The 139,963-nt window shown below is 35.1% G+C and overlaps 11 protein-coding genes and 1 long non-coding RNA gene across 48 annotated transcripts; 5 read left to right on the forward strand and 7 right to left on the reverse strand.

Annotated features, from left to right (window-relative positions):
- Positions 1 to 1,561: 1,561 nt before the first annotated feature.
- LOC108196022 (deSI-like protein At4g17486) lies at positions 1,562 to 3,061 on the reverse strand. Its single transcript, XM_017363077.2, has 3 exons — positions 2,703 to 3,061; positions 2,196 to 2,483; positions 1,562 to 1,913 (listed from the first exon to the last, which is right to left on the reverse strand). The coding sequence occupies exons 1-3, from the start codon at positions 2,833 to 2,835 to the stop codon at positions 1,708 to 1,710; spliced, it is 627 nt and encodes a 208-aa protein (XP_017218566.1). The 5' UTR covers positions 2,836 to 3,061; the 3' UTR covers positions 1,562 to 1,707.
- Positions 3,062 to 8,692: 5,631 nt separating this feature from the next.
- Positions 8,693 to 10,725, forward strand: LOC108194242 (uncharacterized protein At2g39795, mitochondrial). The gene is made up of 3 exons (XM_017361175.2): positions 8,693 to 9,090; positions 9,501 to 9,829; positions 10,312 to 10,725. Exons 1-3 carry the CDS (start codon positions 8,818 to 8,820, stop codon positions 10,472 to 10,474), a joined length of 765 nt encoding a protein of 254 aa, XP_017216664.1. The 5' UTR covers positions 8,693 to 8,817; the 3' UTR covers positions 10,475 to 10,725.
- Positions 10,726 to 14,047: 3,322 nt separating this feature from the next.
- Positions 14,048 to 15,357, reverse strand: LOC108194287 (zinc finger protein 3). Its single transcript, XM_017361239.2, has one exon. It carries the CDS (start codon positions 14,921 to 14,923, stop codon positions 14,144 to 14,146), a length of 780 nt encoding a protein of 259 aa, XP_017216728.1. The 5' UTR covers positions 14,924 to 15,357; the 3' UTR covers positions 14,048 to 14,143.
- Positions 15,358 to 19,172: 3,815 nt separating this feature from the next.
- Positions 19,173 to 22,227, forward strand: LOC108193296 (large ribosomal subunit protein uL30z). Of its 2 annotated transcripts, none has more exons than XM_017359896.2 (6): positions 19,173 to 19,316; positions 19,708 to 19,911; positions 20,869 to 20,975; positions 21,062 to 21,199; positions 21,592 to 21,694; positions 21,778 to 22,227. In XM_017359896.2, exons 2-6 carry the CDS (start codon positions 19,732 to 19,734, stop codon positions 21,991 to 21,993), a joined length of 744 nt encoding a protein of 247 aa, XP_017215385.1. In that variant the 5' UTR covers positions 19,173 to 19,316; positions 19,708 to 19,731; the 3' UTR covers positions 21,994 to 22,227. The 2 variants fall into 2 exon arrangements, with proteins under 2 accessions (XP_017215385.1, XP_017215386.1); XM_017359897.2 differs by having other exon boundaries at positions 19,184 to 19,316; positions 19,713 to 19,911.
- Positions 22,228 to 23,648: 1,421 nt separating this feature from the next.
- LOC108195280 (aquaporin NIP6-1) lies at positions 23,649 to 26,060 on the reverse strand. The gene is made up of 5 exons (XM_017362236.2): positions 25,691 to 26,060; positions 25,387 to 25,611; positions 25,081 to 25,275; positions 24,531 to 24,592; positions 23,649 to 24,146 (listed from the first exon to the last, which is right to left on the reverse strand). The coding sequence occupies exons 1-5, from the start codon at positions 25,919 to 25,921 to the stop codon at positions 23,948 to 23,950; spliced, it is 912 nt and encodes a 303-aa protein (XP_017217725.1). The 5' UTR covers positions 25,922 to 26,060; the 3' UTR covers positions 23,649 to 23,947.
- Positions 26,061 to 27,993: 1,933 nt separating this feature from the next.
- Positions 27,994 to 37,272, reverse strand: LOC108193829 (stromal cell-derived factor 2-like protein). Of its 2 annotated transcripts, XM_064081838.1 has the most exons (7): positions 37,094 to 37,272; positions 31,370 to 31,627; positions 30,240 to 30,380; positions 30,006 to 30,146; positions 29,455 to 29,504; positions 29,224 to 29,353; positions 27,994 to 28,393 (listed from the first exon to the last, which is right to left on the reverse strand). In XM_064081838.1, the coding sequence occupies exons 2-7, from the start codon at positions 31,472 to 31,474 to the stop codon at positions 28,310 to 28,312; spliced, it is 651 nt and encodes a 216-aa protein (XP_063937908.1). In that variant the 5' UTR covers positions 31,475 to 31,627; positions 37,094 to 37,272; the 3' UTR covers positions 27,994 to 28,309. The 2 variants fall into 2 exon arrangements, with proteins under 2 accessions (XP_063937908.1, XP_017216144.1); XM_017360655.2 differs by lacking the exon at positions 37,094 to 37,272 and having other exon boundaries at positions 31,370 to 31,731.
- Positions 37,273 to 40,726: 3,454 nt separating this feature from the next.
- Positions 40,727 to 49,562, forward strand: LOC108196731 (sister chromatid cohesion protein PDS5 homolog D). Of its 2 annotated transcripts, none has more exons than XM_064081274.1 (13): positions 40,727 to 41,099; positions 42,295 to 42,498; positions 42,651 to 42,832; positions 42,924 to 43,044; positions 43,132 to 43,299; positions 43,737 to 44,675; positions 45,399 to 45,457; positions 46,166 to 46,217; positions 46,887 to 46,970; positions 47,082 to 47,140; positions 48,183 to 48,234; positions 48,515 to 48,571; positions 48,690 to 49,562. In XM_064081274.1, the coding sequence occupies exons 1-13, from the start codon at positions 40,968 to 40,970 to the stop codon at positions 49,293 to 49,295; spliced, it is 2,715 nt and encodes a 904-aa protein (XP_063937344.1). In that variant the 5' UTR covers positions 40,727 to 40,967; the 3' UTR covers positions 49,296 to 49,562. The 2 variants fall into 2 exon arrangements, with proteins under 2 accessions (XP_063937344.1, XP_017219639.1); XM_017364150.2 differs by having other exon boundaries at positions 40,728 to 41,099; positions 46,902 to 46,970.
- Positions 49,563 to 49,741: 179 nt separating this feature from the next.
- On the reverse strand, positions 49,742 to 89,425 carry LOC108194947 (probable nucleoredoxin 1). 15 transcript variants are annotated; one of them, XM_064081289.1, is made up of 6 exons: positions 89,147 to 89,425; positions 88,796 to 88,845; positions 73,011 to 73,037; positions 72,528 to 72,937; positions 50,440 to 50,949; positions 49,742 to 50,317 (listed from the first exon to the last, which is right to left on the reverse strand). In XM_064081289.1, exons 4-6 carry the CDS (start codon positions 72,702 to 72,704, stop codon positions 49,907 to 49,909), a joined length of 1,098 nt encoding a protein of 365 aa, XP_063937359.1. In that variant the 5' UTR covers positions 72,705 to 72,937; positions 73,011 to 73,037; positions 88,796 to 88,845; positions 89,147 to 89,425; the 3' UTR covers positions 49,742 to 49,906. The 15 variants fall into 15 exon arrangements, with proteins under 15 accessions (XP_063937359.1, XP_063937352.1, XP_063937355.1 ...); XM_064081282.1 differs by lacking the exons at positions 72,528 to 72,937; positions 73,011 to 73,037; positions 88,796 to 88,845; positions 89,147 to 89,425 and adding exons at positions 51,091 to 51,500; positions 51,574 to 51,600; positions 53,332 to 53,381; positions 53,683 to 54,223; XM_064081285.1 differs by having other exon boundaries at positions 72,528 to 73,037.
- On the forward strand, positions 60,278 to 68,634 carry LOC108196716 (GTP-binding protein yptV2-like). 18 transcript variants are annotated; one of them, XM_064081849.1, is made up of 12 exons: positions 60,281 to 60,596; positions 60,911 to 61,165; positions 62,471 to 62,540; positions 62,925 to 63,021; positions 63,458 to 63,807; positions 63,921 to 63,983; positions 64,079 to 64,148; positions 64,222 to 64,268; positions 67,014 to 67,060; positions 67,328 to 67,465; positions 67,563 to 67,686; positions 68,279 to 68,634. In XM_064081849.1, the coding sequence occupies exons 2-5, from the start codon at positions 61,061 to 61,063 to the stop codon at positions 63,714 to 63,716; spliced, it is 531 nt and encodes a 176-aa protein (XP_063937919.1). In that variant the 5' UTR covers positions 60,281 to 60,596; positions 60,911 to 61,060; the 3' UTR covers positions 63,717 to 63,807; positions 63,921 to 63,983; positions 64,079 to 64,148; positions 64,222 to 64,268; positions 67,014 to 67,060; positions 67,328 to 67,465; positions 67,563 to 67,686; positions 68,279 to 68,634. The 18 variants fall into 18 exon arrangements, 17 of the variants coding, with proteins under 17 accessions (XP_063937925.1, XP_063937926.1, XP_063937919.1 ...); XM_064081848.1 differs by having other exon boundaries at positions 64,079 to 64,268; positions 66,973 to 67,060; XM_064081847.1 differs by having other exon boundaries at positions 64,079 to 64,268.
- A 79-nt stretch (positions 89,426 to 89,504) lies between the features above and the next one.
- LOC135148082 (uncharacterized) lies at positions 89,505 to 92,207 on the reverse strand. Its single transcript, XR_010285958.1, has 3 exons — positions 92,057 to 92,207; positions 91,129 to 91,180; positions 89,505 to 91,030 (listed from the first exon to the last, which is right to left on the reverse strand). It is a non-coding gene; the product is annotated as an uncharacterized LOC135148082 (long non-coding RNA).
- A 4,561-nt stretch (positions 92,208 to 96,768) lies between these two features.
- On the forward strand, positions 96,769 to 100,098 carry LOC108196096 (cinnamoyl-CoA reductase 1). The gene is made up of 5 exons (XM_017363197.2): positions 96,769 to 96,994; positions 97,418 to 97,572; positions 97,704 to 97,889; positions 98,556 to 98,908; positions 99,661 to 100,098. The coding sequence occupies exons 1-5, from the start codon at positions 96,874 to 96,876 to the stop codon at positions 99,857 to 99,859; spliced, it is 1,014 nt and encodes a 337-aa protein (XP_017218686.1). The 5' UTR covers positions 96,769 to 96,873; the 3' UTR covers positions 99,860 to 100,098.
- A 330-nt stretch (positions 100,099 to 100,428) lies between these two features.
- Positions 100,429 to 109,058, reverse strand: LOC108196094 (metal transporter Nramp1). Of its 3 annotated transcripts, none has more exons than XM_017363195.2 (14): positions 108,941 to 109,058; positions 108,485 to 108,628; positions 106,737 to 106,815; positions 106,555 to 106,595; positions 105,347 to 105,425; positions 105,148 to 105,252; positions 103,954 to 104,063; positions 103,678 to 103,859; positions 103,446 to 103,515; positions 103,064 to 103,237; positions 102,859 to 102,963; positions 102,091 to 102,222; positions 101,518 to 101,613; positions 100,429 to 100,931 (listed from the first exon to the last, which is right to left on the reverse strand). In XM_017363195.2, the coding sequence occupies exons 2-14, from the start codon at positions 108,602 to 108,604 to the stop codon at positions 100,590 to 100,592; spliced, it is 1,635 nt and encodes a 544-aa protein (XP_017218684.1). In that variant the 5' UTR covers positions 108,605 to 108,628; positions 108,941 to 109,058; the 3' UTR covers positions 100,429 to 100,589. The 3 variants fall into 3 exon arrangements, with proteins under 3 accessions (XP_017218684.1, XP_017218685.1, XP_063937075.1); XM_017363196.2 differs by lacking the exon at positions 108,941 to 109,058 and adding an exon at positions 108,733 to 108,904; XM_064081005.1 differs by lacking the exon at positions 101,518 to 101,613.
- Between the last annotated feature and the right edge of the window lie 30,905 nt (positions 109,059 to 139,963).

Below are 139,963 nucleotides of genomic sequence, written 5' to 3' on the forward strand. Positions count from 1 at the left end.
ATATAATTGACTATAAGAAAACCACTGGTTTATACTGTATAATACAACTTTATTTGAATATTAAATTGAATATAGTAATGTTTAGAAAATTTAATAGTGTTAAAATTATGGGATTTTATCAAACCAAGATTGGGTGGATTTACAAATTAAATATGTATGCACTGGGAGAACAAGACAGAGCCCCGATAATGGAAGTTTGCTTTGATAATTTGTTTTGCTTCTCGTTGTACGTTTGATCATGGTAATGAAGTTCTAGTTTAATTTTATACAAGGAAATGAGTTGTAAATTACACGCCCTGAGATTGTGAAATGAGTAATCTCGGTGGAAGTTTGAACACCAATAAAGTAAAATCAACAGAAACAAGGAAGAAAGGATAAACAACTATTGCATCTATGGTGGTTTTCCGTCTCGATTTTATGTAATTATAATCTTCATGATTGAAATTTCCTAATCTTATATTGTTAAGCGAAATTGCTAATAATTATTAAGTAACTTATACTTAGACTATAAGCCAAACAAACAGAGTAGTGTAAGGTGCTGATTTATTTAGGGTAATCTTACTGTATCCAATTTTTTTTTTTCTAAATGACGTGACACACATAATACTAATTTTAATTGGGTCATAAGACTAATTTTAATTGGGTGCTTGATATATATATAAGGGATTCCATCATTATTGAGAGTAATCAATCATACATTGACAATTAGATTTGGGAAAAATAATTGAAAACACTTTTTGGGGTACTTTACATTTTCCATTTAATTAATGTAAGGGTGTCGATGATAAATATATTTTATACAAGACATTATAGAAATGTAAATATATTGGTTTAAATCATATATTATTAAATAAAAATAATAGCTAATAAAAATTCATGTTGTTAGGTGAATTTTGTCAAATCTTCCTTCTTATTCTCCTTTCAATAATATTAAAAATAATCTATGGGCTATTTAAGCTATTGCATAACATAAATAAAATGAATAATATTTCTACTCTGATTTTAGGCATAATTTAAGATGCATTGATCATATAATTATACTGTTTATTTTAAAAAAATCTGTAAATGAGAATTTAACTGTGAAATATTTGCTTATAAAAGGAAATTAATATGAGTAAAGTATTTAATATATGGGAAATTGCCAACCCAAAAACAACTGACCGGGTCATTAACTAACTTATTTTATGCAGATGAATAGTAGACAGTCCATAATCCTACTTGAGGTACATATTTGGTGTAGGCATGTTACCAACTAATCATCATTAGTTGTAGACTTATAGACAAGCTGTTATATTTTAAAATTTTGTTACTACCAACAAAGACTAATGCGAGAAAGAGACAGGCACACAGGCCTGACTAATAAATTTGTTGATCGAGATCAACACCAAGTAGACAAATTTGCGGAATATGTTACTTTGTTACACAGAATTTATTTGAAAACTGTGCTATTCCATCCCAACTAATCACCTTGTTTCACTGCTACTATTCAGCTTTATAGGAGTAATTTAAACACACAAAGTACGTACAGACATTAATCTAATTTATATGAGGCAACAAAAGGTAAACCAAGTTCAAATCCCATTTCAAAACTGTTAGCATTGTACAAACACAAAGGAAACAAGAATAAACAAGTTTAAAGGGAAGAAAATATTGTACTGTGAAATTAGTTTTCCCCAAAAAGAAAAAAGAAAATGAAAGAACTATGATCTAAGAGGATGGCGGAGGGGAACGAAGAACAAATGGCGGAGAAGATGTCGAAGAAGACGAATTGGAGGAAGTAGTTTGTGTTTGCCTTTTTGATCGGCTTCTCAGCTTCTTCTTTTCCCCTTCGCCAACTCCCTTGTTTTCCATTTTGTCATGCCCGACTTTCGTTGTGTTTAAGCTCACTGGAATCATGCAATTGCACAAAAAACCTGCAATTATGCAAATAACTATTTATCATGAATGACAAAGTTATATCATATGCACAGAACTTTACTAGACGGGAGTATAATACACCAGGTACATAGCGCGCAATGTACCAAAATACAGAGTAAAGTTACCACAAATACGAGGGAGTTAAAACAGTAATGGGGTGAATTTTGGAATCATGGAAAGTGATGGTGACAAGATAGGATTAGAATTATTAAAGTAGTCAAATAAAGTAAAGAAAGAATCTAGTAACAGAAGAGTTAAATAAAGGGTCATACTCATACCAATTCTGGCGAGTCGATTAACCCATCTGGGAATAGAATTCCCAGTGAGCTTAATGCAAGCCTCATTGCAGAAATGGTTACAGTTCTTGGTTATGAGATTGTATGCATTCCCTTTGTACACTTTCGAGAGCTCTTCCATTACTTTTCTCACTTCTTTACTACTCTTCTCCGTCCAGCCAACCAGTATCGACTTCCTGAATGTAAATCCTTCACATTGCTTTGGTTCCCCTTCGAAGATTCCAGTCGAGGGATACTCATGAGCTCCGAATGCATACTCAATTCCATGAACTTGTCATCACAATAAAGAGATGTCAATTATTTATCAACTTATATAAATCATAGTCAACATGGTGCACATACACTGCATTTCTAGATCTAGATTGGAATTCAATTCATGTGTAATGGGTAAAAAACAAATGTAGAGAATTCATAAAAAAAAAGTCCTCCAAGTACACAAATTAACACAAATCAAAATTGAATTCTCCGAGTATCAATTGTTTGAATTACCTTGCACACCGGAATGATAAGCACCAAGACCGAGCCAGTAAGCATAGCCATTATAAGATGTGAGATCATACACATTGAGATAAACCGGAATGGATCCCCTCCTTTCCCTGGTTGAATTTTTACGACACAACATTCTCAATTCCTTAATTTAAGCCTCTCGAATGAGTCGAGTTTGAATTAATTTAGACTAAATAAAAAAAGAAAACAAATTTGGAAAAGGGTATTTCGAATGAGTGACATATGTTTGGCTTCACCAAGTTATACCTGCGGAGAGGTGTGAAACATGGTGGTTTGGTGGTGGTAGATAAAAAGAAACGAAAGGGTTTTTGTTTGAATAATTAGTGAAATGAGAAGTGAGTGCGATTGGTTGGAGAATGAGCTGGTGGAATCATATTAACTTTTAACGGTTTTTCTATGGTGTGCCCATGGGCACACACTAAGTGCTAAAATCTATGGATTTGGAAGCTTTTGATTGGCTTACACTATCTAATAATGGTGGACCCCCCTGCATTTACAACAACCACACCAATCAAAACCCTCCAAATGCATAGATTTTAGTGCTTAGCATGTGCCCATGGGCACACACTAGACAAACCCAACTTTTAAATAGTAGTCATCTATTTCTTTTGGGAGAAAGTAACGTACGACTAATTATGATACATAGTGGAGTGTTTCTGTGATTATCGTTTTCTATTAGTGCTTCTTGGTATTTTGGATTATGAAATTAAATCGTGTAGGATCCGGATTTGGTGTAAGATTATAGTACTTAATAGATAGTATTATCTAGAGGAAAGTTCTATGGAGACCGCATTTTTATCGGAGACCTCGGAGACCACGTATATTCTGCAATCAAAACACTGTAAAATATATTATTTTGTAAAATATGTTCTACAAATATCATGTATTCATTAAAATTGTTGAAAATCATCAATGTTTAATAAGTAGATAATGCATGTTTTGCAAGTTGAACAAATGTTCTGCAAATTATACATATTTCATAGAACAAAACATTTTGTAATGTTTTACATGTAAAACTTATATGATATTCAAGATTTTAAATGTAATAATGATTTCGGAGAACATGATTTGTAAAATTATACGTTTTGCAATGTTTTTATGAAATATTTTACTTGCAGAACATATGTGGTCTCCAAGTCTCCAGAAAAAATGTGGTCTCCATTGAACTTAACTCGTATTATCTATTTATTAGAAGAGAAATACGATGGGGCCAAAACTTGATAGAATGTGAGAAGCGGTGCATTTTTTGTTACTTTGTTATTTTAAATTTTAATATGATACTAGCTTTTAACCCGTGCGAAGCACGGGCGGGTACATAGTTCTTAATTTATTATTTTTAATTTAAATTTTAACATCATTTTATTTGTATTTTAGTATTAATGAATTGAATTTTATTTAAATTATATTATTCAACTGATTATATTTTCTTCTGATTACTTGAAAATGGACAAACCCTAATAAATATAGTCGATCGTGTATTACTTTTGGAAAAGTTCAGTAATCTAATCAATTGAATTTCAAAGTAATTTTGTAATCTTGATTTTTTTGACAACAATAACTTTTAAGAATAGAGTTAGAAAGGATTATGTGGTTCGTGTTTATATTGAAATAGAACACGTTAAAATTAAAAAGAATTATATGAAGGTTCTTGTTAAAAAAAGATATTTGAAAATATATATTTATAATTTTATTTATAGCATTATTATAATTTTTTTAATGAAACATTATATTATATGATAATGGATTGTTAGGAGTGTTTTTAGTATTTGAAACTGTTTAACAATGTAATACTAATAAACTCCACATTTGTAGACTTGTAGTACCAAAAGGAGAGTACCAAACCAAAAAATATAACTAAAACCTTGGACTACAAATTATACCCATGTTGGCTTATTATAGTATAGTATAGATTGTTTGGTGAAGTTGGGCAAATGATTTCTCCGAGGTGATAATGGGTCCATATGTGATTTGTTTCATTTGTAAATTGTGTTGTGTCCATTCAATTCAATAATATTATCCAAGATTATTATATAATATATACTAGCCTTTAACCCGTGCGAAGCACGGGCGGGTATATAGTTCGTAATTTATTATTTATAATTTAAATTTTAACATCATTTTATTAGTATTTTAGTATTAATGGATTCAATTTTAATTAAATTGTATTATCCAACTAACTATATATATAGTACATTTAATCCGAATTTAGTACACATAGATTTAAAAATAAAAAAAATTAGAAAATTCAAATTTTTTCCAAATATAGCCGATCGTGTAATACCTTAGAAAGAATTTCAAACGTAATTTTGTAATCTTGGTTTTTTTTTACAACAATAACTTTTAAGATTAGAGTTAGTTTTGACAACGATAACTTTTAAGATTAGAGTTAGATTGAGTTATGTAATGGTTCGTATTTATATTGAAATATAACACGTTAAAGTTAAAAAGAGTTATATGAAGTATTTTGTTAAAAAAAGATATTCAAAATTGTATATTTATAATTTTATTTATGACACCAATATAATTTTTTCAATGAAATATTATATGATAATGTGTTGTTATGAGTGTTTTTAGTATTTGAAACTGTTTAACAATATCATACTAATAGACTCCACATTTGTAGACTTGTAGTATCAAAAGGAGAGTACCAAACCAAAAAATATAACTAAAACCTTAAACTATAAATTATACCCATGTTGGCTTATTATAGTATATATATATATATATATATATATATATATATATATATATATATATATATATATATAGTATAGATAGATGTAGCTATATGTCATTTTGAATTAAAAAAAATAGAATATGTGTAATAGTGCATGTAAAGTGCAAATACGTTATTTACACAATTAAGGACAAGTCATAGAATTTTACTATACATTTAATTTGTTATATTAATATTATAACATTGTCTTGAAAATTGAAACACATTTATTTAGAAACAAAAGTATTTGTAATTGGAAAAATGTAGGTCATAGAAAAGTCTATCTTATTTTAAAATTTTTGACAATTTTATTATAATATTTATTTTAATAAACTATATGTACATATTGATATCTATGTAGGTGAGAAAGTTTGGGTCAAGCAAGATTATGATTCACCGGCCCAAAAGCCCAAAACATAACTTTATGAACTCTCAAAGGCTGAAGTATGGCCACATTCAGTCTTTTGGTAGAGGTTTTTAAGAGTAGTTTTTTATAAGTATCAGTGTTAAAAAACTTGAATAGAAGTAACAACAAAATGGGTCACTGGTCGAGCCCATAAGTAGGGTGTCAAACGGATAAAATGGATACGTATTTGCCCATATCCGTATTCGTATCCGCCTACTCAAAATTGAATCCGGATCCGGATACGGATACGCAAATTTTATAATAAAAAGATCTGTATCCGTATCCAGCCGGATATTATCCGGATACGGAAATATCCGTATCGGCTTTTTCAAACATCACCAAAAATCAAATATACATTCTGAGATTAATTAAAAAAAGGCATATTTTGAGCCGTTCAACAACAAATGTATACCCAATCAAAAATTAATAATATATTTTAACAGAAATTTGGGCATTCAGGCCAAATATTTCGAACAAAATATTAATTTTAACAACTTAAAATCACAAAACAACACTATCTGCAACAATTAAAAAGAAAAAGCTTGATGAAGATAGTTTCATTTTCTCCATTTGCAAAATACTTAATGTTTCTTTCTTATTTTAAATATTAATTCTTTTTCAAAATTTATATGATAAAATAAAAAATATAAGTAAATAATAAATTTATATAAGTATTATTATATACATATAAAAATAATTTCGGATACGGATACGCCTATATCCATATTCGTATCCGTAAACCCCGGATTCGAATACGGATAATATCCGTTTTATTCCGAATACGGATTATATCCGCTTTTTCCCGGATACGGTAACGCATTTTTCGGACGGATATCGGATCTTTCTGATTTTTTTGACAGCCTTACCCATAAGCAGTGTTCTAAAAATCCCCGATTTAACCGATTAATCCTCGATTAATCCCCTGCAAGGTCGACCACCGATTCGATTTTTGAAATCCGATTAATCTTTATATATATTTCTTAATCAAAGTATATATAATAAATTATTAGAATTAAAACACAATATTACTTTAAATATGAATAACTACTGAGTTTATGAATATAGTAAACATATTGGTTACTAAATAGATAATATAATAATAACTAAATATTAAATAATATTTTAATATTAAAATAAATCCGATTTTCACTCTGATTAATCCTTCCGATTAATCCCTGATTTCCGATTAATCCTTGAATCGGTAGCTCAACCGATTAGATCCGATTCCTAATTTCTGTAACACTGCCCATAAGTATCAGTCTTAAAAAACTTGAATAAAAGTAACAATAAAATGGGTCACTAGTCGAACCCATAGTAGTATATGACACAGCCCAATCTGAAACACTATTAAGTCCATGACATTCCATTTTATATTTTTATTGAGAGGGGCGTGACATCCAAATTTAAAATCTAAGCGACATGCTCTAATCTAGAAAGCATAATCACAAATTCTTTTCTTCGGAGGTCGGACTAAGAAGATACAATTCCCTTTTTAACCAACTGAACCAACCCTTCATATATATATATATATATATATATATATATATATATATATATATATATATATATATATATATATAATATAGACAAAAGTTATTTGGAGTCCTATATTTTTTGGAGAATTGGAGGCCAAATCCAGGCCCTCCATTTTGAATTGATCCGACGGTTAGTATTAATAACTGCTTTATATTTTAAATTAATTATTTTATGTTTTATGTCATACAGTAAGGCGTGGGACATTGTGTAGTTGGTTTTGAGAGTGCATTATGCGGCAGTTACAACAGCATGAGTATTTTGAGGAGTACAGAATTCAACCATGTCCTGCACAAAGTACATATAACAAGATTCAAAATGCAGTACATATAACAAAGTTCAAAAAACTACTGGTAAACAATGGGTATCACACAGAAGGATGCAGAACAAAAAATCAAGGTAATATACGAGAACCCAAAAGCTTGGTACTGTATTTCGACTCGGTCGTCATATGTCCCGCACTAGTTCGCACAGAACAAGTTAATGTGAAGTGAAGGACAAAGAAAGTGCTTTGAAGAAGAAAGGTGGAAGCCGGATTTTGTGCTGCGATTGCTCCGTAACGACGGATTTGCTTCAGAGAATTGTTTGCGGGATTTTGATAACCTCTCAACTCGGAGATACGGAACTGCATAGACCCATTATCTATTTTCCTTTTTTGTTTGTAAAAAATGTCCAATAATGATTAAAGTAGTGAACCGTTGGATTTTGTTTCCATCCAATGGCTCTAAGATAGGTCTCCAAATCTCCAAAGGATTTAATCCCCCACAGAACTCCACAATTTGTAAAATTTTATAACATGGTTGAGTATTGACCATTATATAATTAGTCAAGTTTTAAATTTATTACTCAGAAATTCGGAGCTTTAAATTGATCACTTTGAAGTCAGTGGGTTTTGAATTGACCACTTTCTAAGTCTATCATATATTAACAAAATCTCAAAATTTGTTTCAAAACCAAAAAGAAAATCTCAAATTTATCATTGAAAATCAGCAATTATGTTGGAAAGTGGCTAAGTTGAGACCCCAAATTTGTTAGTGGTAAATTCGACACTTTGATAATTATGTAGTGGCCAATTTAATATTTAACCTTTTTATAATATAACATGTTATTTGAAATTCGTGGAACCGAAGTGTAATTATTAAAATTAAATTCGTGAAAAAATAATGAGGAACACGAATTATAATTCATTGTACATTTTTATAATATTTTAATCAAAATTCTAAATTTGAAAATTACATTGAAAACAAATTTTAACGGAAAATGATGTGAAAACACAAATCTAAATTTGAGTTTTATCAGAATGGACAAGTTGGTTAAAAGCCCAAGTGAATCCTCCATTCGAAAGTTTCACCACCGCTGCTTAACGACACATACCCATAAAAACAATCCAGTCAAGTAATTTGTCAGCGACATTTTCACAAACACCTTGAGCACAACACACAATGGCTCTGCGTCTCTCTCGTGTGCTCCGTAGATCACCAGCAAGAACCATTCTCTCCCATTTTTCTGGTTCAAAAGCCCTGGCCCAGCAGCCACTACTTGACACGAGCTCACCTGATGATAAAAATCTCACCTTTTTATTTTCTCATCCTAATAATCTTTGCTTATCAAGAAGTTATATAAGTGAGATGCGCAGGTCAGCTTTTGAGGGCAATATTCAGAGACTTCTCCGTAATGAAATACAGTATGAACTTGAACGCTCCATCCCTGATCAGGTTATATTATTGTTACGTTATTTTCTTGGTTTTCTTGATTATTACGGTTGTGATAAATTGTGTTTCCTTTTGTTTTAGTGCATTTTTACTGTTAATGTGTCGTGCCGAAGAAAACGTAGTTCAGGAATGCCTGATTTCCGTTTCATATCTTCGACTGCAATGTTGATGATGTCTTCTTGACTGTTATTAAAAAAAGGTTTTATGTTGTATATTAGAAGGCAGTTGTGGATCACAGGGGTTCTAATTGCTTAATGTAGATTGTTTGTTCCTTTGTAATTGAATTGATTTGAGGATAACACTAGATATCATGTCATGACTTGCATTGCATTGTAGTGCATGTTGCCTGTTTTGACTGGAATGTACTTGGGCGTTTAGCGTAGTTTTTAGTGAATTTGTGCTTGTGGTTGCAGCCTGTCCAAAAATATGATGAATTTACAGTTGATGAAAGGCCTGGAGAGCAGTGGATTAGATTGAGTAGAAAATTTGGAGAGAATGAAGAAATAAAAGTTGAGGTGACTATGTTTGACGGGGCTTTACCTGTCAAGAGAAAGGGCGGTGTGGATACAGATGATGATGTGGAACTTCACATTACTATGATTGTTGATATCTTTAAGGGGGATGGAAACAGTGTGCTGGAATTTGTCTGTTCTGCTTGGTCCAGCAGTATCCAAATTCAAAAAGTTTTTATGCGGGGGCATGATCGGATGACGGGTCACCCTTACACAGGACCTATATTTAAGTACGTCCCCTCTTTTATCACTTCTCTTGTTGAATGTCTTAGTTCAATTAAAACTGAAAGTCATTTTCTAGCTTTCGATTGGATCTATTGGCGCTGACTTGAAAAGAGAACTAACAATAATTATGAATAAGATGTACTGCCAAGAAACAGTTCCATATATTCTTATGCTTATTATATCTGATTGAACTCCAAAACTGATTTCATATTCTATAAAGTTGAATGAGATTTGTCAATGTTACTTTTGTAATTGTAAAATAGTCAATGTGCTGCTTTTTATTAGATGTATTGGAACCTGGTATTGTACATACTGAATTTTGTATATTATTTATATATAGGTTTGTATGAAGAGACGAGTGCAGAACTCATTGTCAAATTGTGATTCAAACCTAAGATTTGTATTCTTTATAACTAAATAAGGGACTTCAACAATCAGTTCTATTTTGGTTGTAATAATTGTGCATGTCTATGGCCTGTCAATGCAGGGACTTGGATGATTCACTTCAAGATTCACTTTATGACTACTTGGAAACGAGGGGTATAAATGATGACCTGGCTGGATTCTTGCATGCATATATCAAGAACAAAGATAAATCTGAGTTTATCCGGTGGATGGGAAATGTGAGTGACTTTATACGCCCAAAATAGAATTCTTGTTGCAGCGCTTTTAACTATATATTGCTTGTGGGAAATATTAGCAGAACAATTGTTATAGCCTCAGGCTAACTACTGATATAAGTTCAGCGGATAAACATAATTTGAGGTTCTATTATGGATCCTTAGTATCAAGTCTTCCTTTTCTTTTGGTATTCGTATTCTAAGTTGTCAATTGTCAATGTTCCGGATTGACTAAATTTTTTTATCAGGCTGAGGGATACAAATTATTGTTAATTTTTCTATTTTTCTATTTTTTTTTGTGGTTATAATGGGCAAAGTGAATTAGAGTATAAGGATTCTGGATAACCTATTGGCAACATTCGTCCTCCACTTCCATCCATCACAGCATAGAGTTGCTTGTATCTATGACATTGAATCTGCAAATAATTCCACCCATTCTGGGTCATCAAAGTGAAATCACTTTTAGTTATGCAGACTTTGCAAATCGACCCATTTGAATTTTATACTTAACCCCCGGATACATATTATTGTTGTCTAAATTTCCCTCATATCTTTTTTTTTTTTTTTCATATTATGTGGAGGGGTACGGGGTATCGAATCTATTACAAAGGAAGTTGGGAATGAAACTTGCCATCAGGTTATCCTGTATGATACCTTGTATCACTGTGCATGTCTTTAACCAATTTTGTCACGTCAACTTTACCTCATCTGAAGGACCTTCAATTACTTTAGAAGCATTTGATATCAGGAACTCTAGCCAAGTCAACTTCAGACTCACCTTGTAGCTGAGAGCTAAAGGGTAGCAAAAAGCTAGCTTGCTTTAACCAAACTGAGTGAATCGTACGCAACATCTAATCTCCTGGCATCTACTAAATATGTTTTAAGATCCTTCAAAATTGGATATTTGGATATATAGTAGATCTCCTTGTAGGTTGTGCTTAGTAAGTGCTATGTTTAGAATGGTTTCGTTAAGGAGCCATTTCTTTGTCTATGAGCTTGTTTTCGCTGCTGCTTTCTTGGAGTTTGATGATGCATGTGCTGAATGGTATTCCCTCTGTTTTCATATACTTGATTTTTTTTGAAAAGGGGGATTTGTTATTTAATTTTTGACGTTCTCATCTTTCCATGCTGTATTATCTACTCCTTAACCTAGTTTTCATGTGTCCATATTTATTTAGACTTTGAATATTCAACACCTAACACACAGTAATTAATAAGTGATTTTATATATGAATTTGTGTGTGTAATACTCATAGTAGTGTAGTTTGTTTTATATGCTCTCTATCAGTTTTTCTATAAATTCTCTTATATAATGACTACTGTGTATCCGGTGAAAGAAGAAGAAAAAGATCAAAGTGAGGAAGATAAAAAGGAAGCAACGCCAGGAAGGAAGAAAATGTTCCTTATATGGTGTTGCTTCCTTTTCATCTTCCTCACTTTGATCTTTTTCTTCTTTTTTTACAGGATACACAGTAGCCATAGTAGCCATTATATATGAGAGTTTATAAAAAAACTGATAGAGAGCATATAAAACAAACTACACTACTGTGAGTATTTATACACACAGATTCATCGATAAAATCACTTATTAATCATTATGTGTTGAATATTCAAAGTCTAAATAAATATGGACACATGAAAACTAGGCTAAGGAGTAGATAATACAACATGGAAAAATGAGAACGTCAAATATTAAATAACAAATCCTCCTTTTCAAAACGTCCAAGTATATGAAAACAGAAGAAGTATATTGACAATAATAAATATTTAGCCTCTACTTGGCGCGGAAAAAAAAAAAAGAAATTTAGCCTCTAACACTAATGGTACCTAGTTCGTGGCCATTATTGTACCTCGAGTTAACCTCGTCAGTCATGATTTTTGAACCATCTACCACTATCGTTTTTCATTTTTCAATCATATGGTTTGTCTTTTAAGTTCTAACATCTTAGCAGCACAATGACACCATTCTACCATGGAGATTGACAATCTCAACAATTTTTAGCGGCTTTTTGATTCTTGGACAAACAGGTGAGAAAGGAGGTAAACATTAGATATATTCATATAAATATTGTCCATGTACCGAAAAACATAAAAAGTAAATATCTATTTTTTATGACACACACATCCATTTTGTCGTCAGAATTCTCAACTTCCGAAATTACGAGCGAGGGTGATACCAACAGGTCATTGGTGAATCGGGTTTAAGTATAAAATTTAGAGCAATAACTTTGAATCAAGATGCAAACTGCAATCAACTCTTTTAAAATATATTTACTCCAAGCGACTTCCTTTGATTTTATGGTCGGATCCACGGTCAAATATCATTTATCGGAAAAAATATCCTAAACATCATTCTGCAATTCATAATGCTAGATCATATAGCGTTCAATCTCTATTTTACTTCTTAACACCGGATTGTCTAGCGTTTTAAGATCCTAAACACTATTTCATGTAACGTGTCACTCTAAAACATCGAATCGTGTTATGTTTTACAGTGATTTTCAGACATAAACAAAACACGATGTAGCGTTTTCGTGCAAAATCAAATGTTAGATTATTCGATATTAATAAGTGATATTTCGGATCATCTCTCAAAACTCACATATTTTAAACATTACTCGCATAAAGTGTGATATATGAGCCTTTTCTCTCGTAACACGGATATTTGAAATTAGGTAGATGAAAATATGCATCCATGTGTAGAACAATATGATGCAAGAAGGATTCCGAAATGATAAAAAGCTCCAAACATTGGAACTTTGCTTTATGATCAGCAGTACTTTAGGTGGAAAAGGCTAACAGAATTCAAAGCAAAAGAGCATCTTCTTTCCCTTCACCAAATTCCTGGTTAGAATTTAAAAGAAATGCTATCCTTTCTTTTATGTGTTTGGCCTGCCTTTATCAACATCCAATACAAACAACATTTCCAGACGAAAAGATCTCTAAAGCAAGCCTACCAAGAAGCTTCTTATCATCAATAACACGACACACCAAAAGCATTTTATCCTTTCATGCAATAATAATGCAGGATATCTTTGATTAATTACAGGTGCGCTATGATGTAATACCGATTGTAAGGGATAAATAAAGATGTAAGATTCAATCCTATAACAAAATCGATGATGTGACCTGACCAGATAACATGAACATCAGGAGGGGTATCGAGTTCGAGTTCGAGTTCTTTGGCACCTAATTCCATTTATATTAATTTTGACAGTATCAAATTTTAATTTCGTCGAGCCAGAAAACAGGACAATACTTTTGTAAACGGCGTGCTAAAGAATTTGTTGAATTTATGTGTTTAACTAATCTGGAGCTGGCTTAGTGAATGATTAATTTAAGAAAGGGGACATGCATGAGGTTAGTAGACCTAACCAGAAACATAATTTCCTCTTTACAAGATTTGTAAGGTAGAAATTGGTGGAATCTAGATATGGACATCATTGTACCAATGGTAAATTAAGTAATTTCTGAAAAAGAATTAACAATAATTATCCTTTTTAACAAAAACTGATAAGCAACTTTCTGGTGAAGAATGTGAAAATTAACTTGTCTAGTAGATTATTTTGTACTTGAGCTGTTAATTCACACTGGTTATCTGTGGATCAGAATTCAGATTTTAAAAAATACTGATGAAAATACAACAACCTATTCATGTTACAAGAAACAAGGCTGTCATTTAAGGAACCTGCATAGACTTTACAGTTTTAGAGACAAATCTAGCTTCTGAAACTCATCTTGATTATTCTTTTCTAATAGTGTAGCACTACTGCTGCTACTATTCCACCTAAATTCCCCGGCTCCATCGCCTGTCAGAGCAATTTTGCGACCGCCATCAAACCTGGCAGCACCGCTGCTTATATCCGGGGGTGCAAGCCGTCCAATTGCTGGTTGTTGCTCAAGAGGCTTCCTGGACCACGCGGGATATTGTCCGTGTACTGGTAATGAACTAGCTGGTATAGCGCGAGGAAATGGAAATGAACTAGTTGTGGGCTTATGGATCATAGAATGAACCTGAACTCCAAGGCTTCTGCTAAACATTGTAGCATGCAGAGGAGGAGGAGAAGTATAAGCCATTTTCTGGTTTTGATAGTACTGCATCATGGATATGGTTGTATGGTCAGTTGTTCGTCCGCGTTTATTGATGATCCTCTCCCTTTTGTGAGCATTTTGGTGGCCTCCTAGAGCTTGTGAGCTATAGAATTTCCTCTGACAGTAGTTACATGAAAATACTCGAGGCTCTGGATTTGATTTTGTTGAGTCTAAATTCTCATCAATACAGTTGATGAGATTGAGCTCAGTACTCGTGTTCCTGCTACTACGTGTCTGATCATCATCATCATCGGCTCCATCTTCTTCTTTGTTCCGATTAGCATCCTTAATGTCAGAGAGGCTTAAATTCCACAAAAGGTTCGGGCCTTTCTGTTCTCCGATATGATCTCCATCTGGCGAGACACCTACTGTAACATGATTATCCATTTCTGATAAAGATTAAAAATATATGATTGATGAGCTATATTATCCAGGAAATGATGATTAGATGGTGGAATTAGTAGTTGGAGTGTAGTTGTAACTCTCTAGCAAAATTGTGACTGTTTCGCGAGACGATTGAAGGAAATGTTGGTGGAAGAATGCAGGTAGAAGGTCTTAGTTAAGTAACAACTGATCAAAGCAACAACTTAAGGAGATCAGAGAGTTGAGACAGAGAGATTTAGAGAAGTTGATAAGTAATGCACATACCTACATAAGTCCTATTGGATGTTTGGATCTCATATATGTTTGTTTCTAAGGTTGTAGACGTGCACAAACACATCTGTCTTTCCACTCTTGTCTTCTTTATAACGTGTTGATGGCCCGATCAGCTTTTGTCCACTTCTAGTTACAGTACCACTACTACAGTTCTTCTCTCATGCTCTTGTCCTAAATTAATGAGTATACTTTAGGCTCAAATTTATCTTTTTTGATTTTATACTTCTCTTTAACTTTGACAGAACTCCTGGCAATTGCTATAGTATGAAACTGTTCTATAAAGTGGGGTGATACTTTGGAAAAATCAAGTGGCTGGTAAGTCCATATTCCATAACCACTTATACTTTAATCAATTTTCATTAAGTGTATCAGATAAAAAGTCGAGTCCTAATTCCTCGTATATGAAATATATGCTGAAATATAGCATAAGATCCACTCAGGAACCAGTCGAGTCCTAATTCCTCCTATATGAAATATATGCTGAAATATAGCATAAGATCCACTCAGGAACCTTCTTATAACACTTTAACGTTTTAGATGGACTGGTTTCTCAACATGGTATCAGAGCTCAGGTTTGTCAAAGGTCAAGTAAATTGTGACACATGCTTCATAATTAAGTGTGATATGTGTTTGTGTAGGTTCATGTATAATCACCAAGAAAAATGGTCAATAATATCTGATAACTGATATTCTATATCTGCCCCGAAACAGTTTGAGCCAGTACATCACAATCAAATGTACATTAATATTCCTTGTGAATTTCCTAGAAATAACTTTACATGCATTATTTGACTTGATGCATGGAATAGAGTTTCATGATTTAAGCAAACAAAAATGAAAGAATGGATAGGCAATCCATTGTTATTCTCTGACACTTGCACAGTTGGACTAGCTCTGGCCCTGTGCGATTTTCAACTAAACAGACTTGAATAACAACCTCTCGTGGTTGAAAATTAGATGTCATTCCAATAAGGGTTAGCCCCTTTTGGCCTTTTGCACTCAAGCCTATACCACCAATTAAAAACACTATGCACACGCATGCAGGTTGTTTATTACTCATACTCGTGGTTGTAGAAATCAGGAATCAGAACTAATCGGGTGACCTACCGATTCAGGATTTATAGCAGATTTATCGGAGAATTTTTTGATAAATCGGGGATTTTTGGAACATTGCTCATGCTACTGTGCCAGTGCCACTAACAGTAACAGCAAGATACAGTGGTAGCTAGTTTTTCAGAAATTTATAAGCCCAAATAGATACTTTTCCCAGAGGAATAAGCATTTTTTGGTATTCAATGTAGCTGAGCCAGACATGCTCATATGTGATATGAATATCTTACTGTGGCAATCATGTTGGAGTTGGATAGACTAGCCAATTGTATTTTGCTCTAGTGATCAATAATTCATAAATCTGATATTTATACATTATTTGTGGCTTTTAACCACAAATATACCACCTGCAAATAGATACCTTTTCCCGGAGTAATAAGCAATTTTTTTGTAATCAATGCAGTTGAGCCAAACATGCTCATATTCTGTGTGTCCTACTCCCATCATGATCGACAGTCAACAGAGCATCCATCGATAAACCACCTCCTCAATCTTGTTATCCTACTAATTTCTTCTATATTTCAAATATTAGAATCCCCTTTGGTTCATTAGTATTACCACTGGTAGAGTGCATCACGTTCCTATACAGAATAACACATAGGATCATTCTCCAGGCTTTTATTATTTTGTATAAGTAGCGGCGGTTGCAGAATAGATAAAGGGGGCTAGCCAAAGCTCCAGCCCCACCCGAGTTCTAAAATCCGAACTCAACTAATCTGCAAAAGTTAGTGATACATGATCTCAGCCCCAACTGTTTCGTAACACAGGTCGTGCCACTGAGTAGCCGTAGGGAGCCTCAGTTGTATAAGACCTTAGTCTGTTACAAGTTGAACCTCAGATTTGCATTTGTTAGGTAAAGTTCAACAAATTAAGAATCACAAGGATAGGCCATACTTTAGTTCGACCTTGTTTTTAATAATGAAATGTCCTTTTTGATCTCAATATATATATATGTATTCTTATGCTTAAATTTCAGAATCTCTCTAGCTCTAGCTAGCTAGTTCTCCATTACTAAAGCATATACAAACAATAACAGAACAACTAACAGTCTTCCAGATGTGATATGAACTATGATATGATAGTCATACATTTAAACTCATCAACTTTAACTAGTTACTCTCCCTATCATTGTTTACTGATCATACTATTCTTTAGGATAACACATTCACATTTATAGAACAGGTCCAATATTTATACAGTTTCCCATAATATAACACAAGTGAAGCTGAATCCAGATTCAAATAACATATTCCTACGTGTCGTCCTCCTATTGGTTGGCCGGTGTGTGGCCGACAAGTATGTAGTGAAGCCAAAGGAAGATGGCTCCTCATAAACTGCTCTCATGCATGGGATCGTGTGTCTACGAGAGTATGACTCTGTAGCTGTTTTGACTAGCTGATTGAAGTAGCTATTTTGATCAGCAGATTGAATCAGTTGTTTCAGATGAAACAGTAACTCAATGATGAAACCATACATATGTCAGAAAATTGAAGAAGCTCCTCCAAATAACTTTTTCAAAATTAGTTTTTGAGTTCAAACCGCTATTTCAATTCGCTAACTACCAAACACGAATATCAGAAACCTCACATGTCAAACCTCTGATACAACTCAAATCTCACATTTGTATTCAAATCTATGAATTCCAAACATGGTCGTGATATACAGTAGTTAAAGTAAGGCCTTGAGATAAGGCATGATGAATACATAACAAGCACTAATAAAAAGAGAGAAAATAAACAAACATGAACTGAACACTACAAGAAGAGAGGAGGAGGAGATGATGATTCCTTGAGTGGGTTTTTGGATGACTTTGTCTAATCAGGTTGGGCCCAAATCTCATGTAAGATTTGTGTGTCTGGATAAATCATTTGTTTACAAACAAGTTTGAACAACAAGTCACCAGCCTTGCCATCACTCTCTTTCCCTACCATTAGCCAGCTTAAAATAAAAATATCGCAAAGTTTAAAAACACATCAATCAAGCACCACTCGATTATTATATACATATTTCACTCACTTGATCTTCGCCAACTTGGAAAGTTATATTTGCACTTAATTTGACACTACCTATACTTTAGTAAATGCCACAAGTTTCCACTCGGAGTCTGAGTTGGACTTATAAGTCAACCTTGTAATGTTTATGTAATCCATTGAATTCGTAAAAGCAAAATTGTAGTGCTACCATCTAACAATGCGAAGAAGTTGCTATATGCAGGTTTAACTAATTGAAAATGATACAATGACCCTTGACTCGGTTGTCATTGTTTGATTCTTTCTTACTGATATTAGTATTCAGTTCTCAATTCAACAATAATAGTACATAAGAATAATGTGATTTTTTTGTAGAGTACTGGTAATAACTTGTGAGTTGTGATGATCCTGTTTACAGCAACAACAGTTTTTTTGCTGAAAATCAGGTGAAAAACTGTTTGGTAAATCTAAAAATAACTTTTTCGAATAGTAATTTTTAACTGAAAAGCAACTTTTAGAAAAAGTAGGTCCTCCCATGTTTTTGGAAAAAAACTGTTTTCCAGCTTTTGTATGGGAAGCTGTAACATATTTTATTATCAAACCTCACTAAAAATATTAATTTTTAATATAACTCAAAATAAATAAATATAAAAAAAAAATATCAAACAGTTACAACACTTTTTTTACCAGCACTTTACTCCCAAACAGATCTTTATGAAAAATATTCAAAAAAATTAAAACAAACAGGAACGATAATTTAAGATTGACGAAATAATAAAAGTATGCAGACTTGCAAACATTCGTATCGAAATGGCCTACAAACCACAAAGCACAAGCGGGCTGATCCAACAGTTAAACATAGACAAAGGGAGGCCCATAAACAACACATCTACCCCAAGACAGTCCAAACCGAAAGCGCCCTATATCAGGGTTTAAACAGCCTTCATTCTTTCTCCTCTCTCGCATAAAATCTCGGCGGCCGAGATTTTGTAACATCTCTTCTCCTCCGACGACGTATACGCATTCCCGGTCAATCAATACAGGTACCCATGTTTTTTATGTAAATGTCGCATCAATTTTGTTTAATTAGCTTACAAAATTTCATTTATTAATCCAATTTATATAAACCCTAAACCCTAATTATTTATTGAATAAGCTTTTCACTTTAATCCATTTCTCTGTAGTTATTGTATGTTCATGTTAGTAAGTTTGTGTGTATATGTTGTTGCTTTTAGATAGTCTCTGCTCTTTTTTTTTTGGAATAAATGTTATGCTATATATATGTTTGTGTTATAGTTGTTATAGCATGATAGATAGGCTATGTTAATGAGGTTTAATTAAATGGGGGGTTTTTTGAAATAATTTTTTTAAGTTGCTATTGGGTGGTTTGGATTGCTTTATGAAGCTGAACTGAGTGATTCTTGATTGGTTTAGGTTAGGTAGGAATCTGAGAATATAATGGCCGATGAAGAAAAGCCTATCACGTACATAAATGAAGTTATTTTGAAGAAGAGGAGGACCAATGAAGACTGGGCTATTAGAAGGAAGCAACAGCTGGAGGAGAGGGTTAAGAGATCCAAACATGATAATTTTGTTATCAAGAAACCGGACCAGTTTGTCAGAGAGTATCGGGACAAGGTAATATATGTTTGTTCTTTTTAAGTATTTGTGTTGAATTACTGTGATTATTGTTTCTCAGTGATTGAAAAATTCTCTGTTTTAATATTCTTTGGGGTATCTGCTAGTCTGAACAGCCTTATTCGTTCTGGATATCTAAATTTTCATTGCTGAAGTTGGAAATTATATGATCATGTATTTGAGTGTGATTGCCACGTCCTGATCTCATGGAAAAGTTTAATCTTTGGTGTCATTGTTGACTGCAATATGTTCAAGCCTGTCAATACAGTTCCTCTTCACTCTTCGTGCATATGTTGTCTTAAGATATCAACTCTAGCCTGAACATTATGGGGACAAACTGTGGAAATTTGGTCTTCCTAATGATTTTTATATTCACCATAATAGTTTTTTAGGATCTTTCAAATTTTTATTCCCTATCTCTTCAATATTGACTGTCATATATAGTCCACCTTAAATAGATGAATGTGAGAAGTGCTCTGTTTGGTTGTTGCACATGATTTTGTTAATGCAAGTGACTTCAGTGTTTCTTCACCTTGGCTTAATTTCCCAAGTTCTTGAGACTTGGCTGAATACGTTATGATTTCAGAACTTATGGAAATAAACAGTACTTATGTTTTCAGGAAATTTTGTAGTATGTCTGGTTTAATATCCAGGAGTATAATTTATACTATATATAGTTACTTAAATTTTCAGAACTTGTGTCTATATCTCAACTTATTGCAGACAATCGTATTGCAATCCCAGGGTGTGTTCATGTAGTTAATTGACATGAGAGCTCTGACTTAGAACTTACAGTATGTGAAATGGATGTGAAATATTGATGCTTATTTAGCTCGATCTTATATATTTCTATTTGGACCTATTCCATCCAACTATGAACTAAGGAATACTCTTTTTCTTTGGCTTTCACGATTTCTATTTGTACTTGGACACTAACCGGATCCTGTCTATTCATAGGAGTTGGACCTCATACAGATGAAGCAGAGGGGGTCCCGCCTCAACCAACGTAAGCGGGCCTTTGAGGTTCCAGAATCCAAGCTTCTTTTTGTCATACGCATACAAGGGTGGGTTGTTGATATGATAGCTTTAGTGTTTTTGATTTTTTCTGTTATGCTGGTGAAAATTATTTGTTTGTTTATTGTTTTCTCAGAAAAAATGACATGCACCCCAAAACTCGACAACTTTTGTACTCTTTGGGGCTCAGACAAATTTTCAGTGCTGTCTTTCTGAAGGCAAATGATAGGACAATGAAAATTTTGCATAAAGTGGAGCCATATATTACATATGGGTAGGACACTGATCTTTTCTATTATTTGGTATATTATGTTTGTTTTGTTATTGTATATGCTGTACTCATTTCAGACTCTTAGTTATTATAATGTGCATTTTATGGACGTACGGAATGTTGATTATCCAACTGAAGTAGAGTTTGGTGTATAAGAATGCATAGGCAATTGGCTTTTTACTTGTTTGCTCCTGCTGGAGAGGGGGAGAGAGCGGAGGGGGGGTAGACTTATGAAATCTGAATCTTTGCAATACTGAACAACTTTATAATATTGCATCATTTCTACACTCAGGTCACTTTTTGTAGTTTGCAGATCTAACTCTAAATGGGATTGCTGATTTTTTGCGCGTAATAACTAGAATTTGACATTTGTTGTTCTTTTTTCCTGTGTGAAGATATCCCAACTTCAAGAGTGTTAATGAACTGATATACAAGAAGGGTTTGGCAAAGATCAAGAAGGAAAGAGTTCCGTTGACAGATAACAATGTCATTGAGCAGGTATGAAACCCCATTAAATGGTCTTCTTTGTGTTTTCCTTGCCACTTCTCCATCCGGAGGTATTGAAATCTGAACTTTTCCAGGCAATGGGCAAGTATGGCATAATATGTATAGAGGACATCATCAATGAAATTGCTAATGTTGGGAAACATTTCAAGGAGGTTACGAGGTTTTTGTGCCCCTTTAAGTTGAACAAGCCGGAAAAGGCATTGCAGGGTAAGAAGAAACGTTACAGTGATGGTGGAGATACTGGGAACCGTGACACTCAGATCAATGAGCTAATTAGTAAGATGAATTAGTTCAAGAACACATCTGAAGAGGAGATTGTGATTTTCCTACACTTCACTTTCACCGGTTGCAGATAAATGGATTTTAAAGTTATCAAAGCCTGGCATTAAATCGTATGGTGTAGTTGTAGTTTGGCTTTAAATTTTGCTTTTCATTTTTGGGTATGTAGATTAAACCAACTGCTTGAATTGGATGCTTAACCAACAATTCAATTACTATAATGGAGGAGTGAATTTGCAGTATCATTATTTGCTTGTTAATGTCATGGAAATTTTAGATATAGTAACTTTTATTGTTTTCCTGTTTGTTTAATTCATGGAAAGCAGAGCGACAATGTGAACAGCTTTTGAACATATTCAGATTAATTGGTGAGGTTTATTACAGGACATCTGGCGTGTCTAGGATTTTTCTAGTAAATTGGACTAACCGAGCGATAAGATCTAGTGAGTGGGAAACTGGTGATGTTTGTGAGTGGGAAACCGGTGATGTTTGAACACTTAGACTTTTCGGATTGGAATCTGATCCCTTTTGGTGAATCTTCTTATACGAGAGCCTCTCACATGTGATCTTTGGATTAGTGCAAGGCCATGTTTTCTTTGATTTTTGGATTAGTGCAAGGTCTCGTTTTCATTTGGATAGCTCTTACACTCCAAATCGACTAAAAAAAAAAATTCTTCAGAGTTCGATTCTTGAACTGAATGAATTTAGTTGAACAAACTTTTCAAGTTCAGAGTTGAGCTTTATCTCTTTTTAATTGAAGAAAAAAAGTAATGATTTATTTGTTAATCCTTAATTAATTTTAAGGGGTTGTTTGGTTCGAGAGAGGGTATGATGTTAGAATCGGGTTGAGATGGTATGAATGTGTCTGGTTGAGCGGTGAAATTAATATTTCTGATTTAGAATATTATTAAATCTATTAATTATACTAATTTAAAAGATTTTTGAAATAATTTTTTAAAATATATTTTTGAGTCATCGACTTCATTTGGTACTAGTAATTTGAACTTAATGATATAAATAAAGATGAAAATAAAAAAAATTGATTCCTCAAATATATATTTCAAACCCACCTCATATACAGTAAAAAGAAAAAATCAATCAAACGTCATATATGAGTTTGGGATGAATAAAACTCATACCAAACGCTAGATATGAGTTTGCCATGAATAAAACTCATACCTGATATCAGATATCAGAAAAACATGAACCAAACGACCCCTAATTTTGTCACGGAATTTTGATCACAGGGATTATGGTTTGAGTAAATAAAAGCAAATTGTTAAATTTGCAGTTGGGAAACTAACCAACGCCTAACGAAGTAGTATTAAGTTTTTAATTTTGATTAAGGTGTAGGCTCGTATTATAAATCAATTGAAGACTAAATTTCATCACACGATATCATGATCTTTGAAGCAACAAATAGTATGAAGCACTAATATTTAGCATATATAAAACCAAACGTATCGAACAATTTTTGTTGTTTTTCTGACGACAACATTAAAAAAGACTCATTGTCTTCATCTTTAACTTGAGGTTCATCTATCCGAATGGGTAATATGCTGATATTAGTAACTCCTGTCTCTAGTCTCAAAGGTTTCATTAAGTAATCATACTAGTGTTGCTTGTGTTTAAGGAAATGTCCATAAACCTTTTACCTACGCAGTTTCATAGAGAACTGATCTTAGTTGTGTATTATAACTGAAAATACATGTAAACAAAGTGAGTAATTCATAATGGCTCTAAGTTCTGTTGCTATATAGTCAGAACACGAGGCATGGTTGCATTACTGAGTTGATAATTTCTGATTTGATTTAAAATCTCAAGTCATATTTCTAGAACAACATCCATTTGTGTTTAGATAGGAAGAAGCCCTCCAGGTGTTAACTTTACTTCACATTGGTTCGCGCCTTCAACATCCATGATACATTCTGAGTTTATTGATGTGGGTGGAAATTGGGATTCAGGTCACCTTCTGAAGCTGTGTTCTGTCGGTGGTGTGTTTTTCAGGTCTTCCTCGGGTAGCTTTACCAGAGAGTAAGTACCTGCTCCTGCTAGTGCACCAAGGAAGGGAGCCGTAAAGTAGATCCATATGCCTTTGTAGTTGTTTGCAGCTATTGCTGGCCCCAAAGTTCTCACCGGATTCATTGATGCTCCTGTTGCTCCTCTGCAAACACATTGGCAGTGTTAATAGACCCCTCCAGCGTTAAGATCCAGTTATTGTAACTTGAATACAGTACAATATAAAACTGTGCTTTAAACAATTTTTGTCATTTTATTGACAACAGCCTTATATAAAACTCGTTGGCTCTATCTTTCACTTGAGACTCATCTGTCCCGATGGGTAATACGTTCATACTAGTAATTATTGTTTGTGGTCTCCAAGGTTTCCGTTAATCATAAAAATGTTCAATAAATTCATTTCTTTTAAAGGGAACTGATTTAGTTGCTAGTATGATAACTGATATAGTGATATGACATGTATACAAGTCATATGCTGCTGAGATATGTTGCTATATTGTATTGAGTTGAAGTAGAGTTTAGACATTACCCTGCTATTAGTATATTGAGCATGACAGTAGCTCCCACAGCAATTCCAGCTAGCTCACCAATCTGCAATGAGGCATGGAGATTCGACCGGAGTCTAGTTAAAGTCAGAATAAAGATCTTTTTGCATGGAAATTATTCAATTATTAAACAAGTTCCCTGCCTATGGTCACATTAGATTATTCTACACATGCATTATCTTATTAAGATTGATTAGCTGCATTACAGGGAGGGCATAAGATATAGATGTGCCTACTTTATCCTCACGTGCAGATTATCTGTCATTTGTTTGATCTATCTAATTAATGGTCACTGAGATATGAACTTCTAGTAGGAAACTTATACAATTGACTCTTGTTCCTTGGTCTTATTGCATCAGTAATATATAACTACTGTACACTCACATTTTAAATGGAACTGTTAGGCTATAAGTTAGCGATTTTTCATGTCGTCTAGTGGATATATTATCAAAGTGGTCTGGCATAGTGTTGTAGATCTAAACTCCACCTAATATAGAAAATGAACAAGTTAATAACTTATGATGGAATGCTTACAGCTCTGGTGTCGGTGGCTACTGCAGTGACAACAAACATGAGGTTGAAACTGATGATAAATTCTAAAGCGAAACCTTGGCTATATCCCACTGATGGAACAGTTACTCCTCCGCCATTTATGGGATGAAATATCACTTGAAGTGCAAAGGCAGCGCACAGGGATGCAAGCACTTGTGTTCCAATGTACACTGGTACCTACTCATATTATTGAATGGTTAGTGTCTCTCAGTGTTTACTCTTTAGTAGATGAAATGAAAAAACAAAAGAGTTAGAATAGTATTTTGGACATGGGGAGTATTTCTTTACCTGCTTCCAAGGGAAGTGCTTGAGAGCAGCAAAGGCAATGGTGACTGCTGGATTAAGATGGGCTCCTGAGATATGGCCTGTTGCCAAAATGACAATCATAACCGCAAGTCCAGTAGAGGCAGCAAGGCCTAGCAGTGTTTCAGAGCCTTGTGTCTTTTGGTTCACTATGGCTGTCGCGGTCCCAGCAAAGATCAGTATAAAGGTGCCTATGAACTCAGCTCCCACCTGATCATGTCATGAGCTGATAAGTAATCAGGCTGATACAAACATAACCCAAAAATTAAAAATTTACAGCCTTGTATACCTTTCTTGCAAGGGAGATGGGAGGAATAGGCAACGAACACGAGACAGGAGGCAATGCGCCCTCCTCTAAGTTCCATGGTTCGACACTCAAACACGTGCAGCTTTTCAACAAGGATCTTTTCCCACTGTTATATCTCGCTGGTTTGAACCCCCCAAAGAGAGGAGCACCGGGAGTCCCCGGTGTCACAGGCGTCGATGGAGCTGATACAACATCTTCAGAATCCATAACCATAATCTTAACACTAAAGAAGCTTAGTCAGAGCTTGGTGCACTACTACATTGTGTCATGAATAGGAGCCAGGCCCTTCTATAAATACTAAAACTTCTCAGTATAGTTGACTTAAGGAATCTCAGTAAATGAAAAAAAGTTGTCAAAGGAGTTAGTGGAAGCCAAGGTAATGCAGTGTGGAGAAGCTTAGAAAAGAAGTGGGCGGTGGGACATTTTGTTGATCCTTCACTTTTGGAACTAGTAAGAAAGTTTAAACCTGGACATGTATCATGGTTCTCCTGTCTCTACCACTTATATTGCATCTTTATTATATTGTATACCACTTGCTTCAGTTCCCTTCGTTGTCAAAAATGAGCTTTGCACCAAGACAGAGGGTGCATGAATTTGGTAAGATGCAACATGGTTTTTTTATTCATTTTTATACTTGTTAACTTGGTCTGCCTTTATCTGTCTCAACTGCACTAAGGTAGAAACATCATTATATAGTAATTTTATTTTATTTTGACAATGCAAACTTATATGCCTTACAGTGTTCTAATAATTCTCGGGGTGAACCAGGTCGAACCCGGGTGTCCCGGGACAACAGTGGATAAACCCACCACTGGGCTATCCAATTGTACTCTCATTATATAGTATTTTAGTTATTGTTTCTATGCATGTCGGAACTAAAAGATTGAAGGGTAAGTTTACTTCTGGTTGAGTCTGAGATTGAAGGGTAAGTAAGTTTACTTCTGGCAGAGTCCGTATTTATAAATTATAATACATAGTTGTGCCGGTTATTAAGTACTTAATAATATAAGGTCCTAGTCAAAATTGATTAGTGAGATACGAATTTAAATATAGATGATTTTGAAAATTAGGATAATAGACGCGAGACTTGTTCGCCTGTAACCAGGGCACCAAGTAGACTATGACAATGCAATATTTGTTACTTGTTTTACCCAAACAGTATCTTTTATCTGAAGTAGAAGTGTGTTGGCACATCTCACCCTTGATGATTATGCTCTGCGAGCGGGATACAACTGGTATATTTGATGTGAATTATGATTATTCTCTTCTTCGTTCTTCGCGGTTAAGAGGCTCCATCACTCCAGGTCCAGGTTAAATCAACATCAAATCTGGCTGAAGATAAGAGGTCCTGCCTAGGGTTAAATTCAAGATTAAAAGATGATTCTGTTAAAAAGGCTAGCAAGAATCTTGAATAATGCGCGCTAATACGAGCATCATCATATGGACACACATCACATATGGTCAAGAACGAAGGAATAATGGGTAGGAGGAACAAATGAAAAAGAAACAAAAATTTAAAGGAGTGATAGCGAGGCAAGGAATATACAAAAATGGGCGAAATTGTATGTCATTGCTAAGTTTAGCTCTATAGGATGTAATGCAGGTCATTACAAAATACAAAGAACAACTCTTCTTGTCCATAACTTTGTGAGTAGAATTGTAGATGTAGCCCAGGTATATATAATAGAGTTAATTAAAGGAAAGGGCAATGCTCCATAACCATTGATTTTATGGAGTAGAAAGAGAAGAATTGATGCTGTGTTGTGTCTTTTATTTACTCTATTAGTTTAGGAGAGTGGGAAATTTGGTTGATTTGCAAACGGGGAGAAATGTTGCCGAATATGACTTATTCCTAGTTCTTAAGAAATACTAATTAAGGAGCTTTTTCTCTTTTTTGCAAGGGCACTGGCTAAGTAGTTAAACTTAACTGAAGAGTTTTTCAACTCTTTACCCAAAGGCTCAACTATTCAAACTTCTTTCGTACTCACCTCGCAAAACATAACTCATTGATAATTATTTCATAACAATTGAGGGTTACCATCCTGGTTGAGCTACCTTCAGACTATTCAATCTGCCCCTATTTTAAAAAGATATGTTAAGACATGAATCCTATTTACTCCTTACTGATTCTCACCTCCCTTTCAGACAGCACTTTCCCAATAGTTCAATTAGGAAACATAGCTGGGGTTCTGAGGCCAAAAGCTCTATGGTCCTCTTTGAATTCGACCAAGATGGTCGGTTTGCCTTCCATTTAGTACTTGCAGAGTGAAACTAATCTTTCAAAATAACCAGAAAGAAAGCAGAAACTCATTGCTGCTGATAATTGAGAAGATCCAAGTCATCTAATTAGTTTAACGAGAGACTGACACAGAAGCCTGAATGATACTGGTTGTCTTCTGTTTTAGTATAAGGTAAGACTTGCCCAGTTCCTCCATCTTTGGTAAACATTCTAATACTACCAAGATTTCTATTTATATTCTCCATACATGTAATCTAAAAGACAGTGCCAATAATCGGCATTTCAACACAAATTAAGGAGAGGTGGAGAATATCTGCAGACTGCTGAGTATGGCTGACCAATTGTAGTACACTACTTTCAGATTACTTGCTTGCGGAAACTGGAAGGTAGACCCCCTCTGATGCCAACCAAATGTTATCAGGAAGTTTGTCTCGTACACCACAAACCTGCAGAATGTTCAAGTTTCAAAAACATCAACTATTAGACAGGGAACAAAAAAGCTGCTTCTGTTTACCATGTGGCAATGTTTACAAAACAAAAGATATATTCTGTCAAAAGTACATAGTATCCAGCAAAAATACTGCTGATCTATTCGTCAGCTGACAATTGTAGATGCAGCCTCCAGTGTTGGATTTAAGTTGTGATATTTTGAAATACTATATAGTTTGAGGCTTTAATAAATTTATATTTATATAGGGTCACGCTTTATGGAGAACACAAAAAATTGCCGTAAGAACAATTTTGTTCTGTTGCAAAACAATACAACACTGAAAACGTGAAAAATGTACAGTTGTATTGTTCTGCACTTATTAAAAGAGTGCAGAACTGTTCTCACAGTTCTCACAAATCTTAAATATAAATTGTTCTCACATGAATCTTATATGTATATACATATATATACACTCATCATTTTCTGTGATTGTGTTCTGTAAAAAAATATCTATAACCTATTATCTGTAATGAAAAGAAAACATATTAATTTATAAGTCTCTCTTCTAGACACCTTAAACCCCTTGAAAAAATCAGACTAGCTTTTGTGATCGGGTATGTACTGTATATGTAGATTGGTCCTATTTACAAGGAAATGTCATTTTAGACTTTTGACGTGGTAGATAGGTATTTGGGGATTGGGGGAAGGGAAGAGATGTTTAACCAATTAATACAATCTGTGTTCTGATCTAAAATGTGTTAGGCTTCAAATTTTAATCTTAATTATTTATTGTAGAAGGAGAAGTATTTTTAGGAACCATGTAGTACTATCACATATAAATCTCACCTCTTGCTGACCCGCAATAATACGGTTGTATTTCTTGTTATGGGTGTGCAGGTAGCCTCCAGTGTCCACGTGACGAAGCCGGATCTTTTGATCTTGCCTCCAGCTTTTCCCGCTTCCCTCAATTTCTAGTCTGAGGACAAAGTAGTTTCACAAGTAGGTTAGTTATTAACACTTAATTATTAAAAATATAAGCATCGATAATACCAAAAAAAGAAGAACATAAATCTCCACCTCCAGTAGTCACCAGTGTCAGAATTGCTATCATCTCCAAAGCAGCTCACCTGTACAGAGACGCCAAATTTTCCAAATTAAAAATTTATATATAAGAGATTTTAATTTCATATCTACTAGTGATGTTTTAAGACTACCAAACATACACAATGGTAAGCATCCTTTTTCTACTTTGTTTGACTTGAGAATCAAATGATCACGTCACATATTTTTACAAGTTTAAACCAGATAAACTAAGTTTTGCATTCTCTATTGAATATTCCGATTCGAAGTGTATAATTTTTATAAGCAATCATCTGCTACTGCTAGGCTAGGTTACCATAATAAGAAAACTCAGACAGCGCACCAGTTACACACTATAATGAACTACTTGTCAAAATATCTATTACTTACCTATATTAAACACGCACGCTGATAATTATTTCAACAATATTCTATTCATAATCAACTTTTAAGGCATGACATGAATATAATTATATATCAGCAAATAGACACACACATACACATATAGAAAGTTAACAGCACATATGGAGCATGTCCAGTTCAATAACCTCCTGATTGCCCGAGATGGGGGACATGTGTAAGTGACTATGAAGCCATTTCCGGGTCCTCATATGCTGTAATCTGATGATAGTTCCACTTTTGATTGGCGCTCCTTGCTTTGCAGATGATTCCGGAATGCGCTTAACAGTCTGGAACATAACAGAAATTCCAAAACTTAGTGACATAGTACAGATAACCTAACAATAAGGTATATCCAATAAGAAACACGTAGATAAACCTACCCAATAGCTATTGGCATCATCAACATTTGGAAAACCGGTAACTGACTGCTGCCCACTGCCAGAACCATATGGCACCTCATGCGAGTGCAGTCGAAATCTTGTCTTCTCATGCATCAATTTTATGACGGATCCATAAGTAATCTGCCAAGAAAAACAGCGATTAGAAGAGGTAACATACTTTTGCTCAACAAAACTCCATAATCGGTAAAAACAGATTTTTTTCTGAGACAGCCAAAGAGTATACTACAAACAAAAAATTTTGAGCATCTCAGCGATGCCACAATGCATCTATTAAGTATCAATACAATTTTGGTAACCCAACACCACTTTAGGATCGGAGATACAAGATTACAAGGTGTCAAGGGTTTCTCAAATCTGGTCTCACATAAAGTAGTACGGACGATATGGTACATATTTAGCATAGAGCTGGTTTAGCTTAATACATATTAGATTGGGAATCCTCGCAAAGGTTGAAGCCCCGTCTTCTTATGCGCCAAACCCTATCTTCGTCATATTTAATTTAATCTAATATATATTAAATTGGGAATAAACCCTATCTTGAATCTTCTTTAAATTTTCAAACTTGTTTATAATAATTTTCAAAGACAAATTTACTAATTTTCTAGTTTTACCCTAGTACATATTCTCGCTCCGCACTGCGCCACTTAATCAATTACAAATTTCTCTAATATTAAAGTAAACGAGCAACACAAATATAGAACAAAATAACAGTATTATCACCAATTTAGCGGGAAACATATACATTAATCTATTGGCATTGCCTGCCGCACTGGCAAACAATTACTTCAATTTCCATACGTACAAAATTATAAATTAGGTCACGTTAACTAACATCATTCATAACTTACACAAGGTACATCTCACCTTCCATTCACTATATTACGATAAATACACGCAGAACATAAACCAGTGCCACTCTACAAACTATATCAAGCATCAACATAACCGATCAATATACAGTTAAACCTCGATAAATGAAAATTCAACAAGCACATAACTTCATCAAATAAATAACATTTTCATAGCAGTATGCATTTTTCAAAGCAAGAAACACAAATAATCTCGAAAAATGAATAAAATTTTCGTTAAATTCAACTGAATTTCGATACCTCAACGCCTTCGGAAACCGCAGCGGAGGCCGGATAATTAAATCCGTACTCAGAATCCAGAGAGAGAAACAGAAAAGCAGCAATGCCAAAGAAAGACAAAGCCATGGCAAGCAAGAGCAAAATGAACCACGTCTGTTGCCAAAACGGATAGTCCGGATCCGAATCCGAAAGCGAATTAAGTCTTTCCCGGTACACAATTCGGGTCGAACCCGAATTCAAGCCCTGTCTGTTATGGTTCGATGGAGATGATGAAGACGAAGAAGTTGTTACCTTCCAGATAAACTAAGCTCATGGAGCGAATAGAGTAAAGAAAACTAAGAGAGAGAAAATATTCATTATGTAAAATGTGTATTACAACTGGTGAGAACGAGTAGTAGCTGTACAAATGTATTTATAGACAACAGAGTCAACACTTTGACTCTAACAGAAACAGTTATGAAACTTAAGGGACTGTTTGGCTATAAGCTATTCTCAAGTTGTGCTTTAGCTCAGGCTTGACAGCTAATATGTCATTAGCCCCCCCTTCGACTGACACGCCAGATAATAACACCATATTGGCTTTGTTCTCTGAATGACTATCCTTGAGTATATTCTCTGGATCCTTCAATGTACTTGGTGGAAATCTGAGACCAAGTTGATGACAGCATGACCAGTGTAACACTCTGCCTAATCCTTTTGTCAAAATGTCTGCATAATTGTCCTTGGAAGCAATTTGTGTGACTGTGACCAAACCAGATTGTACCTTTTCTCGAATGAAATGACAATCCATTTCAATGTGTTTAGTCCTAGCATGATAGACCGGATTTGCTGTAAGATCTATTGCTGACTTATTGTCACAGAATAAAGGCACTGCTCCTGGAATTTGCAGTCCTAAATCATTCAACAATCCTTTCAACCAAATGACCTCACAGGATGCATCAGCTAACGCTCGATATTCCGCCTCTGCTGTGCTACGAGATGTAACTGATTGTTTCTTGGCTCTCCAAGAGACTGCCACTGGTCCTAGCAGAAAACTGTAACCACCAACAGACCTTCGATCATTTGGATCTCCTCCCCAATCACTGTCACTGTAACCCTTTAGCTGCAATGAATTGTTTGCAGGGAAAAACAGACCATGGTTCATTGTGCACTTCAGATACCTGAGCACTCTTTGTGCTGCCTGCAAGTGTTTAACTCGAGGAGCATGTAAGAATTGACTAAGCAATTGTACTGAAAATGAAATATCAGGTCTTGATGAGGTCAAATACAACAATTTTCCAACCCAAGCTCTATAGACTGAAGCATTTGGTATGAGATCACCTGACATATCATTGTCAAATAACTTGACCTGAGGATCTAATGGTACAGAAAGAGGCTTACAGTCTAACATGTCTGCTGACTTCAGTAAATCTTTGACAAATTTCGGCTGACTTAGCAGTATACCAGTGTTATCTCTGTGCACTTCCAGACCAAGATAATACTTTATTTTCCCCAAATCCTTGATGCTGAACTTTTTATCCAGTAAAGTTTTAACAGACTGAATAAGTGACATGTCATTTCCTGATAACAAAATGTCATCCACATATATGACAGCTGCCACAAAAGATGAGCCTGACTTAAAAGTGAGCAGAGAATAATCATGTAGAGACTGCTTATATCCAGCATCCACTAAAGTAGTGGTTAACTTGGAAAACCACTGTCTTGAGGCTTGTCTTAAACCATATATGGACTTATTCAATCTGCAAACAAGTGTGGGATCACTGACTTTGTAACCCATAGGTAATTGCATATAAACCTCTTCATCTAAATCCCCATGTAAAAACGCATTGTTAACATCCAATTGTTCCACAAACCAGTTATTTGCAGCTGCAATAGCCAGTAAACTTCTTACTGTTACCATTTTCACCACTGGTGCAAAGGTATCATGGAAATCAATCCCTTCTAATTGAGTGAAACCCTTTGCAACTAATCGGGCTTTGTACCTGTCAATTTCCCCATTTGGCTTTGTTTTGATCCTATAAACCCACTTACAAGCAACAGTTGTCTTTCCTGGTGGCAAATGAACAAGAGTCCAGGTATTGTTGTTTTCCAAAGCAACCAACTCTTTATCCATGGCCTCAACCCATAAAGGATCCTTAGCAGCTTGATGGTAAAAATTAGGCTCAAAAGTGGAATTAGAGTAAGCTAAGAAAGCCTGCTGATCAGTGTCAAAAACTGAATGAGACAAGGCCAAATTAAAAGAATCCATTTCAGCAAAATCATAGCAGTGTGCAAAAGCAGCATTTGGAGCATGACTGGAACTTGGAACTTGATAATCTGTCCACCAAGTAGGTCTTGCCTTCTGTCTAGTGGACTGCCTTACTATTGGCAAAGGGGAAGCTGACTCATGTGGAGCATCACAAGTGTCTGTGTCTCCTAAATCAAAACTGGATGTGGAAGGAGAATTTGTAGGTTGAAAATTCTCAATAACAGGAGAATGATCTGAGGACAGAACAGGTGACTGAACTGGTGTGCTTGAAGCACTGGGAGTAAAAGACTGAGAAGTAGTTGAAGTCTCAGGTGTGACAGAAGATGCCTTGAGCCAATTTAAAAAATCATAGGAATTGACAGATGTAGTATGTGACTCAGAAGGATTATGAGTAACAGGTTTTTGATGATATGGAAATATATCCTCAAAAAATTTGACATGTCGACTGACAAAAATGGAGTGATTGTCAAGTCTAAGCAATTTATATCCTTTGGTCAAATGTGGATAACCTAAGAATACACATTGAACAGCCCTGGAAGCTAACTTGTCAGTAGGATGCACTGAAGCATAGGCTAGACATCCAAAAGCCTTAAGACCATTGTAATCAGGTTTGGTCTTGAAAAGCATCTCATAAGGAGTTTTCTGTTTTAATACTGGTGTAGGCAGTAGGTTTATGATGTGTGTAGCAGTGAGCAGACACTCCCCCCAGTACTTAACAGGTAATCCTGCCTGAAATCTTAAAGCTCTTGCTACTTCTAGTAAGTGTTTGTGCTTACGCTCTACCCTTGCATTTTGTTGAGGTGTATGTGTGCAAGAAGTTTGATGAAGTATACCAGAATGAGCAAACAAATGCTTGAAATTATGATTGATAAACTCACTGCCATTATCTGACCTCACAGTTTTAACAGATTTGCTAAACTGATTAGAAACATAAGACAAGAAGTTTTTGAAATTGTGAAAAACATCTTGCTTACTATTCATAAGAATTGTCCATGTGGCTCTACTATGATCATCCACAATGGTAAGAAAGTATTTACTACCAGATGTAGTAGCCACATGATACGGCCCCCAAACATCAATATGTAGCAAAGAAAAAATCTCATTAGCATGAGAGTCACTAGCTTTAGGAAAAGGAAGTAGTGTTTGTTTAGCACAAGGACAGATAGGACAAACTCCAGGATTACACACAGGTAGTTTACCAATACAAGAAATATGTTCTAACACATGAAAAGGTGCATGACCTAATCTTAAGTGCCACATCTTAACATGAGATGTATCTGAAATTACAGAATGAGAAAAACTGAGATTCTTTATAGGTTGTGAAGAACTGATCATATCAGTAGAAGGAGATGCAACTGGAAGAGGAGTGGATTGTGAGAAGTAATATAAGCCTCCTTGTTCAGTACCAGCTGCCAGAGTTTTCACCTGGTTCTGGTCCTGAAACAGACATTTTCCAGCAGAAAACAAAACAACACACTTAGATTCCTGAGATAATTTGCTAACTGATAACAAATTACAGTTAAACTCAGGAATTAGAAGCACATTGTGAAGAGTAATGGCTGATGACAATCTAACAGTGCCTAATTGATTGACAGCTATGACTTGACTATTTGGTAAGGCTACATGAAAAGGTTTTGAAGGGGTAAAAATGTTAGTCATGAGTTGTTTATCACAACACATATGATTAGATGCTCCCGTATCAATGATCCATATGTGCTGTAATTTTTGCGGTATGTAAGATAGCATGGTATAAGCCAAACCTGCTATGCTTGAGATGTGATCCTCAGGTGTGGAAATGGTTGCAGGAGCAGAGTTCTTTGACATCATCTGCATTAACACATTAACCTGATGCTGCAGCTGATCCATACTGGTACTGTTGGAAGTAGAACCAATCTGTGCATCTGGTTTTCCTGGATTAGCCTGAACCTGCATTGCCTGGGATTTAACACCTTGTTGATTGAAAGGCTTTCCCCTTCCTCTGCCTTTAGGTGGATATCCAATTAATTTGAAACAATTCTCCTTAAGATGTCCTTCTTTGAGACAATAAGTGCACTTCAAAGTTTTCTTGGAACCTCCTTCAACTGCATTGTTCTGAAATTTTGCAGTATTGTTGGTGTTCTTGGTTGAAGCCAGAAATGAAACAGAATTGATGCCAGCATTGTGTCTCTGTTTTTCTTCTTGTTTCACTAGTGAATAAGCCTGAGTAGTAGAAGGTAGAGGATTCATCATTAAAATTTGACTCCTGGCAGATGTGAAACTGTCATTGAGTCCCATCAAGAACTGTAGAAGCCTCTTCCTCTGATCTCTGTCTTCTTGTTGTTTATGTGTTTCACATTTGTTGACACACTTAATGATAGGCTCAAGTGCATTATACTCATCCCACAGATTCTTCAGCTTGTGATAATACAACTCAACTGACAGATCTCCTTGTACAAGAGTATGAGTCTCTTTTAACACTTGATACACTCGATGTCCATCAATACTAGAAAACTGATCTGTTAATTCATCCCAAACATCCTTGGCTGAATGCACAAAATCCATTCCATCACTTATCTCATCAGACACAGTGTTAAGAATCCAGCTGATAACCATATCATTAACCCTATCCCATTGAGATCTTAACATAGATCCTTCTTCAGGACGAGGCACAGATCCATCAATTATTCCTAACTTGTGTTTGGCTGACAAGGCAATAGTAAGTGACCTTTTCCAAGGTCCAAAGTTCTCAGAGCCTGTTAACTTCTTAGTGATAAGAATTAATCCAGGATGATCAATGTTTTGCAGGTACAGAGGATGTAAATTCGAGGTCATCGGAATTTCTTCTTCCTCTTCTGCATTATTAGCATTGGAACTCTCTCCAATATGTGTGTTATTTGCATTATTTGCATTCATAACCACATGTGCATAAGTGTTTTTCACCATTTCTTGAAATTACAATCAAGAACTGAACATCCAATTAAAGAACAAGAAACTGTACGGAACAACCACAAATCACTTCGTAACAACAGGATCGCAACAATCACAATCACAATCACAATCACTAACACAATCCAATTCAACTCGATGCTTAAGCAGAATCGATCTTAACAAGCAACGCAAACACAGAAATCAACCACAAACAGAAGTAATCTACTCAATTATCCATGAAACAGTCGAATCGATCTGGAAAAGATTAGTAAACTTACGATCTGGAAGTAGAATAAGCAGCGGAAATCGATAAATCTTCAAGATCAAAGCTCTGATACCATGTTACCTTCCAGATAAACTAAGCTCATGGAGCGAATAGAGTAAAGAAAACTAAGAGAGAGAAAATATTCATTATGTAAAATGTGTATTACAACTGGTGAGAACGAGTAGTAGCTGTACAAATGTATTTATAGACAACAGAGTCAACACTTTGACTCTAACAGAAACAGTTATGAAACTTAAGGGACTGTTTGGCTATAAGCTATTCTCAAGTTGTGCTTTAGCTCAGGCTTGACAGCTAATATGTCATTAGAAGTGGATTGTGATTTTCGACGAGAGAGATTAGTTTGCTGTTTTTGAGCTGAAGAAGCCACGGTGGAGGGTTGCGGGTCGGATCTTCCGGCTGGAGATCCGAACTCACTCCGGTTTAATAGTCCGACGGGTGTTGATGCGAGAGAGATGGGAGAGAGAGAGAGATGTTTGTATTGACGAGTGAGAGGGAGTGTAGACTAGACTATAGACTAGTATAAAAAGTCAAGGTCGTATGCCACGTCATTTCTGTGGGTTTTACTAATCGGATTATTACACGTGGACTTCAGGTGTGCTTCTATATCCGACCTGGATTTATTTTTATTTGTTGCCAACTTAACAAAAAAAAAAGCGACAAATAAAAATAAGAACTTATTTTGAAAATATGAAAAGGGCATTTTAAAGAGGTTAGCCGGTGGTTTTAGTTAATGGTATATAATTTTGAATCAGATGTGTTATTATTTCTAATTATATGAATATTATGAGATATATTAATTTAACGTGTTGAATATATGAATTTTGGACGAGTTGCTCAAATATGCTGAATATTGTAGACTTACAAATATAGCCAACCAAACATGGTTGACTATATTTTTTGCTACGGAGAGAGATGGAGTTCTAAATTTTTTAAATAATCTTTAAAAATGACATTTGGATACCAAATACACGTCATATGGATAATTTTAGCTAAGAGTTTTATCATTGGAGATAGAGCATCTCCGAAGAGAACATGTATAATGGTTGGCTATATTGATTGCCTAAGTTCATTATATAAATTTTTGCTAAGGGGACATGTATATGCTGATTATCTATAATTGTGCTTGTGTAAAATCAAACCTAAGGGCTCACTTGGTTCGACGAATATAGCCAATCAAACATGAATGGCTATATTTTTTTGCTAAGGGGTGGAGGGTTGGAGTTGCATACTTTTTAAATAATCTCTGTAAGTGTCATCAAGATGCCAAATAAACAATTTTAGCTAAGGGTTTTTGGAGATGGAGATGCTCTTACTGATACAGAGTCAACACCAAATTGATTTTCATCTCATACTAGAGTTTGTAGTTTTGAGAGTCGACCTCCAGAATTAGGATTCTGATCGCCACTTCTTCGCTATTCAACCTTCATCCTTTTTATTGATTTATCATATTCGCTCTTTCATCTTTTATCCTATTTATCAAATTTATTAATAAAATCAAGATCTAACCCCTTTTGGTTGAGTTCTTGTTGGGTACATCGTCATCAAGGTTGTTAGTCACGCACATCGTTTTGGGATGTTTATGTTTTTTTGATATTTTTGTGTGTGTTGTTATGGGTTTCCGTAATATTTCGAAGAAGGACTTCATGATGCTTTGGATGGTCCGTACGACTTGCATCAAATATGGCACGATTGTGAATATTGCAAGATCTCACTCATCCAATATCAATTGATGTAACTGATAGTTGTGAACATTGGACTACAAATGATACTTATGTGAAGGTTAGTTGCGATGCTACTATGTTCACAACTGATGTATGCTGGATTGCACGAGATTTGATTGTAATACTTTCTAGATTAAAGAATTTTAATATTCTATATGTTAAGTAATCTGAAAACAAAGCTGCTTCAATTTGAACCTCAGTGTAAGAGACAATTTTGATAAAAAGTAACTTCATATAATTATCATAAGATAATAATTTCATCTTTAATTTGTCAATAATAAATGTTTTTTTTGAAGGCACTCTTTATCCCTTAAGTTTTCCCAATAAAGTTTAATTTCACAGGGTTTTAATAAGACTTTTTTTTAGCGGGTTGTAATTTTAGACATCAAAGATGATATTGTTTAAATATATCTTCATTATGGAAAAAATTCTCACAAGTTATGTGGTTTGATATTAGAAATATATTTCAATATCATAATACCTCATATATATGTATATAGCAACAACAACAACACAAAAAAATATTTAGAATTACTTGTTTTATAATTATGGGTTTATCTGGTGTGTATTCATGGCCACATACTAAGAGGGGTGTATTGGATTGGGATTTTAAAGCATTTTTTTGCATTCATGAAATCCGAGGGTATTCGATTGGGATTGTTTGAAATCCATTAAAATTTTGAGGTATTCAATTGGGATTTTAAATTATGCTACAAAATCTGGTGGTATTCAATTAGGATTTTAAATTATGCTTTAAAATCCGATGGTATTCAATTGGGATTGTTTAAAATCCATTAAAATCTGATGGTATTCAAATGCTGATGGATTTTTTTTCATTTCATAAAATGATGGATTTTGTGGCATTCTTCAGTGTATTTTAAGTTTTTTGAAATCCCATCAAAATCAATGGGATTTTGAAGCATTGTACCTAAATCCCATCAACTCTGCGACATTTTATTAAGAATCCGCACAAAATCAAAATCTCATACAATCCATTAAAATCCATAGACTAAAAACAATCCATTAAAATCCCAATCGAATACACCCCCCTAAGCACTAAAATCTATGAATTTGGATGGTTTTGATTAGTGTGGTTGTTGTTGTAAATACAGCAGGTCTACCATTATTAGAGGGTGTAAGCCAATCAAAATCTTCCAAATTCATAGATTTTAGCACTTACCATGTGCTCATGAGCACACCATAAAAAAACAGTATATTACTAATTTTCTTAATACAAAATTAGAATATAAATTTATAATTAAATATATCCAATTCACGAATTACAAGAGGAGAGATAGGTGTATATTTGTAAGATTATAAGAGTTTTTTTCAAATGAATTAAATTATAATAGTTATCGGTAAAATAATTGTCTTATATTTTTTATTGATAGGAGTGATTATAAAAAATTTGTTTTAAATTCAAATTAAGTTATAAAAATGTGTAAAATATATCAATGCTTTCGGTATCTTTTCAAAAATATGACCAAAATCAATTATTTTTTAGACTGTAACACTATGTTGTATCATATTTTTACAATTAATAGATATATATTTTAAATATTTTTGGAAAAACTTTATATTTTGGGGTATTTGTTTACCACTTAAAAGACCAGTTTCTGGGTGTATAAGTTAAAAGCACTTATTCGTACTGCTTGTGTAAAAAATCAAGAAGCACTTATAAAAAACTAAGAATGTTAGTTTTTATTTGTGGGTTTCTACTTCTTTCGCAAACATTTTAATTACTTACAAGTCTTAACTTTTTTATTCTAAACAAAAAAAAAATTATTTTAAATTCATCCAAACAGCCCTTTTATATGTATTTTTGTTAAATTTAAACGATGGGATATACACAAAATGTGAGACGGTGATGCATGACTAGAAATCTGCACATTGTCAACAAACACGGGTAAACTGACGAACTCTGCTTAGAACCATGGCCAGACTCTTAACATTATGATAAGTACGAAGAAAAAACTATTTCACATGAGAATATCTTAAAATTTTTAAATGTAATTTAAAATTTAAAATTTTATCATATTTTACTAAACTTTTTCAAGCTTTTCCAAATTTGTAATAAGCTTTTTTATTTTCTTTAATATGAATTGAATATACCAGAAAAGATACTAAAAATGAGAATTAAATATACCCCTAAATTCAAATTCTCACAAAAGATATCAAATTTGTATAATTTTCTAAAAGCTTTGGACCCTCAAGTGCAATAGGGCTTGAAAGCAAAAATTGTTGCAAATTGCAAACGCTTCCGCAAGCAAAACCACGTAGAAGCACAATAGATTGCCAGGCAGGCACAAAGCTAGAGTCTTTAGCCCCTATATAAACCCTCCACCGAAACACACATTTGTTTATATCGCTTTCAAGAACACTTCTCTCTCTGTCCAAACCTTGTATCTAAGTTCTTAATCTTAAATCCGACAAGGGTTTCTTGGGGTTCGTGTCCAAATGGCTTCTTCTCCCACCCTTCCACCCCCTCCATCCATCTCAGAAGAAGAGCTTGAAGAGGAGCTTACAGATGTTGGGAACAAGCTGTTGAAACCCCCTTCTTCAACTGATGAACTCTTGAAGCTTCTTGATGTGAGGCCCCTTTTTCTTGTTTTTCATCATAAAGATTTGATTTTTATGTGTGCCCTTTTGGGATTAATTGATTTTGTTGGTCTGCTTGTTATTTGTTTCTCATTTCGTGATGAATTGATGTTGGTTTCTCTAATTGGGTTTGTTTCTTGTGAAAAGTTTGTGATTTTTAGCATAAAGGTTTGATTTTTGTTTCTTTAGGTTTGGATTGATTTGATTTTGCACATATATGATTTGTTTGTGAATAGATGTGGTGGTGAATGTTGTTCAATTTTGGTACAAGTACTCTGAGGATTCGTTCATGTCATGGCGTGTTGATTGATTTGTCTAGTAATGCCGGGCTGGAGTGATAGAATGCTATGCTAACATGACTTTCTTTTTATAAAACCATGTTGTTACTATACATGTATGTGCGCGCGCACCCCCACTCACCGCAAACATGTACCATGTGATGTTTAAGGGTTTATTTAGTCGGGCTTTTATGACGACTGTCTTGTGGTGCGATATGTTACCTTTGCAAACCTTAGGGTTTTATATGTTTAATGTACGGATAAGTATTTCCGCTGACCTAAAATGATGTCATAGCTTTCTGATTTTTGTTGAATATATGTTACAACTCATTGGCATATGGGTGCAGAAAGTGAATCGAATATCTGGTAAATATTTAGTTGTTCAAGTATCGGTTGCTTCCTATTTGTTGGGATATTTCTTTTGAATATAGTATTATGTAAACCAAAAGCTTACGGATGTCTCTGTTATCTATAATTAGAAGAAATATTAATGCTATTGCGTAACATTGTATATACCACCAGTATACAAATTTTACAGTTTGTAACACACGTTATACTTTCTTGTCATGTACGTCTCTCTCTCTCTCTCTCTCTCTGCCGTTTTTCCTTTTTGCTACATGTCTCATTATAGTCTTTCCTTTGCATTTTCATCACATGTTATGCTTGTTATGTTGACAATTTGTAACCTTAAATCTGCAATATTTCAGTTTTCGACCTTCATTTCCTGATATTGGATTATATGATCATTTTCTAATATTGGATTTATGATCACTTGTTAAGCACTCTTTATCATAGCTTATACACCTTATTGACATTTATTTATTCAAACCATCTTCCAAGCTATCTACAAGAATTCCTGCATAAACATAGTACATATTACATTCTCTGGTTTCATGCTGTTATTTTAGGAACTCGGATGTCTCTTGTCCAAGGTCAGTCAAGAGCCAACTCTTTCAATGCTCGATGCTCTTCAGCCTTCAATGAAGGCGCTAATGGGTACTGAAATATTGATGCACAATGATACTGATGTAAAAGTTTGGGTTGCATCTTGCATTAGTGAAATTGCAAGGATTATGGCGCCAAATGCACCTTACAGCGATGATGAAATGAAGGTACTTTAATTTCTAAAATAAAATTACTTTTTTTACAAAGTTAGATGGACTTCTTGTTTTATTATTCGTGGTTCATATTTTTCCTGAAATCATACAAATTGATGTAATTTTACGATATTACATGTTGCAATTCTCATTCTATTGCTCTACAGAAATTTTTTCAGCTCAGCATTGTAGCAGTTGAGCAATTATCCAATACCAGTGGTCGTAGTTACTCCAGAGCCGTTTTAGTTCTTAAAACCCTTGCAAACATAAGGCTCTGTGTTCTAATGTTGGACCTTGAATTGGATGATTTAATACTTAAAATGTTTGAGCGGTTTCTAGACATCAAGAGGTATGTATTGTAACCATGCTTTGTTACATGTAGAGTATCAAAAATATTTTAATCGTATCATATAAATTCTTGCTCCCCTTTCAATGTGCAGCCTACCTGATGCTCTATTATCAGATATGGAGAGAATCATGACCTTGATTGTAGAGGAAAGCGAAGAGCGTTCATTTGAACTTATGAGCGTTCTTCTAAAAAGTGTGAAGAGGGAAAATCAGGTAGCAATTTATCATTCACCTGGGTTATATGAGCATGAGCATCCCTTTTATTCATTTTATTTATTTATTTTCGCTTGGGGTTTTCAGTATGTTTCTCCCGTTTCATGGGAGTTGGGGCAGAAAGTCTTGAAAAACTGTGCTGGCATACTCGTATTGGATATTCAAAAAGCAGTCAGCACCATGGGAATGGCATATACTGAGTTTTCAGAAATTGTTGCTTCAATATGTCAAGTGGCGCCTAAAACAGACAATGTGGTAGGTGTTCTTTTGACCTATTTCCGTTTATGCCAATTCTGAATTAATATCTGTCTAGACTATATGGAGTGCTGGATCTATCTGCAGTGATTGCAAATGTCGTCCTACTTTGATGTGTATGTAGAAATTATTTTTTGCCTTAATTCTTTTCTGTTGGTTTATTTGCAATTCTGTTGATTTTTCCATGCTTTTGTATTTCTAGTAGGAGGCGTTGTGTTGAGTAAATTTGAAAAATGGCTCTGACCTTTTAAACCTATATCGTACTATCGTGGGACTTCGCTTCACTCTCAGTTTGGACTTTGAGTTTGACCAATACAGATAGTTCACAATAACATGCATGCTTCCACAGCCATTTAGTCATTAGAATGTAATGACCTTGTCTTCTGTTCTTACATCTGTGGCCACTAAATTGCTCAAACTCAAATTTTTTTTTACAGGATACTCAAACATTTGTATCAGATGCCATCAGTCTGATGAAAAATGACGAAAATGCAGAAGAACCAAGATCTGGCATGATTAGTGGCGGATCTGACACTCTTGTGCATCAGATCGCTTTAACCAATTGCCAACAGATAAGTGTCGCACCACTAAGCAATTCCCAACCTAAAGATATTAGTAAAGGAGCCGTGGCACAACAATCTCAAAGAAAAAGGGGTAGAAAACCCAATTCTCTGAAAAAAGAAGAGGAGGGATATGACAATTCATGGGTTATTGGAATAAGCAGCTCTAATAAAACACCTTGTCGTGGGAAGAATGCCAGAAAGAGAAGTATTCCATCTAATAGTTCAGCTTTGGCAGGTTCATTTTCTCCATCTGAACCTGGCAAAGAACCCAAATCTCTTGCCTTTTCAGTCAATAATGTACAAGGTGTGAGTCTACCTTTGCCACCGGTTGAGAATTGTAGCACTCCAGAGAATGTTCACTCTAGACCTCAATCTGGTGTGCAACAGAAAGAAAAATCGAATAGTTCAATGAATGCAGACAACGGCCTCAATCTATTGTCAGTCTCTGCAGGAGATCTGGTCAAAACCCAGAGTGAAGGAACGCCAGTGAGAGTAGCTTCTAAAGTATCTGGAAGCACTGGGAATCCCCGGGGAAGGAGAAAGAGAGGTCCGGTAAATACTGCATCTCAAGGTGATGGGAAAGCAAAGCGTAAGAGGGCCGCAAGGAAAAGTGAAACCGGAGATGCTGCTGTGAAAAACAGAGAAGGTATTATTCCTTCTACGACAGATGGTATTGGCAGTTCTCAGGAAATAAAGACGGATTTTCCAGTGTTGCAACTTGATGCTGGTGTACAAAAACTAGGCAGGAGTGCTCCCATTGGGCATGCTACTGATAAAACTAGTGATGAGTTTGCATATGGTGGGGCATCAAAGGTATGTTGCAATAATAATTTGGAAGTGTTGTGCCATTTAATGTTTATTTTTGGTGTCCTGTGTTGTTAACACCAATAAGTTCTTAGTTGAACAATTTTTATGAAGTTCATTTTCTTTGTTTTTTATAAACGACTTTTCCATGCTATTATCAAATAACACATGGAATTAGCTGTATATGACTTTTCCATGCTATTATCAAATAAGAAATAACACAAGGAATTAGCTGTCCATATTAACACATCAGCAGCTCATATTTTGTATACTCATTCATAGCCATATTATACCTACTGCTTAGTATTGCTTCTGTCAGCAAACAATTTCACAAACATTTTAGCCACCTATTTGAATCAAACTAGTGGTTTGTTACATTATATTCCTGAGATATATGCTTTGTGCATTCTAAGACTCTTCGCAGAATGGATTTCTTTTAACAATACGTTCCTCGGTGCAAACTTAGGGTCAGCTGTTAAATAATGATATCTACTTTTTAAGCAAAACAAAAATTCTGGATAGAAGAAGCGACGTAGGGTGTATCATATAAGGAACGAAGATCAAAATCGTTGTAGTAACTATACTCTGAAATATGAGAAAGCAGCACTGTTAGCCGGTGTGAAATTATGTGGTGATGTGTAATATAGATGCCTCATCACAATTTTTATATTTGTAAGAATGTTGTAAAGTTGTATTTTGTAGCTTAGTTTTGATTAAAATGTTCCTTCTCAGGATCATGGTGAAGAGTTAGTTGGTCGCAAGATAAAGGTTTGGTGGCCAGCAGATGACCAGTAAGTACTAATGATCATCCCTCCTGCCTCCTTAAATTTTGTGACGTTTTTACAAGCCGCGTATGTTCTTCGTGATATTAACAGTTGTATCCTCTGCACATTTTTGCTGGTTTGGATTAGAATAGACATTATCACAAATCAGCTACAGATATGTTGGCAGCATAAGCGGTGCACTATATCTTTTTCACATAAATGTTGGAGAATGTGGTCTAGTCATCGACATGAACAGAAAAGTGTAAATGTTTTGTTGCTCGTAGTAGACTTATTATGCTTCTGTGTCCTAGAATAACCTTTGTAGCATTATTGAAAGGTTATTATTTAGGATGGCTTCTCGTCTGATGGCAAGCTAGGTATTTAGTAATTTTAAAAATTACCCACGGCTTCATATTTTGTCACTCTAATAATTCTAGAAGCATGAAATTTAAAGGACCATGAAGCACATATGTTTCAGCAGTGTGTCCCTTCCTGGGGTTTAATATAAGTTTGGGTATAGTCCTTGTTGTTTGATAGATGATTAATTGTCTCTCCTTTTTTCTTGTCTATATTCTACCTTTTAGCTTCCTGTCTGTTAAAAACTTCTTAGGTTTAATACGTGTGAAAGTTATATGTGATATATATTGGCAGGAGTTTATTACATGTGTTATGCGTTAATATATTGCAGATATATGTTTTAATTAAATTAATTTGCCTATTGTTTTGTTTTTTTAGGTTTTACAAAGGAGTTATCACTGGATTTGACCGAGAACTAAAAAAGCATAAGGTGCATTACTATGGGTGCATGCCTCTGTTAACTTCTTTTATTATTCTTTTTTGTTGGCAATGATTTCTGTACTTCCCAAATCAAACTGACGCCAAGTGCAACCATGACCTATATGAATTGGTTTTGTTTTGTTTTTGCTCGATGCTCTTGGCACTTTCCCCATCTAATATATAGGTGTTGACCCGTCCATGGCAGGCCCGATAGTGGTAATTGTGTTGGTACCTAGCTCCCAAAGATGTAGTTGACTGTGTATGATTGACCTTGAAGGAAATCCCATGATAAGACAAACAAACTACAGCGTAAAAAGATCTTTGTCCACATCCTAAAATCTCAGTATAGTTGATTAAATATTTCTCTATACATGTTTTGTCTCCCTGAAGGAATTCCAGCCCCATTTCCTCAGCTCCTGCTAGGTGATGTGGCTGGAGATGAGAACCAGCATTAAGACCCCTCTTTATAGCATTCTGAAAATTGGCAATACCATGGCTTGCCTTGCACCCTCTGTTTGCATTATATTTTGGGCTTTTTTTGCCTTCTCCATTGATTTTATGCTTTTCCTGCCTTTTCCATTGTCACTAATTATTAGAGAGAAACTGCTTCATTTAAGAATTGTTTGTCTTCTTAAATGAATCAGAGATTTATTGAAATCTAAAACTGATCATCAATTAGTTGTCTGTTTCACAGGTGGAATATGTTGATGGCGATCAAGAGAATTTGTATCTTAGAGCAGAACGTTGGGAAATAGTTGAAGATGTGAGTGAATCATGATGCATATTACGTGACTTTGTCTTTGCAACTTTTTCTTATTATTTTGTTACTTTTTTATATAATTGGGCAATTGAAAATATGCTTTACTGATGGTAGGAGGAAGACAGCGAGGCAACTGAAGATACACGGCCACCTTTAGTAACTTCAGCTAACAGGTAAGCAGCTTCTAATTATATTACTTTTGCCGTTTGACTATTTCTTAGGTCTAAAATTTTTCAAATAATTTTGGACATACTTCACATATGTATGAACAGAATAATTTGACTGTTGATTTTTGTAAAGAACAGAATAGTCAGTTAATTGTTTAGTTGCATCAGCAGTCTATTTTGTTAGCTATGTAGGTTGATAGATGTTAAATTCTTGTATGTATACTAGCCTATCTGGACTAGATTGGTAATATCTGCTCATTACCAATAATATGGACAGTTACTTCAGGAAATAGGCTCTTGAAAATCATCACTAGTGTAATGTTCCTCATTTCAAATTAAATTTCACTGTTGCTTGGTTTCATGGCGGATTGTTCTGTCCTAGTCTAAGTTACACCTAATGATGTCCAGAGATCATATTAAGCACTGCTGACTTGCCTATAATTGAAATTGCCACTGATTTTTGGGATCTATGATATTCCTAGACCCAACTATAATTGGTACAAAGGTTCTGTGAATTCTGTCCCACTGTAACTTTTATTTGGTACACCATTATCAATTTTGAGGATTGGTATGATTTGGGAAAAATCTGTGTTTAAATGCTGGTAATCATTATAGAAAATGTAATACATTATAACTTTGATAGACATGTGCAGTGTGTCCACACATCCGATTATGAATTAGCATTCAGCTGTAAACTCAATATTTTAATATCTTTTAAATTGATTTAGGAAACATGAATAATTTTCCTCGTGCTTCACTTAGCAAACATAAAGTAGTTTAACTCTGTCCAGCAACTGGTTTTCTGTAACATGCGTTGGAATTATCTGAGATCCTTCTACTAATATTTTAATGCCACACTTGATATAAAACTTTCAAGCTTCTAAACACCTTTCCTTTTGTGCAACTATCTGCTATATGACATATAGCACTCTGTAATGAAACAGAATTTTCCTATTGATTAAGAGACCAATTGAGTTCAACTAGATATATGCTGTGCCTTATTACGTGTTAAACGTCTAATCCTTCTTTTTTGATTTACTCGATGCAGGTTCCCCAGTGCTGGAGCTAATTCTTCTCATCCAGGGAATCTCAGTGAAACGGTGAGATCATAGTAAACTCTTTTTATGGAAAGTATAACAAGAAGTTGTGTTGAGAATTTTGTACCATCATAAGATTGACTGATGATGTTTCTGTGACTGGTCATCATATTCCTCATCTCCTATAAACATTGCAAAATTTATCTGGTTATTTTGCACTTGTTTAATCAAAAGGAGCAAAGTGTTTAAAATTTAAGAACTGTGGAGAAGAAAATAATGTCATCTTTTTATTAGGCTCATGTAGAAATTATTTCTGATAATATTCTGTGAAAATCCAATGCAGGCTTCTGCTTCACATAAGCAAGGCATGCTTGTCCGCAGTAAATTGAAGCCAGATGGGGTGAGTTGGTCCATTGTTTACTGTGTGATCTCTTCCATCTCTTTTATCCTGAAACTTATAAGCTGAATGAAGAAACTCGATGCAATTGTCTTACTATTTATAATCCATTCCTTTCCAGGCTGGAAGGACAAAAAGGAGGACAGTGCATGATGTCCACAGCAAAATTTCACCAGCACATGAGGCAAGTGAGCATGCTGGCGAAACAAGCAGCATCCCAGTCACTGTTGCTGGGTACAGGGTGAAGTCTGCCAATGCACCTATTCTAACCTCCATTATAGCGAGGTACGGTGACATTGCTGCCAAGTGCATGTTCACTTCAGCCACTGTCAGAGCATCAATGCTTGATGTTATATGCGACATTGTCAAGCGGCTGCGAAGCGGCAATGCGCAGCAGACCCTATCGCGGCTCGATGCTATGGAGACTGAGCTGCGAGATGCAGAGGCTGCCAAAATCGAGGTCTCCTGGCTCCAACAATGCTTGACCAAGTGCCGTGAAGCTCAAGGCAAAATCCCCTCCGTGCTCAGAGAAATGGAGTCCAGCCTGTGGCTGGTCTCCAAAGCTGCAGAAAGGGACTTGGCAGCCGCTCAAAAGTGGGCCAAGGAGTCCGAAAGCTGCTTAAGAGCATTAGCGGTGGTCGGGAAGAAGTTCCGCGATGAACTGGCCCTACATGAATCCAAAGCAAGCGAATGGCGGAATCCCCTGGATGAGCTGGCCAAGCCGTGAGCCTGTGATGTGGGTTTAGAGTAGCAAACATGTGTAGTTCCAGAATTTGTGGATGTTGTAAAATGTTTGTCAAGTTAACAAGTCTTTAGTTGGATGTATTTCTGAGGGTTTGGTGTCATATTTTGACAGGATTTCACAAGGTGAAACAAACAAAAAGTTTTTGGTTTTCTTAAAACACAACATATGTTGCCGTACTATATCTGTTTCTGTTTGTAATCCGTCTGTTACATGTTCGATCAGAACATACAAGAAGGCAATTAAGTGTTGAATTTATATCTAAAGAGTTCTTTGCAAGTATAAGTAAGCTCTGGGAAGATCATCTACTTTCTAATGATGATGTGCTTCGCATGGGTATTAAAAAATTGTTAATTTTATTGTTGAAAACTAAGTATGAATTTAGAAAAAGTAGTTTTGAAAAATATATATAGACTACTTGTATGCCAAAATCACCAGCAAAAAATAACATAATTCTTAATATCAAAATGCACAAATGCTACAATCATTCAACGAGTCAGCAATAACTTGAATACTTAACAATACTAACTAATCAGAATATTAGCCCCCTTGTACACAAGTATTATATTAAGGTGCAATGCAGAAGTCAGTCTACATTAGTCCCAAAAGTCCCAATGGAACCTCTCTATCAAGTCAAAGCCAATTTCCGTTTCGAAACGACCATAATGGAAAGGAAACTCATCCTCTCTTTCCATGTGAGGATTGGAGGTTGCCCTCACAACCTTGCCATCATGATCAAATACCAGGATACCATAACCATAATGGAATATATCATGCAATATTTTTCTCACAGTCGAGTCCTTGTACGGGTAATCGGGATGCAGTCTCAACCATGGCACTTCTTGCCCCTTCTTTGATCCGATGTGTATCACCTCAAACTCATCACTCTGACCTCTTTTTTTTTGATACACTTCTTGGAGCTTGATCTTGAACCGGATGTACAACTCATTTTGTACAGCATCACAAAATACAATAACTCCCTTACTGACAATATCAGAACAAGGAACCTGGACAAGAAAATAATAGTTAGACATTAAAAAAACTTTACAGCATTCCTAAAACTAGTATTTAAGGACTTTATAACATATAAATAATGGAACTACACATGCATTGAAGATAAAAATATCACCTCTGAACCACACCCTCGAATGAAGACAGGTTCTGGATCCCATAACATACTAAGGTTCACCTTCTTTATTGCCTCAACCTGCAAATGAAGACCTCTTTTGCGTGTAAAAGGGTACCCTCGAGAACCAAACTTCATCAACACATCACTGGCACCAAAAGGTTCAAAGTACTGTCCATATGGTCCAATGACAACAAGTGAAGGATCCGGCTGTGGTCCCCCCAACTCAGACGGATATAGGTACACACGTTGCAATTTCTTACAGTTTGAGTCTCTAAATGGAAGGGCCAACCAAGGCATTGTCCCAAATTCTTGCATGAAAGATTTTTCATTTGTGCGCCCAAGTGTATTCCAGGAGTCATATATATAAACAAGTACAACCTCCAACTTCATTTTTTCTTCTTCGACCAAGACTTTGTACGCATCCTTAAGCCGTGCCGTCAAAGCTTTGGTACAACCCGATTCATAAAGATACAATATCACTGTCTTATCTTCAAGTTCACTAATATTCACCTAAAAAAAGAACCAAAACACATGAACACTATATATATGTCAACAAGGAATTAGTGCATTTCAGATTTGATCATAGTATGGAACACCGAAATTTGACATGCATATAATATTGTCATGCAAGTCTATAAAATTTATAATTACCTTGTGCCCTTTATTATTAATGAGATAGTCACGTTGAGGGGAGGCCAAAAGCGCCGTGAGAGATGGATAATATCGAGCTCTATCATCTTGGGAAATAAGGTGTTCTATTTTTTGTTTAGAAAAAGGATAACCTGCAGCTCCATATGCTTGGAAGAGTGAAATGGCATTGTGTTGCATTATCACACCAGTGTTGCTGATCACAATTGAGGCTGGAGCATCAAAACCTCGAGATTCGGAGGCAATGAATTTTTTTGCCAATTGCTTCCTAGCTACCGAATCTGAGAAAGGAACTGCAGTCCACGGCATTGAACAAAACATATCCCGGAATTCATCTTCCTTCCCATCACCAACAGCAATGAAAACAACCTCAAAAGGACGATCTACATCAGAGAGCAACTCATTGTATATATCTGTCAAGTGAGCGGTGCTCAGCCAAGTAGTATTGTAATCCGGTGTTAAATACTCAAAATGTAAGACAACCACCTTCGGTTCCAACTGCTCCCGCATGACCTGCACGAATGAATAATAGACATCCTTAAGCCTTCGAGCCCGTAATAAACCACTAATTCCCATTCAGTTTAATTCCAATCCTTCCCAATCAGTTTAATCCCAATCCACAAAATCTAAAGCAAATACAGGCCGATTATGTGATACTTTCAAGCCACACTATTTAATACTATGTATAACTAACACCCACCGGCACACACACCTACATACATACATAGTCTCTTGCACTCGTAAAAGCATGGTTTAGAACCTGTTTGCCTAAGCATGTGTTTTAAGCCAAAATATATCTGTTTGTGTAACTCACAGCTTAATACATAAAATTACGTTAAATCATAATCAATTCATTTCATAAGTCATAAGTTCAGTCAAAAAGGCTTCTAGTCATGTTCCGGCGATTAAATCGACTCCCAGAACCAAACACAAGACATCTCAACATCTAACACAAGACAGCATAAAACTAAAACAAAGATATGTATACCAATTCATCAGAATTGCTTTTGACGAGAAAATCTCTGTCTGAGTTAAAGAGAAGGTCTCTTGCATCATCTCGCCGAGGCATGATCATTAATTAATCCTACTCTTCCTTCTTCAATTTCCCCTCTCGACATACTAATTCTACGACTTCTGTTCTTTTCGTACATATATACTTTTTGATAGGAGCCTGTTGGGCCATAGTAAAGCCGGGCCATAAAATGAGATCTTAGAGCCACAACTTAGTAGGCCCACCAGGAGGAGAAAGGCTCATAAAGCCCAAGCAGAGCAGAGGAGATGACAACTCTCAATGATATTATTTTTTTATCATGTCTTTATAATTTTTTTCATTACTTAATACGCATTTAACTTTATATATATAATATAATAAATAATTTCATAAATTCTTTTCTTAAAAATATTTTAATATTAAATTTTAATTTAGAAAGAAAAAATAAAATAATTTATAAAAACTACAGTTAATAAGAATTTTAAAATAATTCCATATAGATAGAGGGAGTGATAATCTAGTATGGAGTGCGAGCAACCGCATTAGTTCCTGGTGAAGTAGAGAAAATTTATAGACAATGCATTACAAAAATCTAACTCCAAAATACAATTGGAACACCCTAGCAGCAAGTGAAAGACCTGCTTGAATGGCAAAAAGCTCTGCAACAAGAGCATCATAAGAGATACTTAAACAAGGAGCTTAGCCCTGGTAATAGTACCAAACTCATCACAAACAGCAACTCCATTCTGGTACCCTCTTTACTCCCACCAATAGCAGCATCAACATTAATTTTTATCATTCCTGGATCAGAGGGTTCTCATTTAGTCTAGTGGATATTCATGAAACATGATCATTCTTTTGATAATCAGAATCTTTTAGCTAAAGATGGAAATGGCTACTGAGAATAATGAACAGCCTAACAGTTTCAAGAGAAAGAAGTCTATAGTTTGGGATTACTATAGACTTCTTTCTCTTGAAAGTGTTAGGCTGTTCATTATTCTCAGTAGCCATTTCCATCTTTAGCTAAAAGATTCTGATTATCAAAAGAATGATCATGCTTCATGAATATCCACTAGATATGGCCTTGATCAGTTTTTGATTTGTTGATACATTAATATCCTCTTTAGAGATTGCTTTTCCATGCAAAATATTGTTTCTGGAAGTAATTCCAAATCTGCCAAGAGATAATAGTAAATAAATCAAAACTTGTTTGCTTAAAGAAAGCAAGATTAGTGAAACAGTAAACTTCAAACCTTTTGGTATCATTGTCGGAGAACCACCAATCCTGGAACAACCTCCTTAGCTTTGGAGCATACAGAAATGCAGCCGCCGCATGTACGAGGAATTTGAGACATTAGGAGATGGACAAAGGTTATAACTTATAAGGTATGTGAAGTACTAATGCATCAGGTTAAATATTTTTTAAGTGTAAGATAAGATGGTGTAGAACATAAAATTGACTGATGATGTTTCCGGGGATGCTGATCACAAAGTTTATTTGGTCATTATGCACTTTTTTAATGACTAGGGGCAAAGTGTTAGAAATTTAGGAACTCTGGAGAAGTAGATAATGCATCTTTATAGTTGGCTCGTGTAAAAATTACCTTCGATAATATTCTGTGAAAATCCAATTTAGGCTTCTGCTTCACATAGGAAGAATAGGAGGACAAATTCCTCTGAGCAAGGCGTGCTTGTCCGCAGCATATTGAAGCCAGATGGGATGAGTTGGTCCATTGTTTACTGTGTGATCTCTTCTATCTCTTTTATCCTGAAACTTATAAGCTGAATGAAGAAACTCTACGTGAGTGTCTTACTCATGTTAATAATCTATTCCTTCTTCGGGATGCTTCTGGAAAAAGGACAAAAAGGAGGACATTGCATGATGTGCAATGCAAATTCACCAGCACATGACTCGAGTGATCATGCTGTCGAAGCCCGCAGCATCACAGTCGATGTTGGTGGGTACAGGGTGAAGGCTGCAAATGCACCCATACTAACCTTCATTATAACCAGGTACGGTGACATTGCTGCCAACTGCATGTTCACTTCAGCCACCGTGAGAGCATCAATGCTCGAGGTCATATGCGATATTGTCAAGCGGCTTCTAAGCAGCAATGCAGCAGAGACCATATCGCAGCTCGAAGCTATGAAGACTGAGCTGCGAGATGCAGAGGCAGCTAGAATTGAGGTCTCCTGGCTGCAACCCTTCCTGACAAAGTTCCGTGAAGCTCAGGGGAAAAGTCCCTCGGTGCTTGACCAAATGGATTCTAGCCTGTGGCTGGTTTCCAAAGCCGCAGAAAGGGATTTGGCAGCAGCTCAAAAGTGGGCCACGGAGTCCGAAAGCTGCTTGAGAGCATTAGTTGTGGTAGGGAAGAAGTTCCGAGATGACATGACCCTCCATGAAGCCAAAGCAAGTGAGTGGCGTAATCCCCCCAATGAGCAGGCCAATCTGCGAGTCCTTGGGATGTTGGATTGAGAATATAAAGCATACATGTGTAGTTTCAGGGTATAACTATGTTGTAAAATGTAATTTGTCCACTTGACAATCATTTTGCAACATAGTTAAACTCCGAAACCACACATGTTTGCTATAAAATCTAACTCCAATATCCCAGGGCTCACAGCTTGGCCTGCCAATTTAGGGGATTACGCTAGTCACTGTCCTTGGCTTCATGCAGGGCTATGTCTTCACGAAATTTTTTTCCCTACCACAGCCAATGCTCGCAAGCAGCTCTCCGATTCCCTAGCCCATTTTTGAGCAGCTGCCAAATTTCTTTCAACAGCTTTTGAAACCAGCTTAAGGCTTGAATGCATTTGGTTAAGCATCAAGGGGCTTTTCCCGTGAGCTTCACGGAACTTTGTCAAGCAGTGTTGTAGCCAGGAGACTCCAGTTCTAGCTGCCTCTGCATCTCACAGTTCAGTTTCCATTGCTTCGAGATGTGATATGGTCTCAGCTTCATTCCTGCTCTGAAGCCTCTTGACGATGTCACATATCACCTCGAGCATTGATGCTCTCGCGACAGCTGAATTGAGCATGCAGTTTGCAGCAATATCACCATACCTGGCTATAATGGAGGTTACTATGGGTGCATTATCAGCCTTCACCCTGCACCCACCAACATGGACTGGGATGCTGCTTGCTTCGACCACATGATCACTCAATTCATGTGCTGGTGAAATCTTTCTTTGGACGTCATGCAATGTCCTCCTTTTTGTCCTTTTTCCAGAAGCAGCCTGAAGAAGGAATAGATTATTAACAGTAAGACAATTACATTGAGTTTCTTCATTCAACTTAAGTTTCAGGATGAAAGAGGTAGAAGAGATTACACTGTAAATAATGGACTAACTCACCCCATCTGGCCTCAATTTGCTTCGGACAAGCACGCCTTGCTCAGAGGAATTTGTCCTCCTATTCTTCTTCCTATGTGATGCAGAAGCCTGTATTGGATTTTGAAAGATTTTTAACATCAGATTAGCTTTTACAGGGGTGTACCTGAAAGAATTCATAATATATTAGCTTTTCCAGTCTCAAACACTTTGCTTCTGTTTCTTAAGAAATGCATTATAACCATATAAATCTTGTTGATACTCACATTTTCAATAAGAATTTCTGGACGAGAAGAATTGGCTTCAGCGCTCGGGAACCTGCGTTAGAAAATCAAAAAGAAGAAAGTAGTCAAATTTAATTCGAATACCTAAAGAAACAAAAAAAAATACTAAAAATTATATACCTATAAAAATGTTAATTTAATGATTTACAATCAGTCAATTTATTGTTTATATTTTTATTATACTTTAATTATTTAATACACAATAATTGAGAAAAATGAAATATTGGTGAAATGAATGTAAATTACGTATCACGCATATAAAATTAAGTAAAATGTTAATATACATAACTAATAATTCATAATTTTTCAATATATATACTATACATTTAAAACACACACACAATATATAATATTTTGTATCGGGTTTATTTCGGGTTTCGAGTTCAGATCGGGTTTAAATCGGGTTTTGGGTCGGGTCTCGGTTCGTAATACCCGAGATCCAGATCCAGATCTAGATTCAAACTTTTTCGGGTTTAAAAATAAGATACAGATTTGGATCTAAATCCAAAAAAATCGAGTTTGGTTAGATCCAATCGGGCCAGAACGGGTCGGGTATCCATCAGGTCGGGTAAAATTATCATCCCTGCTTTAAATTCTATCAAATGAGATAATTTCAGATCTATTCAAATGTTGATTCAATTAAAAGTGATTAAGTAACATATAGATCTGGATTAAAAAAAGTAATAGATCTAATCATATAAGATTGATTATCTTGAAACAAGCACAGAAGAATAAACAAAAATTTCAATTTACCCAAAACGAGTAACAAATTTATCAATAACTATTTGAACGAGCAAATCATAATGGTAGAATACATCAAACCTGTTGATAGGGAATCGGCATCATCTTCTGATCATCTTCGACATCTTTGGTATCATTAAATTGAACCATCTCAAATTTAAAATGAAGCGTATATGAAATAGAGTGATGGTGAATGAAGTAAAAAAAAAGGGCAGCTGCGGCGGATGAGGAGAAGAAAGGTTTTCATGTAACCTAGTTTATTCCCGTATATATATAGGTCCAGCTCTACTTGAAATCAAAGTTGAAAAAAAATCATAAACGAGGGCCCAACCCAACAAAATTGACAGTCAAGTAACAAGATGTCGGCCCAATAAACTAGAAACCCGATTAATTTATAAACTACAAATAGACTATACACAAAAAAAAAAAAATTACATCATTAACCACTGAACAAAGATGTACGGCCTAATCACAATATTTTCATTAATTTTTGAGTGATTTTTCAAGTTCTTAAACTCTAACTATATATTTTACGGGATTTTCTAAATGTCTTGAAGATGTATGGACGTGTGTACCTTGTTAAGACTCAAATCTCATGTTTCCAAAGATTTTGTCGAAAGAATGAAAGTCTATGAAAGTTGCACCAAGACAATCTTTACAGCAAAATATGTTGTAAAGAGTATTGTCGAGACATGATATTAACATGTACAACTAATACTTCATCGAAAAGTTTTAAAGTTAAATCGAGAAATTGATTATGTTAAGAAGTTTCAAGTATCTTTACAGCAAAATATGAGTCACTAACAATTAGTGATACATATTAACAATCACACCATCCAAAAAAAATGTTGTGTATAATCATTATATCGAAAATTAACATATGTACTAATGATTAATCACACAATGTAAAAAAAATTAATTTTATAAAATTTAGTTGTCATGTAGCAAGTTAAAGATATTGTTATGTACATAATGCACTATTGATAAACATGAAAGTTGATGTTTAAAGACGTACATGAAATTTAAAATTGCATGAAGTGATGGTTCTCGACATAAACATTTGGAGGAAATTGGATATACATTTCTAAATTTTTATCGAGCAAAATATATGAAGCACCGGCAAATAGTGCAATTCTGTGATGATATATTGGTAACTCCATAACATATGTTTGAAGAAAAAAAATCAAAGAATAAATGCATAATGCTGAAATCACGTATATGATGAAAAAAAGTTCATGCCAACAGTTATCGAATCAAGAAATGAAATATTTCTTTTATGCAATTGTGTCTGATCCATTTATAATAATTTTATAAAAATTTGAATGTATTGATTTGTGATGTCTATATAGTATGTGCATTCTTATTCTTAATGTTAAAATTTTCAAGTCAATATTTCATTATTATTTTAATTATTCAAATAAATTTCATTTAGTCTAAAAAACATGATACTCTAAAAATATAATAACAATAAATTAAAACATATAGTTATATGTATATGTATATATAAGTTATTAAATGTATATGAAAATGATATGCATTGTCACGGCGAATAAATCATATTTTATGAAGATTTAAACTTAAATACTTTAAAATCTTAAAATTTTATAAAATGATGACTGTTTACTTACAAATTTAATAGATTAAAAATATAACCCGTATATGAATTCGAATTAAATATGAATCATGGATCATATTCGGATAGGATCATATTATGAAAAATGATATGAGACTTTAATTTGAGCGGCTATATAATGCTCATATCTAGAATCATATTTTATCCAAATTTAACTTTTCTATTATATTTTGATCATTTTTAAATGAATATAAGATATGTATCATATATAACCGGATATAAATTGAGATACTAGATAATCCGAATGCCGAGATATCAGGCCCGTTTGGATGAGTTTAAAATAATTGTTTTTTGCTTAAAGTAAAAAAGTAAAGTAGATTTCAAAAGCAAGTTAGGACTTATAAGTAATTAAAGTGTTTGAAAAATAAGTAGAAGCCATCAAACAAAAACTAGTATTCATAACTTTTTATAAGTAATTCTCGATTTTTTACACACAAACAGAACAAATAATTACTTTTGGGAAATGTTATATCGAGCAATCTTTTAATATCCAGAGCATATTCAATTCTCAGCCCCCTTGCATCTACACAAATCATACACTTTCAATACAAATTCTTACGAATTGCTCTGGATATTAAAAGATTGCTCTGGATATAACATTTCCCTTACTTTTAACTTATAACTCCAGAAGCCTTGTTAGCCGGTTCCAAACACCCCCATCATATTGTCCGGGTCAATAAACATTTCCCAGTTTCTGGGTGCAAGTTGAGTCAAAGTTGAAAGGCAGCAAGTTTCTAATATAATAATAACTTACAGTAACTTCATTGAAAGATTTTTTGAACTCGTGATCATAGATAATTAGATACCAGTTACCCATATTAGAATGGAATGGGCCTAGAGATTTCTTGGTGCAACACTAATTAAAATTATTAAAATATTAAAATCAACAATTTATAGTATCTCTAAGAGAAATATGTATACCGGTTAGGTATTTGATTAAATTGATTATGTATTTTTTTTGTTAAGGAACATATGTATTTTCCAATAAAATTATCTATAATTGTGCTAATGTAAAATTATTTTAAGTGCTCACTTGGTTCGACAAATATATCAAACCAAATATAGTTGACTATATTTTTTTATTAAGGAGATGAAGGGTTGGAGTTATATAATTTTTAGATAATTTTTGAAATGTCATCTAGATGTCACAAAGAATTTTAGCTAAGAATTTTTGGGTTTGGACATGCAGCGTTGAACATTAGCTTAAACATTACTTAGGGGTCATTTGTTAAATCTGGATCATTTTTTCTGAACGATTGAAATCTGAATGAACGCATAATCTGGATGGTAAATAAAAATTGTTGTTTGTTAATTTATTTAATCTGAATGACAAATTCATAAATTTGATTTATTTTTTCCAGATAAATTTGATTTATTAATTATTATGAATAACATATATTATTCAATATAAATATTTTGTGTGGTTAGAGAACTTTGTTGGTTCAACAATCATAAATTTTTTTACGTATAATTTATTATACTAATATAATATAATACACACTTATGTTTTTTATAAATATCTACTTCATAAATAAAACAAAATAAATACTGTTATCGATAAAATTTCTAAACCATGATATTTACGATTATATTTTCTTGTGCTTGATATTATAAATTTAAAAAATAATTTATGCAGAAATTATTAATAATAACATAATATTCAAATTTTAATTTTTAATATTTTTAAAAAGAACAATCATTTGTATATTCTTATCTTAATTTGATTAATTATATACACACATTAATTAATCTGGATAAGAAAACTTATATATAATTTTATAAGAAGTACATTTGAAAATAATGTTTTTTTTCCTAATTTGAAAATAAATATTAATTGAATAAAGAATAAAATTACAAACATGCATGAAGGTGTTAACGCATATAATTAAATAAATGTACATAGAAAATAACACAAGGTCTGGATTTGAACCGTCCGGACAGAATTTTGAGGAGCTGTGGTTAAGAAGATTTTGGTGTCGTCCAGTGGATTAATCTGCAGATCAAATAATCTGAACGAGCAAATCAGGAAGGGTTCAGTTCATGGGTGTGATTCACTTGTAAACAAATGGGTCCTTAGATATATATAAAATCTATCTATCTACTTCTATATATTAAAGGGGAACCAGGGGTGAAAAGAGCAAATAAAATGCCCATGAAATTACACATAAGCCCTCAATTTATACAGAATTTCAATAATACCCTCAGCTGTTATACCATGTTTTTGTGTCCACGACTGTCGACTCCACATAGATGGCAGATAGTATTCGGGTCGTGCAGAGCATTCTACAGTCGTTTAGGATACTGAAGCGGGTTGCCTTTCCTAGATCGGGTTTTAGGGAAAAGGGGTTTAGCGTTGTTTCAATCTTATTTCAATTGTGTTTACGCGCCACACTCTCCTTTTTCAATGGATGGTTCATCAAAAAGGCGTGATGGCCGAAAGTGTAACTGACCAAAGAGGCGATTTAGACGATTTACAAGAAGATAGTCCTACCACCACTAATCTCAACGATGCCGACGATGAACATCAAAGAAGGTTTGGTTTGCTCTCTTATTCTCTGTCTTTATATATGTTTATATGCCCGTGTTTGTGTCTATATATTGCTGATTCTGTGGATTTGTTGCTGAAGTTGAATGCTTTGACGTGAAATATAGAGATACCAGTTGATAATATATGGTATATGTGATTAATTGAGATGAAATTGAGAGCAGATTGGCGTTGGAAGAGATTAAATTTATAAGAAGTTTCAGAAGTTCGACCAACACTTTTTTTATTGCTTTTGGCTAGGTGTAGAACAGTAATATATTTGTTAAGTAATGATATGCTAAACATTGTTCCCTCTTATGCAGCTTATTACCGTGGAGCCATGGGTATTTTGCCTATTGCGACAAAAGATTGAACTATAAAGTTGCTTAAACTCTGGACATGATGATAGCTTGCTTGTACGTGCCTGTGGTATTTTCCTGTGTAATTAGGGAAGTGTAGCAATTCAGGTTAGCATGCAGGATATGCACAGAAAATGGCAAGCGTGTGGGAGATGGTTGCTCAAGATCAATAACCACGTTGGAAGTTACATGAATGATCGGCCTTTTGCTTCTGTGAAGGTAACTAATCAAACTTTATCTTGATGGAACCATTCGTAATTAATGTTCCAAGTTTTGGCATATATACTATCAAGATTTTGCAATAAAGAAAACTTAAAAGATATCCTCTCATATAATAGGAGTGGTTTAAAAATATTGATAAAATATATCAGGACTAAGATAAATGTTTTGTGATTGAATTTGCATGTACCTTGTAATGTTAAGAATTTTAGCTTGATGTGCATAAAAATTAAGATTCCATTTTTCCTATCCTCCGGATCTTTTTGATAAAATGTTCTAATATTTGATATATGTAGTATTTATTTTCATAATACTGATGAGGAGTGAAAGGTGTAAAGAATTTTCCTGAGCAATTATTCTTTTTCTAAAGCAGTGAATATTTGTTTAAATATCAGTTTAGATAGATATTATTTTCTCTAAAGTACTGGAAAACTTATTCGATATTCAGACTTCCAATCTCTACAGATTACATTGGAAAAGAATGCGAGGAATGTTACCAATGATCATCTACGGTCTTTGGACTCTATAGCCTGGAAACTACAAAGAATGTCTCACAATTGATAACAATCACATTTACTCATGTTGGAGTACTATTTGTGTGTTACACTTAACAATGTAAGACTATTTTCGGCCAATAAAAATTTATTCATTAAACTTCTAAAGGCAAGAGGTATAAAAATACCCTGCCTGAGTCAACTTATTACAGAAATCAGGGTGGCAGAAAATGAGTTAATCTATTCTCGTTTTGGAGAATAAAATATCAGAGTTTCCAAGTTAAAGCTGTTATTGATTATAGAGTAATTTGTTGACGGACAAGATGCAGTAAACATAAAGGATGTAAATGAGGATTATGTAAACGAGCTTATTAATCGCAATATGATTCAGATAGAGCTACAGACTGCGTGACCGAAATATTCTTAACTGGAGAGCCTTCTAAGCTTGGAAGAGCCATTGCCCTTTAGCTATGTAGATGAAGAATAAGAGTTCTTGCAAGTAAAACCATAAAATTTAAAATATCATAGTTCCATTTTAAATTTTATTGTTAGGTTAACATCCAACATTTATGCTGTATTCTCATAGTAGACCAGCATATATAAATAATACACAATGGTTTAAATTGAATTTGTATCCGCAGATGCTAACCTCATCAGCTGATAGATTTCAAAAGATACAAAAAGGTGTCTAATATATTATAAGAAGTTTCAGAAGTTCGACCAACACTTTCTTTATTGCTTTTGGCTAGGTTTAGAACAGTAATATTTTTTTCAAGTAATAATATGCTAAACATTGTTCCCACTTATGCAGCTTATTACCGTGGAGCCATGGGTATTTTGCTGGTGTATATATGATGTAACTGATGAATCTTGCGTCAACAGTAATTCCTTTTCCCCCTTTCATATATATATATATATATATATATATATATATATATATATATATGTATGTATGTATGTATGTATATGTATATGTATATGTATGTATGTATGTATGTATCTTCGTTTCAGTTATGTATATTAAATAAGTTATCTAGGTCAAGTACATTGTTTCTGCTGATTGATGTTCTATTTTCTTCAGAAAATTGTATTCAATATTTCAATAGCCTTACTAGCTGCAGATAATGTTTCTTGCTGGATTCATAGTTTTTCTTCCTTGCTTGCAAGTTTGCTGATGCTCTGCCCTAATTTTGTTAAGACGTTTAATATTCTTATAATTTTTTAATTTTGTTGTTCTTTATTGTCTCGCCTGTTCACATTTGTAGATATCAGGAACTGGATTCGTTACATTGAACAACATGCTTCTGATAATGTACACAAGATTCTGGTGGGAAACAAGGCTGACATGGATGAAAGCAAAAGGGTCTGCTATATTCCCTTTAATGTCGCGTACTTTGCATGCATGCATGGTGTATAGACTCTTTTATTGCTGGCTTTAGATGTCTCCAACATTCATCTGAGAAAATCCCTTTTTTTTCCTATATCTCTTTTTTTTAGCAGAGGCTGTTCCCACCTCAAAGGGGCAGGCACTTGCTGATGAATATGAATGTAAAGACGAATATGAATGTAGAAGAATAATAAGAATGCATTTTAAATGATAAGATGGTAGACTTCCATTTGAGTTTTCTGCTGTATTTAGGGTCAATGGAATAAAATTGAGATTATTCTTTCCCCTGCTTTTCTAATAAAAATGCCAACAAACATAATCTAAAATTGGTATACAAAAATTCTCAGTATGGTACTTGCAAATAGATAAGTTTTTTTTTTCAACTTTTAAGTTCCATGTATGAAATTTGCTGGTGGAGCATAGGTACAGGCAGTACCACACCCAGATGCATTTGGTAATATCTTGGTTTGAGCAATCAACTGGAGTTGGCTTTGTCAAGCTATACACCAGACACAGCCTTGCCTCTTCAGACCATTTCCAAGAAAATTCTGGCGTCTCAAGCAAGAGCTTAGGTAAAGAAGATAGTCAAGGAGGGAAGATGGAGGGTTCAAGGCTTAAATTTATTGATAATCATCTCAAGCAACAAAAGTTCCTCGGCAGTTGGGAATGATCCAACACAATGCTTGGAGACGTCAGAGAGGGTTTCCAGAATATTCTGTTTCAATTCTTCATGCTTGGCTATTTGACCACTTCCTCCACCCGTAAGAAAAGTTTAACAGATTTAGCGTTGTGCACTCTTTTCACTTTCTTCATACAACTTACCCTTTGTATATAAGCATACCTAAGTTCGTGAATATTTGTGACTTCTGTGCAGTTATCCCAAAGATTCGGACAAACATATATGCTCGCAAAGCAAACAAGTCTTAGTAGGAGTCAGGTACCTTGTCACTGGTTTACTTGTCAAATGCTTTTTTATGATTTATCATTTATGTAATTTTCATGGTGAACGTGATAATAGTAGTATAATTCCAGGTGTCTAATTAGTTCATAAACGCCCGAGTGCGCTTCTGAAAGCCAATGGTAGAAGAAATGTACATTGGGGGTGAGCTGTTTTGCTGTTATACTAATCAAGAGGCCCCTCCAGTTGTGTAATCATATGTAATTGCTGTCTACAGGTCCCAGCTCTTATCTTTCTAGAGCCGGCGACGACAACTCAAAAAATGTAAGACTCTGAACTTGTAAATTTATACTTTTCACGAGCCATTTGGGCCAGTTTCTATATGAGCCTTTATCTGAAAGCCCGTGCGAGGCACGGGGCTCTAGTTTTTGCTGTATTTTAAATAATATTCATATGTCATTATATTGTTCTTGTACGGACCTTGAGTTTGTATTATGTTTTAAATAATATCCGTGTGTCATCATATTGTTTCGAGCGTAACTATTACGTTTTACTTTTTGACAAAATATATAAACATGAAAAATGTAATATATGCAAGCTAATAGCATTAATAGTAATAATAAGTACTATTCCCTCCATTCCATTTTATATGACCCTTAATTTTTTTGAGACATCTCTAAAATAATGAACTTACTATACTTACTAATTTTAAACACTACTTATCACTATTACACACACTACTTCTCTATTTTATACTCTTTTATATTAAATAAACACTATTACATTCACTACTTACCATCACTATCTCAAATCTATTATTAAATTTTGATATATTCCACCACTTTACCCACTTTCCAACTAAATTTCCTCTTTTTTACTACTTTTTTCTTAATCTCCGTGAAAGTCAAATAAGGTCACCTAAAATAGGACGAAGGGAGTATATTTTTAAAAAAAATTATAGATCAAAAACTACATTTGAACTGATATTTCTATATTCAAATTCGTTAGGATATAGAGACCATCATCATATTATCAATGTTCAAAATTATATTCGAAATTAATACTGAAATTTTAAATTTTAAATATATTATACCTCATTAAAAGAATCTGTAATTTATTGTTGAAATTATTAAATTATTTCAACTAATATACCATGACTTTGATAAAAACCTGTTTTTGATATGTGAATTACGATATCCTAAATCATGATTAAATGAAGATGTGTGGTCCGCGTTGCCCTACATTTATTTCTTCTTTTTTGAGCGTACGTTTGCATAATTATTAAAGTGATACATGATGGAGCAGATCATCAACACATTCTTTTTAGCATATGTTGCACACATTTTGTATAAATAAAAATTGAAACATGTGTTGTACATAAAAAGACACGTACCTTATTTTATTATAAAAGTATCAATTGAACTACTAACCATATAATTGCACCCCAAAAATTTCTGACACCTTTGATGTGTCTTATTCTTTTATTTTTCATATCAATTATATAGTACTTCAATGTATTATATTTTTATTGTTAATTTAAAAATATTTGATGAATATTACTTTGATACAGTATGTTATAACATTATCTCGTTATAAAATTTTAATTTTCTATAATTAGTTTTTTGAGCTTGTCTATTAAGACTTTTAATGATTTTTCATGTAATCGTTATAAAACAGATCTCAAACAAATGATTTTATAGAATTTCAAATAGCAAAAAGAGAGTAGATATGAGTTAGGCATCATGAAGTTCATAAAACCATAAAATATTTAGTTCAATTAGTCGTGTAGTTACTTTTTTAGCTTTGTGCAAACTCACATTTTTAATATTTTGATACTCGTATTTATTAGGAGTGATCAATGTGGCATATCATGTTCAATTGTTAAAGATCAAGTTATATATTCGATATTTTGAATCATGAAAAAACTATTCTTGTTCTAGTCCCGTTTAACCAGATATTAGTTTCACCGTATCGCATCAGATTATCCGGTTCAGAATTAATTATATTTTATTAGTTTAATTTGTAAATGATTAATTTAACTGTAGTTTGAATCATTTTATTTAACTGGTATGTTATATATTGGATGATGGCATATTAAAAATTATAATTTTAAGACTTTAATATATATAACTTATTTCTCTGTGTTATTTTATTTAACAAAGTAAAATTTATAACTCAAATCTTTTTAGTAGTTCTCGTAAACGCGTTTTATTATTATGTGGTTGACTTTTGATTAACAATATAAAATTTCCTTAAATTCACCTTCATATCACAAGTTATAGTATTTCAAATACATATATCATCAAAATTATATCATTTAGATATATTTTCCGACACCAAATTTGATGTATTGTCACTATCCTTATATCTATAATTTTTTTAAAAAAAGATTTAGTTACACATCAAATTCTGAATTCATAAGTTTAAAATAAAAAAATATTCTACATAGGAATATTCTTTCAGTCACCTTATTTCGTGTTCTCCAAAATATTGTAATCTCTTTGTAAATTGCCTTTTATAATAAAAGAAATTAATATGACATAGCCCATGTTGAAAGCCCATCAATTTTTCCTTTCAAAGATGCTCGCTTAAACCTCAGTTTTTGTACTTATTTCTCACATTCATGACTTAAAATTTCTATAATATTGTATCGGTGCTCGTTTAAACTATTAAGTTAGATTTGAATTCGAATACGAATTATATCTATTTTTTGAAATCCGAATCATGGCACGAACCCGATTATTCATATTTTTTTTAATTTTAAATTTATTTATGTAAATAATTAATTTATAGATATTAATCTATCATGTAAACAATATATGAGACTTAACTGAAATAATAACTCATCTCAAATAAATAAGATATTGAGACGAATATAAATACAAAAGTTTTAAAGTATGTGATTAATGCTTTTGAGTAATAAACTAATTGTTTGTGTAGCTCAAGTGGTTTGAGTGATGTATTTGTATTGGAGAGATCCCGAGTTCGAGCCTCATGAATAACATCTTTTTTTTATATATGTGAGAAGATGTTGGGCTACTATATATATAAGTAGATTGCTGTCTACAGGTCCCAGCTCTTATCTTTCTAGAGCCGGCGACGACAACTCAAAAAATGTAAGACTCTGAACTTGTAAATTTATACTTTTCACGAGCCATTTGGGCCAGTTTCTATATGAGCCTTTATCTGAAAGAAAATACTTAAGTAAGGCGATTAAACATCTTTTACTTCTTGTAATTAGCCTTGAGATGTGGCTAGGGGCATAATGTAAGCAACGAAAAGTTGGCTATAAGACGATTGGAAATTATTGACATTGTTCCATCTGCAACTTACACATGGGATTATATTGGTGGGAGCAACATTATTGACACAACTCTGTTCAGGTTAGAAAAGACTGGTCTTGGTTTGCTCGCTCTTAGCTAGAATGGGGCAGGTTTCTTTCTCGTGTTCAAAGCTTTTTTATTGCCACAGAAAAATGGAAGGCATGCATGCACGATGCACCTGCATATAAGCTTTTACAGGTAAAGGGTTCGATCCTCGATAATAACATATTAACCTATTTTTAGCATAAATTACTTAAGAATGGCATTTCTGAAATTTGTGACAACTGACACTTAGGAAGTGATGGAGTCCCGCAGATGCACAAATAAAGGCCAAAGCACAGACTTTCTTCCCCATGATGTAATTCTGCATCCGGGAAGAATGTGAAGGGTGTGTTTTTTGTAACACCCATCAAGATTTAGTAAGACTTCTTTCTTCCAGTGTTGTTTTAGTCGTCAAATCTGGGATAATTTTAAACAGAAACGTTCGCTATTTGCTGATCATAATTCATGGAATCATATTGCTGAACATGCTTCGAGCGACTGGAAATTAAATTGTTAGCGCGTGTGATTAGTAAGTTGGCTTTGGATAGCATGGGCTATTTTATCTAGCAATAGTGGAATTTGAAATTGTTTTAGACTCAATATAGAGCTCCTACCCATATTATTTTCTCTTAATGAAGAAACTAATCGTTTAAAAATCATGGGGCTGAATATGAGTATTGAAAATAATATGAGAGGATTTCTATTTCTAAGAATGGAATATATCCTGAGACTTGACTTCAATCCAAAGGTGTTCACATGTGATTCTAGAAATTGGATTTTTTTGGTTGTTTTTTGCTGGGTTAAATATTAGATAGGAGAGGGGATTTTTTCTCAGGGGTTAAGGTTTTGGTTGGCCGGAGAAGATTAATATTAACATAGTATATTAATATTATCGAACGTTTCTGTTTAAAATTATTCCAGATTAATATTATCGAACGTTTCCGTTTAATATAGGATCTTTTTGTTCAGCAGATGGACAAGTCTGGTATTGCAGGAGAAGTAGGTGTGATGGCTGGTTTTTATTGCAGTTTTTCTTGGAGATCTAGCAAACCAGGAGAAGTAGGTGTATTGGCTGGTTTTTATTGCAGTTTTTTTTGGAGATGTGGTTGGCTTGCTGTGTTTGGAAATAAACAAATCAATCATTCTTGGTTGAAATTGTATTCTTGGTTGAAATTAATCATTCTTGCTTGTAATTTAAATTATATTAGCTATAATACAGAGAATATATAGCACAGAGCCCGTGCCAAGGCACGGGCTTTTACGCTAGTTATATATATAATAGATCAACATGCCACACTTTATTCGGCATGTAATTATTCTTTTAACCCTCTCTTTCATTAATACACATAATTAATAACTTGTAATTAATACATCTTCCATTAATATATATAATTAATAACTTTCAATTAATACGCATAATTATATCTAAAACTTTAATGAATTCATAATTAGGCATGTAATTAATGTGTTTGCATGCTTTATTAATACATAAAATTGATATTTGTAATTAATATGTGTGATTATATCTAACAGTATTAATTTACTCATAACTAGATTTGAAAATAATATGTTAATTATTAATGGTTAGGTAATTAATTACATCGTCAAAGCAGGTATAACCCTGACTAAATTTATGGTAAAAAAAATAATCTAATTTTGCATAATTTTTAACAAAAATATGTTAATTAAGTTCTTGGATGAATGCCGATCTAAATTATCCAATTTTCAACAATATCTGACCAAAATATGAATATTTAGTATAAAAAAGTCTTAAATACCGATAAAATACTTCACTGTCGGAGGAGTATCAAGATGATACGTCACCATCAGTTGCATATCAAGATAGAACTCCACCAGTAGATGTATGTCATTGTGATAATTTGCTCACATTGTGAGTTATTTATAATTGACATTAGTGGTTAATGTAGCACTCAAGTAATAAAAGATATGTTTGCATCGGACTATAACAACATGGACAAACTCTATACCATCCGCATTGTTGGACGGTGAGACGAATAGTAATATCCATTCACGCGTATGAGAATATGTATGTGTCTCAACAATATTTAACCAAAATACGAATATTCAGTTAAATGGGTCCTAAATACCTCTAAAATATTTTACTGTAAAAAGATTACTACGAGGATATGTCACAATCAATTGAGTATCATGTGATATTTCATTAGGAGTGGAGCAACATATATTTATAAAAGTTTAATTAAATTCTTGGGTGAATGCCCGGCCAAAATAATTCATTCTGAACAGCAGTTTAATCAAAATATAAATATTCAGTAAGAAGAGACCGTAAATACCTTGCATGCTCGTGCCTCAACAACATTCAATCAAAATTCAAAATACGAATATTCTGTATAAAGGTTTTCAAATATCCATAACATATTTTATTATAAGAGATTTTTATGGTGATACATCACAGCCAGTTTAGTGTCAGAGTGATACTCCACGAGTAGAGGAGTATTAGTGTGATATTCCACTAGAAGTGAAACAACATATATATATGTATATATATTTATAAATTTAGTTAAATTCTTGAATATCTAGGTGATACTTCACGAGTGGAGAAGTATCAGTGTAATATTCCACTAGAAATGGAGCAAAATATATATTCCACTCGGAGTCATGAATATGAAAATTAAAATATGATGGGTCCTATATAGTAAATACCCAGCATGCTCGCGCCTCAACAATATTTAATCAAAATAAGTATATTCAGTAAGGAGGGCTCTAAATTCCGACAAAAGTTTTGATTGTAAGAAAATTAACATAATGACGTGTAATAATCAGTTGCGTATCAGGGTGATACTCCACGGGTAGAGGAGTATCAGTGTAATTCCCACCAGGAATGGAGCAACATATTTGTAAACTTAATTAATTTTTTGGGCAAATTTACGGCCGAAATAGTCAATTTTCAACAATATTTAATCAAAATATAAATATTCAACTAGAAAGGGTCTTAACTACCCACAAGATACTCTAATATCGGAGGAGTATTGGGATGATACGTCACAACCAGTTGAATATAAAGGTGATACTTTTTGCTAAGGAGGACCTTAAATATCTACAAAAATTTTACTATGAGAGGACTATCACGATGATACATCACAACCAGTTACCTATCAGGGTGATACTCCATGCGAGGAGTATTAATGGATATTCCACTGGCAGTGGTATACAACATTTTATAAGTTTAATTAAATTCTTGGGTGAATTACTGGCCGAAATGGTCAAATTTTTCTTCTTCTAAATAATAATAATAAAAATATGAATATTAAGTGAGAATGAGCCTTAACTACCCACAAGATGTCTACTATCGAAGATGAATGAGGAAGATGCGCCACAACCAGTTGAATATCAAGATTATACTTCAGTGATGTAGGAATATCATCGTGAAGATTTGCTTACATTGTTTTAAGAATAATTATATCTATCTCACATTAACGTTCATTGCATGCTAAATAATAAAAAATATGTCTACACTGCAACAACAAGAATTCAAAATTTTAAGTTCTATATTTTTGACTTTGTTGAACACTAACAAGAATAACAATATTAATCATGCATACGAGAACATGCCCGTGCCTCGCGCGGGCTACGGTGCTAGTATTAATTAACTCAGAAAATGGTTTAAAATTTTTTTAGGACATCGTGAAATTGAAGGCAGGCGACACCCAGGCCAGCCACCCAATCGAGCAGGACGGGGTGCTTAAACAATACTGTACGAATGAATATTGTATGTAGGGGTGGCAATCGTTTCATTTCGTGTACTTTCGTTTCGTGTATTTTTGTATATTCGAAGGTGAAACCCGTATCCGCCCGTTATTAATTATTTTTTTTTTATACACTTCTTGGAGCTTGATCTTTAACCGGATGTACAACTCATTTTGTACAGCATCGCAAAATACAATAACTCCCTTACTGACAATATCAGAATAAGGAACCTGGACAAGAAAACAATAGTTAGAAATTCAATAAACTTTACAGCACTCCGAAAACTAGTATTTAAGGACTTTATAACATACTCCTATAAATAATGGAACTACACATGCATTGAAGATAAAAATATCACCTCTGAACCACATCCTCGAATGAAGACAGGTTCTGGATCCCATAACATACCAAGGCTCACCTTCTTTATCGTCTCAACCTGCAAATGAAGACCTCTTTTGCGTGTAAAAGGGTACCCTCGAGAACCAAACTTCATCAACACATCACTGGCACCAAAAGGTTCAAAGTACTGTCCATATGGTCCAATGACAACAAGTGAAGGATCCGGCTGTGGTCCCCCCAACTCAGACGGATATAGATACACACGTTGCAATTTCTTACAGTTTGAGTCTCTAAATGGAAGGGCCAACCAAGGCATTGTCCCAAATTCTTCCATGAAAGATTTTTCATTTGTGCACCCAAGTGTATTCCAGGAGTCATATATATAAACAAGTACAACCTCCAACTTCATTTTTTCTTCTTCGACCAAGACTTTGTACGCATCCTTAAGCCGTGCCGTCAAAGCTTTGGTACAACCCGATTCATAAAGATACAATATCACTGTCTTATCTTCAAGTTCAGTAACAAGCTCAGAGTCTTTTGATTTCATCTATGTGGTATATTTTTATAAAAACTTTATTTAATAAATAATAATTGCTTAGTGTATATATATAAATATTATATATTTTATTAAATCTAATATATCTATCTGGTATATTTTTATAAAAACTTCATTTAATAAATAATAATTGCTTAGTGTATATATATACACATTATATATATTTTGTTAAATCTAATATATATATAAATAATATATATTTGCTAAATCTAATAAGCTGAATATTGTTTTATGAATGGGGATGTGTACTTCTTGAACAAAAACTTTTAATGTTTGTTAGTTATTTCTTAGTATAATTTAAATGAGCATAACTTTCAAGTAGAGTATTACTTATTTTAATAAATTATTTATGTTGGTACTTATGTTTGCGCAAAAAGTGTATATATAAGTTTTTATGGGTAAGAGCTAAAATATTTTGACAAAAAAAAAAAATTCTAGCCCAGGTAGAGCTGAAATCCTGGATCCGCCCCTGAAAACACATGAACACTATATATGTCAATAAGGAATTAGTGCATTTCAGATTGATCATAGTATGGACACCGTAATTTGACATGCATATAATATTGTCATGCAATAGTCTATAAAATTTATAATTACCTTGTGCCCTTTATTATTGATGAGATAGTCACGTTGAGGGGAGGCCAAAAGCGCCGTGAGAGATGGATAATATCGAGCTCTATCATCTTGGGAAATAAGGCGTTCTATTTTTTGTTTAGAAAAAGGATAACCTGCAGCTCCATATGCTTGGAAGAGTGAAATCGCATTGTGTTGCATTATCACACCAGTGTTGCTGATCACAATTGAGGCTGGAGCATCAAAACCTCCCTATTCGGAGGCAATGAATTTTTTTGCCAATTGCTTCCTAGCTACCGAATCTGAGAAAGGAACTGCAGTCCACGGCATTGAACAAAACATATCCCGGAATTCATCTTCCTTCCCATCACCAACAGCAATGAAAACAACCTCAAAAGGACGATCTACATCAGAGAGCAACTCATTGTATATATCTGTCAAGTGAGCGGTGCTCAGCCAAGTAGTATTGTAATCCGGTGTTAAATGCTCAAATTGTAAGACAACCACCTTCGGTTCCAACTGCTCCCGCATGACCTGCACGAATGAATAATAGACATCCTTAAGCCTTCGAGCCCGTAATAAACCACTAATTCCAGTTTAATTCCAATCCTTCCCAATCAGTTTAATCCCAATCCACAAAATCTAAAGCAAATACAGACCGATTATGTGATACTCCCAAGCCACACTATGTATAACTTAACACCCACCCACCCCCACACCCACCGGCACACGCACCTACATACATACATAGTCTCTTGCACTCGTAAAAGCATGATTTAGAACCTGTTTGCTTAAGCATGTGTTTTAAGCTGAAAAATATTTGTTTGCGTAATAAGTCAGAATTAAGTCAGAAATTGACTTCCAAAAGTTAATCTGAGATACTTTGTTCGGTAACTTAATTTTTTGATAAATTTTTAATAATTCATAAATTATTGAAACTTAAAAATTATTCAAACAAACATTTCAAACCCATAATTTAATATATAAATTACGTTAAGTCATAAAGTTCAGTCAAAAAGACTCTTAGCCATGTCCCGGTGATTAAATCGACTCCCAGAACCAAACACAAGACATCTCAACATCTAACACAAGACAGCATAAAACTAAAACACACACAAACAAAGATATGTATACCAATTCATCAGAATTGCTTTTGACGAGAAAATCTCTGTCTGAGTTAAAGAGAAGGTCTCTTGCATCATCTCGCCGAGGCATGATCATTAATTAATCCTACTCTTCCTTCTTCAATTTCCCCTCTCGACATACTAATTCTACGACTTCTGTTCTTTTCGTACATATATACTTTTTGATAGGAGCCTGTTGGGCCATAGTAAAGCCGGGCCATAAAGTGAGATCTTAGAGCCACAACTTAGTAGGCCCACCAGGAGGAGAAAGGCTCATAAACCCAAGCCGAGCAGAGGAGAGGACAACTCTCAACTCACACTGATATTATTTTTTTATCATGTCTTTTATAATTTTTTTCATTACTTGATACGCATTTAAGTATATATATATAACTAGCATTTTACCCGTGCTACGCACCGAATGGTTATTTTTATAAAATAAAAATAAGTTTGTATACTTACAAATTCAAGTACATATTGTTTTATCATTTATATAATTTTATTACATAATATAGGTATAAATTTTTAAAAAAAACAATATTATTTCTTAAATACTCTGCTCAACACCCTCATATTATATGAAATGAAATAATCATATTTTCTTTTCAATCAAATATTATATAAGGATCGACTATCGTTTAGAGATCATGGAATGCGAATGCAATCCCTGCTCCTGGTTTCAGATCAAAAATCTGAATTATCTCAATTTCATACTGAATCTTGAATTTGCACCGATGTTGATCTAAACTAATTTGTTTTTATAATATGAGATATTGAAAACTAATAAGAGAACAAAAAATATACATATAAAATTATATTATCGTCAACAATTATGTAATATTTATGTATGAATTTTTTTTATAGTATATATGAGGATTGTGGAGGCAGTTAATAAACAGGGAAGGGAGCGGGGCGAGTAATTTCAAGGCCATAACTTTTTTCAATTTTCCGTATTAAATAAAGTAATGTCAGATTAAGGTCGATCGGGTCGAGTGGATGCATCCCCTGATATCAGTCATTATTATTATAATATATAATTTAATTAATTTGTACGCAAAAATTCATTTATATCCGCCTGATTAGTCTTCGTTGCCATAGTTTAGAAAATGTTTATGCACTTAACTTATTTACGAAGTAATATAAATTATTAAATTCAATGGAGCATGCCTTAAAAGAATAAATTTGTAACAAAATCACTCATGTAAATAAGATTTTATGAATTTAAAAAGATAAATTTATTTTATTTTTATATCTATTTTAATCACGAACATAATGAAAATTTTGTCCTAGTAAATTGTAAAGTCATTGTGAGATTTCTATATTGGTCGTTCTGTATGTTAACTACTTGTGTTTATTTTATATTATTTTTCTCATTATAATTATAAATTTACACTTATAAAAACGATGTTTATATTAGAGGGTGAATATCCAATATAACTCATTTTCTGCGCATATTATCCATAATGATCACCCACACTAAAATGGACCAAAATAACCACAAAGAGTCGGATTCTCTGAATGCGAATACTGAGTGCGGATCTAGTTAATGCGCATGCTTTGGCTGATTTTGTGCATGAGCATTAATCGTGTGTGAGGATTAAATTAAATTTTAAATCTGCTTGCAAGTTACGCATATATAGTATGCGTGACCAACAAACACGCATAGTCAGAATGCGTGTCTTTTTTTTGTTCCCTTTTGAAAACACATATATGATCATACATACAGCATCACGGAGTCCAAAGCTATTTTGGATATGAAGAAATATGCATGGGTTGTCTTTATTTGGATCAGAAATACTCCGTAGTGGTTAAATCACTTGATTCATATACACGCATCCTTTGAATGCGCCACTGATTGGTTAAAAGAGGCATCAAAAAGGCATCAAACTCGACGTTTGTTATTTTGGGCGTGCATTACATAAATATTAGTTATTTAGGGCATTTTCACTATATTAGATGAGTATGAATTTAATTTTATAAAATACGAAATATTTAATTTTATATCATATAATACTCAAAAGACCATGTATGTCACGTAATACATGTTAATATTTTAACCACCGCAATAAATTAAAAATATTGTTTAGTCATATAAAAATTTATGGGTGGACTCGTATAAAATTATTTTAACCACCGCAACAAATTAGAAATATTTTATATTTAATTTTATATTATATAATACTCAAAAAATCATGTATGTCACGTAATACATGTTAATATTTTAACCACCGCAACAAATTACAAATATTGTTTAGTCATATGAAAATTTATGGGTGGACTTGTATAAAATTATTTTAATTTTAACAATATTGTAATATTTATGTATAATTTTTTTATAATATATATATATATATATATGAGAACTGGGGAGCCAGTTAGTGAATAGGGACGCGAGCGGGCGAGTAATTTCAAGGTCATAATGTTTTTTAATTTCCCCTATTGAATAAAGTAATGTTGGGTTAAGGTCGATCGGATCGGGTGGATACATGCCTAATATCAGTCGTTATTATTATATTATATAATTTAATTGATTTATACGCATATTCATTTAATTTGCATAATTGTCATTATAGCCATAATTCTGATAATTTGTATGCACTTAACTTATTTATGAAATAATAAAAATTACTAAATTCAATCGAGTATGCCGTAAAAGTGTATATCTTGTAAAAATTCGCTTATGTCAATAAATTTTATGGATTTAATAAAAAAATTGTCTTAGTAAATTATAAAATTACTGTAAGGTTTATGAAAACTGGTCATTCTGAATGCTAACTTGTATTTATCCTATATTATAATACCTGAGTCTACCCAGGTATGCAGTTAACCAATCACATTATAATTATATATTTATAATTATAAAAACGATGTTTATATTGGCTAAGTGTGAATTTAATTTTCTAAAATAGTAAATATCTAATTTTATATATCATATAATACTCGAAAGACCATGCACGTCATGTAACATGCTAATATTTTATCCACCGCAACATAAGGAAACTGTTTTTCTTTGCCATCAAGTAAATAAAAAGCTCGTTCTAATCTGTAGGGTGTGGAGACTCGTATAATTTTAAAAAAGATTTATCAAATTGATCTAAACATATAATTATTGATTATTCATATAAAAAAATTTAAGGATGGACTCTGATTTGTTCTAAAATTATCTAAAGTTAACGAATGAATATCATTGGCCTAAAATAAGGAATGATATATTGGTACTAAATTAATTCATCTTTTTTTTTATTGGTTAACATCCTAAATAATTTATTTTTTCATAAATTGAATTGAATTGAATTAAATTACTTAAAGTAAATCTCAAATTCTATTATTATCTAATTAGATTATTTTTAATTAGATAATGAAAAGGAGTCTAATTAGTTTAGTTATAATCAGATAATGAAAAGGAGTTGATTAATTATATTGTATAATAAAAAATTGTATTGATTAACTCATGATTAACTTGTATGTGGTTAATATTTTGGATAAAATTTAATAGAAGAAAAGTTGGATGATGAATAATATTACTGCTAAAATAATTCTTTTTTTCTGATTGGTTAACTGCATAAGGTGGTTGAAAGAAAGTTGAAGAATTAATATGATTGGTCTAAAATTTAGGATTGGCATCTGATCAGTACTAAAATAATTCTTCTTTTTTGATTGGTTAACTGCATTTGAGGATGGACTCTGATTTGTTTTAAAATTATCTAAAGTTAACGGATAAATATTATTGGCCTAAAATAAGGAATGAAATATTGGTACTAAATTAATTCCTCTTTTTTTATTGTTTAACATCCTAAAATAATTTATTTTTTCATAAATTGAATTGAATTAAATTAAATTACTTAAAGTAAATCTCAAATTCTATTATTATCTAATTAGATTATTTTTATTAGATAATGAAAAGGAGTCTAATTAGTTGAGTTATAATCAGATAATGAAAAGGAATTGATTAATTATATTGTATAATAAATAATATTAGTGCTAAAATAATTCTTTTTTTCTGATTGGTTAACTGCATAAGGTGGTTGAAAGAAAGTTGAAGAATGAATATGATTGGTCTAAAATTTAGGAATGACTTCTGATTGGTCCTAAAGTAATTCCTATTTTCTGATTGGTTAACTGCATATAGTGGTAGAAGGAAAGTTGGAGAATCAATATGATTGGTCTAAAATTTAGGAATGAATTCTGATTGGTCCTAAAATAATTCCTCTTTTCTGATTGGTTAACTGCATACCTGGGTAGACTCAAGTATTATAATATAGGATATAATAAATAATTTCATAAATTCTTTTCTTAAAAATATTTTAATATTAAATTTTAATTTAGAAAGAAAAATTAAAATAATTTATAAAAACTACAGTTAATAAGAATTTTAAAATAATTCCATATAGATAGAGGTGAAATTACACACCTAGAGGGGGGGTGAATAGGTGTTATGGCTAATCTAACCGATTTTTATAAGTTACCGAAAAATTAATCTGTCAAAGACAGCCTGCTGTTAATTTTCAGAGTAAACAGTTAGCCTGCTAATAAGATAAATGCAATGCAGATAATGTAAAGCAGTATGCTAGCAACACCAAGAATTTTAGCCAGGTTCGACCCCTAACCCTAATGGTCTACGTCCTGGTCCCCTACCAACTGGTAAGAGATTATATTATTAATCAATAATATCAACGATTACAAGATTCAATAATATAACTCCCTTTCTCCCTTGTTCCTGTTATCAGCCTGCTGAAACCCCTGAACCACGAACCAAAAGCTCTCCAAGACCTATACTTCCCAAGTATACTCTTCTAGCTAACTAGTCCCCTTGTTCCCTTGTTTCACAAGCTCGATACACAGCAACAAAACATTACACCTTGAACAATACAATGAATAAGTGTAATACAACCGAAACTATGAACTCTCAATATAGATATATATACGAATATAAGTACTAGAGCTCAATAAAAGATTTAGCAATGTAAAGAGTTGTATTTCAGAAAGCTTGGTGTGTTCTACTTGTTCTCTACCGAAAATGAAAGCACACACAAATTTATATACATCATACCAACGGTCATAATCCAACAAATTTCCCAACGATCTTGGTAACAACCTCACGTTTAAATTTGAATTGAATGATGAACGTTTGGATGACATAATACTGAGTAAAAGATAAAACACGTTTGAAATCATCTCAGTAAAGAATAAAATCCAACGATTTGAAACTAGATAGGAGTTTTAGATAAGATCAATTTGAGATAAAATCTCCTATTAGTTAGGAAAACGTTTTTGAATGAAAACTCTTTATAAAACTGAGCTCTAATATTTATATCAGATATATATAAATATTAGAATCCTTACAAAGTCGTTTCCTATTAAATCTCCTTGAAAATAGACTTTGATCTTTATCCGATTGTTTCTCTGTTCACGCTGTAAGCCTGCTGATAGCTTGTAAATATTCCTGTAAGCTTGCTGACAGCTATAATCATGCTAACATCCTGAAATACTGTTAGTCCGCATAACCAACCTTTGATAGCATGCTAACACATATCAGTTTCATGTTATTAGCTTGCTGTTAGTGTCATCATCAAAACCTTGAGAGTATCAATCTCCCCCTTTTTGATGATTACACTATATTAGGAAAAGTAATAAACTCCCCCTAAATATAGCAATCTAATATCACTAAACTTTCACAAATATCACAGAGAATAAAATCTAGCAGATAATCCTAATTCACAGATATGCAATATTTAACACAGAAAACAATTAACCAAAGCAAATATGCATAGATAATTCAAATAATCCTAACCAGGATAAACCACCTGGTATCCACAAATATTATCCATCAAAACAACTTAAACAGCTTAACTCAGGATAAACCACCTGAGATCACCAAATTTAAATCCAACCAACACAAAAACAACTTAGTCTTAAGCAAATTAAACTTAGGGCCAATAATGTACTTAAGCAGATTAAACTTAAGTAAAAGTCTTATTAATTTCCTAATTTCCTCCCCCTTAATCATTAAAAAAAGTGAGAAAATTAAGTTCCAGCCTTGTCATGATCATCCTTGTCCTTGGCAAACTTCTTGGCAAGCTCTGCAGCAATCAGATTTTCAGCCATCAGTGCATTCCCAGCAGCAGCATACTTAGAATCCGTTCCAGCTGCTTCCTTCAGCGCATCCAAAGCTGTCCTAGGCCTTGGACTTTCTGTGGCATCATCTTCTGAAGTGAAAGTTGCCTTGACATCAGATGAACCACCAGACCCATACATACGTTTGCAAAGTTCATAGGCAAAACTTCCAGAACTGCATTTCTCAGAAGCAGTTGAAGTTCGTGCCCCAAACATCATATCCTTCCAAAAACTTACTTGAGAAACCAGATCAGCCATCTGCTCAGACAATTGCTTTTGCCCATCCACCAGCTGCTGATGATTGGAACGAAGCTCTTCCATATATTCCTGAATCTCTTGTGCAGAGATTCCCAAATCAACAACGTTCACAGATTGTGATGGAGGTGGAGGAGGAGGAATCTCAACCACAACCAGATTCCCATCCTTATCCAGCTTCAGACTTGATTGAGTCAAGAATTTCAGATCAAGAAATTCCTTAGCAGTTACAGTGTCCTCATCAACAAATGACACTCCAAACCATTCAAACACTCTTGTCAACAACAAACCATAAGGTAAGCCACCCGAAGACTTACCCTCAACAGATTCCATCATATTCTTTAAAATCAAATCAGGTAGATCAAATTTCCTACCAGCCATTAGCATTGAAACAACAACAATATCTTGCGAAGACAAATTAGACCTAGTACCAAGTCTAGGACTAACATTCTCAATAGACAGCTTAAACAAAGCTTGAGCAAGTGGAAGCAACTGAGTAGTGGAAGGAAACATATTCTCAGAAACATTGTCAGACCCAGTTATCAATTTTAATTGATCAGTGTGAGAGAAACCCTCAACATCTTTAGGTCCTCGTTTAGTGTGTATAGACACAGTAGACGGAGGAATTTTCAAGATAGCACCCAAAAACATGGACGATAGGCAGATTTTGACATCCGAAACAAATGAAACATATTGATCTGACCCAACCAGTTGAAGATTTGCATAAAACTCACGCACTAAAGCAGGATAACAAGTCTTAGGCAAATCAATCAGAAAAGAGTGAAACCCTAGATCCTCAAACATCTTAACAATTCCACAAGTAACGAAAGTTTTGCCGGAAATAGGCTTACCCAAAATGACCTTGCGGCCGGCAAGACCACGAACAGCAATGACCTCAGACTTAACCTTCTTCTGACCCGATTCAACACCAGCATCACTTCGATTAACCCCGGATAACTCGTCGCCGCTTTCAATAGTAACCAACTCATCATCCTCTTCGTCAATCAACTTGCGCTTTTGAGATGTCGGAGTAGGCTGAGGAGTGTGAGCCTTGACATTTGCCCTAGTCTTCTTCCTCATCGCTAGTCTCAAACCGATTGATGCAATTGCGATTACAGAGAGCTTTCGGAGAAGGTGAGAGAAAACCCTAACGTCTCGGGGAGGGTTGTATATGTAGTTGAAGAGGCGTGGAGTGAGGAGATATTTCAACACTCTTTTAACAATTATCAGGGGAGTAGTTTTAGGAATAAAAATAAACGAAGTGATATTCCTAAAATAATTCATGTTAATCTATTAGCTCCCGAAAGATTTAAAACAAATAACCACTTATCACTTATCACATCTATATATATATCCAGTGTAACAGATTTGAATTTTAAACTTATCATAAATTACACAGATAAGCACATAATCACGTATCAAAATTCAACACAAAATTTCAACTTTCTAAACATACAACGGCAATATCATTTAAGAGCACAGATTTCAAATAAACACTTAAACTGACCGGCATGCAAAATAAACAAATATTATGTAAAATACTAGTAGTAAGCTGATAGTACCCGGACCATGCTTAAGAGCCTGCTGACTGCACATCACACATACCCAATTCCCTTCTCAGCACGACATAACGTTCTTCAGGAAGAGGCTTTGTGAAGATGTCAGCTAGCTGATCTGCTGTAGCCACAAAAATAAGCTTGACAGCACCCTTTGCAACATTGTCTCTCAGAAAATGATGTCTAACATCAATGTGCTTTGTCCTTGAATGATTGACTGGATTTTCTGAAATGTTGATTGTACTTGTGTTGTCACAAAAGATAGGAGTTTGCTTGCATTTGATTCCAAAGTCCTTCAATTGTTGTCTCATCCATAGCATTTGAGAGCAACAGCTACCAGCTGCTAAATACTCCCCCTCAGCTGTAGATAGAGCAACTGAAGTTTGCTTCTTGCTTAACCAAGAAACTAAACTTTGACCCAAAAATGCACAAACACCACTTGTACTTTTTCTATCAGTTTGACTACCTGCATAATCTGCATCACTATACCCAACAAGATCAAAAGCATTTGTGATAGGATAGAATAAACCCAAAGTGATAGTTCCACTTAAATATTTAAATATTCTTTTAACAGCTTGTAAGTGAGAATCCTTTGGTTTTGCTTGAAATCTAGCACAAACACAAACACTATACATAATATCAGGTCTAGAGGCTGTAAGATAAAGTAAACTACCAATCATACCTCTATACATTCGAATATCAACATCTTTACCATTTTCATCTGCTGTCAGCTTGCTGACAACGCTCATCGGTGTTGATTTCGCCTTGATATTCTCATATCCAAATCTTTTGAGTAGATTCTTGATATACTTGGATTGATGCACATAGATTCCTTCTGGAGTTTGCTTAATTTGGAGCCCCAAGAAATAATTGAGCTCTCCCATCATGCTCATGTCAAACTCACTATGCATGCACTTTGAAAACCACTTACACAAAGAATCATTAGTAGATCCAAATATAATATCATCTACATATATTTGAACAACTAATATGTCTTGACCTTTAATAATGGTAAACAAAGTAGGATCAATTTTACCTCTAATGAAACCATTTTTGATCAAAAATTCACTTAACCTTTCATACCATGATCGAGGTGCTTGCCTTAATCCATAAAGTGCCTTCTTGAGCTTGTAGACACGGTTGGGATATTTTTCATCCTCGAATCCTGGTGGTTGCTTGACATAGACTTCTTCCTTTAGATATCCATTTAAGAATGCACTTTTGACGTCCATTTGATGTAGCTTGAACTTCTTGTAGCATGCAAATGATAATAGCATCCTAATAGATTCCAATCTTGCAACCGGAGCATATGTTTGATCAAAATCAATTCCTTCTTGCTGATTGTATCCTTGTGCAACAAGTCTAGCTTTATTCCGAGTGATAGTACCAAATTCATCAACTTTATTCTTGAATACCCATTTGGTTCCAACAATTGAAGCATCCTCTGGTGGATCTACAAGTTCCCAAACATCACATCTTTCGAATTGGTTGAGTTCTTCTTGCATTGCCATGATCCAATTTTCATCTTGTAAAGCTTCTTGAACATTCTTTGGTTCCTCTTGAGCTATGAAGGCAGCATAAGCACAAATGTTGGCTTGAGCTTTCCTTGTCTTGATTCCAGCTGATTTATCTCCAATGATCAACTGAGGAGGATGATTCTTCACTGTTCTAGTTGATTTTGGTAGATTATGTTGAGCTATGACCTCTTCATTCCTTGTAGTCTGTCTAGGAGGAGTCTGATCAACAACATTTTGGTTTGCTGATGAAGTTTGACCTCTGGATTCATCCAATGTAAGCTTTGACATCTTATCCAAGGTTTCCTCAAGAGATGGAGTGGATTCAGTAGCTTTATTGCCTTCTGAAGTTGTGGCAGTTGACTTGTCAGCTTGCTGATTTCCAGTTTCCCTCACTGTCAGCTTGCTGCTAGTACCTGTACCTGCACATTCTTCCTCATCCCTTGCAAGATCATCAGTAGACTCTTGAAATGAAACATCAATAGACTCTTCAACAGTATGTTTAGCAAGATTATACACTCTATAAGCACGACTTGTTAAAGAATAACCCAAGAATATAGCTTCATAAGATTTAGAGTCGAATTTACCATCCCTATCAATGGTTTTGAGTACGAAGCACTTAGATCCAAAAACCTTGAAATAACTGATATTAGGCTTCTTTTTCCTTAGCAATTCATAAGGAGTCTTGTTGAGAATTGGCCTGATAAGCACTCTGTTAAGAACATAGCTTGCTGTGTTGACAGCTTCTGCCCAAAAACTTCTTGGCAGCTTGCTCTCCTGCAGCAATGTCCTAGCTGTTTCTTGTAAGGACCTGTTCTTACGCTCTACAACTCCATTTTGCTGAGGTGTACGAGGTGCTGAGAACTCATGTGAGATTCCTCTTTCTTCACAATGAGTTATGAAGTCTTTTTGGAATTCCCCACCATGATCACTTCGAATACCTACAAGTCTTGTATCTAGTTTGTTCTCAAGCAACTTGATTAGTTTCTCAAATTCACTAAAAGCACAATCTTTAGTACGCAAGAATAATACCCAAGTGAATCTAGAATAATCATCAACAATAACAAAGGCATATTGTTTACCTCCAATACTCTTATAAGCTTCGGGACCAAAAAGATCCAAGTGAAGAAGCTCTAAAGGTTTAGAAGTAGATACCATTTTCTTTGCCTTATGTGGAGTCCTTGTTTGCTTTCCCAATTGACAAGCAGAACATGTCTCCATCTTGACATACTTAAGCTTTGGTAATCCTCGAACAAGCTTCTTTGCTGACAGCTTGCTGAGATGATCCATATGAGCATGTCCAAGCCTTCTATGCCAAATTTCTGGATGATTATCCACAGCTGCTAAACAAACACCTGCCTCCTGTTCTTCAAAGTTCAAAACATATATATTTCCTTCTCGTTTTGCAACTAGAGGAGTTTTGTTAGCACCAACAAGTATAGTACATTCATCCTTACCAAAGTTAACAATATGACCATCATCAAATAACTGACTTATACTAAGCAAGTTATAAGTAAGACCTTTAACATATTGTACCTTGTTAATAGAAATGATACTATTACCTATAGTTCCTTTGCCAAGAATAGGAAGAGTTTTGCTATCACCAATTGTGACACGACCACCCTTCTTCATCTTCAAGCTTAGAAACTGAGATTTGTCTCCACTCATGTGCCTAGTGCATCCACTATCCAATATCCATTGATTTGGCTTTACTTTAGACACGAGACAAACCTACAAAACAAACACAAACAACTCAACGTTTTGGTACCCATATTTTGTTGGGTCCAGCAGTGTTAGTTGATAAAACATATAGAACATTAAGATCAGATTTCTTGATCCACATTTGGACCACTTTAGAACTCTTCTTCCATGTTCTGCTGGTCTTATCAGCATACTGTCTCGGAGCTGTCTTCTGTCTGTTTCTGTTGTCAGCATACTGTCGGTGAGCTGACTTCCTTTTCCAGCTTGCTGATTGAGTATTCTTCATTGGACAATTGTTAGCAAGATGGCCCTTCTTTCCACACTTGTGACAAGTTACCCAAGGCATGGCATAATTATATGGAATGCCATTTTTCCCTTCATATCTCATTGAAGATGTGGATGTAGAAGCTGCACCAATGCCTCCTTTATCATGAGAACCTTTAGCTTGTTTCATTATAGATTTGAGACTTTCTTCTCCTTGAACAAACTTTCCCATGGCTTTCTGAAGATTTTTAACTTCTTGCTCCAATGACTTGATCTTTTCAGCTTGAATAGAGATTTCGGCTAAGCTTTGGGATTTGCTTAACTCGAATGCCTCCAAGCTTGCATCCTTAGCTTTAAGATCTGCTCTTAGCGAGCTGAGTTCTTTCATGAGTGTATCATTCCTTCTTTGGATTTGCATGTTGTTTCCTTCAAGTTGTGAGATTTGTTCCTTGAGAGTAGCAATGATTCCACTGCTTGCCTTGGCACTCTTTTCATTCAAGAAATCACCTATGACTTTCTTCAAATGAACATTTTCTTTCTCGAGCTCATAGTTCTCATTCTTTAGATCAATGAGTTCCATAATTGATAGACAACTCTTATCCTGCATGGTTAGTTCACAAGATGTTGTATCAATAGAATGTAATTCAGAATTAATAGAATGTACCTCACTATTAGTCTCTGAATCTGAATCAGTTGTCTCTATTGAACCATCGAGACCAACAAGAGCCAAGTTAACCATCTCATCACTTGAAACATCAGAAGCTGATTCATCTTCATCATCACTCCATGTGAGAAGTGCCTTTGATTTCTTCTTGTTCTTGTAATCAGCTTGCTGTTTAGACGGCTTAGACTTGTTTTTCAGCTTGTAGCAATCCCTTTTGAAATGTCCTTTCTTGCCACATTCGAAACATGCATCATCTTTTGGATCTTTCTTTGCACCAAAAGCTTTGCCCTTTTCTCTTTTCATCCTATTCTTCTTTTCGATCATTCTCTTGATTTTTCTGGACATAAGAGCTAGATCCTCATCTGATTCTGTTTCCTCATCTGATTCCAGCTTGCTGACAGAGGAGTGCAGTGCAAGATTCTTCATTTTCTCTGTTGGCAGCTTGCTGCTTTCTGAGCTGTTAGCTTCAATCTTAGCTTCAAATTGTTCCAACTCAGCAAATATAGCCAGGTGATCCATAGTATCAATGTTAAGAGCTGACTCCAATGCTGTGACCTTGGCACCATATTCGAATGGAACAGCATTTAGAATATTCATGTTGATTTCCGATTGAGGAATCTTTTTGCCAAGTCTTTCAAGACTGTTGAGAGTGACTTGGAATCTAGCTTGGCTTTCTCGAATGGATTCTCCCTTCTTGATAGCAAAGCTTCCAAATTCTTTCATAAGCTTTCCGAGCTTGACTTTCTTTAATGCCTTTGAGCCTTCGTGATATGTCTCCAATGCATCCCAAATTTCTTTTGCAGATTTGAGAGAAGAGACCTTGTCATATTCAGCTTGATTCAGCCCATTGATTAATGTACTCCTTGCTTTACCATTGGCAGCAACCTTTGATAGCTCGTCCGCTGTGAGAACATCAACGTCCTTGACTTTGCCATCGCTATCACGATATTCATAAGGACCTCTTTGCACAACTCTTTGCATTAGGGGATCTCTGGATAGATGAGCCTCCATTTGGCCTTTCCACCAGTTGTAGTTGTCAGAACCCGTGAGGAGAGGAGCTCTAAAATCGGACTTTCCCTGAAAGTTATCAGCCATATCGATCGATACTATTCCTGTTACAGAAGTATTAGTACAAACACAGCTCTGATACCAATTGAAATTACACACCTAGAGGGGGGGTGAATAGGTGTTATGGCTAATCTAACCGATTTTTATAAGTTACCGAAAAATTAATCTGTCAAAGACAGCCTGCTGTTAATTTTCAGAGTAAACAGTTAGCCTGCTAATAAGATAAATGCAATGCAGATAATGTAAAGCAGTATGCTAGCAACACCAAGAATTTTAGCCAGGTTCGACCCCTAACCCTAATGGTCTACGTCCTGGTCCCCTACCAACTGGTAAGAGATTATATTATTAATCAATAATATCAACGATTACAAGATTCAATAATATAACTCCCTTTCTCCCTTGTTCCTGTTATCAGCCTGCTGAAACCCCTGAACCACGAACCAAAAGCTCTCCAAGACCTATACTTCCCAAGTATACTCTTCTAGCTAACTAGTCCCCTTGTTCCCTTGTTTCACAAGCTCGATACACAGCAACAAAACATTACACCTTGAACAATACAATGAATAAGTGTAATACAACCGAAACTATGAACTCTCAATATAGATATATATACGAATATAAGTACTAGAGCTCAATAAAAGATTTAGCAATGTAAAGAGTTGTATTTCAGAAAGCTTGGTGTGTTCTACTTGTTCTCTACCGAAAATGAAAGCACACACAAATTTATATACATCATACCAACGGTCATAATCCAACAAATTTCCCAACGATCTTGGTAACAACCTCACGTTTAAATTTGAATTGAATGATGAACGTTTGGATGACATAATACTGAGTAAAAGATAAAACACGTTTGAAATCATCTCAGTAAAGAATAAAATCCAACGATTTGAAACTAGATAGGAGTTTTAGATAAGATCAATTTGAGATAAAATCTCCTATTAGTTAGGAAAACGTTTTTGAATGAAAACTCTTTATAAAACTGAGCTCTAATATTTATATCAGATATATATAAATATTAGAATCCTTACAAAGTCGTTTCCTATTAAATCTCCTTGAAAATAGACTTTGATCTTTATCCGATTGTTTCTCTGTTCACGCTGTAAGCCTGCTGATAGCTTGTAAATATTCCTGTAAGCTTGCTGACAGCTATAATCATGCTAACATCCTGAAATACTGTTAGTCCGCATAACCAACCTTTGATAGCATGCTAACACATATCAGTTTCATGTTATTAGCTTGCTGTTAGTGTCATCATCAAAACCTTGAGAGTATCAAGAGGGAGTGATAATCTAGTATGGAGTGCGAGCAACCGCATTAGTTCCTGGTGAAGTAGAGAAAATTTATAGACAATGCATTACAAAAATCTAACTCCAAAATACAATTCGAACACCCTAGCAGCAAGTGAAAGACCTGCTTGAATGGCAAAAAGCTCTGCAACAAGAGCATCATAAGAGATACTTAAACAAGGAGCTTAGCCCTGGTAATAGTACCAGACTCATCACAAACAACAACTCCATTCTGGTACCCTCTTTACTCCCACCAATAGCAGCATCAACATTAATTTTTATCATTCCTGGATCAGAGGGTTCTCATTTAGTCTAGTGGATATTCATGAAACATGATCATTCTTTTGATAATCAGAATCTTTTAGCTAAAGATGGAAATGGCTACTGAGAATAATGAACAGCCTAACAGTTTCAAGAGAAAGAAGTCTATAGTTTGGGATTACTATATATAGACTTCTTTCTCTTGAAAGTGTTAGGCTGTTCATTATTCTCAGTAGCCATTTCCATCTTTAGCTAAAAGATTCTGATCATCAAAAGAATGATCATGCTTCATGAATATCCACTAGATATGGCCTTGATCAGTTTTTGATTTGTTGATACATTAATATCCTCTTTAGAGATTGCTTTTCCATGCAAAATATTGTTTCTGGAAGTAATTCCAAATCTGCCAAGAGATAATAGTAAATAAATCAAAACTTGTTTGCTTAAAGAAAGCAAGATTAGTGAAACAGTAAACTTCAAACCTTTTGGTATCATTGTCGGAGAACCACCAATCCTGGAACAACCTCCTTAGCTTTGGAGCATACAGAAATGCAGCCGCCGCATGTACGAGGAATTTGAGACATTAGGAGATGGACAAAGGTTATAACTTATAAGGTATGTGAAGTACTAATGCATCAGGTTAAATATTTTTTAAGTGTAAGATAAGATGGTGTAGAACATAAAATTGACTGATGATGTTTCCGGGGATGCTGATCACAAAGTTTATTTGGTCATTATGCACTCTTTTAAGGACTAGGGGCAAAGTGTTAGAAATTTAGGAACTCTGGAGAAGTAGATAATGCATCTTTATAGTTGGCTCGTGTAAAAATTACCTTCGATAATATTCTGTGAAAATCCAATTTAGGCTTCTGCTTCACATAGGAAGAATAGGAGGACAAATTCCTCTGAGCAAGGCGTGCTTGTCCGCAGCATATTGAAGCCAGATGGGATGAGTTGGTCCATTGTTTACTGTGTGATCTCTTCTATCTCTTTTATCCTGAAACTTATAAGCTGAATGAAGAAACTCTACGTGAGTGTCTTACTCATGTTAATAATCTATTCCTTCTTCGGGATGCTTCTGGAAAAAGGACAAAAAGGAGGACATTGCATGATGTGCAATTCAAATTCACCAGCACATGACTCGAGTGATCATGCTGTCGAAGCCCGCAGCATCACAGTCGATATTGTTGGTGGGTACAGGGTGAAGGCTGCAAATGCACCCATACTAACCTTCATTATAACCAGGTACGGTGACATTGCTGCCAACTGCATGTTCACTTCAGCCACCGTGAGAGCATCAATGCTCGAGGTCATATGCGATATTGTCTTCAAAGCAGCAATGCAGCACATACCATATCGCATCTCAAAGCAATGGAGACTGAACTGCGAGATGCAGAGGCAGCTAGAATTGAGGTCTCCTGGCTGCAACTCTTCCTGACAAAGTTCCGTGAAGCTCAGGGGAAAAGTCCCTCAGGTGCTTGACCAAATGGATTCTAGCCTGTGGCTGGTTTCCAAAGCTGCAGAAAGGGATTTGGCAGCAGCTCAAAAGTGGGCTACGGAGTCCGAAAGCTGCTTGAGAGCATTAGTTGTGGTAGGGAAAAAGTTCCGAGATGATATGGCCCTCCATGAAGCCAAAGCAAGTGAGTGGCGTAATCCCCCCAATGAGCAGGCCAAGCTGCGAGTCCTTGGGATGTTGGATTGAGAATATAAAGCATACATGTGTAGTTTCAGGGTATAACTATGTTGTAAAATGTAATTTGTCCATTTGAAAAACATTTTGCAACATAGTTAAACTCCGAAACCACACATGTTTGCTATAAAATCTAATTCCAATATCCCAGGGCTCACAGCTTGGCCTGCCAATTTAGGGGATTACGCTACTCACTGTCCTTGGCTTCATGCTGGGACATGTCTTCACGAAACTTTTTCCCAACCAAAGCCAATGCTCGCAAGCAGCTCTCCGATTCCCTGGCCCATTTTTGAGCAGCTGCCAAATTCCTTTCAACAGCTTTTGAAACCAGCTTAAGGCTTGAATGCATTTGGTTAAGCATCAAGGGGCTTTTCCCGTGAGCTTCATGGAACTTTGTCAAGCAGTGTTGCAGCCAGTAGAGTCCAGTTCTAGCTGCCTCTGCATCTCACAGTTCAGTTTCCATTGCTTCGAGATGTGATATGGTCTCAGCTTCATTCCTGCTTTGAAGCCTCTTGACGATATCACATATCACCTCGAGCATTGATGCTCTCGCGACAGCTGAATTGAGCATGCAGTGTGCAGCAATATCACCATACCCGGCTATAATGGAGGTTACTATGGGTGCATTATCAGCCTTCACCCTGCACCCACCTACATTGACTGGGATGCTGCTTGCTTCGACCACATGATCACTCAATTCATGTGCTGGTGAATTCTTTCGTTGGACATCATGCAATGTCCTCCTTTTGATCCTTTGTCCAGAAGCAACCTGGAGAAGAAATAGATTATTAACAGTAAGACAATAACATCGAGTTTCTTCATTCAACTTATAAGTTTCAGGATGAAAGAGGTAGAAGAGATTACACTGTAAACAATGGACCAACTGACCCCATCTAGCCTCAATTTGCTTCGGACAAGCGCGCCTTGCTCAGAGGAATTTGTCGTCCTATTCTTCCAATGTGAAGCAGAATCCTGTATTGGATTTTGAAAGATTTTTAACATCAGATTAGCTTTTACAGGGGTGTAACTGAAAGAATAGATAATATTAGCTTCTGCAGTCTCAAACACTTTGCTTCTGTTCCTCAAGAAATGCATTATAACCATATAGATCTTGTTGATCCTCACATTTTCAATGAGAATTTCTGGACGAGAAGAATCAGCTTCAGCGCTCGGGAACCTGCATCAGAAAATCAAAAAGAAGAAAGTAGTCAAATTTAACTCGAATACTTAAAGAAAAAAGTAAATAATAACTAAAAATTATATACCTATAAAAATGTGATGATTGATTTTTTTTTTTTTAAATTTGGCAATATAAAAAAGGGGTTTCGCATATTTCACTTGGTACAGTAAATAAATGAAACATGTTAATTTAATAATTTACAATCATTCAATTTATCGTATATATTTTTATTATACTTTGATTATTTAATACACAATAATTAAGAAAAATGAAATATTGGTGAAATGAATGTAAATTACGTATCACGCATATAAAATTAAGTAAAATGTTAAAATACATAGCTAATAATTCATAATATTTCAATATATATACTATACATTTAAAAACACACACACACACACACACACATATATTATTTTGTATCGGGTTTATTTCGGGTTTTGAGTTCCGATCAGTTTTAAATCGGGTTTCGGGTCGGGTCTCGGTTCGTAATACCCGAGATCCAGCTCTAGATTCAAACTTTTTCGGGTTCAAACGGGTTCAAAAATAAGATCCAGATCTGGATCTAGATAAAAAAAAACCGGTTTCAGTTAGATCCAATCGGGTCAGAACGGGTTGGGTAAAATTATCATCCCTGCTTTAATATCTATCAAATGAGATAATTACATATCTATTCAAATGTTGATTCAATTAAAAGTGATTAAGTAACATATAGATCTAGATTAAAAAAAGTAATAGATCTAATCATATAAGATTGATTATCTTGAAACAGGCACAGAAGAATAAACAAAAATTTCAATTTACACAAAACGAGTAACAAATTTATCTATAACTATTTGAACGAACAAATCATAACGGTAGAATACATCAAACCTGTTGATAGGGAATCGTCATCATCTTCTGATCATCTTCGACATCTTTGGTATGATTAAATTGAACCATCTCAAATTTAAAATGAAGCGTATATGAAATAGAGTGATGGTGAATGAAGTAAAAAAAAAGGCAGCGGCGGCGGATGAGGTGAAGAAAGGGTTTCATGTAACCTACTTTTATTCCCGTATATATATAGGTCCAGCTCTACTTGAAATCAAAGCCGAAAAGAAATTATAAACGAGGGCCCAACCCAACAAAATTGACAGTCAAGTAACTAGATGTCGGCCCAATAAACTAGACACCCGATTAATTTATAAATTACAAATAGACTATACACAAAAAAAAATTACATCATTAACCAGTGAACAAAGATGTACGGCCTAATCACAATATTTTCATTAATTTTTGAGTGATTTTTCAAGTTCTTAAACTCTAACTATATATTTTACGGGATTTTCTAAATGTCTTGAAGATGTATGGACGAGTGTCTCATGTTAAGACTCAAATCTCATGTTTCCAAAGATTTTGTCGAAAGAATGAAAGTCCATGAAAGTTGCACCAAGACAATCTCACAACTATAATGAATGAACTTTAAAGAAATTATGTAGGGTTCTAAAGACCTATGAGCTTGAGATTCAACAAAATAAAGAGATGAAAAAAGATCAAAGAAAAGAGAAAACTGTTGTTTTGGTTGCTGAAAAGGAAGAAGAACAAGAGGTGGCATCAAAGGTCGAAGCTAGTAGAACCACACGAAACCATTATTAGTATAATTTATCATATTCATTATATGTTTGTGTTTGTGTGTGTTACTAATATCGAAGAGAATTGTCGAGACATGATATTAACATGTACAACTAATACTTCATCGAGAAGTCTTAAAGTTAAATCAAGAAATTGGCTATGTTAAGAAGTCTCAAGTATCTTTATGGCAAAATATGAGTCACTAACAATTAGTGATACATATTAACAAAGTTAATTATTAATTATGATACCACTATATCACACCATCCAAAAAAATGTTGTGCATAATCATTATATCGAAAATTAACATATGTAGTTATGTACAAATGATTAATCACACAATGTAAAAAAATTTAATTTTATAAAATTTAGTTGTCATATAGCAAGTTAAAGATATTGTTATGTACATAATGCCCTATTGATAAATATGAAAGTTGATGTTTAAAGACATACATGAAGTCTAAAATTGCATGAAGTGATGGTTCTCGCCATAAACATGTGGAGGAAATTGGACAATACATTTCTAAATTTTTATCGAGCAAAATATATGAATCACTTGCAAATAGCGCATTCTGTGATGATATATTGGTAACTCCATAACATATATTTGAAGAGAAAAAATTAAAAAATAAATGCATAATGCTGAAATCACGTATATGATGAAAACAAGTTAATGCCGAGAGTCATCGAATCAAGAAATGAAATATTTCTTTTATGCAAATGTGTCTGATCCATTTAGAACAATTTTGTAAAAATTTGAATGTATTGGTTTGTGATGTCTATATAGTATGTGCATTCTTATTCTTAATGTTAAAATTTTCGGGTCAATATTTCATTATTATTTTAGTTATTCAAATAAATTTTATTTAGTCTAAATAAACATGATACTCTAAAAATATAATAACTATAAATTAAAACATATAGTTATATGTATGTATATATAAGTTATTAAATGCATATGAAAATGATATGCACTGTCACGGCGAATAAATCATATTTTATGAAGATTTGAACTTAAATACTCTGAAATCTTAAAATTTTATAAAATGATGACTATTTACTTACAAATTTAATAGATTAAAAATATAACCCGTATATGAATTCGGATTAAATATGAATTATGGATCATATTCAGATAGGATCATATTATGAAAAATGATATGAGACTTAATTTGAGCGGCTATATAGTGCTCATATCTAGAATCATATTTTATCCAAATTTAATTTTTCTATTATATTTTGATCATTTTCAAATGAATATAAGATATATATCATATATAACCGGATATAAATTGAGATACTAGATAATCCGAATGCCGAGATATCGGCCCGTTTAGATGAGTTTAAAATAAGTGATTCTTGCTTAAAGTAAAGAGGTGAAGTAGAAGTCAGAAACAAGTTAAGACTTATAAGTGATTAAAGTGTTTGGTAAATAAGTAGAAACCATCAAACAAAAACCAGTATTTGTAGCTTTTTATAAGTACTTTCCGACTTTTTACACAAACATACAAATAATTGTTTATAACTTATAACTTCAGAAGCCGAACTTATTAGCCGGTTCCAAACACTCCCATCATATTGTCCGGATCAATAATCATTCCCCAGTTTCTGGGTGCAAGTTGAGTCAAAGTTGAAAGGCAGCAAGTTTCTAATATAATAATAACTTACAGTAACTTCATTGAAAGATTTTTAAACTCGTGATCATAGATAATTAGATACTCCCTCCGTCCCTAAATACTTTTCTCATTTGTCCTTTTCACGTTTGCCAATACACACTTTTGATTATTAATATCTTTGATTTTATATTAGTATTAAATATAAAACCTTCACCGTATTAAAGTACTCATAAATACGAATCCAACAAGATCACTCATTACTATATTTTATCTTATAGATTAGACGTAAATTAGTAATTTATCTCGTGTTATGAACAGTGCCGACATTTCAAACGAGAAACGTTTTTAGAGACGGAGGGAGTACCAGTTACCCATATTAGAATGGAATGGTCCTAGAGATTTCTTGGTGCGACACTAATTAAAATAATTAAAATATTAAAATCAACAATTTATAGTATCTTCAAGAGGAATATATATAACGGTTAGTTTTTTGACTAAATTGATTATGTAATTTTTTTTGCTAAGAAGACATATATATATATTCTCCAATAAGATTATTTATAATTGTGCTCGTGTAAAATTATATCTAAGTGATCACTTGTTTCAACAAATATATCAAACCAAACCTAATTGACCTATTTTTCATAAGGGGATGGAGGGTTGGAGTTATATAATTTTTAAATAATATATGAAATGTCATCTAAATATCACATAAATAATTTTAGCTAAGGATTTTTGGGTTTGGACATGCAGCGTTGAACATTAGCTTAAACATTACTAGATATATATATAAAATGATAATTAACACTGAAAATGGTTTAAAATTTTTTGAAGACATGGTGAAATTGAAGGCAGGCTCCCCCAGCCGCCCAATCGAGCAGGACGGGTGCTTAAAATACTGTACGAATGAATATGCATTAATCTCCTGTCCGGCTAAACTTATTTAATCCGATTAGAGATTTATATCGTGCGAAAATTGTGAGCTTAGACCTTATCGTCTCTAAAGTAGGGCTGACAATTTGACACGTAACACGTTAACACGAACGAAATGGTACGAAGAAAATGGATATGAATTTTGATTTTTGATACACGAAACACGAAAGTACACGAACAAGAAATTACACGATAGATTTTGTATCGAATATGGGTTTTCATTTTGGGTACACGAAATACACGAAAGTACACGAAAATATTTGTACATAAATTTTATTATATATATGTTATAATATATTAAATATATAATTGTGTTAAATAAATATATTTTTTTATGTATAAGTAGATACATATTATAAATACATTAACAAATTTTAGATAATTGTATGCGAGCATAAATATATCATTCATATTTAATAAAATTATACAAGAAAATATATATTAAAACTATTTTTTGATTAAAATTATATTAATATTTTTATATATAATATACACGAAAAGTACACGAAACGTTTCGAATCGGATACGGATTTCAAATTATGTACACGAAATCAATAACAAGTTAAGTATACGAAACACGAAAATACACGAAACGAAAATATACGAAACGAAACAATTACCACATTTACTCTAAAATCATAGGTTGGATTGCGCTCGAAAGCACGGAAATAAGTGAAATGTTATCTCCATAGATACAAGTATATTAATTGTTCTCCGCTCTGATTCAGGCGTGCGAAAACTGAGCTCAACATCAAATTATAAAAAAAAAATATTTCACAGTTATAGAATAATTTTTAATAAAATATTTAATACATATTTAATAGTTTTTGTTTACTAGAAATTAATACATTTAAATATTTTTATCATAAATAAGTTGAAATATAGTAAGTAATTTTATTAACGGTTTTTCTTGGTGTGCCCATGGGCACATGCTAAGTGCGGAAAATTTTGTACTTGGATCATTTTGATTGGCTCCTATCTCATGATAATGGTGGACCCCCTGCAAATACACCAACCACACCAATCAAAATCTCCCAAATACAAAAATTTCCGCGCTTAGCATGTGCCCATGGGCACACACTAGCCAAACCGTTTTATTAAAAATAAGTTACTACATTATGAGGCGCTTGAATAAGTTTAATAAATATAAAATAAGTGTTTCTTCGCCGTTACTTCTAACTTATAAATTTATAAAACTGACCAAGCATCTCTTGTAATTCCAGATGTAATAAAAAATTATGATACGCGTCAAAGCTATGACATTCGTAAGATCCACCTCAACAACCCCATTGAAAAAGAAACGATCAAGTACATGGTTGTTGCGGGCCACCCACGGACGCGGTAAGAAAGATAAGTGAATATTTACCGGTAGTTGGTGAGAAGGTAAAAAGGGTAAATACTTGTGGCTGTATAAAAAGCGGACGCACTTGACTAATACAACAAGAGCCAAAAGCGAATATAAGCTTGCTTTGTGCTCTTGAGTTGTGTCTTTTATTACCAGTAACTGTCATCATCGGAAAATTAAGCATGCCTACTGCTTCCGGTCAAGTTGTTTGCGTCACCGGCGCTGGCGGATTTATCGCTTCATGGTTGGTTAAGTTGCTTCTCCAGAAGGGCTATACTGTTCGAGGCACTGTCAGAAATCCAGGTGCACTTTCCCTGGTCTTTTCCACTACTTTATACGTATTTCCATATTTTTTAACGTCCTTGCCCAAACCCGATGTAAAAAATTGGTGAGACGGAGGGAGTACCTTTTGACCGATAGAAAAGTTGTTATTTGTGGTAGGATTGCGAATTTTGTGCTAAGATTATTATTTGTGAACTTTTGATTAACATTTTAGTAATGCTCATAAATTAGGCCGGATAAGAAAAACGTGTGGTGAGAGTTTTGTTGATATATATAATGAGTTTTCACATTAAGGTGAGGTGATTGTATTGGATAGTGATAGTGTTGATTGAGGGAGCACATGAGCAAGAGAATTCACTTGGGCTATATCATTTAAAGTTGAAATGTTTACTTTGTATTGTTTTTAATCAACGGTAATTTTTTGTGGATGGTATCATAACGCAGCTGATCCGAAGAATGGTCATTTGAGAGAGCTTGAAGGAGCGGAGGAGAGATTAATATTATGCAAAGCTGATTTACTTGATTATGAAAGTTTGCGTGAAGCAATCAATGGATGCGATGGTGTTTTCCACACCGCATCTCCGGTCACTGATGATCCTGTAATTATCCTATCTGTCTCATCTTTCAGTATTTTTCGTACAGAATTTTATAGACTATATTGGTATTTCCTGGTTTTGATTAGTTATTGTTGATTTGATTGAGACTAAACTAAGCGTTCATGTAACTGAAGGAACAAATGGTTGAACCAGCAGTAATTGGAACTAAGAATGTGATAGTTGCAGCTGCGGAGGCCAAAGTTCGTCGGGTTGTTTTTACTTCGTCTATTGGGGCAGTGTACATGTCCGCGAACAGGAGCCCTGATGAGGTCATTGATGAGAGTTGCTGGAGTGATCTTGAATTCTGCAAGAACACTAGGGTGAGTTGCTAATGCTTCACTATTTATGTGGAATGAGAGTATTTTATTTTTATCGAGGTTTGTTAACAAGTCTTCAAATAGCAATAACCATAACTTAGCAATGAGTAGAGAACAATTGGCAATTAAGAAACTTCCATTATCATAATTGATTTAATTAGTCTAAAAAAAGTTGAGGGTGAGCCAAATTCATAGTTGTCATGGCAGTATGGTGCCATGGCGCTGATAAGGAGCTCCTGGATGCCACAACGATGCAAGGTCGATAAGGCATCCTATGACAATATGGCATTCACCAGATATGATATCAAACAGACATACAGGCACATGTTCTTTGTGAGCCCATGATAACAAATTAACAATGGCAAAAAATGCACATGTATCTATTAAAATTGTACTTGTAATTCTTTAGGGGGTCAAATTGTACTAGTTGAGAAGGTAGAGACGATTGGTCTAAAATGGAGGGTACATTGCCTCCTGCCTTCAAATCTTCAAATCTGACTAGTTAATGATATATGATCTATTTTATATCCATGTGGGAGAGTTTTATATTGTACCATGTCTGTGGTTTCAAGTTCAAATATAAACTAATGTAATTGTAGTTATTCTAGTTTTTAAAAAGTCTGTAATGGATTTAGTTATGATGTTGGCCCACCAATCTTTAAAATGCAGAACTGGTATTGCTATGGTAAAGCCGTGGCAGAGCAAGCGGCCTGGGAAGAGGCTAAGCAGAGAGGAGTAGACATGGTGGCACTTAATCCAGTTCTGGTGCTCGGACCAGTTCTGCAGTCAACTATTAATGCCAGCATTGTTCATATCCTCAAATACCTCACCGGCTCAGCCAAGACTTATGCCAACTCAGTTCAGGCCTATGTCCATGTTAAGGATGTTGCGGCTGCACACATTCTTCTCTTCGAGAATCCGTCTGCCACCGGACGCTACCTCTGTGCCGAGAGCTCGCTTCACCGTGGTGACGTTGTCGAAATTTTGGCAAAATATTTTCCAGAATATCCCATTCCTACCAAGTAAGTCTGGTCTAATGCTACCATGTGCCAATTTGCTATATTCTTACCTGTTTTCATTCTGTTTTCTAAATAGTAACATCACAAAGTATGATTAGGCATGAGTCATTAGGCTGTTTGACTTATTACTGTGATGGGGGTAGTAGGTGTACCAACTACAGACGTGTAAAACAATTAAAACGGAGGAACATTGAACAGGACTCCAATCCTATAATACAACAATAAAGTAGTGATAAGGAGGGATGAAGATAGACAAGGGAATATAATTATTTTTCATTAACTTGTAAATTCGACTAGACATTGTCCACTTAAATTATTTTTATGTCGTGCTCTATTTGCCTACCCACCAGCACCACACATCAGTCCACTACATTTGCTTTTTTCCCTTGTTTGCTTTACACAAGCACCACATATTAGTCCATTATGAGTTTTCTTGCTAGGTATTTCAGTCTAAATATGGGCCAGAACATCAAATTATGGTTCAACTTTGTGGTGCTGGTGTAACCAGAATGAACCACAAAACATTGCATTCCCTGTAATTGTAGTCTAAAACCCATACTTCTATGATACGAATTTTCTTGGTTGGAATGTTTAAAAGTTGATAAACTCACTTACCAGATTGACTAGTATGACAATATTTCAAAACTGTTGTCAAATTTGTCTTGGTAAATAAACAACTGAAATTTTGTGACCATATAGTATGAATGTAGTACTTAATGTTAAGGTGCGATTATATTAACTGTTAAGTAATGCAGGTGTTCTGATCAAGTTAAGCCAAGAGCAAAACCACTGAAATTCTCAAACCAAAAGCTAAAGGATTTGGGGTTCGAGTTCACACCGGTGAAGCAATGCCTATATGAAACTGTGAAGAGTTTGCAGGAGAAAGGTCACCTCCCAGTCCCAACCCAGCAACAACAAGATGCTAATGTTCAACCCGTTCAAATCCAGTCTTAGCCGTCTAGCACCTGGGGCACACCGTGCCTCGTTCTTCCTAGAACTGCGACTAAAAATGACTGGAATGCAGTTTTGACATATAATCAATGCTGGGAATCTGTATACTTCTAGTTTGTATTTTTGACCATCTCCAAATTGGTCATGAAGTTGGAAAAGTATGTACGTTATTTACCAGACTTTTCGCATCTTTTCTATGCTAATGAAGTTGGCATCCTTCTGTATCTGATGTCATTTGCTAACCACTCCTCTTTCTTAACTTCTTTGATTATTGCACAAAGATTATGATGTTATAACCGAAAGCTATACAATACACATTCTGCACTAAACAAACATTACATACAGATTACATAGGAATATCAATGAAGACAAACTGTTTTCAATTACAGACAAAAATGAAAGCTACTTGTTAGAAAAAGAGAGGAAACTGTTGGGTAGGACCTGATGGGAAAGAATTTTCTTTCAATCTTTATAGTTTATCCTTAATGTAAAATGCAACAGAGCACATAAGTAGCAAAAACGAAATTATAATCTTTTTTTTTTCTTTTTTGCCAAGGTAATTATTTTCAACATTGGGAAGATAAGTACTCTAAATTTAGCATATATGGACTTATTATAAGTGGCTTTACTCTTAACACGGATTTGTGCCTAGAAGCTATTATTTAGCTAATAAAGCAACTACATTAGTAGAAATTAAGTAAATTAACTTGATAAATCACCGACCAGCCATTCCTTAGTCGACATCGGTAGTTGTAGTCCTCTGAGGTAATTGCATGCTCACTATGTCATCTCTGGGCAAATTATACACTGATGCATTGCCTGCCTCGTTAGCCATCTGTCGACTCTCTGGTGTTGTTAGTGCCAAAAGATGTGAAGCTTCTTTGTTTTTCCGTATAATCAGATATGCAATCCCAGCCAAGTAAAGCAGCATGCCTGAAAATCCTAATATTCCGCAAAATACTTTGCCCACGACTTTCAGGGGGCTATGAACTAGCACACTAATCAACTTGTCCACCAGGAAATATATGTTAATGCCCATTATTAGGAAGCCAATTATCCAGGTAGTTGCTGCGAGCTGCATTAACATAAATTCACTTCAGAATATACTTGCTAAAGTTCAAGTGAAATTAGCTTGTAATATGTAATTAGAAAGTCGTAACTAACCATGCAACATCTTACGAAACATGTCAATAATTATTTAGAGCATCTCCAATGGTGCTCCTAAATCATTCCCTAAACAATAATATAAAATGTGGCTCCTAGTGAGTTAGTACATTGAATAATGTGTGAGCTCCAATGTTACTCTCTATAGTTGCTCTTAACTCATATTTTATTATTATTTGGGAGAAAAGTTGGAGAGAGAAGTGAATAGAAATAGAAGGAAGTCATTATTTTATTCAAAGAAAATAAGTTAGGAGCACCTAGATGCTCTTTAAAAGAAAAGAGAGAGAGGAAGCTCTTAAATTTTTAAAGAGCTATTAGGAGCCCATTGGAGCTCTAATTTTTCATATCCTCCTAAATTTTAGAGTTAAGAGCTTGTTTGAGGAGCCCATTGGAGTTGCTCTTAGTTTTGAGCAACTAATAACTTGACCTATATAGTTAAGCTTATATCTCAGATTTCTTTTACAGCATATCTTATAGTATAACTCATTAAATTTTACCGCAATAGAATTGGCATATAACCCCATCTTTGTCTTGCTGCTTGTGAACTTTAGAAGTGGAACAAGAGCAAAAGGGAGCTCAAATGACAAGATCATCTGGAAAAAACAATACTGTTAGCTTGCTTCAATAACTAAAATAGACAAAGCTAAATTGTACTGCGTCAATATTTATTCCTAGAAGCAGGCAGCCGTGATACTATTTTTACACCAAATAAGTACCAAGTAGTGGACGCAACGAACAACCTGGTAGAACTTCTGCAGTTCATTTTGTTCTTCATTTTTCATCCTTACTACCCTACCCCACCTCACTCCCAACAAACAAAAAGGTAGTTAAAATTAAAATTTCTAGCATCTGAAAGTTTTCATAAAAAATTACAAATATTTTGTCTTAAGAAAAAGATGATGGCCCTAAATAAATACACACAGGGCAAATGGTAGTCAATAGTTAAGAAGTTTGCTAAGTCCTAATATTATTATTAAAATATATTTGATGTTATATATATTTGCACGCGTCAATAATTCACAAAGACCTTTAACCGGAGGTTAATAAGATTATAATCAGGTAAAACATACCGATGTAATTATAATCAGCTCCCCTGCCCCAGATGAACCACCTATGAGTGCAACAATTAGACTAGGGACAATAGCCAAACTTCGAGTTAATAAATTCCTAAGCCATGGCTTCAGTCGTAAGTCAAGAAATCCCTGCAGAGAATTATATTCTTGAGAGAGAGTAATTAGAAAGCAAAAAGTATTACACATGCACCGAAATTGGGGAAAACTATGCATTCATATATATAGAGATATAAACCATACATGTTTGTTTTTTATCATTAAGAATGCAAATCAAAAATTACAAACTCCTATAATAATGGAACCCTTTCTACCTTTTTAATACAAGTCAACATACTTTTATAGGCAGTACTAAGTTTTGCAAAGATTACAACAATGCCTAGCTAGATTAGAAAGAATGGCTCATAGTTGTGGCAAGGTATATGAAGTAAAGTAGTATAATTTGTTTAGTATGCTTTTACTTGGTACTTAGTTAATGTAACACAGATAAGTAGCAGTATTTGCATCTCTTTATCATTATCTGATGACTACATTGCTTCCACATCTACATATTCCAAAGCTAAAAAACCATAAAGTTAAGCTATTGCTCAGTTAAGTATATGTGACTGTGTCACATCAAGCTATATTGGCAGTGAGATCAACTTTAAAAAAATAAATTAATTTCACCAGATGAGCCTGGAGTGTCTACCGAAGCTTCTTTTCGTGAGATTAATACAACGTCAAACTCAAGAACAAAGATTTTTTTATAAAAAAGAGTAAAAAACATACTTGCATTACGTACTGGCCAGCATAAGTTCCAGTTATTGTTGAACTTTGCCCAGAGGCAAGCAAGGCAATTGCAAAAAGTTTGGAGCTCCAATTGCCTAAAACATTCTGCAAAATTAAATAATCAGTAATAAGTTATATATCTTAAATTCTACTCCCTCCTAAAACAGTTGTGATAAACCACCATACAACACCACAGATCACATACTCTAAGCAAAAAGGATGCTCTGTTTAAAGTCAAATCTTGACAGCTCTTCACATCATCTGGGCTCAAATTCGGAGAACTGCAAACTGAACCACTTACTGCAATAATTGACAAGTTAATCAGAAAGGCCACCACCAGAGCAATTCCACTTTCTATCATGTAGAATCTGCAAGCCTCCTGTTATTCAGTAAATAAATTTCAGTGCAGTACAAGTGTTTTTATCTAATCATCTACCGCTTGATATGCATCACAAAGTAAGATTTAAGGATGTTCATTGATGGGGTTCTAGTTGATATTGAGATAAGTTACGAATAACACACTTTTTTGTAAATGAGGCATATCTAATAGATTCTACAAAGTAATCTATTAAGAACGAAGACTTCACCTTTATGCCCTTCACAGATCTTGGTACCTTTCTGGAAAGCACTAGAGCTGAATGGAGGAAAAGATTGTGGCTGCAGCATTTGCAAAACATATTTCATTAATGAAGCAATAAAAAACCCAATAAATCATGTGTGGTTTGTGTACATATTTCATTAATGAAGCAATAAAAAAACCCAATGAATCGTGTGTGGTTTGTGTTTGTTTTTTGTATACATGCATAAATATGCACTTACGGCATAACCATGGCACCAAGCAGTGAAATTGCCACAAGGGTAGAACCACTTCCTTTGAGTTGAGGAACAAAAAGTCCATATAAGACTTCTGAAGCAACTGGCTTTGCGTATCCAAGCTCTGCTAGAAAGCATCCAGCAATTGTAAATACCAGGAAAGCAATCAGGAACTCAAGTTTCCTCACCTGCCAGCATCAGAGATAAAGACAATATAGCATATTATGATACTGATAAAATGATATGCTAAAAATAGAATGTGCTTTAGAAGACTTCATATACCCCATATTGCTGTAATGCTAGTAGAACCAATGTGCTAAGTCCTGTGAGAAGAACGCCAATCCACACTGGTATATGAAAAAGCATGTTCAAAGCAAATGCTGTTCCTATCACTGATAATAAAAACAAGAGACATATAAAAATTCATAAGTAAACATACTTACTTATATACGTTGTGTGATCAATGAGTCCAGCATGATACATGTCTACCCAAAAGACTAAATGCAAGCACAGTTATTCCACATAGACCAATCTTTAATATATCTTTACTCATTCCATGATTGTATGATTATTAGATTCTTATATACATTGCCTCGTGGTATGTGTACAATAGATAAATATTTTCATCAACTCATATCTGGATAATTTGCATACTCGGGTAACAAAACACAAGTTGTTTATAGACATCTCCCAGTAACATCCATATAAGTGTCAAGGCAGAGTGCCTATAACCTCATAAATTTACAAAGGTCCGGAAGGAATTTGTCCGCAAGAGAGCAAATTATTTGCTTGTTTTATCAGTGTAAAATTCTTTATTATTCTACAGAAACGAGCACTTTGCTTCAGAATACCATAGCCACCATATTACTAGGCCCAAGAAAATGTACGCTCTACTAAATAATCAGTAAGACAAATAAGAATAAGAAAACAAAAATTACGGACCATAGTAATATCCATTATAAAAAATTACCATGGTTTGTCTTAAAAGTGAGAGATCCTTGTTCACTACATCATAAAGCTATACATATATAGTCTATAGCTATCCATGAGTAATCACATATATCGTTATGCAATAAACATGGATACACTATACAGCCTACAGTATTACTGTAAACTATATCTTCACATTGCAGATAACAGTCTATTAGTACCTATTCAACCTAGCATAACACTATACTTTTATACTTTTATATAGAAGAAGTAACATAGAGAAATAGTATAAATTCAAATGTATGGGCAATAGGCCTGGGGATATGTTGGTTATCAATATAATGATTTTTATAAAAAAAAACACAACATGGTGTGCAGTACAAGCTCTAAGTTGAAAGGCACAGCATCGCAAAAACTCTTGAGCTGAACAGGTATTTTACTTTATAAATTATCACACATAACCGAGTGCATGTTAGCACATATAGCCCCACCTGAATATGAAGATCTAATTATAAACCAAAATATTTAAACAAAGAATGTCCGTACCTTCAGGAATGTCGCACGCAACTATGGCAATTTCAGCAAGAATCCACAAAATGAAATTCGGCACCTTTTCGTATTCAGTTCTACAGTGCTCTGCTAAATGTTTGCCTACAGGGTATATATGTGCACACATATATAGTAGATTCTTTGATAACTAAGAATTATGAACATACACGACAGAAATTTTGATGACATCACTAACCTGTTACAACTCCTAGGTTTGCTGCCATGGATTGGATAATTAAGGCAGCAATTGAAGCCACTAGTATGATCCAGAGAAGCTACAAGAAACATAACTCTCAAAGGATAAATAATTCGACCTTTATATAATTGTTTTGTTATGGAGATTGAGTTTTACTTAAATATGTATATAATAATTATGGTCTACATGTACAGAGAAGCTCTCATGTACATTAACATTTAACAGGAAGGAATTTTTATAGACAGGAAACATGTTATTGATGCTACTTTTTCCCAATAATGGTTCTCATTAGATTATCTTCTGGTCCTAAAATCCTTATACTGACAGTAAGGGTGTGGTACATGTAGTGGTGGCCATACGGGCGTCCCGTGACGAGACGAGACGAGTCGGAGGCGAGACGAGTTGATGAAAGGTGAACTCGTGGACGTCTCGTGTAAAGCTAGCGAGACGAGACGAGCCGAGACGAATCTCAGATATTAAACTCGTGTCCAACTCGCGAGTTTGGCGAGTTGGACGAGTTGTGTATATTTTTTTTTTCTAATATATGGTGTGGTGCGGTGACTCGCACGTTCAACTCGTCACGCCACGAGTTTATTTACTCTACAGACTGCAGCTTCTGTTTATTTACTGTGCAGTGGGCCAGGCTAACTAGCTAGCCTTTCTTTTCATGTTTTGTCCCCCTGTATCAGTATGTGACATGTGTGCAGTTTATATGCATTGACTTGTTTATTTTTTCTTTTCCGCTAATTCGACACTGGTATCAATTAAGCAGTAAACCATACATAACATATATATAAAATATATATATAGACGAACGAGACGAGACGGACTCGCCGAGACGAGACGGACTCGCGACGGCTGCACGTGACGATACGTTCACGAGATGTGACGTAACGGGCGATACGAGACGAATACGAGTCCGAGTTCAGTATTCATAACTCGTGATCGCCTCGTCTATTCCTACGAGCCGAGACGAGTCCTGGACGTCTCGTTACGGTACCGGTTTTATGCGAGTTTATATGCGAGTCGAGACGAGCCGGAACGAGCCGACTCGTTCGTTTGGCCAGGTCTAGGTACATGGTAGTTGGACGACTTACGATGTAGTTGATCAATACTCCTAAAAGATGCTACAAAAATCCAGTTCATGGGAGTTCAACAAGCACAAAGAATGTCCATTACACATTATATTTAAGATAGGACATGTTTACCTCAAATTTGTGATCTGCTCCAGCCTGTAGATCTGTTTCAACTGTAGAATTGAACAAGAGGACAGTAAGGAAATGAAATTCATTCTATTTGAAATCAAACCCGTAGAGTTGTACAAGAAGAGGACAGTTGGGAAATGAAATACACTCTATTTCCAAAATAAGCTTCAACATAATGAACTTACAATTTCCTGGATCAATATATGCAATAGAAACCAAAAATCCTGGTCCCATATAGGCAAACAGATTCTTCCAGCTTGTCCTCTGCATATGAAAGAGTAGATTACGGTCATACACGATATGGTACAGTTTGTTAAATGTGTTAAAAACATAAAACCTTGTTCTTCTGCAATATTGTGGATGACATCAAATTTAGAACTTGTATGAAGTCAGCTGGTTTTAAAACTGCAAATGAATACCCTTTTGGAATGTGGGGAGTAAATATGCAGCAGCTATAAATAAAGATCATATTATCATACTATATCTTTATATTTAAGACTTGTTACTCCGCAGTACTGTTATTGTAGCCTAGTGAGTGCTCCTCCCCTTGTAAATTGTAACAAGTGGTTGAGGGTTTGAGACTCAATGGAACAAAGGTGTGTGATTATTTGGATATCTGTCATAGCCAAAAAAACTTGCTATTCAGTTAATCTGTTATGGAACATAATAAGAATACTTTCACTAAAAAACCAATCTAAGCTAGAAATTGTTCAGGTCAGGTATAGAGTAACCAATATTTTCACATTTTTGGAACAAGGGGATATTTTATGGTTGTTATAACTGACCTGGCCAATTAATTTCAAAGATTTTTTATAGTTGCTGTCAATTACTTAATTACAGATATACTAACTGTCCACTGAGTTTTGAACCCTCGCCCCCTAAGGTGCAGGGTATCTAAGGAGTGTTTTCTATTTTGAGCCCACATTTAAGGAGTGTTTAGTTGAGCACTTGTCTGACTTGTAAGAGCAAGTAAACCAAGATGCAAATTGGCTATAGCCATTGCTATGATATGGCAATAGAAATTGATTTCTGGTGCTGATATAGAACTTGTCCTCCAATGCTAGTTGCACTTTGTAACCAAATAATTCCAAATTTAGTTAACTTTTTGTACAACCGCGCCCACTTTAATTTGAAGTACATCAACTTGCATTTCTTTTATGGTTAATTCATAATTCGGCTAGATGCATATGGTCATCCTTGGTTGCAAATCTGGAACCAAGTATGCATTTATGCATATTTGCTTCCAATTATGAAACTCCTTTAAATTTATTTATATGTGGTTCCAAATTATAGCAGTGCAAGTAATTAAGTCATTGCATTGCACTTGCTCTAACTCAAATTTGATGAGACAATCACATTTTAACCACTTTTCTAATTCACACATCAGAAAAACAAAAGCTAATGAAATGGGCTGTCAGTCAGAGACCCATACTTCAGTCCTAGAAAGAATAACAGCACACACACATGTGCAATTGTTCATACATGAATATCGACTCCATTTAAGAATAATGATCTGTGTTATTCTAACAATATGATCCTAGTAAGCCCTCCAGCCTCCTCTCAACAATTTTGGGAGAATTGGTCACTTAACAAGGTATCACAGCTCAGGTTCGTGGGAGACTCGGGCTTTTGAGTGAGGAGAATGTTAGAATAACAATATGATTCTCGTAAGCCAAGCCCCCCCCCCCCCCCCCCCCCCCCCCCCCCCCCCCCCCCAACCAACACCTTGAGGTCGGGAGAATTAGGCACTTAACGATCTGCGTTGGGATAATTTGTGGGTGACTAATCGATTAATTTTTTCCACATGTCATTAGGCCTAAACACAAAATCTTTGCCCAGCAAATCATCACTAGACGTCCAAGAAAAACATGATGACATAGTACATCCAAAAAAACCCATAAACAAAAAAAGCACAAAGCGTAAACAAAATCACCTCAGGAACAACAATTTTATTGACATCAGAATCCTCCATGAGAGGTTCATTTGACGAAGAATTCCCCATATTGTTCATGCTAGACATAAACTGCGGTTGTGAAGAAGCCGAGCCCGCCATCTTTGATCAAACTCTGCTCTGCTTCTGTATAAAAAATTCAGATAGTGAGTGAAGAAGAAGATGATGCATTTATAAATGAATGTTCCAATCAGCAAATCTATATGTGATATAATAGATTGTGTAACCACCCTGTACTATAATTCAGGCAAACAGAATCCTATAATTTAGATGATTAACAAAATCTGTTACATTAATATATAGATATTTTTTTTTAATATAGTATCTAGTGTTAGAGATTGATATCAGAGGTTTCTTTGATATCGATAAGAGTGCAGAAGGTGTGTGCGTGTCAGCGTGTGTGAAAAGCTCAGCGATAAATTGGGTTTGTAGAAATACCTTCTCTTTGCGTCTGCCACTCTCTGTGTGTGCTATAGAAGTTGTTGCGTGCTCCTGCCTATTTATAATAAGAGGACATTTCTGTCCGGGACGTCAACAGCTGCAAACTGATTCATACAATTAAGCAGGGTATTTAATTGAGCAGGGTATTTAATTGAGATGATACAATTTAGCAGGATATTTAATTGAGATTTTAATAGATAGTACGATTTTGATTTTGTGCGTATTTTTAATAAAATGTTGTAGAGTTAATAGTATTTAAGTACAATACTTCAAATTTTTATGAAATTTGGTGGGATTTCAAAAAATTTAAAATACACTGAAAATGCCATAAAATTTATCATTTTATGAAATTCAAAAAAACCATCAGCATTTGAATACCATCAGATTTTAGATTTTAAACAATCTCAATTGAATATCATCACATAATTTAAAATCCTAATTGAATACCACCAGATTTTGTAATATAATTTAAAATCTGAATTGAATACCTCAAAATTTTAATGGATTTCAAAAATCTCAATCGAATACCCTCAGATTTCGTGAATGAAAAAAAAAAAGCTTCAAAATCCCAATCCATACTAATAATTTTTAATTTTAACAGCTGACAAATTTTTCACTCTACCTCTTTTGATTTTCTTTCAATAAAATCCAATATTCAATTCTCTCTTTCTTTTCTGTCCATTTGATTTGTCTCTAGTGTTTAACTAATACTCCATATCTCTATTTTTATTTAATTCATTTTTCTTTTTTTTTTCCTAGTAACATTTAATTTATTTTTCCAGTAAACTTTTCAATTATTTTTATCCAATATTAATGCCAACTAGAAAACTAACTTTTCAATTTGATTGAAATTTATCTTTACCTATAAACTGAAAACCTCTATCATTCAAAAAAAAAAGCTTTTTAACATATATGTTTCAAAATTTTAAAAATGATTTCTAAATTTCAGATTAATTTTATAAAAAAAGTTGAAATATGATAATTAATTTTAGGTAAAGGAAAACATATATTATTATAGGGACATGGAAAGAGATATGTATCTTATCTCTAGCCTTGAATGCAATTGAAGAAATGGTTGTCAGTTAAAAAAATATAGAGGAAACAAGAGAGATAAGTTGGGTGAGTATATTAAAATGAACGATGTATTTAGAAAAATGTTGGGTATACATATAAATTATTTCAATTTTTTTTTGACAAATAATGTGGTTGAAATTTATTGAAATCTAATTTGCTGCATTGACTTTAATAATAATTCCATCTATCTGTCACATCATTATATAAAGAAAATTAAAAATTCATTTTGATCCATTTTACTTCAGTTAATTTTATTCGGAAAAGTGCAAACAAGGTTGCTTACCAATTAGCTAGATATCCTTGTTTAGCCTTTTGCCAGATTTTATTTACGTCTCCTCCTTCATGTGTGGTGGAGGCTCTTATGTATGATGTTTCTTTTTAATGAAATAAAATCTCTTTCAAAAAAAAAAATTCATTTTGATACTACCCATATATTTATGACGGACAAAATCCAACATAGAAATAATAAGCAAATGACGTCCAAGTCAAGTTTCAGTGTGTTTTCTAAAACAACATGAGAATGATACTTGTTACGAGGCTGCGTACAAGTTGTTTTTGACAATATTACCTATAACACTAAAATGATATAATTTTTATATTATTTAAATATCAAATGATATTATTCATATATATGTATTATATATATTATTTAAAATTTTATTTAGATATTATTTAGATTTTAAATTTATAACTATTTTCTAATATTCAATTATGGTGGGTTTACATTTTCATTTCTATAATATAAGAAGTGAAATAATGTAAGCGAACAGTAATGACAAATAGCACTCCCTCCGTCTTACAATATAAGTCATTTTTCAAAAAATTACGCATATTAAAAAAATATTAATTATATTTCACACTTGTACCCCTAATAAATGTATGAATGTAGTATCATTCAACTCTCATTAATTGTTATACAACTTCCAAAGAAGGACAACTTTAAAATAATATCAATATATTTGTATTGAAAACTAAAAACAGACAAATATTATAAGGAAAAAAAATTCTTTCAAAAAGAATATTATTGTGGGACGATGAAGTATATAAGATGAATCTTTCGGCGTGTTTAAGTTAGGTGGTCAAATTATACCAATAAAGTGAAATTTTTGATAGAATATTGTTATAAAAATTTATTTCTTAAATTGAGTAAAAGACTCGTCTCATGACCCAGGACGGATCTCGTTAGAAAACGGAAATCCTAAAAAAATATTTGTCATTCTCTTATCATTCTAAATATTACCAAACAATATAAATTTCTCTAAAAATTTAGAAATATTTTCGAAAAAATTATTTGATGTCCTCGAAGAAATAGGCACTGTTTGGAAATTAGCGATTAGCGGATTGAATTAGATATTTTGACTACCTGATTTAAATAGATATTTTGACTAGCGGATTGAATTAGCGGTTTCTTGTAAAACTGTTTGGTAAATAGTTGTTTGATGAGTTTTTTATGACACGTAATCAAACCGCTAACCCAAAAAACTCCTCAAACTAGCTTTTTGAAAATTAGTTTTTTGAGCTCAAACCTCTGTTTCAATCCCCTAACTACCAAACACCAACATTAGCGGATTGAAATGATCAAACCTCTAAAACACCCCCAAACCCCTAATTTTACACCAAACCTCTACCTTCCAAACACTCCCATAATTTTCCTTATCCGTCCTGCCTATGACTAGAGATGGCAGAATTTTCCGAACCGACGGATTTCCGATCGTACCGATCCGAATGGTTTTTACCGAACCCGACTTTTATGGTTTGATTACGGGTTTGGTTTTCATTTTTAAAAACAGATTGAATTTGGTACGGGTTTGGTTTTTAGGTCAACCGAACCAATACCGACCCGAATATCCGAAACCCGATTCAAATCCGAATCGAACCGAAACCCGGCCGAACCCGATATTATATATGTATCGTATACCATTATATAATATACATATAATATCTATATAAACATCAAACATGTTCATTATCACAAGATGACAAGATATGTGTAAAAAAATAATAATTATATTGCTATCTTTTTCTAATCATTTTCCATTACGTATTCAAATATTAAATATGATATAAATTTATTTACAAATATTAAATATTTTTCATTTTCTTATAAAATAAGACATAATCTAGTATTAAATAATATTTCTAAAAAGAAAAAGTGTTATCAAGAATTTTGTTTAACTAAATAAATAACATTAAATCTATACAATTCTATATTTAAAAACATGATATTTATTTTCTTGTGTATAAGAATTAACCTACACTTATTTTTAATAAGCTGAATGAATAAAAAGTTTTTTAGAAAGCTGAATTAATAATACTTAACTAATACTTAAAAAAAATAATGGAGCTTCTTTTTTAATTATGAATTATTGTAATTTCTAATTTAATCATGCATATTTTAATATGCTTGTAATAATCTAAGGATATGTTAAGTTTTGAATAATGTTTATGAACCCATATTTTAGATATATTTTTTTTAAGTATTTTTTTATATAATTTTTGGTTTCGGTTCAAACCGAACCGAACCGAACCGAAAACCAGTAGTTCGAGTTTGGTTTTTGAACTTCGGTTTTCGATTCGGTTCAGTTCGGATTCGGGTTTGAAAAACACTATTCGGTTCGGGTTCGATTTTCGTTAAAACCGAACCAAACCGACCGATTGCCATCCCTACCTATGACAGTAAAAAAAAATCACAAGCTGGTTTTTCTAAAATTTAGTAAAAAGACTCGGGATATATACGACAGAAAAGAATCACAAGCGTGCTTAACTAAAATTGAGTAGAAGACTCTGCTGATGTACAAGCGTCGGGTCCATTCTCGAGCAAACAACAAAAAGTTCGTCTATAAGAATATTACTGTATCAGTTTTAAACTCCAACCTCTCATATAAATATCAAGTATACGGGCATAACTTTTTCTTGTGCCCACTGCTCACAGCCCATTGGCATATTATTATCTAAGTTATTAAAAGTTTATTCTAATATTGCTTTCAGGAAAAACTTTATTCTAGTATAGTAACAAATAATACAAAATATTATTATACTAAAATAATACACAAGGATTGCAATTTTTCATAATTTTTATTTATAATAGGAAATGCTTTGGTTAATAAGATAACCCTAATTAGGTTAACTCACTCTTTATTTTAATGCTGTTTATAAAAAATGTTATACATGTTTTGAAATATAGGCCGCTTTACTTTTTTCACGTATTTTTAAGTCTTTTGATCGCATATTAAAAATTATTATTTTTGAAAATTTTCTTTTTTATATAAAAATATGTGATTGATATTATTATTTACAAAAAAAAATTCAAAAATAATGATTTTAAACATGCGGTCAAAAAATTTAAAAATACGTATAAAAAAGTCAAGCGACCTATATTTGAAAACTGAATGAGTAGCGGTATCTGGGGTGTACACGGGTTGGTGAAACCGACCAACCCAATCCAAACCGACCATATTTCACCCAATTGAACCCGGATTTCTTTAACCCCATACGTAATTGGGTTAAAAACGTATTAGCCCGTCAAACTTCATACTTAATTACTTTCTCTGCCCGTCGAAGTTCTTAACATTTGAAACAGAAGGTTCAATATCTATTTTAAAAATTAATAATAAAATTTTTATTTATATATTTTTTAAAATATGTTAAATAAAAAAAATATGAATAAACGAGAGGGACGGAGAAACTGTACTTTTATAATATCTAAGTGAACTTCACTTTCGTATTTGATAATAGGTAGTTTAGTAGATGAAATTACTACACAAGTTTATTTTAAAAATATTTTGATGTTTATTCTAATTAAAAAATTATATTTGATTATATATAAATACTTCATATTAGAACTTGTTTAGTTTGGTTATTAAATAAATATAATAATTAAAAGAACATAATATCTCTTCATAAAATATTATACTGTCAAATTGAGCTGAACTTAAATGGAGCTCAAAAAACCTGGACTCAAATTGCGGTGTTTGGTGGCTTGAGTACGTTCAACTTTTCAAAACTAACCAGCCTAATTCTAAGAAAGTCGGGCGACCCCAACTGATTGGGGGAGAGAAGAGTAGGTCGCCCCTGGTACGGGCGACCCGTGCTGTTTATGGCTAAGGAGCTAGGGTCGCCCCGAGCACAGGCGTACCGTGTGGTTAGGGAGCAGTTGTGATATTATCTTGTTCCAGTGAATTAACCATAACCACTAGGCGCGCATCAGAGGTCCAATGATCAAACATTGGGGATAAAATTATAAAACACATCTTATAGATCAGCGAAGGTACAAAATCAAGTTTTATATAAATTTTTGTTAAAAATTCTTGAGCTCTTTTGTTATAGGAAAACATGAACTCTTTGACTCATTCATCACACGTCCAAACCAGTTTGCTTTTTCTATTATTATCAATTTCGTGTTTGGAATATGTACTATTATTATAAATTTCATTTTCTTATTAATTTCAATTACTAGTGTTGTGCCATAAAATCTCCCTGGGCCTATTTTACAGCCCATCATATTATTTGGGCTTCACTTGGGCTTATTGGAATCATTTGGTTAAGAATAATGGGCTTCACCATGGCTGGGTGGATCATTGAAGGTGTACAAGAAGGTGTATGGACTCACACTGGAAATATAGTGAAGGCTGCCATCAGAATGGGGTTGCACCTGAAGGCGCTTTAGGGGTTACCACTGCTAGGGGTTACCGCTAAGTGCATCCTGGCTTGCAGTTACGGGGCTGTAGTTAGGGGATGCCGCTGGCAGGGCTTCCGCCGCCTGGGCAGAATGGCAGGCAGACTCCAAACAGGACTCTTCTTCCTTGTTTCTAGGAGGGCGAATTGGAGACATATCGGGAGTGTGTTAGCTATTATTTATCTACGAATTAAGGGATAAATACATACATTATGAAGATAATTATGATCGGGGGAAGATAATTCAAGAATATTCGGATAATTATGCAAGATGAAGGCTTCAAGTAACCTACTTGGAGTGGGATACCGCTGGATAACTACTGAAAGAAGGCTGTTTTATCTTAAACTCGAGGGGATAAGAGCTTATCTCTTCAGAGTCCTAAATCGAGAACTACATGGGCTTGATCCCTATAAATATAGGGTATGTAGGCACCTTGCAAAGGGAAGAGAATCATTTTCACGAGTTCTACACTCTAAAGAGAGGCACGTGTAACCTTTGTGACAGATATTTCCGGGCAATTGCAGGACGGAATTCCGTAATTCCGGCCTCGTTGTTTGGTTCTTTGCAAGCTCAGCCCTTAAACACACTTGTTTCTCATTTGTTTCGTTAGTTTATGTTAACGGTAGCCCCTAAGAGCTAGCCGTGATTTTCGTAGTTATAACAAATATCCCTATAATTGTGCTATACGGTTCTGGGGGTGTTGTATCAATTCCTCTCACAACACTTTTTGGCGCTAGAAGGAGGTGGTTACTGATCTTAGAGAGGAGAGATGTCAGAAATTCCCGAAAATACTGAAAACCCCAAGACGCCGGAAGGCGCTACGCCGGATGAAAGTGATCTTCCAAGCGGAGAACTGACCCGCGAGGAGATGAAGGCAAAAATGAAGAGAATGAGTAGGAGGATTGCCTCCTTGAAAAGAAAGTCAGCAAGGTCGAAAAAGGCTAGCAAGGTGACTCCCACCAAGCTAGATTTCGGTGCAGAAGGCGGCAGAAAAGAAGGTGGCAACCCTGAGAAAGAAGCTAACCCCGAAATGGATGATAGAGAGCACTCACAGGCTGCTAGTGTGTTCGACCGCCTTGGGAGGAAACTGACCGAGCAAGACTTGCGGCACAGGCTTGGCAACAAGGCCCCTAACGGGGATGGACCTGAAGGCTCGCAACATAGGGCTCCTCCCAGTCAACGACCGGAGAAGCCCGTGTCTGAAGCTCGGTCAAAGGATAAAAACCAAAGGCCGTCAAAGGTTATCTCCATTCATGACGATGAGGAAAGCTCAGGGTCGCACAATGATAATGAAGTGAGCAAGAAGAAAGACCAACCCCTGGATGATGACTATGAGGTTGCGCTTGATGGTGGGGATGATAAATGCAAGATGGAAGAACTGCTGGAAGCCCTAAAGAAGGTGAAAGCCGATAAGAAGTCAAAAGCCGAGCTTACCGTGAAGTCACCCTTTACTAAGAAGGTTAGGGAGTCGCCCCTGCCTCGTATCTACAGGGGGGTTGGCGACCTGCGATTTAACGGAACCACGGACCCCGTGGAGTATCTTAGCCGGTTTGACACTGAGATGGAGGTCTACCAAATTCCAGATCTCACAAAATGTCGCTTGTTGGCTGCAACCCTCAGGGATGACGCTCATCACTGGTTCAAGAGGCTTCCCGCTGATTCCATCAGCTCCTGGAGGAAAATGTGCGAACAGTTTGTGGGACAGTTCAGGGCTTCCGTCACTTACGCCCCGCCTGCCAACACTCTGGCCAATATCAAGCAAAAGGAGCATGAGACATTGAGAGAGTATTTCAAGCGCTTCAACGCAGAGGTACCCCGGGTTAGGCCAACCTCAAAAGAAACCCTGAAGAACTTCTTGATAGCAGGGGTAAGGCCCGGGACAGACTTTTGGAAGGAGTTGCAAGGGCGGGAGCCTGAAACCCTAGCTGACTTCTTTGCTAGGGCTGAACCCCATAAAGTGATCGAGGAATCCCTGGCTAAGTTGAAGAAGGAGTCAAAGTCTGAAAGCCGTAGCAGCTGGAAAAACAAGAGGGATAGGTCTTACAGCCCAGATAGGAGGAACACCTACAAGAGGAATCCCTACGTAAGGCCTGCTGGAGAAAAATCCTCGAGCCGGGATGGCAAGACCTCGCCCATTACCGTGAACACAACCAGCACGCAGGGCTTTGATAAGTCAAGGTTGACAATGAGGAAGGCAAGAGAAGCAAGGTACCTCGAATACACGCCGCTGACGGCTTCTATAGATCACATTTTTGAGGTCGGAGATAAGGCGAGACTCTTCCGGAAGCCCTTTCGAAGTGGACCCCCTGGAAAGAAAGACCAGGGAAAATATTGCGCTTTCCACGATTTGAATGGGCACGACACAGCGGAATGTATTCATCTTAAAGACCACATAGAGGATCTTATCAGAACAGGATACCTGACGGAGTTCGTAGCCCAAGAGGCTAAGAAATATAAGGAAAAGAAAGCTGAAAGGACAAATAACCAGGAAGCCAACCGTAACACCCGTGCTGGTAGTGTACGAATGATCATCGGAGGGCCCTTCGTGGGAGGCCAGGGACGCAGTGCTATGAAGAGATACGTACGGGAAGCCCGAGGGCCGCCCTTAACCAATGTGTGCCATCTGTCTGAAAGGCCTCCCAAAATGTTCAAAGGGGAGACTATGGACATTACCTTCACTGAGGGGGATGCGCGCGCGGTACACCATCCTCATAGCGACGCCCTGGTGGTAACAGCCGTGATCGGAAATGTCAATGTACACAGGCTCCTCGTCGATAACGGAAGCTCTGTCAATATCTTGGCCTACAATGCGTATCAAAGGATGAAAATGGCGGATAAGGATATGATGGCTTGCTATAATGAGTTGTATGGTTTCACGGGGAATGCTGTCCAGATTGTTGGAAGGGTAAGACTCCCAATCACCCTTGGAGTGGAACCCCGAGCTGTCACTCAGGTTGCAGAGTTCATGGTAGTAAACGAAGACATCTCCTATAACGGGATCCTGGGCAGACCCATTTTAAGGGACATGCGAATTGTAACCTCAATATACCACCTATCCATGAAGTTCCCAACCCCCAATGGGGTAGGGTGTGTACGAGGATGTCAGGCTGACTCCCGGGAATGTTATAGCAAGGCTTTGAGGTCCGCAGTAAAAGCCTGTAAAGAAGCCCAACAAATGGATGAAGATATCCCGGAGAGCTGTTACAAGCAGGTGGATATTGAAGAGAAACCTGAAACCAAGGCTCAGGGAAGAGTTTTAATAAAGTTTGTGAAAGCAACCTGCAACATGGTGATCATCGTACAACATCCGGGGGAAGATCCTTATCTAGAAGCCTCGCATGCCGTGCATGAAGGGCTTGCACCCACGGATGAACTCCCAGCAAAGAAAATTGATACAGCTGAAACCCTGGTTGAAGGGATTGTGGAAGATGTTACTGACAGTGACTTCGAAGGAGATGGTCAAAAACAGCCCCAGAATAAAAAGCAAGAAAATGAGTGCGAGGCACCTTGTGACTTCAATAGTGCTATGGTAACCTATCAACTCGGAAACCGAACACGGCTTCCCGTTCATGAAATCCTGGGTACGCAACCCCAAGAGGGTGGCAACAAAGAGGTTACCGTTGAGATCGACCTCGACCCAAGGATGCCGGAAACCCAAGTGAAGACTGGAGCAGCTGGGGATACCCTGTCCATCTTGGTGGATGAGTCCGACCCCACTAAAGAACTAAAAATTGGGGAACAGTTGGGACCGGACCTAAGGGAAACCCTGACCGCATTCTTAAAGAATAATCTGGACGTCTTCGCTTGGAACCATTCGGATATGATCGGGATTCACCCGGAAGTCATGTGCCACCACCTCAATATTGACCCAGACAGGAAGGGAGTCAGACAGAAAAGAAGACCAATTAGCGGGGAAAGGGCTACCGCTCTTCAAGAAGAGGTAGACCGACTATTGAAGGCAGGCCTAGTGAAAGAAGCTTTTTACCCCACTTGGCTAGCAAACCCAGTGTTGGTGAAAAAACCTAACGGAAAGTGGAGGACTTGCATAGACTTTACTGATCTGAACAAGGCTTGCCCTAAAGATAGCTTCCCGCTCCCTCGAATTGACCAATTGGTGGATTCCACTGCGGGGCATGCACTGTTAAGCTTCATGGACGCCTACTCGGGCTACAATCAGATCCCCATGTTCGAGCCAGATCAGGAACACACCTCCTTCATCACCGACAGGGGGCTTTATTGCTATATAGGCATGCCGTTTGGGCTATTAAACGCTGGGGCTACATATCAGAGGCTGGTCAATAAGATGTTTAAAGATCAGATTGGAAGAACTATGGAAGTGTATGTAGATGACATGTTAGTAAAATCAAAGGAGGCTTACGATCATGTTACACACTTATCAGAGATGTTCGACATACTGAGGGATTATAGGATGAAGTTGAATCCCCAAAAATGCGTGTTCGGGGTTGAATCCGGCAAGTTCTTGGGCTTCATTGTCAATCACAGGGGAATCGAAGCTAACCCTGCGAAGATCAAGGCCTTAATTGAAATGAGGTCGCCTAGGAACGTAAAGGAGGTGCAATGCCTTACAGGCCGGGTCGCCGCCCTAAACCGGTTTATCTCAAAATCCTCAGACAAATGTAGAGAATTTTTCGCAGCCATAAAAAAGGGGCAAAAATTTGAATGGACGACAGAATGTGAGGCTGCTTTCCTGAAGCTGAAAGAGCAACTTGGAAGCCCGCCCCTGCTGGCCAAGCCAACAGAGGGTGAAGCCTTGATCCTTTACCTAGGGGTTTCCGAGTTCTCAATTAGCGCCGTCCTGATCAAGGAGGAAGAGCAAGCCCAACAGCCAGTATACTATGTGAGCAAGAGATTACTTGATGCTGAAACCCGCTACTCAAACATGGAGAAGTTAGCCTATGCACTAATCTTGGCTTCCCGCAAATTAAGGCCTTACTTTCAGGCTCACAAGATTGAAGTACGAACATCCTTCCCCCTCAGACAGGTCTTGCACAAGCCGGAAGCCTCGGGAAGAATCATGAAATGGGCGGTCGAGCTGGGCCAGTTTGACATAGAGTACAAGCCTAGAACCGCAATAAAGGGGCAAGCGCTAGCTGACTTCATCTTAGAATTTCCACCTACTTTTGAGGTCGAAGGGATGGAATGCACACCTGAACCCCAGTCTTCAGTAGCCATACCTGAGAATTGTTCCCCTTGGTGGAACCTGTACGTCGATGGGGCTGTAAATGGAAATGGGGCCGGGGCTGGCATTGTCTTAGTCAGTCCGGAAGGCCATAAGCTGCAAAGCTCCATTCATTTCGACTTCAATGCCACTAACAACGACGCGGAGTATGAAGCCCTAATAGCTGGCCTGAGGCTGGCCTTGGAAATGAGAGTGGAAAACATGAATGTTTACAGTGATTCTATGCTGGTAGTCTGGCACATCCGAGGAGGCTTCCAAGCTAGGGGTCCCCGCACTGATCTCTATATGCGGTATGCCCAGGAATTAATTGGAAAATTCAGAGAAATCAAGCTAGAGCAAATACCAAGGTCTGAGAATGCAGATGCTGATGCTTTAGCCAAATTAGGCTCTCAGAGGGATGCACACATGCTCGGGGTGATCCCCCTCGAAATCCAGTATCAGCCTAGCATCCCCAAAATTGAAGTCATGGATGTTGAAGCTGATGAGACTAACCTCTGGACAACCCCAATCCACGAATACATAGCCAATGGAACCCTGCCTACAGACAAAGATGAGGCCAGAAAATTGAGGTACAAGGCTGCCCAGTATGTAATTTATGATGGAATCCTTTACAAAAGGGGATTCAATCGGCCCCTCCTCAGGTGTGTCGCTGGGGTAAGGTGTGAATACATTATGCGCGAGGTGCATGAGGGGATCTGTGGGAATCACTCGGGGGGTGCCTCCCTCGCTCACAAAATCCTTCGTCAAGGCTACTACTGGCCTACCCTCCACAAGGATGCTCATGCCTTCGCCAGGGCCTGTGACAGCTGCCAGAGGTTCTCTAATACAAACAAGAGTCCCGCGGTACCCCTGAAGACCCTGACAAGCCCCTGGCCGTTTGCTGTTTGGGGGATAGATCTGATTGGTGAATTGCCAAAAGGGAAAGGAGGGGTGAAATATGCAGTCGTGGCTGTAGATTACTTTACTAAATGGGCTGAAGCTGAACCCCTAGCTTCCATCACTGCAAGGAAGTTGGTAGACTTCGTTTGTCGCGCAATCGTCTGTCGTTACGGGGTTCCCTACAAGCTCATATCAGACAATGGGAAACAGTTTGACAGCAATGAAATGATGAATTTCTGTGAAAACCTTGGCATAAAGAAAGGCTTCTCCGCGGTGTGCCACCCTCAGAGCAACGGTCAAACGGAGGCCGTAAACAAAATTATCAAGCACACCCTGAAAGCCAAACTAGAAGAGAAAAAGGGATGCTGGCCAGAAGAACTTCCCATGGTGTTGTGGTCTTACAATACCACTCCAAGGTCTACCACCGGCGAAACCCCGTTCACCTTAACATACGGGTGTGAAGCCATGGTTCCCGTGGAAGTTGGAGCAGGATCTTTTCGAAGGGATAACTACGACCCTGAGAATAATGAGGTCAACCACAGGCTTTACTTAGATCTGATTGAAGAAGTACGAGATACGGCTCAGTTGAAACTTGCTGCATATCAACAGAGGACCCGTAAATATTTTGATAAGAAAGTAAGGGCTCGACCCCTCAAAACGGGAGACCTAGTTCTCAGAAAAATGATGCCTAACATGAGGGTTCCCGCTCATGGGGCCTTCGGTGCAAAGTGGGAAGGCCCATATATCATCAAAACAGTGCTTTGGGAAGGTACCTATCACCTCACAGACATGAATGGAAGACTCATACCACGGGCATGGAATGCCCAACACTTAAAGAGGTATTACCAGTAGCTTCACCCGGGTAGTATTTCTGTAGGCTTCGGCTTAAGGGTCAGGAAATAAAGGCGATTTATTAGTTGTAATCGCTATGCTTTTAGGAGAATTATCAGGCTACTATTTGCTTTATTTGCTAGGACGCTCGGGGGGTAGTGTCGTTGCACCCCCCAATATTATGCTATGTCAATTTTTACCATGTGATTCAATAAAATTTCGCAGCTTTCCGTTACAAAAATGTTGTATATGCTTGCTTGCTTACCATGATTGTTAATTGAATACTTCATGTATGCTTTAAAAATTATTTAGGGCTTCAATTGCATCTAGTTCTCCACCATAATTAAAATTATGCTAAAGAACTCGGGGGGTAGTAGGCGTATCATTAACATTATTCATTTGGCTTAAAATTCAAATAAATTTGGGAATCTAAAAACACTAAAACTCGTGAACACAATTTGGTAACTTGGCTGCACCGGTGGGAAGGAAAGCTTTTCAAGCTTTCAAGGTTTCAAGCCTATCAAGGCATTCAAGGCTAAACCTTTTCAAGCTTTCAAGGTTTCAAGCCTATCAAGGCTTTCAAGGCTAAAGCTTTTCAAGCTTTCAAGGTTTCAAGCCTATCAAGGCTTTCAAGGCTAAAGCTTCTCAAGCTTTCAAGGTTTCAAGCCTATCAAGGCTTTCAAGGCTAAAGCTTTTCAAGCTTTCAAGGTTTCAAGCCTATCAGGCTTTCAAGGCTAAAGCTTTTCAAGCTTTCAAGGTTTCAAGCCTATCAAGGCTTTCAAGGCTAAAGCTTTTCAAGCTTTCAAGGTTTCAAGCCTATCAAGGCTTTCAAGGCTAAAGCTTTTCAAGCTTTCAAGGTTTCAAGCCTATCAAGGCTTTCAAGGCTAAAGCTTTTCAAGCTTTCAAGGTTTCAAGCCTATCAAGGCTTTCAAGGCTAAAGCTTTTCAAGCTTTCAAGGTTTCAAGCCTATCAAGGCTTTCAAGGCTAAAGCTTTTCAAGCTTTCAAGGTTTCAAGCCTATCAAGGCTTTCAAGGCTAAAGCTTTTCAAGCTTTCAAGGTTTCAAGCCTATCAAGGCTTTCAAGGCTAAAGCTTTTCAAGCTTTCAAGGTTTCAAGCCTATCAAGGCTTTCAAGGCTAAAGCTTTTCAAGCTTTCAAGGTTTCAAGCCTATCAAGGCTTTCAAGGCTAAAGCTTTTCAAGCTTTCAAGGTTTCAAGCCTATCAAGGCTTTCAAGGCTAAAGCTTTTCAAGCTTTCAAGGTTTCAAGCCTATCAAGGCTTTCAAGGCTAAAGCTTTTCAAGCTTTCAAGGTTTCAAGCCTATCAAGGCTTTCAAGGCTAAAGCTTTTCAAGCTTTCAAGGTTTCAAGCCTATCAAGGCTTTCAAGGCTAAAGCTTTTCAAGCTTTCAAGGTTTCAAGCCTATCAAGGCTTTCAAGGCAAAAGCTTTTCAAGCTTTCATGGTGTTGGGCTTGCGGTAGCTCTTCAAGGTTTAAAGCCCATCGAGGCTTTCAAGGCTGAAGGCTTACCGCAGCTTTCGAGTTTAAAGCCTATCCAGGCTCATAAGGCTTACTTGGTGAAGTTATTACAAGGCCAACTTTGTGGGATCACTAAAAAGCTCACTTCGTGGGATTACTTCGGAACTTATTTGGAGGAATTATTACAAGGCCTACGTTGTCAAATTATCTCAAAACTTATACCGGGAGACTACTTTAAAGGCTTACACCTAGGGGTCATTTTGGAGCTTAAGCCCAATGGTGTTCCTAGATTTTCACACATGCGAGATCGGATTCAACTATGCTTGAACGGAGTATTACAAGGAAAGATCAAGTGCTTTTATATACGCTATTCGTGAGTTAACACATACATTAGCATACATTCGCAAAGAAGGAAGCAACCTTGAAGAACAAGGCCCCAAGGGTCGCAAACCCCAGAAGGTGGACAATGTGTACACTTTCAGTACAAGGGTTATCCCCTATATTCATCCCTTCTACCGGCATGGAAAAGTTAGGCAACCAGCACAAAAATATCCAAGGGAATGCAGAAAAATCATACAAGACAAGTAATGGAGGAAAAGTGCAGCTATTATAAAGATAATAAAATTCAAGGGAGATTTCCTCCCCACACCAACAGGGGGAGGTCCCTTGAAGCAGTAAATGTCTTGCGGAGCATTCGGAGGTGCCCGCACCCTCATCCAAAAAAATAACAATTCATGACGACAAGCGCCAAGCAAAAATATTCGTAATTAATAAAGGTTTAATTAAACACGGGGAAGGGAGGATTAAGAAGCAGCTGGAGAGGAGGAGGCCTTGGGGTCTTCATCGATTGCCAGGGCGTCCGAGGAGATTGCGTTCGAGGAGGGAGCCACAACTAAGGCCTCCACCTGGGCCACCACATCAAGTTCCGGAAGGGATGCCTTCTCAGCCTCCTGTCGGTCCTTAGCCGCAGTTTCTCCCTCAGAAGTACCCCCAAGAACTTCCTTGGCACTGGCTTCGGCTTTCCCAGAGCTGGTGGCTTCTTCAACTTTTGCCTCCTCAAGGGCTACCGCCGCATCGGGCCCCAACTTGGCCCAGTCGTTGTCAGGGAAGAAGCGGTAGGCCGATTTCACGCAGTCCTTGACCCCTGCGGCAACTCCGGCCTCGAAAACGGCGGCCTCCCGCTCCTTCCTCGTCGCCTTCGCAGCGGCGGCAGCCTCCTGCAACTCCTTCACCTGGCCCTCCAGCCTCTTCACCATCTTCCCCAAGCCATCCGTCTCCTCCTCCAAGGAACGCCTCACGGCATCCTCCTTCCTCCTCTCCTCACGGACCTTGGCTTCAGCCTCCTTCAGCTCCTGGTTGGCCTTCCGCACAAGATCTCTGTCTTTGACGGCGGAAGCCAGGTCCGCCTTAGCCTGCTTCAAGTCCGCCCTCATCTTCTCATTGACCCGGGCGGTGTCAGCAACATGCTCCCCCATCTTCAGATCGAGGAACAAGCTCTTAGCGTTGGCCACCACCTTGTCACGGGTGGCCTCGGCTATTGAAAGCCTGTCCCACTCCCGGACAGTAGCCTCGGGGACCTGGTCGGAGAGCATCCGCTGAAATAGCTGAGTTTTTTGAGAAGAGGAGGAAGCGGGAGAGCTGCGGGCCAGGGTTAACCTGGGCTTCTTGCTTGTGCGGCCTTCAGCTGAAGACCCCGCCTCAGCAGTCTTGGAGGGGTCCCGCTTGCGACCCCCGGAGGAGGCCTTCTTTTGCTCCAGAGAGGGAGAAGGAAGCTGAGAGAGTGGCTTGACCGGAAGGGGAGCCTGAGGATCAGAGGCCTCCCCGAACAGGTCCTCGTACTTGGTGGAGCGCTTGACGAATTTGGGAACGTTGGAAGCCATATCTGCAGACAGAAACAAAGAGAAACAATTAGATAATATTCAAACATATACGGAAACATGGAGAGGTGCAAGCATAGCAGATGGCATAAATATCACAAATCATGCAGGAAGGAAATTTATAAAGCGAATATCAGGAAAGTAAGTTCAAAGGTGCAAGCTAAGAGGAAACCTGGGTTTCCCGTCGCCTCCACATCTGCACCCCCCTCGTCAACGGGGGATGCATCCACCATCGTGGTGGAAAAACCGAGCCTCTCCAGATTTTCCGGAGTAAGCAGGCTGGAGCCATCACCTAGCCCGGTGGATAGCCCCAACACATGCTTGGCCCTCTCAAGGGACTCTCCCGCCAGAGGAGTCTGCACTGGCATGTCTACAACAAATACAAGCGTAAGGAAACTAAACGGGAACCCTAAAAGGCAAAACTGGACAATGGATTAAGGAAAAGCTGGCTTACTGGGGGAGAGATTGAAGTCCTTCCTGTAGACTGGGCAGTCATAGCAGTAAAGGAAGAGCTTCTGCCAGTCCGACATCGACTGGCGGTTGCCCTTGATGCCCTTCTTATGATGGGTGTTCCAGGCAGTGAGGTAGAAGAAACCGGGGGTCCTGCCGGTAAGTTTCAGCTGGAAGAACCAGCCCAACTCCAAGGCAGACATCCTCACCCCATGGTGGATGTCATAGAGGATGTAGAGGCAGACCGCCATGCGGTAGGAGTTGGGGGTGAGCTGCATGGGGGAGACCTCATAGAAGTCCAAGACCTCCAGGATGAAAGGATGGAGGGGGAGAGACAAACCCAACCTGAAGAACTGGGCGGAAAGCACGGCTTTGGGGTAGCCAGTGCCTGGCTTGAGGGTGTCAAAGCGGTGACACCTCTCTCCTGGCTTCGGGATCCCCAAGGTGCAGCCGGGGTTGCAGGACTCCAATAGGGACTGCAGCCGAACAGGAGTCATGATGGAGTCCATATGCTCGCAGGCCAGGACTACAGCTGGAGGCTCGATCACCTCCACGGAAGCCTCAGCCTCCCGCTCAGCCTCCTCGGGGCTCCCCTCGAGGGCTTCAGCAGCAGGGTCCAGCGGGAAGCCCGAGGTCCCATCCGCCTTACTGGACTCAGAGGTTGTCCAGTTGAGCTCCTTCACCACCAAATTGCGCCTGGAGCGGGTCCTGGAGCTAACCCCTAAGCTGGGCCGGGCAGGTTGAAGGTCCTGGCTAAAAGAGGATCCCGTGTCAACTGCAACAACGGGAGCCTTGCTGGTGGCAGACTGAGAAGAGTGTGAGGACATGGATCCTTGAGACATCTACAATAGGAAAGGATGGGTTAACGAAAGGACACAGCAAGATGAGGAGCGGTCGAGAGAAAGAAAAACAAAAAGGAAGAAGGAGAAAGGGTTTGCGGAAGACTGGGCTGCAAGGGTAGAGCCCTACGGGCGTGAGGAAGGAATGAAAAGGCTTCAGTTGGAGCCCTGAGGTGTAAGAGGACTACATCCCTCACAGGAGGTGGCACAGGCCACGGAGGGCGGTTCATCTTCTTCGGGAAGCCCAACAAGGGACCCGGAGCGGGAAGCCTAATCCTAACCCCAGTCTCAACCACAACAGTCAACATCCAATAATTACCCTAGGCTACAATCTAAGCAAGTACAACGCAGCAAATCACACAATAAAACATCCAAGGCAGATAAAGACACACAAAGGGGTTTCGATCGCAAAAGAGGGGTTTCCTCTGAAGGCTGATTGGGAACCTAGGGCTTATGGCCTAAAATCGTAATTGGGGCTGCGAATCGACAAGGCGTCACAGCAACGCCGAGAGTGGCAGTCAGGTCACGAGATACACATAACATAATCAGGGCCAAATCAAAGCATGTGGTGTGTGTGCATTCAGAGAACGAGTGTACATATTTAACTATACTGGCATGCAGGGCATATTGGCGGTTTAATCTACTGAAGTAACCTCAGATGGACAAATGTGGATGTGTGCACGCATACCGAGGTGAGCAATTGAAAAGTAGAGAAGAGACAAACAGGCATGGATCATACAAGCATTTAGCCACAAACATGGATGAATGTAATGAAAAGGAAAGCCGGAGGTCAAGAAACATACCTTTGGTCGGAAGTAGAAGAAAAGCCGAAGAGAACGCCGGAAAAACGAAATAGCTCTGCGCCTGGGATGCTTCGAGTGTGAGAAGTGGGAGAGTGAAGAGTTGGGGAGATATAAAAAAAGTAAGGCAAGGCTTCGGGCCGATGTATATATAGTGGGAAAAAGTGGGGGACAGCCCTGTCAGGTGGCGCGCTGCGATTGGATAGGCATGCGGAAGCCTTGATGGTGTGAAGCTTCCCGAGGAGGGGATTAGACAGCTGAAGGGGTAGAGTTTAATTGGGACTCCACAGCTGCACCACCAATCTAGGCGATTTGGTTGGGTTTGGAATGATTTCAAATTTTAATTATGGGATAAGCCTTATATTCAAATATTTGGATAAGCTTTGGAAGTTAAAAGAGCTGGAATTGGATTTGTGCGAGCCCGGACAAATTGGAAAATAATTTTAATTATCTTTGGGAATAAATATTCAAGGCTTGCGGTGGTTGTATTGAATTAATATAATTGGTTTTATAATTATGTGTGGGAATTACGTCTGAATTATTTCTTGTTTCTTACATCGGGCTACGCCCACGTAAGCTTAGAAATAATATACGACTAATTTCTGACATAATTCAAGGGCTTGCAGCTGGATGATTGAGGGTTACCGTTCTTAGGTTCCTCTCGTATTTAATACTTCAAGGAACCGGGGGGTAGTTGTTGTGCCATAAAATCTCCCTGGGCCTATTTTACAGCCCATCATATTATTTGGGCTTCACTTGGGCTTATTGGAATCATTTGGTTAAGAATAATGGGCTTCACCATGGCTGGGTGGATCATTGAAGGTGTACAAGAAGGTGTATGGACTCACACTGGAAATATAGTGAAGGCTGCCATCAGAATGGGGTTGCACCTGAAGGCGCTTTAGGGGTTACCACTGCTAGGGGTTACCGCTAAGTGCATCCTGGCTTGCAGTTACGGGGCTGTAGTTAGGGGATGCCGCTGGCAGGGCTTCCGCCGCCTGGGCAGAATGGCAGGCAGACTCCAAACAGGACTCTTCTTCCTTGTTTCTAGGAGGGCGAATTGGAGACATATCGGGAGTGTGTTAGCTATTATTTATCTACGAATTAAGGGATAAATACATACATTATGAAGATAATTATGATCGGGGGAAGATAATTCAAGAATATTCGGATAATTATGCAAGATGAAGGCTTCAAGTAACCTACTTGGAGTGGGATACCGCTGGATAACTACTGAAAGAAGGCTGTTTTATCTTAAACTCGAGGGGATAAGAGCTTATCTCTTCAGAGTCCTAAATCGAGAACTACATGGGCTTGATCCCTATAAATATAGGGTATGTAGGCACCTTGCAAAGGGAAGAGAATCATTTTCACGAGTTCTACACTCTAAAGAGAGGCACGTGTAACCTTTGTGACAGATATTTCCGGGCAATTGCAGGACGGAATTCCGTAATTCCGGCCTCGTTGTTTGGTTCTTTGCAAGCTCAGCCCTTAAACACACTTGTTTCTCATTTGTTTCGTTAGTTTATGTTAACGGTAGCCCCTAAGAGCTAGCCGTGATTTTCGTAGTTATAACAAATATCCCTATAATTGTGCTATACGGTTCTGGGGGTGTTGTATCAATTCCTCTCACAACAACTAGTAAAATTAATTTTGATTATTACTCTTACTAATTTTCTACTATTTTTAATATTTTATTCTTTTTGACTATTATTTTTATTAATTCCGAGTATTATTTTTTTTATTTTAAAAATATTTTCATTTCTATTTTTCATTAAATTCGACTATTTTTAAAAAATTCTGATTATTACTTATATTATTTTACAAATATTTGTAAATATTATAACAATAATATTTGTAAATTCCGATTATAACATTATTATTTTACAAATATTTTCTCTTTTTTTCCGATTTTGTTTATTATGTTTACCCTATTTGTAAATATAATTCGATTATTTAATATTTGTAAATATAATTCGATTATTTAATATTTGTAAAAAAGAATTCGAATATTTGTAAATTCCGATTACAACAATAATTTTTGTAAATTCTGATTATAAAAATAATATTTATAAATTCCGATTATAACAATATTATTTTACAAATATTTTCTTTTTTTACAAATATTTTCTTTTTTTTTAAATAATATTTTTTCCAATGTTGTTTATTATGTTTACCCTATTTGTAAATATAATTCAAATATTTAATATTTGTAAAATAATATAAATAATAATCGGAATTTTTTAAAAAAATAGTGGAATTTGGATTCAATTTGTACCAGTAATTCACCGGCAGTGAACAAAGCAATGCATGCAGTACATCCGATTCTTTACGCACTGTTTAGTTTTTGACAAGTGAAGTTATATAAGCTTGGATATACTACTTGAGTTACGTCATTTATATCAAGAATAAGGTGTATGATTTGAATTTCGGTTTTCGGTAATAATTGAAATAATAATTTCGGTTTCGATTATAAACTGAATAAAGTTTGGTTCAGTTTTCGATAGCTAGTTTTCATTAATTTTGGTTTCGGTTGACCGAAAAAAAATTCGGTTTCGATTAACGAATGCTCACCCCTAGATTTAGCTGGTTAAAATAAAGAGGTCACTTAATATGTTTTCATAAAATACATAAATAAACAAATTTAATAAAATGTGTTATAGTTTAAAATGATAGGATTTTTAATATTTCAACAGTATAGAAACCTGTCAAAAATAAAAGTATAGATACCTATTTCCTATGAAAGAAGTTACTCCTATTTAATTCTATACGTTTATTATTCGGTGACATGTGTTTTAATATTTTATAAAATATAATTATAATCTATTTTTAAATTATTTTTTTTGAACAAAATTTTGATAGTTAAATTTTTATTTTAAAAAAGTTTTAAAAAAAATGATAGGAAGAGGATCAGTGCGTGTCACATTCATGGCTGAGGCATGGGATATAGTGGTTGTATTAACATAAGACTGCATGGGTCGCCCCTACCAGGGGCGACCTGTACTCTAAGAAAGGTTACAATGGATGTCGCTTTTGGCAGGGGCGGTCTTTACTGTCAAAGAAAACTAACACGGGTCGCCCGAGTTCTTATATTTAGACTGGTTAGTTTTGAAAAGTTGAACGTAGGCCGGTTAGTTTTGAAAACTTTACGTTCAAACTGGTTAGTTTTGCAAGGGAGCCATCTGTACTATGTGCGGCCTCGTGATAAACGATGTTTTGGTTAATTTTCTTTCTCAGATAAGCTAAAGTTATTTTTTTATAGTATTAAGAGCATCTCCAACCATCTAAAACTTTTGGCTAAAAGGCGAGTTGGCATACTTAAAATAAAAAAATTTAGCCAACAGCTCTAAAAACTCAACTCCAACCATGCTCATTTGTTGTCTATAAATTTAGCCAACCTCCTATAGATGGCTAAATTTGTCGAACCTCTACAGGTCTGTAAGAAAATCTGTAGAAAGATTGTACATCATTTATTACCATATTGAACTGATATATTCTATTTTAACAATTTAAAATATTAATAACATACTATTTTTAAATTATAGCCAACCAATATAGCCAGTACCATTGAAGCAAAATGTCTTACAGGTTCAGCAAATTTTACATATTGTCTTACAGGTCCAATTTAGCCAACGATTATAGGCAACGCCGTTGGAGATGCTCCAAGTAGTTTCATAGTTTGTAATATTTGTTGAAGATTGCAGTTGATTCTCTTCTTCCCTGTTTGTTTGAAACCCGAATCTATTCTCTTATAATCAGATCCTTTTTAATCCCGTTTTCCCCTTGAATTTTGGTTGGTTTAGAAAAAATAAGGAGAAATGTTGAACACTGACGAGCAACGTGTACCAACAAGGCAACTTGTTGAATTTGAACGCTATGTTTTCAACGTTTCTTTATCATAGTGCATTGTACTATTATGCTGTTGGTATTGAATGATCGGGAACAATGTCGTCGTAAAAAACAGAAATTTGATACACACAAATAAGAATTAATAAAAAATTAATTAAATTAATCGAATAATTCATAAATAATTAAAATTTTATTCAGTTTAATGTGTTATGAAAGAGGGATTAATCGATTATCAATTGCGATTAATCATTAATTTTTCAAATAATTGATATCATTTTAAATATATTGTATGTACATTTCATCCATTGTTCATTCGAGTGATATAAAACGAGAGAAGTGAATGAAATCAAATCTGTATGAACCTATATTAAAAATATTTATAAATTTATGTCTTCTAGTTCATTTAATTTTCTGAAACTACAATTTTGAGCTTCGTATTTAAAAGAAATGTTTTATTCTCAAGATTGATGCAACTTATCCATTTTTGTGGGAGCACCATAAATTTTAATTTCAAAAGGAATATCATCATTTTTCAAGGTCTTAAGTACATAAAAGTTTAATCATGGATGGTGGCTTTAACAAAAATAAAGTCGGTAGCATCAATATTTGAAACAATTACAATGAAAAAGTGAAAGACATAAATTATTAACTTATGTTATTTTACAAAACGCCTTTTACGTGAACGGTGGAGAGCTGAGACAAACGATTTATTAGTGTCAACTCTTCCCTACCACCAATTGGCACAACTATGTCAGGTCCCATATCCTCCTCATTCTAGTTTGTTGGACTAGGTTGTCGATTGGCCTACTAAAGAATATAATTAGTTTGGAATTATCCATTTATGGAAAGGTGTATCTAGGTACGGTTTGATATTGTTGCTTTTGTCTTTTTTTTTTGTCGGGGTCTACATTCTCGTAGATGAGTTGTATCATAGATACAATAAGCCGCAACAGAGATTTCTTTCATCCATCAAAGTTTATCATCTAACCGAAAGATATGCAAGATATCTCCGGACGTTTAGATAATAAGACTTTAAAGTCTAATAAGAAAACCCATAAATCTCTTTCCATGATCCTGAAAATCAAAACAAGCAAAGAGAAACATAAGAATGATAATTTAAGTAAAAAAAGTGATGTGAAAATTTTAAATCCGATAATGACAATTATGTAAAATTATGATGTCTAACCAAATCGAGAACTTTGGTTAGACACACAAATACTAAAATATTCATAATTCATATTAATTTTTTGTTAAACAAATAATTAACAAATGATTTTATATTTTTTGTCATGGAAATAAACAAAAGAATTAATTATACTCCTTATGAAAAAATATATGATACAAAAATATGTTACTAATATTTAACCTCTAAATTGTAAAATACGGACATTAATATTTAGATATATTAAAATAAATATTCCATAAGAAATAGATATAAGCTCACTAATTACATTTATGGAAATTTTTGATATGTATATACAAAAATTAAATTGGAGCCAACAAGCGGTAAGTACAATTTAATACTATAAATAATTTTCAATAAAATAATATAATAATATTTACTAGTCATCAAATATGACACCAAAATACCTCTTAAAGGCACAAATATGCCATCAATTATGACCCCCAAAAATGGTACTCAGACTATTTAGATATTGTTGCTTTTGTTAAAAGGCCTGGAAATTTGCTAAATCTGGAAGTAGTTATTTCAAACTAAAAAAAACTGTTTTTATCAAAAGTTGGTTAAAAAAAGCTGCTATTTAATTTTTGTGAGAAACTGTTACAGATTTCACTATCAAACCTTATTAAAAATATTATTTTTTTTATATTATAACTCAAAAGAAGCAAATATAAAAAAAATTACCAAACAATTATCTGATTTCTAAAACAACACTTTTTTTTAACATAAATTTTGTTGACAGCAAAATAATTTTTAACGGCACTTCCAAACTGACCCTTAGTTCAGTGGATGTAAGTTTGATAAAATAATAAAATAACAAAATATTGTAATGAAATATTAAAAATAGATATTGGCGATAGATGTTTTAAGGATAAATCAATAAACCAACTACTGAAAACACTCGATAATAATATTATAGAAAATTATTATTTACATATGTAAGATCCTAATTTAGAAAATTTTATTTTATAAATATTCAACTAATTGTACACACTATATTTGTTATGAGTATATGATTAAATTGATTAGAAAACGAGAATGTGAATATGATTTTAAGCTAGATATTAAAGAAATTAAAATTTTCCAAATTTAATAATTTAATAACGAAGCTAAGTTATTGATATAATTAATTTGTATTATACATAAATAAATTACTAAAAAAAATTAAAAGAAGAAAGAGGAAGAGAATGAAATAAAGTGATACTTATTAGTATTTTTGTGTAGCTACTGGCCACCAATAAAAGTCAGTATAAGATTAATAATGAAATGAATAAATATAAATGCATTTTCAACATGCTTTTATATTGCTTCTTTGTACCAGACTTTAGTACTTTATCATAGGTGTATACCGAGTAATTTCATCTTTTACATTTTTATTGTTACTTTTAGATGGTAATAAAAGGCCAAAGTTGTTCGACAAAAAGAGCAATTTAAATGAAATTAAATTAGATCTGAGATCAGATCAGGTGTTGAGCAATGATGTAAACCAAATGATATTGATTTATGTTTATTCTCATCACCAAGCAAATGATATTGGTATATGCTTATTCTAATCACCATGTAGAACAAGAAAAATTTAGACGAGATCTTGTTGACTTCATGTCTCATTCACTAATGATTGTCCATAATGTTTGACTTTCTGTTCGTATTACAACACCTACACAAAAAAAGGGTGGGTGCCGGTACCTCTGGTGGCTACTGTTTCATTGAGTTTTCGTGCTAACATCTCACACACATAGCATTCGTCCAGAGGTTAAGGAACAAATGGAAGATATTTGCGTCCAGAGGTTAAGGAACAAATGGAAGATATTTGTTTGGAGTTAGCTTTCTCAGGTTAAAAAATTATAATTCGTATAAACATTGTCGTTTCCATTATCTTGAAAACATCACAATATGGTGGTCGTATATAATATTTTGTAACCATAATTAATCAGCTAATATTAGTTATTTGAATGGTTATTTTAAATTCAACTCTAAAATCGATTTTATATTAGTAAATTTTTCAATACCAAAATCACAACACATAAAACAAAAGTATTCATATTATGTAAATTTTTACCGTTGCATAATATAAACAAGTCATATTCATCTTGATTATAATATTCAATATCAAAATGATAACACACAAGATAAAATTTTAAAATTCATATTATGTAATTTATTTACCGTTATACAACATTATCTGTAATACTAATCTTATTAAGAATTCATGAATTTGGACTCGAAACAGATTTCATTAATCAATTTATTACATTTTTTCTTACCATTTTAATTTTCCTCATTCATGAATTTAATTATATTTTGGGATAACGGGAATTTTTTATTTTTGTGTTAACTGAAATTCCTATCGGGGCTACCAATCGCAAGAAATACCGGAAAGAGAATACCAGAAAGAGGTAAGAGTTTTATATGACAAGCCCTCCGTGGATCCTGTTATCTCTTCGCTCATGACTTAACTCATTAGTGAGAAGAATTACAATCATGGAACGGAGTACAAATGTAACGATCTTGAATTATATTTTGGGATAACGAAAAATATTCATTTTGTGTTAACTGAAATTACTGTCGGGGATACCAATCGCAAAAAATATCGGAAAGAGATGAAAGTTTTATATGACAAGTCCGTGATTGACATGATTCTGTTTAGCCCAACTCATACCAACACTCTTACGTATGGTGTTGATGATTGTATTCGAAAATCTTCGCCTCACATGATACTGATGATTGTGTTTGAAAATCTTCGCCCTACATGATTTTGACTAACAGACATTCTTCTGGTATAATTCTCTCATGATAAATCATTACATGATACAAAAAATAGGCAATATATATGGGATAAAAATTAGGCAAGATACATTGCATATTCTTAACTCATGATCCATTTAATTGTGAGTAAAGTGCATTTTATGTACTCGCACTTTACTCAAGATACCACTTGCAATACTGTAATTCAAAATCGAGCACTTCCAATATCAATTTTTGTATTTTATTATATTTTGTTGCATTCTGTTAATTTGGGTTAACTCCGTTAATAATTTAGAGAGTAAAGTACACTTTGTGTGCTCGTACTTTACTTAAAGTTCGTTTTGCGTACTCACACTTTACTGTAAATTTTGAACTAGAGTACTGCAAGTGGTGTTTTTGAGTAAAGTGCGAGTACACAAAATGCACTTTACTCCTTAATTTATTTACGGAGTTAACCCAAATTAATGGAATACAACAAAGTGTAATTAAATACAAAAATTGATATTGCAAGTGCTCGATTTTGAACTATAGTATTACAAATGATGTCTTGAGCAAAGTAGGAGTACACAAAGTGCACTTTACTCTTTAATTGTTCACACTATGTTAAGATATTAATACATACTAGTTTATAGCCCGTGCAAAGGCACGGGAGCTTTTTAATTATATATAAACTTTTTAAATATATTTTAAATGGTGTGAAGAAATTTAATTTATAAATAATAAATTAAAATTTTCAATAAAATAAAATTTGAATTATAATTTGTTTGTAAGTCAGAACTGTGGTAAATACATCACCACAACCATTAATGGCTTCAAATAAACTATTGTAATGAAGTCATTCCTTTTCTCGTATGTACCCTGTCAAAGTATTAAATTCTTTGTATCAAATTTTAATATATTTTGAGTGGAATACGTTATTGCCAACTCTTATTAGATTATATTTATAAATGTATTTTATATTAGAATTATTATGGTGTGATTTAAATAGCCCGCAAGGGTTGGTTTAGCTGGTTAAAGAGAGGACATGTATCCTCTTGGTCACAGGTTCGACTCCCAAAGGGTGGATTAGAGCCTAACCCACCCGAAGGGTAGCGGCTGCGGGCACCTAGGTTAAAAATAATAATAATAATAATATAATGTGATTTAAATATTTTTCAAAAAATTTATATGGTTCTAAATTAAAATTGATAAACATAATTTGTTTTTGATTTAAGAAAAAAGAATCATAAACATGCAATAAGAAGGTAGAATCTATTTTGGATTAAGAAAAAGTTTTTGTATTTACTAATCACATAAATCCGGCTTATTAGTTTTAAAATATATTATAAAAAAATTGTGACGGTGAGATTTATATGATTCTATGAATAAAACTGGTAGGAAATATTTATTTGGGATTAAAAAAATCATATACATGTGAAAGACAGAATTTGTTTTGGATTCAGAAAAGTAATTATAAACATGCAAGGTGATATCAGTTACCTTGTAGAAGAGAAGTTAATTTTCCAATCTAACGGTGTTTATTTGTTCAATATAAGATCCAACGGATGATAAGCTTTTGGACCAGAAGACCATGTGACCAAATTATCTCCCTTACGCTTATTATATATAAGTATATAATTTATTTTCTGTTTTTGGTGATGTGATGTCTAAATTTTAAGAGGATAGATAGGAGAAAAACAAAAATAATAAAAAGAAAGGGTAAACTAGCCATAAACGAGACTAAAGAAATGACGGAAGAAAATATAATTTTTATTGGCATTTCTTAGTGTGAATTTTCTTTTTCATTTTTTAAATAATATATACTATTATATTCTTAAATATAAGTGGTTTTCTTATAAATACCCAAGGGCAAAATATTTACAAAAATATTATATTATTTTAAAATATTTTGTAAAAAAACAAACTTATGAAAATATTTGCAAAAATCTTGATTTTAATCATGTATAAATCAAAGTATAAAATATTATTAAGATAATTGATAAATTAAATAAAATAATAATATATTATATAATATATTATTAATACATATCCGTATATCATACAAATTATTAAAATAAATTTATATTTTATAAAAGGGTTCTTATATTATAAGATCGTATTATTAAAACTAAATATTCTAAAATTTGGTTGTTGGTTTTCTAAATAGTGTATTATAACTATTGGATCGGTTAAATCAAATTGATGAGAACCATTCGATTAAATTTTCTATATGCTAATATAATGTTGCTAAAGATCTAATTTTCGAATTCCGTTAATAAATATTAAAATAAATTATTAATTGAAATAAAAAATAAAAATATTAATTATTAAAAATCACACGTTACATGCTATGTCATTATTAACCGCGAAATGAATAAAAATAAAATTGAAAACGGGATTATTTAACGTGACGTGAATGGGAAACAAAACATGGCATGTATGCGAAATTCAAAGATCGAAAATTAATGAAATGGACCAAACTAGTCATTTCATTGTATTACTAAAATTTTTAGAAGAACATAGCTTGTGTAAGAATCAGGACATAAAGCTTTCAGACCTAAATCCACAAAAGAGGCGGCTGCCACTAAACCAGATCCAATTCACTATGAATGTTCCACAAATCCAACAAGAAACACAAACAGAGAATGATAGTGACGAAGAAATTAACCCTTGTACTATGCTACCAATTGAACATCAGGAAACAAAGGGGCAAGACACAGAAGTAGCAGCAGAGAAAGATGAAGTACATGTAATGACTTATTCAAAAAAAAAAAACATGTAATGACACACCACCTCAATTCCATAAAATCGAACGTGGTGATTAGGCAGCTTCCTTCCCAAGCATCTCCTCCAAGCTCTGGCCCGCCGCCCCCACTCTCTTTTCTCTACTCGATAATCATCACAACGCTGCATTCTCAGCTCTATTCCACCACAAACCACTCTGCATTTTGGAGCTAGGTTCTGGCACTGGTCTTGTCGGAATTACAGCCGCTGCTATTCTTGGCGCTCATGTCACTGTCACGGATCTTTCTCATGCAAGCCCTAAATCTCCAATACAATGTGGAAGCGAATTTGAGGACCATAGGGGTCAATGGAGGACACGTGGAGGTTGCTGCAATGACGTGGGGAAATGATGAGGAGATGGAAGCTGTTAAGAATAAGGGAGACACGTGAAATCGAATATTATTGCAATTAATCATATTATTCTTCAAAAATCCATATAATCACAGAATTTGCAATTATGTGAAAATTCATTTTCTATGCAATTAATAAAATGATCATGATTAATAAAACGACAATAACTACACATGGCCATATAAAACATTTAACAGCTATTTATATGATTAAAATATCACAAAATATTTCTAGATATAACAATGTTGCTCCTGGAAAGAGTTTAGTAATGATAAAGAACTTAGTATATATATTCTCTCTCAATTGAGGGGTTTCTCTTGTTGTTGAAATATGCATCCATTAATATAATATATGAATAGGCATCCCTTATTATATATGTATAAATTTTCTCAACTATTTTTTTATACAGTAAACATTTTTATACACGATCTTTCAAGCCCTTGATAAGTATGTCATGTACAACTATTTACCGATCTTGTTCTATAAATAGGCGTCACATCTACAAATTTACATTTTCAATGAACGTCCGCCTACAAATATGTGTTAATACTTGTCCATGAATAAATTCACTATTTCGTGTGTTCATCCGAGCATTCCGGTACCCAATTTATAGGTAAATCTATGGTCAACCCATTAATACACACACACACACACACCCACACCCACACACACACACACACACACACACACACACACACACACACATATGTATATAGTCTGAAAAGTTAATAGTAAAGCAACAAACATCTCCCAATCATATTATCATTTATATGATTCCGAAAAAATGCATAGTGGGATTAAGATTATAATAATCTTGACTGTTGTTTGCAGTCTTTTCTCTATGTCTGGTGCAAAACTTGTGGTTGCAACTTTTAGGGAAGATTTTAAAAGTGAGTATCATTATAAACAAATTTCCATATGATGAATATTCTCTTGTTCATATTTGGTTCTTTTTTATTATTAATTACATGCAGGCATGCAATTTTATGAGATAATCACATTTGCACAAATGTATATAACTATACGTTTGGAATGTATTTTTATCTTTTATTATAGCATGTAACATTTTTTAACACATAATTTTCTACATGTTATCGGATCGGTATGTATAGAGACTAAATGCTTCGATCATGATCTTGGAGCGGATCCAGATAAACCAACACATATGGTAGCTCTGAACAAAAAGATCTTTAAGAAAGAGATGTGCTACCAGTTTATGAAAGTTAAGTGTGTGGGTCCACCAAAATGCAAGTACGATGAAGATATTTATGTGGAGATTGTTGATGAGTGTACTTCCGACCAACTCCTCCAAGACCAAGATATTTGCCTACACAAATATGTTTTTGATACTATGGCAGATACTGTCAATAATCCTACTCGTATGATAGTTGATATTGCAGGGCCTTTCAAGGGTAATATGTGATTTGTTGTATGGTGATTAGTGGTTGTATGTGTACATAAGATTAGATCTTTGACTAATAATTACTCCCTCCGTCAATGAATTATATACAGTTTCCTTTTTGGGACGTCCCACCAATTGTATACATATCAAAAGTAGTAAACTTTTATAATATAAAACATCATTACACCAACTACATTCTTCCACTTTCGACATTCTATAATAATATAAACATTATTACACTCACTACTTTCCTCCACTATCTCAAATCTATTATTAAATATAATTGGGTCCCGCCACTATACTCACTTTTCATCTAACTTTTCTCAATTTTTACACAATTTCTTGGTCTCCGTGTCCCAACCATTTGTATACAAATGGCTGAGACGGAGAGAGTACATATTTTTGCATAATTTAATACATATGCGAAGGAAGATATTGCAAATTTTTGTTATTAGAGTTTAGGGGCTAATATTAAAAGACTGAAAGGTAATAAAAACAACTTTAATTGATGAGAACCATTCAATCGAATTTTCTATATACTAATATAATGTTGTTAAATATCTAAATTTCATGAGCTCATGGGTTTATTCTGTGCGCACCCGAAGGATAGCGGCAACATGTTCTTACGTTAAA

Source organism: Daucus carota, chromosome 7 (genome assembly GCF_001625215.2).
Source record: "Daucus carota subsp. sativus chromosome 7, DH1 v3.0, whole genome shotgun sequence".
In the NCBI taxonomy this organism is placed as follows: domain Eukaryota; kingdom Viridiplantae; phylum Streptophyta; class Magnoliopsida; order Apiales; family Apiaceae; genus Daucus; species Daucus carota.

What these genes read in the sequence shown, in the direction of transcription:
- LOC108194287 (XM_017361239.2), bottom strand. Translation starts at nt 14,923, where the DNA reads ATGGATAATCATGTTACAGTAGGTGTCTCGCCAGATGGAGATCATATC.
- LOC108196022 (XM_017363077.2), bottom strand. Translation starts at nt 2,835, where the DNA reads ATGTTGTGTCGTAAAAATTCAACCAGGGAAAGGAGGGGATCCATTCCG. An exon ending in TTATCATTCCGGTGTGCAAG is followed by an intron (nt 2,484 to 2,702) that starts GTAATTCAAACA and finishes TGTGATGACAAG; the next exon opens with TTCATGGAATTGAGTATGCA. An exon ending in TAATCGACTCGCCAGAATTG is followed by an intron (nt 1,914 to 2,195) that starts GTATGAGTATGA and finishes GCATAATTGCAG; the next exon opens with GTTTTTTGTGCAATTGCATG.
- LOC108196731 (XM_064081274.1), top strand. Translation starts at nt 40,968, where the DNA reads ATGGCTTCTTCTCCCACCCTTCCACCCCCTCCATCCATCTCAGAAGAA. An exon ending in GAGAACTAAAAAAGCATAAG is followed by an intron (nt 46,218 to 46,886) that starts GTGCATTACTAT and finishes ATCATCAATTAG; the next exon opens with TTGTCTGTTTCACAGGTGGA. An exon ending in CAGGGAATCTCAGTGAAACG is followed by an intron (nt 48,235 to 48,514) that starts GTGAGATCATAG and finishes AATCCAATGCAG; the next exon opens with GCTTCTGCTTCACATAAGCA.
- LOC108193296 (XM_017359896.2), top strand. Translation starts at nt 19,732, where the DNA reads ATGGCCGATGAAGAAAAGCCTATCACGTACATAAATGAAGTTATTTTG. An exon ending in TTTGTCATACGCATACAAGG is followed by an intron (nt 20,976 to 21,061) that starts GTGGGTTGTTGA and finishes TTGTTTTCTCAG; the next exon opens with AAAAAATGACATGCACCCCA. An exon ending in ATAACAATGTCATTGAGCAG is followed by an intron (nt 21,695 to 21,777) that starts GTATGAAACCCC and finishes GAACTTTTCCAG; the next exon opens with GCAATGGGCAAGTATGGCAT.
- LOC108194242 (XM_017361175.2), top strand. Translation starts at nt 8,818, where the DNA reads ATGGCTCTGCGTCTCTCTCGTGTGCTCCGTAGATCACCAGCAAGAACC. An exon ending in AACGCTCCATCCCTGATCAG is followed by an intron (nt 9,091 to 9,500) that starts GTTATATTATTG and finishes TTGTGGTTGCAG; the next exon opens with CCTGTCCAAAAATATGATGA. An exon ending in TACACAGGACCTATATTTAA is followed by an intron (nt 9,830 to 10,311) that starts GTACGTCCCCTC and finishes CTGTCAATGCAG; the next exon opens with GGACTTGGATGATTCACTTC.
- LOC108196096 (XM_017363197.2), top strand. Translation starts at nt 96,874, where the DNA reads ATGCCTACTGCTTCCGGTCAAGTTGTTTGCGTCACCGGCGCTGGCGGA. An exon ending in CTCCGGTCACTGATGATCCT is followed by an intron (nt 97,573 to 97,703) that starts GTAATTATCCTA and finishes ATGTAACTGAAG; the next exon opens with GAACAAATGGTTGAACCAGC. An exon ending in GAATATCCCATTCCTACCAA is followed by an intron (nt 98,909 to 99,660) that starts GTAAGTCTGGTC and finishes TAAGTAATGCAG; the next exon opens with GTGTTCTGATCAAGTTAAGC.
- LOC108195280 (XM_017362236.2), bottom strand. Translation starts at nt 25,921, where the DNA reads ATGGTTATGGATTCTGAAGATGTTGTATCAGCTCCATCGACGCCTGTG. An exon ending in TAGCCACCGACACCAGAGCT is followed by an intron (nt 24,593 to 25,080) that starts GTAAGCATTCCA and finishes GCCTCATTGCAG; the next exon opens with ATTGGTGAGCTAGCTGGAAT. An exon ending in CTCAATATACTAATAGCAGG is followed by an intron (nt 24,147 to 24,530) that starts GTAATGTCTAAA and finishes ATGTGTTTGCAG; the next exon opens with AGGAGCAACAGGAGCATCAA.
- LOC108196094 (XM_017363195.2), bottom strand. Translation starts at nt 108,604, where the DNA reads ATGGCGGGCTCGGCTTCTTCACAACCGCAGTTTATGTCTAGCATGAAC. An exon ending in TAGCATTACAGCAATATGGG is followed by an intron (nt 103,860 to 103,953) that starts GTATATGAAGTC and finishes TGATGCTGGCAG; the next exon opens with GTGAGGAAACTTGAGTTCCT. An exon ending in GATCTGTGAAGGGCATAAAG is followed by an intron (nt 103,238 to 103,445) that starts GTGAAGTCTTCG and finishes ACTGAATAACAG; the next exon opens with GAGGCTTGCAGATTCTACAT.
- LOC108196716 (XM_064081848.1), top strand. Translation starts at nt 61,061, where the DNA reads ATGCAGGATATGCACAGAAAATGGCAAGCGTGTGGGAGATGGTTGCTC. An exon ending in GGCCTTTTGCTTCTGTGAAG is followed by an intron (nt 61,166 to 62,470) that starts GTAACTAATCAA and finishes CCACTTATGCAG; the next exon opens with CTTATTACCGTGGAGCCATG. An exon ending in TGATGAATCTTGCGTCAACA is followed by an intron (nt 62,541 to 62,924) that starts GTAATTCCTTTT and finishes TCACATTTGTAG; the next exon opens with ATATCAGGAACTGGATTCGT.
- LOC108193829 (XM_064081838.1), bottom strand. Translation starts at nt 31,474, where the DNA reads ATGGCTTTGTCTTTCTTTGGCATTGCTGCTTTTCTGTTTCTCTCTCTG. An exon ending in CCATCTCGGGCAATCAGGAG is followed by an intron (nt 29,505 to 30,005) that starts GTTATTGAACTG and finishes GTCTCTGTACAG; the next exon opens with GTGAGCTGCTTTGGAGATGA. An exon ending in TTATTGCGGGTCAGCAAGAG is followed by an intron (nt 28,394 to 29,223) that starts GTGAGATTTATA and finishes AACATTCTGCAG; the next exon opens with GTTTGTGGTGTACGAGACAA.
- LOC108194947 (XM_064081275.1), bottom strand. Translation starts at nt 52,162, where the DNA reads ATGATCATGCCTCGGCGAGATGATGCAAGAGACCTTCTCTTTAACTCA. An exon ending in TTAATAATAAAGGGCACAAG is followed by an intron (nt 50,950 to 51,090) that starts GTAATTATAAAT and finishes TTCTTTTTTTAG; the next exon opens with GTGAATATTAGTGAACTTGA. An exon ending in TTCGAGGGTGTGGTTCAGAG is followed by an intron (nt 50,318 to 50,439) that starts GTGATATTTTTA and finishes TTTCTTGTCCAG; the next exon opens with GTTCCTTGTTCTGATATTGT.